At 49.4% G+C, this 114,523-nt stretch overlaps 2 protein-coding genes across 8 annotated transcripts; one reads left to right on the top strand and one right to left on the bottom strand.

Moving 5' to 3' along the window:
• The first annotated feature begins 9,679 nt into the window (after positions 1-9,679).
• SMARCD3 (SWI/SNF related BAF chromatin remodeling complex subunit D3) lies at positions 9,680-66,772 on the top strand. Of its 6 annotated transcripts, XR_013225353.1 has the most exons (14): positions 25,249-25,428; positions 33,379-33,635; positions 35,452-35,494; positions 41,563-41,685; positions 42,923-43,045; positions 44,008-44,103; positions 45,904-46,005; positions 54,423-54,584; positions 55,544-55,641; positions 55,982-56,117; positions 58,028-58,150; positions 63,247-63,348; positions 63,430-63,663; positions 65,985-66,772. XR_013225353.1 is itself a non-coding variant. In XM_077303315.1 (13 exons), exons 2-13 carry the CDS (start codon positions 33,388-33,390, stop codon positions 63,481-63,483), a joined length of 1,410 nt encoding a protein of 469 aa, XP_077159430.1. In that variant the 5' UTR covers positions 9,680-10,000; positions 33,379-33,387; the 3' UTR covers positions 63,484-66,772. The 6 variants fall into 6 exon arrangements, 5 of the variants coding, with proteins under 5 accessions (XP_077159430.1, XP_077159432.1, XP_077159433.1 ...); XM_077303315.1 differs by lacking the exon at positions 25,249-25,428 and adding an exon at positions 9,680-10,000 and having other exon boundaries at positions 63,430-66,772; XM_077303317.1 differs by lacking the exon at positions 25,249-25,428 and adding an exon at positions 24,156-24,176 and having other exon boundaries at positions 63,430-66,772.
• Positions 66,773-71,506: 4,734 nt separating this feature from the next.
• Positions 71,507-113,037, bottom strand: SUSD2 (sushi domain containing 2). Of its 2 annotated transcripts, XM_077303312.1 has the most exons (14): positions 112,813-113,033; positions 111,976-112,180; positions 103,241-103,392; positions 102,710-102,877; positions 99,047-99,218; positions 97,904-98,105; positions 96,831-96,916; positions 96,418-96,686; positions 94,888-95,028; positions 91,484-91,645; positions 82,580-82,828; positions 78,564-78,836; positions 75,403-75,585; positions 71,507-72,088 (listed from the first exon to the last, which is right to left on the bottom strand). In XM_077303312.1, the coding sequence occupies exons 1-14, from the start codon at positions 112,874-112,876 to the stop codon at positions 72,012-72,014; spliced, it is 2,403 nt and encodes an 800-aa protein (XP_077159427.1). In that variant the 5' UTR covers positions 112,877-113,033; the 3' UTR covers positions 71,507-72,011. The 2 variants fall into 2 exon arrangements, with proteins under 2 accessions (XP_077159427.1, XP_077159428.1); XM_077303313.1 differs by lacking the exon at positions 82,580-82,828 and having other exon boundaries at positions 112,813-113,037.
• Between the last annotated feature and the right edge of the window lie 1,486 nt (positions 113,038-114,523).

The following is a 114,523-nucleotide window of genomic DNA, read 5'->3' as shown; positions in this document are numbered from 1 at the left end:
AGAGCCTGAGAGTTTCTGCCAGTCCTGCTTCTGGGGAGGGTCCCCAGCTGTTCTCACTGGTAAAGCCCCAACAGAGCCTGTTAGGGCAGCCTCGGTGGCCCCACCTTCCAGTGGCCAGGCTTGGCCCAGGGGCCAGGATGCTAGTGCAGGGAAGGAGGTAGCTGATGGCTGTGCCGTATGTGTGGGCTGGGCTGAAGGGCTCTGTGTGTTGGCTTACAGTGATGATGGGGGGGGGGGGTCATTTGGGGCCTCCTGGCTGGAGGATTCTCCCTTCTCCACCCTCCTATTCCTGGCTTTACCAAATGATCTCTGGCCAGTGCATCTGGCTGCTGGCTGCTTCGTTGCTCGGAAGAGGAAGGACTTTGGCGCCATTCATCCCTGGATAGTGCGGCCTCAACACCGAGGGCCAGTTGGTTGCTTTGCGGGTGGCAGCAGGCAGAGGGTGGACAAATGTGTGAGGGAAAGATCAACTGGCCTTGCCAGCTCAGTGGAACCTCTCTGTTTAGAGGCAGTGTACCTCTGATTCCAAGCCGGACTGCTGCCTGTCTTCATGCATCTGGGGTGTACATCATATGGGCGGATCCAGGAGGGCTGCCCTTTGGTTCCTCCTTTCAAACGGCGTGGGAATCCTGAGTGTGTGCTATCGTGAGCAAGTATTTCCAGATTCAGAGCGGGTGCATATGGGTGGGTGTGTGCCCCCTGCACATGGATATGCAGCTTGCTGCCTTGGAACTTTTCTGGCCATGTTCCTGATGCCTCTACAGGGGTTCCTCCCCCCCCCCCCCCAGCTGCACTGGGGCGTTGGGCTGCGACCTTCCCCGGGAAATTCAGGGGGAGGGGGAGGCCATGGCCCTCGGCAGCTCTCCTGTTTGCTGCCTGGAGTGGAGTTGGCGTAACGGGAGGGTTCCAGGTGCCCCCTGGGAGTTGGGACCACTGCGCGGAAGGGCGGTCCCGAGGGGTTTTCTTCACGAGCCTGCCAGGTGCTCTGCCCGACGGCCAATGCTGCTGCGCCTGCCTCTGCCTGCCATCCTGGCGGGCGCGGCCGGGGTGGGGGGGTTAGGCGCGGTAAAGCATCCATTCCTCCAGGTCGGCGGAGCCGCGGCCTGGAAGGACGGGAGAGGGGGCGGGTGGTCAACGTCAGACACGCGCAGGCGCCGGCCAGGGAAGGGACGCCGCCTCCGCGGGGTTTGCAAGGTAGGCGGGGGCCGAGCTGCCACCCCCCCCCCCCCGCGCGCCGCGGCCGGTTTCCTGCCGCGGAGCATGTCTGCCTGGAGCCGGCCCCGCTTCGCTCAGGGTGGGTGGCCGGCCGAAGCCCCGCTCCGGCGGCAGAGCCATGGCTCCGTGACCCACCCCAACTTGCTTGAGAAATAGGGTCGCGCCAGCAGAAGTGGCGTTGCTGGGGAGCTGTTGCCCGACTCCGCACCCGGAGCGAGGTGGCCCGCTGCTTCCCTGTTGGCTGCCTCTTCCGCGCGGCACCCTGGAAAGGCCGGAACAGGCTGGAGCCCTCCTCCCCGCAGTGGCCAGCAGGCTGGCGCCAGATGGACGTCTGGCTGCGCGTGTGCGTGTCCCCGCCCGCCCGCCCCCCCCCCCCGGGAGGCAGGGGGTCTCCCTCGGATTCCCGTTCCCCTCGACCCTGCCCCCCTCTTGCCCGGTTGCTTGCCCTGCTACCCTACCAGGCTCTGGAGAGACGCCGTGTGTCTCCAGCCTCCTAAGACCCGGCTCGTCGTTGTGAGGAGCCCCCGTCATCGATCTTTGAGGCTGACAGATACCTGGAGGAGGGACCTTGGAGCAGAAGATTGGCTTGGAGGGCTACGTAATTGACCCTTCCCTGTCGGGTGGGGTCTGGTGGATAGCGAAAGCTTGCCGGGGGGGGGGGGGGGCGAGAGAGCCTCTTCTGGATCCTCAGGGGCCAGTACTCCCAGCTGGGTGCGGGTGGAGTAATGGGGTCCTTCCAAGCTCTCTCTCTTTTTCTCTGGTGCTCTTTTATTTGCAAGAAAACAAAAAGGGGATAGTGTTACAAAAAAACCTCACAAACCTAACCAACCAGTAGTTAGGACCCAAAAGATTAGGTGTCTATAAAATACAAATATTCAAATTATATCATAGAATTATAGAGATGGAAGGGACCTCCAGTCCTCTAGGGCAGTGGTCCCCAACCTTTTTATCACCGGGGACCCCTCAACGCTTGACAATTTTACTGAGGCTCGGTGGGGGGGGGGTAGTTTACTCCTCTACTCTCAACCACTGCCCTAACCCTCTCTGACTGGTCGCTATGGTAATGTTTAAACATCCCTTCAAAATAAGATACAGACATGCCACAACAATGAACATAAGGAACATTTTATTTTCATGGAAATTTTAACTCATGACAATGACAAATCAATGGGAACCCTGAGCTTGTTTCTCTTTAACGAGATAGTCCCATCTGGGAGTGATGGGAGACAATGACACCCGAAGTGTGTTGTAAAGGGCCGGGAGGAATGAAGTGAAGGGCCGGGGGGGGGGGGGGAGGGGGGAGGAGAAGGCGTCCTTCGCGGCCCACCTCCAATTAGTCGACGGACTACAGCCCATAGGTTGGGGATCGCTACTCTAGGCCAACCCCTTATGGAATGCAGGAACTCATAATTACCTGCTCACCCACAGTGACCCCAGTTTCATGCCCCAGTTTCATGCCCTGGAGAAAATTCACCTACCATCCCACAGTGGCAATCAGCAATTCCCTAGGTATTCAAGGAAGGGCCACAAGAGGCAAACACTGGCACATCCCTTCCTGCCCACCACCTGCCTAAGACTATCCAGCCTCTGCTTAAAAACTTCCAAAGAAGGAGAACCCACCACCTTCCGAGGAAGCCTGTTCCACTGAGGAACTGCTTTAACTGTTAGGAACAACTTCTAGATGTTTAGCCAAAAATTATTTTGAATTAATTTTAACCCACTGGCTCTGGTCCAACCCTCTGGGGCAACAGAAAACAACTCTGCTCCATCTTTTATATGACAACCCTTCCAAGTATTTGAAGGTTATATCACCTCTTATTTGTCTTCTCTGCAGGCTAAACAGAGCAAGCTCCCTCTACCTTTCCTCATATGACTTGGTCTCCAAACCCCTCACCATCTTCATAGCCCTCCTCTAGACACACTCCTGTTTCTTTCTCTCTTTCTTCAGTTGTGGTACCCAAAACTGAACACAGGACTCCAAGTGAGAACTTACAAGAACAGAGTAAAGTGGTAACATCACCACGTGTGATCTGGACAATATACTTTTAATACAGACCCAAATCCTGTTTGCCTTTTTAGCCACTGAGTCACACTGCTGATTCATGTTCAGTGTATGGCTTTTCACACGTACTACTGTCAAGACAAGTCTCGCATATGATTTTTCCTACCTAATGAAGAACTTTACATTATTTATGACTTTACATTATTATTTATTGAAATTCATTGTATTAATTTTAGCCCAGTTTTCTAGCCTGTCAAGATCATCCTGTATCCTGATTCCGTCTTCTACTGTGTTTGCTACCACTCCCATTTTAGTACCACCTCAATATTTCTTCATCCAAATTATTTATTTTATTTATTTATTCATTTATTATATTTATATACCACCCTCTCCAGAGGCTCAGGGCAGTTTACATGGAACATATGAACAATACATGAAACAATCCATAACATATGAATAACCATAACAATAATGCTAATAACTGATAGAGGTAACAATGTAAACAATGCAACAGTGCAAACAGGTCCAGAGCGCTCTGGTGGAGTTCTGGGAGGGTAGGGAGCAGGGGCCCTTCAGTCGCTGTTGGTTATGCCTGGTCTCAACCAAATGCCTGGCAGAAGAGCTCCTTTTTGCAGGCCCTGCGGAACTGTTTAAGCTTTGTCAGGGCCCTGATCTCCTCTGGGAGCTCATTCCAGCAGGTGGGAGTCAGAACAGAGAATGCTCTGGCCCTGGTCGAGGCCAGGCGGGCTTCTTTAGGGCCAGGGACCATTAACCAGTTGGTGGTGGCGGAACGTAGAGCTCTTTGAGGGGCATAGGCAGGGAGGCGTTCCCTCAGGTACACTGGGCCCTGACCACATAAGGCCTTGAAGGTAATTACCAGAACCTTCAGTCTGATCCGGAATTCAACTGGTAGCCACTGCAGTTGGTGGAGAATGGGCTTGATGTGGGACCTCCGCGGTGTTGTTGTGAGGATCCTGGCTGCTGCATTTTGTACCAGCTATAGTTTTCAAGTCAAGGCTAAGGGCAGGCCTGTGTAGAGTGAGTTACAGAAGTCCAGTCTAGAGGTGACCGTCGCATGGATCACTGTGGCTAAGTGTTCCGGGGCCAGGTAGGGCGCTAGTAGCTTGGCTTGGTGGAGGTGGTAAAATGCCAGCCATGCTACCTTTGTGATCTGGGCTTCCATTACGAGCATCATGCTCAGATTCCTGGCGGAGTGAGCCGTAGAGTGCTGCACACCATCCAGGTAGGCAGACACGCTTCCTCACATGGGCCCTTTCTACCCATCCACAGGACCTGAGAGCCAGTTTGGTGTAGTGGTTAGGAGTGCGGACTTCTAATCTGGCATGCCAGCTTCAATTCTGCGCTCCCCCACATGCAACCAGCTGGGTGACCTTGGGTTCGCCACGGCACTGATAAAACTGTTCTGACCGAGCAGTGATATCAGCACTCTCTCAGCCTCACCCACCCCACAGGTGGGGAGAGGAATGGGAAGGCGACTGTAAGCCGCTTTGAGCCTCCTTTGGGTAGGGAAAAGCAGCATATAAGAACCAACTCTTCTTCTTCTTCTTCTTCTTCTCTGTCTTTGAAGAACTGAGCTTCAGAGGACTCTGCTTGAGCCATTTCGTCACTGTTTCCAGGTAGCTGGCTAATGCTTCTGAGGGACAGTCAGAGCAGGGTGTCATCTGCATATTGATGACAACCCAGCCCAAGCTTCCGTACCAGTTGTGCAAGAGGGCGCATGAAGATGTTGAATAGGATAGGAGAGAGGACTGCTCCTTGTGGGACTCCGCAAGTAAGTTGTTGGCAGTCTGATGTTTTCTCTCCTATTGCAATCCTCTGTCAACGATCGCGGAGGAAGGAGATCATCCATTGGAGTGCTGTCCCTTGTATTCCGGCATCAATGAGGCAGCGAGCTAGAAGCTCATGATCGACTGTGTTGAACGTTGCTGAGAGGTCTAGTAATATCAGCAGTGCCGACCCGCCTCGGTCCAACTGGTGACGGAGGTCGTCCGTCAGGGCGCCTAGCACTGTCTCTACCCCATGACCAGGCCAGAAACCTGATTGGGATGGGTCTCAGACCAAAGCTTCTTCCAGGTATGCCGTTGATTGGTTTGCGACAGCCCTTTCTACCATCTTCCCCAGAAATGCTAAGTGTGAGACAGGTCGATAGTTATCAGGCTCTTGCGGATCTAGAGATGTTTTTTTTTCATCAGTGGACGTACCACAGCCTCTTTCAATCTTCCGCGCGGCACCCTCTTATATCGTTTTATGAATTTATGCAGATTATGATCGCAACTGCTGGGATGGTAGATGAGTTTCCTCAGGCCAGAATGGATTCTTGAGATTTTTGGTGGTGGTGGTGGTGGGGGGGGGGGTCACTTGGTTATGAAATTGGAGTCACAATGGGTGGGCAGGGAATTATGAGTTCGTGCATTGTGCAGGGGGTTGGATAAGATAACCCTGAAGGTTCCTTCCAAATCTATGATTCTATGTTAACATTTATTGCACACATCTTATAAAGTTAGAAAGTTAAAAACATAGGCGAAGTAATAACTGAAATCACAAAATATGCACCATACAATGCTAGACCTAACGTACTTCAACCTCATCATGGGTCTTCCTCAGAGGTCTAATCCTGAACACACATAGGATACAGTAGAGAATGACCTCATTTGCTTTCATACATGTGCAGAAGCTTCTGATATGCACCAGAAGTTTGTAGCAGTTGTGGAAAAAGAGTCTTGATAAATGGACACCTTGTATTGTATGGTGCCTATTTTTTTATTTCAGTGATTAGCCGATGAGCTTTGTCTGTGTATTTAGCTTTATAAGTTGTGCTCTTTCGTTTGTTCCTTAACTACCTCAGCTGAGCCCTGAAGGGAACCCCAGGTGGGTTGAAAGAACTACCAGAGGGTCTCATCTGCTCTGGCAAAGGAGGGGCCAGTCAACAGCAGGAGGTACTTCAGGCAAAAGCCCCTCACTACTCATGTTCACTGATGGGGACCAAACTGCCTGAGGTAGAGACAGAAGGAGTCTGCCACCAGTACACTGATGACACCCAGCTCTATCTCCTCATGGACGGCCGCCCGGACTCTCCCCCGGAACCATTTGCCAGATGTTTGGAAGCGGTGACAGAATGGTTCGAGCAGAGTCGTCTGAAACTCAACCCCTCCAAGACGGAGGTCCTGTGGCTGGGACGCAGGGGGCAGGATCAGGAAGCGCGCTTGCCCACCCTGGGAGGGGCGCATCTTACCATCGCGTCCCAGGCCAGGAATTTGGGCGTGATCATTGATGCCTCCCTAACTTTGGAGGCGCAGATCAAAAGAGTAGCAGGCCAGGCATTCTTCCAACTCCGCCAGGCCCGACTACTAGCGCCCTACCTGTCCCCCGAACACCTGGCCACGGTGATCCATGCAACGGTCACCTCCAGAATAGATTTCTGTAACTCGCTCTACGCGGGCCTTCCCTTGTCCTTGATCCAGAAACTTCAGCTAGTGCAGAACGCAGCTGCCAGGGTCCTCACTGGCACACCTTGGAGGGCCCATATCCAGCCAGTGCTGAGGCAGCTGCACTGGTTGCCAATTGCTGCCCGGATCCGGTTCAAGGTTTTGGTTTTAACCTTCAAGGCTTTACGCGAGTTGGGACCCACATACCTGAGGGACCGCTTATCGCCCTATGCCCCCCGTAGAGCTTTACGTTCTGCGGGAGAAAATCTATTGGTCGTCCCCGGCCCTAGGGAAGCACGCCTGGCCTCAACCAGGGCCAGGGCCTTCTCGGTCCTGGCCTCTGCCTGGTGGAATGAGCTCCCGGGAGAGCTGCGGGCCCTGCGGGACCTTCCATCGTTCCGCAGGGCCTGCAAGACGGAGCTCTTCCGCCAGGTTTACGGTTGAGACCAGGCTTAACATCTACGCCCCCCCAGGACCTGAGGATTGGGATTAGACACGAGTACCATCAGTATCCCCTCTCCACTTGCTAGGGGGGGAATGGGTAGTTGATTAGCCACTCTTGCCAGGTAGTCATTAACTATTGACATGTTAATTGGTTTTAATGTATTTTATGGGGTTTTTATACTGTTGTAACCCGCCACGAGCCGCAAGGGAGTGGCGGGAAATAAATTCAATAATAATAATAATAATAATAATAATAATAAAGGAAGTGGGGTGTGGGGGACTGCTGGGAGGGCCCGCAGCTCCTCTGGGAGCTCATTCCACCAGGTTAGGGCCAGGCCTGAAATTTTAGGTTGATGGGTTGGTGGGAGAGCAGGCTGCTGGGCTGTTTTGGGGCATTTGGGTGGGGACTGGGGCCATGGAGTCTTGGCATTTCAGTCCACTCTTGGGGCTAGTTGGGGAGGCGGTTTGTTTAGGTGGAGCGAAAGGGAGGGAGTTACATGTCACTCCTGGGGCCTGGTAGGGGGGCATGGCCAGCTGACATCACTTCAGGGTTACCTGGAAGCATGCAAAATTTGCCAAGGGTTACCTGACAAGGATGAGCCTCTTGTGGCGCAGAGTGGTAAGGCAGCAACATGCTGTCTGAAGCTATCTGCCCATGAGGTTGGGAGTTCGATCCCAGTAGCCGGCTCAAGGTTGACTCAGCCTTCCATCCTTCCGAGGTCAGTAAAATGAGTACCCAGCTTGCTGGGGGGGTAAACGGTAATGACTGGGAAAGGCACTGGTCTGCCATGAAAATGCTAGAGGGCATCACCCCAAGGGTCAGACATGACCCGGTGACCCAGGGGATACCTTTACCTTTACCTTTTTTACCTGACATTCAAAAGATTGAAAGAGCAAAGGTGTGTCCCCATTTGGATTACCGTGGGCAGCATATCAGAAAAGGATGCCATAGAGGTTGGAAAAGCAAGCAACAGATGGGAGGAAAATCAGAAGTTTATCATTTTCCCTTTGAGAAAACTGTGGCAAGTGGGGTGGGGGTGCACAGTAGAGATTTGAAAAGTAAATCCTTTTCTCCCTCTCCTCAATGCTTTCTAAGAGCATCAAGGCCCTTAACGAAGGAGAGGAGCAGCCCACTGCCCTTGTGAATCAGTCTATGGAAACCCCCAGCCCAGAAGTAAAGTAAACTACCCCCCCCCACTGGGCCTCAGTAAAATTGTCAAGCGTTGAGTGGTCCCCGGTGATAAAAAGGTTGGGGACCACTGCCCTAGTCCACCTTCCAAAGCAGCCATTTTCTCCTGGGGAACTGATTTCTGTCACTGGAGACTTGTTGTAATCCCAGGAGATCTCCAGCCAGCACCTGGAGGTTGGGAACCGTTCTGAGCTGGTTCTTTGCGCAAGGGTCTGTGGCTTGGCTCAATAACTATAGGAGGCACTCTGTGTTTTTGGCGCTTGGTGTGCTGCCAGAAAGACCACAGTCCTCTGACCAGGTGCAGAACCGCCTTGGACCCGATGGGTTCTGGGCCCCTTGGGCACTGCTCCAGTTCAACTGCAGGATTTCTGCCAGGAGAGCTGCACTGGCCAGAGCCAAGGGAGCTTCTTTGACCTGCTCTGCTCCCTCCCTCTCTCCCTCCCTCTCAGACTGAGTGAGGCTGATGGTTATGAGGCTTGCCACAAGTGGAGGAAGGGCAGAAGCCATGCCTTCTGCCTGCCTGCCTTGGCCACTCCCCCTTGCTGGGAGACATGTGGTGCCATCCTTGGTGGAGTTACCCCCTCCTGAGGCCATGGGCTCTCTCTCTCTGGGGTTTGAGTTCGCTTAAGACAGCACTGTGTGAACCAGTCATGCTGCGGCATGGGAGATGGATGCCCCTATGAGAAGCAGGGAGGAAGGGAGGGCCTCTGGAGGGGAGACCCCTGTCCTGTCCAGGCCAAGAGGGAGTTGGGCCTCGCTTGACCCTGGGGTCCAAGGCAAGGGCTTGGAAGGGAGGGTGTCTGTGAGGCGGGGAGTTCTTTGGGTGGGTTTAGCTGAGAGATTTCTGCTTTCCTCCAAAGGGAACCATCTTTCTGGACTCTCTGCTTGGGGCAGATGTTTCTGTGGAGCCTGCAGGAAGACCGGTGAAAAAACTCCCCACACTCTCCCCCTGGCTGGGTGCTTCCTTGCAGGTGTTAGGGGTGGGGTGGGGGTTTCTACCTGACAGGTTCAGACTGTAAAATAATTGCTTCTTGTCCCACTGCCATGTGCCATGAGCTCTTCCTCCTCCTCCTCTTTAGCAAGGGAGCCTCTCCCCACCCATGTGCCCCACCCTCAAGTGTGTGTTGGAGCCACCTGCAGGTAAGGGGGAGGAGGGAGCAGAATGATCCTTTCAGGTAAAATACTTTTGCAGGAGCGCCCGAACCCAGCCAGATTCTTGGCAGGCTTTTGCATGGCTGCTCCGTCTCCGGCTGCATCTCCCCAGCAACGGGGAAAGGCATTATGCTGTTCCCATGGAAACGCATTTGGGAAGGGAAGGGAAGGGAAGGGAAGGAAGCTCCCTCGCTTGCTCACTCACTCGCTAGCTGGCTGGCTGGCTGGCTGGCTGGCTTCTGCGTGGCTCTTGGCAGCCTCTGTGGTGGCGGCTGCTGCTGCTGCTACTGCAGAGTTCTTTGTTTGCTGGTCCACAGGCTGGGAGGGGGGGGAGCCACAGCTCCAGTTTCAGGATCAGATTAGTGAGCTGGGAGCGCGTTCCTCCCTCCCTCCCTCCCTCCCTCCCTCCCTCCCTCGAGGAGCCCCTGGTTCCCTCCACCACCCCTGGCCGGCAGGAACGCAGGCCGGCCAGCAGGCACTACCCCGGCTGGCCTGAGAGGCAGGGAGGCATCCAAGAGCCGGAGTGTACATAGCTGAGTACAAGGCAGACTGGTAAGTACGGGGCGGATCGGCCCCTCTCCTGGGGAGGTGTTGGGGCCTGGCCGAGCTCAGGGGAGATGCTGCCTGTCAGCTCACCTGTGTGTGTGTGTGTGTGTGTGTGTGTGTGTCAGCTTTGGGGGCCACCATCGGAGGATGTCAGTGGGCAGAGCCCAGCCAGAGGGGTGGAAAAGGGCTCAGACCCAGGGAGGGGGGCAAGAGAGACCCCCTGAGGAGAAGACAGAGGGGCTGAGTGAGGGGCACTTCTGTGGAATTTCTGCCTTTCCTTGAAGAGGGAGGTCGGGGCACAGCTCCCGGGAGGGCAGGGTGGGGAGGCTCCCCATCTCCTAGCTGCCCCTGTCACTGTGCCACTGCTGTTCTTGTTGGAATGGCCTGGACCCCTCCCTGCCTGGCCCCAGCAAGGGAGCTAAGTGGGAGGTTGGAGTGCCGGGCCGATTGGCCAGCCTTCTCCTGGGCTTTTCTGAGGGGTTTCATGGTGCCACCGGTGGGCCCTGAGCAGGAAACCTCAAGGCTGGCCTGCAGGAAGGGGCCGGGTCGGGCTTGATGGTCCTTTCCAGGGTGCCCTTCTACCAGCTGCTTGTTTCCTGATGGCCATTGGCTGGGCAAAGCCTGTCTTTGTGGGAGGAGAGGGGGACCAACTCAGGAGATCTGGGATGCCCTCTGGGTGCCTGCCTAGCAGGGGTTGGAGGGGGTGGGGTGAAGCAAAGGGCACAGAGGGAGAGGGCACCATTTCCTTCCCTGGACCCTGTCAAGCCTCCGGTTCAGCTTCTGGAGTCCATAATGACTGAGTCCCTTGCATGCAGGGGCGGGGGCCCAGTGCTGGCACGGAGCTCTTCCATATGACCCGTGGAGAGGTACAGCTGCTGCTCCATCCCCTGTTTGCGGTGGCCTAACAGAAAGGGCAGTGGTGGCACCCCAGAAGACCTGGGTGTGATCTGGGCCCCTGGTGGCACAGGGGTGAGATGGGGCACGTTGTGCAGGTTCTTTACAGAGTGAGGTTCCCAGGAGAATCCTCTCCCCATCTCTGGGGCTGGGTCCCAGGGGTCTCATGGGTGACTCTGGTGTGAGACTGAGGCTTCCTTCCTGAAGGCTTCTAAGCCAGTTCTCCTCACCAAGGGGCCTCTGTGGCAGCCAAGCCCACCCCCCACCCCCCACCCCCAAGGCACTGAGGATCCCCTGTGTGATGGACTGTTGCAGCTGCCTGTGGTCAGGACCAGTCAATCCCACTGAACTTCCAGCTTTCTTTTCAGAGTAACTTTCTAGACCAGTGGTTCTCCACCTTCCTAATGCCGCGACCCTTTAATACAGTTCCTCATGTTGTGGTGACCCCCAACCATAAAATTGTGCAAGTTTCTTTCACAGAAATTCAAAAGAAAATCGAAGCTGACCAATGGCGTGAAGATCTATTGTTCATGATTGTACATAAATTGTATATAAATTGGCAGGCACCAGCAGGAGGCGCAGCAGCAGTGGCAGCACCCTCCCCTCCCCTCCCCCCGCCCCGGCCAAGCTGCTTGCCCTGCTGCGACCCCTGGGAAAGGGTCGTTTGACCCCCAGGTTGAGAACCTTCTCCTTGCATGAGTGGCAAGAGCTGGCTGCTAGAGGCACCCGGTGGATGGTGGGTACTGGTTGTGTCAGGGGGGGGGGGGGCTTGGAAGCTGAAGCGAAGAAGCCGGTCCTGGGGCAGGCAGGGCCTTCTGAACATCTCTCCTCCCCAAGATGATTTGTCTGCCTTTTTCGGGGGGGGGGGTCATAGTGAGCCTGGAGCACGCATGTGAGAGAATGGAGGCACCAGGGAGGGAGGGGTCTTGGGGAGTGTATAACGAGGGTGGGATTTGCCAAAAAAGAGCCACTGCTTTTGGGAAGCCAAGGTGGGGAGAAGTCTATCTGTCCACATTGCCCTTCTTAGGGCTCTGGCCACTGCTCTACACTGGCTTTGGAGGGAGGGGCAGGAGGCCAACACTTTCTCTCATGCCATTCTGCCCAAGATCCCCTGGATGCTTTGGACTCTCCCCCCCCCCCTCCCCTCCTCCTAGAGCTGTGGGCGGGCCAGTCCAAGGACCCTGATCTGTTCTACTGTGGAATGCCTGGGTTGGATTGTGCCTGCTTCCCCAGTGGCCTGGGTGCAGCCGCCAGGATCCCTCCCTTTGGCCTGTGACTGAGGCTGGTTTCCACCAGGCTTAAGACCAGAGGTCCTTGGCATGTGCTTTGCTCTGGGCAGCCAGACCTCCTCTGCTGGGCCTGTCTCCACAGCTAAATGAGCGAGGCAGGGGAGGGGCTTAAAAGAAGAAGACCCCTCTTCCGGTAGTTGGTTGGTGACAGCCCCACAGTATACACGGGGTTAGACAGACCATCCCCAGGGATGCTGGGGGCTTTCCTTCTTCCAGCTCAGCTGCTGTAGTCCTCAATGACGGGGGCATGCAGGTGGGATGTATCTCCATGGGGCTTCTGAACTGCCCTCCCCTAATCTCCCCTTAAGTGTCATGGCCTGTTTAGCTGTGCTTATCCCAGTTGTGCCCCCCCCCTTTCCCAGAAGGGGCCTTCTGTGGGGTTTCCCCCCCTTGGGAGTGCAAGAACTCTTCATCAGACTAAGAACTCCTTACATTACCGTGGGAATACATAGCAAAAACTAATTCTGTTACCTTAGTAAACTGTGTCACACATCCAAATACAGCCAATGATAATTCTTTGCCAAAACAGCCAATCAATTCTTTTGGCAAAGAATAACCAGTACTTTTCAATATTTGTATCAATGACCTGGATGAGGAAGGCCTGGAGAATCATTGTCCATGGGGTTGCGATGGGTTGGACATGACTTCGCACCTTCAACATTTCGCACCTAATAACAACAACTATTTTAAATTAAATTTATAAATAAATTCTATCATTTTAAGTACTGTATTCTATATTTAATATATTGTACAGTGCCCTGAGCCTGTCTGCTAGAAGGGCAGTATAAAATCAAACCAATAAAAACAAATTATCACAATAAAACCTTAACATCAGCACCAATAGAGAAACCAATCAACCCACTCACCTATCCCTGGCCACCTTCCTGTCAGCCCAAAACTCCGAGGTCCTGCACCCTGCTATGGAGGAGAGCCTGTCAGCTCACTTTTTCTCGGTACCGAGGTTCAGGTGGAGGGAGCCAGCCAGCCAGCCAGCCAGCCAGCCCTCTCTCCCTCCCTTTAGGACTGTCACTCAGAGAACACGAAGGGCTTTAAATCTTAGTCCCAATTTGTAACACTATGAGCCGAGCACAGAAGTAACTGGCAGGTGGCTTAATGGACAGAGGATCAGCAGAACAGGTTGGAAGTAACCAAGGACGGTCAGCAAAAAGATTCCGGCTGAAGCTTCCCAGCTGTCTGAAGACAGCTCCCTTGTTGAGCAGCACAACACTCCAGCCTAGGAAGTACCAAAGCATGGGTCAGTGTAATAGGGAGGTCAGACTGTACCCAAAGAGAGACGAGTCTGTATGCATGACATGACAAGATGCCAAGTAGGCTTCTGCTCCCAGTTCTCATCATTTTCAGAAGGCAGAGCTGGGTCCTCTCCCCCTAGGTTTTGCATCTGATTGGTCATGGCCATAGGCATGCTGCCCTCACCATCCTTGTTGCCCTCAGAATCATAGAGTTGGAAGAGGCCATGCAGACCATCTAGTCCAACCCCCTGCTCAAAACAGGATCAGCCCAAAGCATCCTAAAGCATCCAAGAAAAGTGTGTATCCAACCTTTGCTTGAAGACTGCCAGTGAGGGGGAGCTCACCACCTCCTTAGGCAGCCTATTCCACTGCTGAACTACTCTGACTGTGATTAAGTTCATCCCTTCTAAGAGAGCGGAATCCCCTTCCAACAGCATCTCTATCTGGTCCAAACTCAGGTTCTACTTGTTTACCCTTATCTCTTTTATAGTGGACTCAAGGTCTGGTAGTGACCTCTTGAGAGTATTGAGGCAACTTCTGAATGGCTCCTAAGCAGTGGAGAGAGCGGAGCAATTGTGGCCGACATGTAATGCCACTCAGCTCCAAAGTCAGAAAGGACAACAATCCACAAGTCCATATATATGCTAAATAATACTGTGGAAGAAGCAATTCCTGTACATTACAAAAGAAGAAGAGTTGGTTCTTATATGCTGCTTTTCTCTACCAGAAGGAGTCTCAAAGCAACTCCCAATAGCCTTCCCTGGGAAACAAACTCTGCTATGCATCCATAGTTGGGCAACTTTCTGACCTGCCTGGCTGCCAGTTTCATTTATCAAATGGTGGAAGAATCATAGAATAATAAAATCATAGAGTTCGAAGGGGCCATATACGCCATCTAGTCCAACCACCTGCTCAACCCAGGATCAGCCCAAAGCATCCTAAAGCATCCAAGAAAAGTGTGTATCCAACCTTTGCTTGAAGACTGCCAGTGAGGGAGAGTTCACCACCTCCTTAGGCAGCCTATTCCACTGCTGAACTACTCTCGACTGTGAAATTTTTTTCCTGATATCTAGTCTATATCGTTGTACTTGAAGTTTAAACCCATTACTGCATGTCCTCTCCTCTGCAGCCAACAGAAACAGCATCCTGCCCTCCTCCAAGTGACAACCTTTCAAATACTTAAAGAAGGCTATCATGTCCCCTCTCAACCTCCTTTTCTCCAGGCTGAACATTCCCAAGTCTCTCAACCTATCTTTATAGAGCTTGGTCCCTTGGCCCCAGATCATCTTCGTCGCTCTCCTCTGTACCCTTTCAATTTTATCAACGTCCTTCTTGAAGTGAGGCCTCCAGAACTGCACACAGTACTCCAGGTGTGGTCTGACCAGTGCCGTATACAATGGGACTATGACATCTTGTGATTTTGATGTGATGCCTCTGTTGATACAGGCCAAAATGGCATTTGCCTTTTTTACCGCTGCATCACACTTCATGCTCATGTTTAGTTTACAGTCCACAAGTACCCCAAGGTCTCGTTCACACACAGTGTTACCTAGAAGCCTATCCCCCATCCAGTAGGCATGTTTTTCATTTTTCTGAAGAAGCTAAGAGAGCCTCTCTTAGCTTGACTAAATACTGGCCAACAGGCAAGAGCTGGTGGATGGGCTGAAAGAGCTAGGACCTCTGTGGGGGAGTGACCATGTCGTCCTAGGGGGGGGGGGCAAGGAAGTTAGTTGTCAGATGTGTCTGTTAAGCTTTCATATGCAAATTTTAATAAACAGAACGATGAGAGTCATCCCATGGACCAGAAGGTTGGAAGATAAAGGAGCCAGTGACAGGTGGGCTCTCCTTAAACAAGGGCTATTGCATTCTCAAGCCATGGCTATTCCAGCAAACAGAAATGTGGTAAGGGATCTAAGAAGCCTATTTGGATTAACAGAGAACCAAAGGAGGAGCTAAGGAAGAAAAAAAGAAATGGAGGGAAGGACAGACTACTAAAGAAGAGTATTTGCAGGTTACTAGGCACTGTAGGTCAGTCATCAGAAAGGTCAAAGCTGGGATTAAGCAGAAACTGGCTGGGAAAGCCTTCTATAAAAAGAAAAGCTTCTTCCGATATGTGAGGAGCAAACGTAAGGTAAACGAGGCAAGAGGCCTGCTCTTGAGTGAAATGGAGAAACTGGGACATAAGGAAAGTGGAAATGTTCAGTACCTATTTTGCCTCTGTGTTTTCCCAGAAGAATCTGGACTCATCTAGGGATGGCAGTAGGCAAGGTATAGTGTCTGGGTGGCAGGTTGACATGGACAGAGAGATTATCAAAAGGCACCCAGCTGCACTGAATGAGTTCAGATCCCCTAGGCTAGATGGTGTTCAAAGGACCTTCTGGAGAATTTGGGGAACCTTTGTTCATCATTTTTAGGACCTCATAGAGAGTCAATGTGGCAGGGTTCTAATCTGCTGAGCCAGGTTTGATTCCACACTCATAGAATCATAGAATTATAGAGTTGGAAGGGACCTCTTGGGTCATCTAGTCCAACTATGCAGGACACTCACATCCCTATCGCTCATCTACTGTTAACCTGCCACCCCTTTGCCTTCATGGAATCAGCCTATTCATCAGATGGCTATCTAGCCTCTGTTTAAAAATTTCCAAAGATGGTGAACCCACCACCTCCCGAGGAAGCCGGTTCCACTGAGAAACCGCTCTAACTATCAGGAACTTTTTCCGGATGTTTAGATCTAATTTCTTTTGAATTAATTTCATCCCATTTGTTCTGGTCTGTCCCTCTGGGACAAGAGAGAACAATTCTGCTCCATCCTCCATATGGCACTGTTTTAAATACTTGAAGATGATTATCAGATCTCATCTCAGTCATCTCCTCTCTAGGCTAAACAGACCAAGCTCCCCCAGCCTTTCTTCATTTGGTATCCAAACCCCTCACCATCTTTGTTGCCCTCCTCTGGACACGTTCCAGTTTGTCAACATCCCTCTTCAATTGGAGTGCCCAAAACTGAACAGCAAGTGAGGCCAAACCAGAGCAGAGTAAAGCGGTATCATCACCTCCCGTGATCTGGACACGATACTCCATTTGATACAGCCCAAAATCCCATTTGCCTTTTTAGCCACTGAGTCACACTGCTGATTCATGTTCAATGTATGGTCTACTAAGACTCCTAGATCCTTTTCGCACATGCTACTGCCAAGACAAGTCTCCCCCATCTTATATTGGTGTATTTGGTTTTTCCTACCTAAATGGAGAACTTTACATTTGTCCATATTGAACTTCATTTTATTAAGTTTAGCCCACTTCTCGAGCCTATCAAGATCATCCTGTATTCTGTTGCTGTCTTCAGTTGTGTTTGCTACCCCTCCCAGTTTAGTATCATCTGCAAATTTAATAAGTATCCCCTCTAATCCCTCATCCAAATAATTTATAAATGTGTTGAACAACACAGGCCCCAGGACAGATCCTTGGGGAACTCCACTTGTCACTCTTCTCCAAGAAGATGCTGAACCATTAACAAGTCCCCTCTGGGTACGATTTGTCAACCAGTTATTGGACCACCTGACAGAATTAGGATCCATACCACATTTTGCCAACTCCTTCACATATAGCCAGCTGGGTGACCTTGAGCTTGTCTGACCAAGCCATAATATCAGGGCTCTCAGCCTCACAGGGTGTCTGTTGTGGGGAGAGGAAAGGAAAGGCCACTGGTAGAGAAAAACGGCCTATAAAACCCAACTCTTCTGGACATGTGCCAGAAGACTGGAGGAGAGCAAATTTTAGCCCAATCTTCAGAAAAAGGAAGGAAACTACAAGCCAGTGAGTCTGACCTCAATTGCAGGGAAGATAATGTAGCATATTTTAAAGGGGGTAATCTGCAAACATCTTGATGATCAAGGGAAGTCAGCATGGATTTGCCTCCAACAGGTCCTGCCAGACCAACCAGGTTTCCTTCTTTGACTGAGTGATGGGCTTATATTGTGAAAACTCATTTGATGTTGCTTACCTGCATTTCATATCAACAACCTCAGATATGCAGATGATACCACTCTAATGGCAGAAAGTGAAGAGGAACTAAAGAGCCTGTTGATGCGGGTGAAGGAGGAGAGTGCAAACATTGGCTTGAAACTCAACATCAAGAAAACTAAGATCATGGCATCCGGCCCTCTCAATTCCTGGCAAATAGATGGGGAAGAAATGGAGATAGTGACAGATTTTATTTTCCTGGGCTCCAAGATCACTGCAGATGGGGACTGCAGCAAAGAAATTAAAAGACGCTTGCTCCTGGGGAGGAAAGCTATGGCAAATCTAGACAGCATCCTAAAAAGCAGAGAAATCACCCTGCCAATAAAAGTGCGTTTATTCAAGGCTATGGTATTCCCAGTTGCAATGTATGGCTGCGAAAGTTGGACCATACGGAAGGCCGAGCATCAAAGAATTGAGGCTTTTGAACTCTGGTGCTGGAGAAGACTCTTGCGAGTCCCTTGGACTACAAGACGAACAAACTGTTCAGTCCTAGAGGAGATCACCCCTGACTGCTCCCTAGAAGGCCAGATCCTGAAGATGAAACTCAAATACTTTGGCCACCTCATGAGAAGGAAGGACTCCCTGGAGAAGAGCCTAATGCTTGGAGCGATCCAGGGCAAAAGAAGAAGTGGACGACAGAGAATGAGGTGGCTGGATGGAGTCACTGAAGCAGTCAGTGCAAACTTAAATGGACTCCAGGGAATGGTAGAGGACAGGAAGGCCTGGAGGATCATTGTCCATGGGGTCACGATGGGTCGGACACGACTTCGCACCTATCAACAACAACAACAACACTTGCATTTCAATAAGAAGAAGAGTTGGTTCTTATATGCCGCTTTTCCCTACCCGAAGGAGGCTCAAAGCGGCTTACAGTTGCCTTCCCATTCCTCTCCCCACAACAGACACCCTGTGGGGTAGGTAAGGCTGAGAGAGCCCTGATATCACTGCCCGGTCAGAACAGTTTTACCAGTGCTGTGGCGAGCCCAAGGTCACCCAGCTGGTTGCTTGTGGGGGAGCGCAGAATCGAACCCGGCATGCCAGATTAGAAGTCCTCACTCCTAACCACTACACCAAACTGGCTCTCCTTGTGGCTGGAAGCTAAGCAGCATGTGGGGAGTGAGGGAGGGTGACAAGGGAGGGGCAAAACAGAGGATGGGCCATGGGTACTTGCTTGCTAGGCATACAAGGAGGAAGAGATGGAGGGATGCCTGCCGGAGAGGCTTTTGACATTTTGACACAGCATAAAGTTCTGATGGAGGACTTCAGACTGGATTTTAAGATGATTAAGTGGATAGGGAGCCAGCTACAAAACTGCACCCAGAATGGTTGTCAATGGTATTTATTCAGATTGGAGGGAGGTGAGCAGTGGAGTGCCAGAGGGCTCGGCCTGAGTCCAGTATTTTTCAGATGGCACTAAATTTGAAATAGTGAACACCCCAGAAGATAGAGTTCAGGAAAGTGGGCAAATGAGAACAAAATGCAATTCAATAGTTCTACAGAGTTCTACATCTAAGTCACAAAAATGAAAAGCATGCTTACTAGCAGTCTTTAAGCAGAAGCTGGATAGATGCTTATTATGGGTGCTTTAGGCCAGTGGTCCCCAACCTGCGGGCCGCAGCTCCATCTCCCCGCCCCCCCGCAGTAAAAAACTTCCCAGGCCGCAAGCTTGCGGCCCGGGAAGCTTCTTACTGTGGGAGGGCGGGGAGAGGGAATCAGGGCCGAGCCGCGCATCGCGCAGGTGCGGCCCGATGTGCGGGCGCGGCCCGCGGGTGTGGCCCGATGCACGGGCGTGGTCCGTGCAGGCGCGGCCCGATGCCCTGCCGGTCCCCAGCCTCAGAAAGGTTGGGGACCACTACTTTAGGCTGATCCTACATTGAGCTGGGGATTGGACAAGGTGAGCTGTATGATCCCTTCCAACTCTATGAGATCTTGGGCTACCTGTGGACCGCAAGCTAAATATGAGCATAGTCATGATGTGGCAGCAAAGAAGGCGAATGCAGTCTTGGGCTGTATCTACAGAGGCATCACATCAAAATCACAAGTTCTCATAGTTCCACTGCATACCACATTGGTCAGACCACATTTGGAGTACTGTGCGCACTTCTGGAAGCCTCACTTCAAAAAGGATTTGGACAAATTTGAGAGAGTCAGAGGAGAGTGACGAGGATGATCTAGAGAAGTGGATCTCAACCTTTTCTTCACCATGACCACAACTTTGGCACCGAAGCCCAGCGGGGACCCAGCCAGAGGAGCTGCCAGCTAGCGCTGTGGAGGCACTTCCACCAGCTGCCTCAGCCTTGGCCATGGGTGCCCCCTCGCAGGAGGTGACTGGAGAGGGGCAAGGGCCCTACCGAGGGGAGGAGGCTGTGCTGCCACCGCCACCGTGTCCACATTGCTAGCTGACCTACTCCGGGCTGGGCGTCTTGCTTCCTTGGCTTGCCACTTCTCTCCTTTCTCCCTTCTTTTAACCATGGGTGGTTCCGCAGCGGAGTCAGGTGGGATGGGGTGACTTTGGACCCGTGGGGGGAGGGGTTCGCTTTCTTGCCAGTTCTGAAAGAGCTGAGCGAAGCGTTTCGGTGCATTCCTTGACAGACGCTGGTACAACCCTCCGGGTAGGCTGGGCAGCTGCAGAAGGAGGCAGTGGGGCCCTGGAAACGTGTGTGCACATGCATGCACACAACAATCAAGGCGGCGTGGAGGCAGCCACTGCCATGGCTCCACTGCCTCCGCCTACTGCCACCTCCGCCACCACCACCCACCTCCACACGTGGCTGCCTGCTGCCACCACCACATGCTTCCACATGCAGCTGTCTGCCACCATGGCTGCCGGCAACCTGGCAACCCTGGGAAAGGGGTCAGGCGACCCCAAGGCGAGAACCATTGATCTAGAGTTTAGGGACCAAACCCTAGGAGGAAAGGCTGGAAGACTTGGAAATGTTCAGCCTGGAGAAAAGGAAATTGAGAGATGACATGATTGTTGTTTTTAAGGTTGTCACTTGGATGAGGGCAGGGATGATTCCTTTTGGTAGTAGAGGATAGGACCCGTAGTACTGGGTTTAAACTACGTGTAGAATGGTACCAACCAGATTATAAAGATTTTTTTTTCCAGAGTAGTACAATATTGGAATCGGCTGCCTAAGGAAGTGGTGAGCTCCCCTTCACTGGACAGCTACTTCTCCTGGATGCTTGAGGCTGATCCTACCCTGAGCAGGGGGTTAGGCCTGGAGTCCACTCCACTCCAGAATTCCCACTCCCACTCCAGGATTCTACCGTGATCCAGGACTTCCCTGGTGATCTCCCATCCAAGTCCTAACCAGGACTGACTCTGCTTAGCTTCCTGGATCTGATGGGACTGGATTAGCTGGGGTAGGACGCAGGTGTACAAAGGTGGTTTGCCATTGTTATCTGCATGGCCACTCTTGATTTCCTTCAAGGTCTCCTATCCAGATGCTAACCAGGGCCAACCCTGTGTTATTTCTGATATCTGACAAGATCAGGCTAGCTTGGGCTATTCCATTTCAAGTCCAAGGGGAAAAAATAGTATTTATATGTGTGATAATTATGGTTGGCCTTTCTCACTCGGACAACAAAATTTGAGTCCAATGGCACCTTTAAGACCAACAAATATTTGGGCAAGGTGTGAGCTTTTGTGTGCAGGCACACTTCCTCAGGCAATACTGGGAATCAAGGTGGATTTCACAGCATAAGTAAATATAATCAAAAGATTAAATAATCAAAAAAGTGATTAAATGATGCAATAGATTTGAATTGTAGAAATTTGGAACCAACCAGACAGCTGAAACAGGTGAAGCAAAGTATTGCCACAAAGCATTAAACAGAGGATTAAACAAAGAATACACAGCTGACCAACCTGGAGATTCAAGGTGCTGCCCTCAAATGGCTGCAATCTTTTCAGCAAGGCTGGGGACAGAGGGTGGGGCTCTGGCTGGGATGTCCTCTGATGTGGCATTCCACAGACATTCTGTCTCTGATGTTGTTTAACATCTATATGTGCCCCCTCAGCCAGCTGGTCCAGCATTTTGAGGTGGGGTGCCATCAAAACATTGTCTAGATTTAGGGGAAACAGGCCAAGGGCCATGAATGAGGGGCTCTGGCCAGGTAGTCGTACAAGAAGCAGCACAGTCAAGACAGGGCATTTTAAATTTATTAATTTGATTTATAGACCACCGTTCCCAGCAAGCTGGCTTGTGGCAGTTCACAAAATAATATCCTAACCCCGCCGCGGACTAAATAAAGCCGTAAGGTCTTAGGGGGAGGAGTTAGGGCGGGCTCTGTCTGGGATAAGGAAGGGTGCCGATTGGCCCCTTCCTCCGGACAGACCATCGGTGGGGCCAATTGGACGCAAGTGGACGCAGACCCAGCGACAACGGAGGATCCGCCGCCACCACCACCGCCGGCGCAGCCCCCACCATGGACTACGATTGCCCGGGTAGGCCGCGCCGCGGGGGGGCAGGACAAACAGCTAGCGCCCGCTGTATTGCAGCTACAGCGGGCTTAATTACTAGTTAAACATAAAACAGATCTCCTGTAAAAACTCCAGCATAAGAATGGTGGTAAACAATACAAAATAAAACTCCTCCCATGCTTCCTATGCTTTGGCCCTCCGGCAATTGGTTCAGATGTTATCCAGTGGTTGATGGTCAAGATGGTGGCAGCCAGGGGCAGGTGTCAGCAACTCTAATGCTGTGTCTGAACTCAAGCTGCCTTCTGTGGGACTGATCTCCAGCCCAGTGCCCTGCTTTCTTCTGACTGGCAGTAGCTCTCTGAGGGCCAAGGGGGGCTTCCCAAGTCTTCTTCCTGGAATCTTAGAATCATAGAGTTGGAAGGGGCCATACAGGCCATCTAGTCCAACCCCCTGCTCAACGCAGGATCAGCCCTAAGCATCCTGAAGCATCCAAGAAAAGTGTGTATCCAACCTTTGCTTGAAGACTGCCAGTGAGGGGGAGCTCACCACCTCCTTAGGCAGCCTATTCCACTGCTGAACTACTCTGACTGTGAAAATTTTTTTCCTGATATCTAGCCTATATCGTTGTACTTGTAGTTTAAACCCATTACTGCGTGTCCTTTCCTCTGCAGCCAACGGAAACAGCATCCTGCCCTCCTCCAAGTGACAACCTTTCAAATACTTAAAGAGGGCTATCATGTCCCCTCTCAACCTCCTTTTCTCCAGGCTGAACAATCCCAAGTCCCTCAACCTATCTTCATAGGAATACCTTTGGCTGTACCGTGACACATGTCTTCCCCATTGCCTTGGGTTGTACCCTGACACATGTCTTCCCCACCAGCAGCCTTGTAGCTTTATGGGTCCAAGAGCTCCCTGGCTGTGGCAGGTATACTCTGTGTGAGCTGGGATGATCTGCTTCCAGAAACCCACACCACACCCCCTCGCCATTGCATGTGTCATCAGCGCACTGTGGAGGGTTACTGTGCCACTTGTGGTGGGCGGAGGGGGCAGTGCCCTGGAGCCTAGGCAGAGGCCTGCTGCCAGAATCTGAACGGGCTGTTGCTGTGACAAGGTGTCCGGGGTGATGCCTGGCTCAGTCCAGGCTTTGTCTATTGGGAACCGATCAGGCAGGTGCCCCCTGTGGATGCTGGGGTGCTGGGTGGATTTGCAGTGCTGGTGTAGCCTGGTCCTCACTTGGGTCAGGAGGCACTGAGAGTGTTCCTGTGGCTGCCTAGGAGGCATTGTTTTATTTATCCATTTAATTTATACACCGCCCCTCACGATAATGTCTTGGGGCTATTTGGGGGAGCTACATGCCAGCTATCTATTCTTGGCTTCCGGCCCAAAAAGATGAATTGTGGCTGGAAGCTAAGCAGCATGTGGGGAGTGAGGGAGGGGACAAGGGAGGGGCAAAACAGAGGATGGGCCATGGGTACTTGCCTGCTTAAGCATACAAGGAGGAAGAGATGGAGGGATGCCTGCCGGAGAGTGCTATGGTGGCAGTGCCAAATGAGCCAGATGACCCTTAAGAGGGAGACTCCGTCTTGTACAAACTTGAGGAGGGGGCCTTGGGCAGTCAATGCCCTTGCACCCTTTTGCATAAACACGGGGTGGGGGGGGGGGTTAAGAAGACTTAGATCAACATGACCTCTCCTATTCTAAGGGACTCTTGCGGTTGCAAAGGTGACCCTGAGGCTTGCTTCCTTTTGCTATACCAGCCTGACCCCTTCTGAGAAGGGCTTGTGGTTTAAGCCCAAGCCAGGAGAGCAGGCAGGTGTGCCTTCCCCTAGGAGCAGTTGCTCATCGGCCGCTCTCGGGAGAGAGCTTACCTGGGACAGGCGTTAGTATGGGGAAGCGAGCCCTGGGTCCTCGATGTGCTGGGCTCAAGGTGGTGCTCTGCCTGCCCGGGGAAAGCTCTTGGGGGTGAATTTTGCTGCTTTGCCTTCCTCCGTCATGGGGACCTGGGATGGAGGGCGGGCTTCTTCTGGGTGGCCCTCCCATCTCCGGATACAGGGTTAGCAAGCAAGGCCTAGGGCGCGCTGGGGTGGGGGAGAGAAGACGAGCTCCCGCCCTCGGAGAAAGTTCACACGTGTTAGGCCCTTGGACAGCAGGGCAGGTTCCCGGGGACCGCACTGGGGCGGCGCGGAAGGAGTTAACGTCCGCCCCCTTCCCCTCCTCTCCGTCCGTTCGGCTGACCTTCACCGGCGGAGCAAAGCACTAGCGCCACGCATGCACCTCACCCTGCCCGGAGAAGCCCGGTAACGGGGGTGGGGGGGGTGGGGGGAGGCCAATCGGTTGATCCGGAGCCCCTAGGGAGGGAGGGAGGTTCTCCCCTGGCCGCCCACACCCCCTCCCCTCTGCCGCGCAGTCGTATTGGCCACCAGCGCAGCCACCCGCGGCATGGTGAGGGGGGTCGTGAAGGGGGGTCCCGGCTGTGCCGCAGCCAGCCAGCCAGCCCTCCCCTTCCTCTCCCGGAGGTGCATGCCAGAGGGAGGGAGCCCCGCTGCTCTCCTTGGCCAGCCTCTCCTGGGTACCGCGTCGCGCCCCACCCGTTCCTTGGCAACGGTGCCTGCCTCCGTTGCCAGGGAGACGCACACCTGGGGATGCTGCGGGGTCCCCTCCCCGCCGGCTCGCTGGCGCCGCCAGGTGGCCAAGGCCTGGCGGGCCCCGTCGGGGATGGCGCCGAGCTGGGCTGAGCCCCGTACTCCGAGAAGGGGGGAAAGAGGATGGGGGGGGGGAGGCCCTGCGCTCCGTCTCTGTGCGCACGCAGTCGCTGGCGGGGGGTGGTGGTGGTCCCGGAGCCATCCCTTTCTGCGGGGGCAGCTGTCCCCCTCCCTGGCCGGGGCGTCCCCTCGCCGCGTCCTCCATCATCGGAGGGAGGCAGGAAGGGGGGGGGGACCGAGGACCGTTCCCCGCTCCCCTGAGTCCCGCTGGAGCAGACCCGCCAACGGCGGCGGCGGCGGAGGAGGGGCGCGACGGGAACGCCTCGTCTGACCGGCAGAGGCGGGGAGAGCCGGCCAGGCAGCCCGGGCAGACGCGTGTCAAGGAGCCGCCCGGAAAGGACGGCCCCGGCGAGGTTGCACGAGCAGGCGCGCCTCCCGGCCAGGCCAGGCCAAGCCAGACCAGACCAAGGCAGCCTAGGCATCCGTCCGGGCCTCCTCCTCCTCCTCCTCCTCCTCGCTTCGCTTGGCCTGGCCTGCTGTGGGGCCGGGCGTCCTCTTGTGGCGGTTTATCAGCAGCGGAGGAATTCGGCCGCGACGGTGGGCCGTCGCGGCAGCCCTGCCGGTCCCCCCTCCCCACTCGGCCGGCGGCGCGACTAGAAGTGTGAGAGCCCCGCGGGGGGGGGGGGCGGGGGGAGAGTTGCAGGAAAGGAAAGAAGGAGAAGGAGAAAAGGAAGGAAGGAAAGGAGGAGAGCCCGCCTGCCCGAGCCCCATGGCCGCCGAGGAAGTCACCGGAGGGGCGCGGAAGGCGACGAAAAGCAAACTTTTCGAGTTTCTGGTCCACGGGGTGGTGAGTGGGGAAAAAGGGAGGCGCCGGCCCGCCTCAGCGCCCTGGGATTGGGGGCGGGAGTGCCTGCTTGGGCGGGGGGGGGGGCACACGACAGCATCCTCCCTCCCCTCCCCTCCCCACCCCGGACTTGGGGCGTCCATGCTTTGTCGGCGGGTGGGGAGGTTCCGTCGCGGGCGAGGAGACCCGTCTGGGTGTGGGGCGGGAGAGGCACTGCATTCCTCCCGGCTCGCTGGACGTACCGGAGTGCCCCTCCTCGTCCGGCGTGCCCGCCTCGTCCCGGGTTCGGAGAGGGCCTCCTCCCCGCCGCCTGTCGTCGGTGTTCGCGTGCTGGGCCGGGGGAGGCTCTGGCTAGGGAAGGCGCGGGGCTCCGCGGGATGGGACTGTGTCTGTGGGAGAAGCCCCAGGATGTTCAGAGCTGCTCCCTAATCCGCCAGACCCACACTTGTGGCTCTGCGCCCCAGGCCATGCCAGTCCTTCTTTCCGGGAAACGCTCCGGGGAGGAAGGGTTTCTCCAAAGGTGGAGTAGGAGAAGGGGGGATGGGCAGGCCTTCCTTGTCCAGAAGGGGCCAGGAGGAGGAGAATAGATGTGACCAGGCATTGGAAGTTTTGCTGGTCACAGAGAGCAGCCCACAGTCTTGGGAAATCACACACCCACTCACCCCCCCACACACACACCTTTTCCCCTTGGCTGGCTGCATACCAATTTACCCGACTTCTGACAAAGTGTGCCTTCACAGGGAGGCTTCTACCCAGAATTAAACTTCGTAGGTCTACCAAATCCCAAGTGGCCACCCCACAGTATCTCTGGAGAGCTGCAGCTCCTTCCAGCGGGTGCTGGGCACTTGCCTGCCCCCCAAGCACCAAACTGGGGACCAACCCTTCAACCTTTGGTGGTGTTTTCAGAGATTAGCTGGGCAAGGCTTAGGGGGCAGAGAGCCTGTGGTGAAAGCAGATGGCGGCCAGTGCCCCTGTGTGTTTCCCTTTGTTGTGGGCTTGCCTTTGTGGGTGCAGGGCCGCTCTCAGCAACTTCTTACAAAACCTTTTTTTTTTGGGGGGGGGGATGAACTATTTCCACACCCAGTGCAATGTGTGGCTTTCCAGGCATTTGTTGAATTTTGTGAGATTATCCTTTGAACCATGGGGGAGGGGAACTGCAGCTTGGGAGTGCTTCCGGACCCTGGCCTATGAGTGGGGGCATGGATGTCCCTCTGCTCGGGGCTCCTAGCCCGGTTAGTCAGCTTTGGCGAATATGTTCACAATGCCCTTCCGCCAGAGACATCTGGCCCCAGTGGCACAGACTGTGTGATTGCACTTGGGCTGTATTGTTCTGATGTGTGCTGCTATAAGTGGCTGCCCTTGTGAACTTGGGGAAACATGGTCCAGGAGTGGGATCTAGGGAAGGCTCTGACCAGTTGCCTGTTGGTTCCTAGATGTCCTTTCAGTGGCTGGCCATTCCCATCAGGCCCTCGATGGTTTGGAGCCAGGTACTGCTAGACCAGACTGCCCGCTGAGATTCTCTGCTTGAGCCTTACCTCTGTGTCACCTCCCCCAGGGAAGGGGATGGGGCCAAGCTTCTGAGGGGGGGGGAATCTTAGCTTTTGGGATTCCCCTCCCCTTTATGAGGGTAGCCTGGGCAAGCTATTGGGACAAAGCTTGGGCTGTTGGCCCTTTGATGGTTTTCTTGCCCTCCACATTAGAGGAGGCTGTAATGGTCCCTGGTTCTGGTGTGTAACAGATGCTCTTAAACTGCAGATGACTTTGTGGGGGACTCTCCAGTGGCTTCATGCTGTGAACTGTGTTCTCAGAGTGAAGCCCATGGCTGCAGCCAGGCTGCCTTTTGCATGCCTGGAATACAGGGCAGCAGGAGGTGACGGGCAGGCAGCAGCCGTCAGTCGCAGATTGACGGCAACAGGTTGCTTCTCTAAATATGACCTGTGGTTCGAATGTCAGCTGATGGGTGGGTGGGGGTGGAGTGGGCGCTCTCCCTTTGCAGGGTCTGCAGGCTGCTTGTGCCTGCCAGCATTGCCCTGCTGGAATCTTTCCCCCTTCCTTTCCAATTGCCCTCTTTAGATGCAGATGGGCAGCAGAACAAAATGTGAGTCCAGTCTGGCAATTTGAAGACCAACCAAGTTTTCTTGGAGGGACGTATAAGCAGTAGCGCACCCCCCCACACACACACACACACTATGGATGAATGTGGCCAGGTGATGGAGCTGTGAGTCGTGGCCCCTTACAACCATGACAATCACACCTGAACCACATGTAATACATCTCACACTCCCACTGACTCCCTGTCTGTGTTGACCACAAGTGTGAAGGTCCCTTTAGATATTGATGTATTTTGCTTGCAGGTCCCACCAAGGTTCAAGAAACACTTTCAGCAAAGTGAAGTGGTCAGTTGCTTTGAAAGTTCCAGTTATCCCTGGGAGGGGGCCCTACAGTTACTTATGCAGTGTAAGGAACAGTGCCAATTCTGCTCTGCTAGGACCCCGCAAGTCTTCAAACTGGCTCTAGTGCAACGGGTCTCACAAAGCCTTACACCAGGCTTGGATATAAACTTTTCTGTGCAATATTATTGTGGGGTATTATTGTGGGGGTCTGCTATGGACCACCAAGCCAGTCAGAGTACATGAATGAGATACTGGTAGACCAAATTGCACAATTTTCAGAGACGGGGGAAACAGTGGTCATAGATGACTTCAATTACCCAGATATCAGTTGGAAGACCAACTCTGCTAAAAATACAAACTCCATTAATTTCTTAACTTGTCTTGCCGACAGCTTCATTTCCCAGAAAGTAGAGAGTGGAACCAGGGGCTCTGCTATTTTAGACTTGATTCTCATCAATAGGGAAAAACTGGTAGATGAGGTGGAAATAGTGGTCACACTTGGTAGCAGCTGACCATGTGCTTTTGGAATTTTCAATTGTGAGAAAGAGAAAACCTTTACATAGTTGGATGTATAGACTGGACTTCAGGAAAGCAAATAACAGACTTAAAGGGTCTGATCCGGATGGATTCAGCTTCAGCACCCATTAAAATCAATGGCGCTGTTGACTTTAATGGGAAGTCCAGCATTCCCACCTTTCCCAGGGCCTGGGGGGGTGAGGGCTCCAGTTACAGCCCCCATTTCTCCATTCTATCCGATGGAGAATCCGTCCCATTGGATAGAATGGAGCTGATAGGGACACCCTCTTGCAGATCCTCTAGATGTGAACCCCGTGGCCCAATTTTTGTGAAATTCAGAGAGGGATAAGGGAAAACCAGGCTGTAACTGGAACCCCTACCCTTCCCCCCAGGCCCTGGGAAAGGCAGAAACGCTGGAATTCCCATTAAAGTTAATGGCGCCATTGATTTTAATGGGTGCCGAAGCCAAATTGGTTCGGGTTGGGCCCTTGGTGCACTTGGGCCTGGTGTTGACCATGGTGACACTGGGGTTCTCCAGTTTGTTACTGGATTCACTCATCAGGCCAGCCACACAGTCTATTTGATCTTTAGTGCTGGGGTAGATGTGGATCTGATGGTGGCTAACCCTGTCCCACGGTCAGACCACTACGCCCTGAAGGCCCGGCTCAGGATACCACCCCTTCCCTGTGTGGGCAGCGGGCATATTTTAGCCCACCCACAGAGACTTATGGATCCAATTGGTTTCCTGAATGCTCCATGGGACCGAATCCTCCTGGTGACTTGTTGACGGTACAAGTGGAGGACTGGCAGTCCTGCTAGTCTGCCACTATCAATGAGATTGCTCATTGGCACCCTCTCCGCCCTCACCTCAAACTACCTTCATGGTCTACCTGGGAAGTGAGGAAGAGGGAAGTGAGATGGCTAGAGCAAGGGTGGACAAAAACGTGCGACAAAAGGGCAAGAACAACTTATCACACACTGATGAGGCCATATGAGATGGTGATGGTGACTCAAAGTGAGTTTTATGACACCTCTGTTACGTCTGCAAGCTCTCGCCCAGCCCAATTGTTTAGGGTAGTTCGGTCCATGACCGCCCTCCAGGAAGGGTGCCAAAATATTAGTCAACTGGATCTCGGCTGTGAGGCCTTTGCAAGCTTTTTCACGGACAAAGTCTTATTGCTCCACCAGGACCTTCCTGCCATGCTTAATATAGAAAGGGAACTTGGCCGCCTCATGGGATACGTTTGATGGCTTCAAGTGGCTCTCTGAATCTCTAGTGGACAAGTTGCTGAGGTCGGTAAGAGCAATCACTTGCCACCTAGATCCCTGATCCCCATAGTTACTCAAATTGGGTGACCGACAACTATTGGGAGACAGGTCAATCTCTCCCTGTCTACTGGGGAGTTCCCAGAGGGGCTGAAGGGGGCGGTGGGTCATCCCTTACTGGAAAAACCATCACTGGACCCACAAGATCTGCAGCGGACCAGCTCCTGGCATACTTGGAGAAAGCTTCAGTGCTTGATCCTTACCAGTCAGGCTTCCTTCCTGGCCACAGGGTGGAAACAGTGCTGGTTGCCTTGACAGATGATCTCTGGCGCCAGCTGGATAGGGGTAGGTCAGCAATACTCATGAAGTTTGATCTGTTGGCAACATTTGACGTGGTCGATTATGAGTTATTGGCCCACTGCCTCTCTGGGGCCAGGATTTGGGGGACAGCCCTTCAGTGGCTGCACTCCTTTCTCCAGAACTGGACGCAGAGGATGGCAGTAGGTGAGGAGTTGTCGCACCCGTCAACTCCCTTGTGAGGTTCCATAGTAGCGGTCCCCAACCTTTTTAGGGTTGAGGACCACCTCCAGGGGTGAGGAAGAGCTGGCAGCCTGGGCGCCGCACGTGCTCGTTAGCGCTCCCTGGTGGTGAAAACATGCATGTGCGGAGCTGCCGCACATGTGCGGTTTCACCACCAGAGGGCACTAATGGCCATGCGCGACAGCTCCACAAATGCGCATTTGTGTCTGCCGGCATGCCAGTGGCCGCGCCTGTGTCTTCCCCCCTCTCGCAGCAAAAAGCTAGCCGGGCCGCAAGCTTTGGCGGCCGCTTCTCTCGCAGTCTGGTGAGCTTCTCGATGCGGGGGAGAGAGAAGCAGGCGTGGAGGCCCGTTACCGAGCCCTTCGCGGCCCGATAGCGGGCTGTAGACCGGGGGTTGACGACCCTCGCCATAGAGGGTGATACTCTTGCCTACTTAACATCTTCATGCGTCCTCTGGCCCAGCTGATCCGGAGCTATGCGCTGGTGTATCACCAATATGCAGATGACACCCAGCTCTATCTCCTCATGGACGGCCGCCTGGACTCCCCCATGGATACATTTGCCAGTTGTTTGGAAGGCATAGCTGGGGGTTAGAGCTGAATCGCCTGAAACTAACCCCTCCAATATGGAGGTCCTGGCTGGGATGGAAAGAGGCCAAATCAGGAAGCTAGGGTGCGTAACATCTTGGCCTCAGCCAGGAATTTTGGTGTGATCTTGGATGCTTCTCTCTGGATGGAGGCCCAGGACATGGGAATAGCCTGCACAGCATTTTACCACCTTCACCAGGTGAGGCTACTAGTGCCCTACCTGTCTGTAGACTGCTTAGCTACAGTGATTCATGCAACGGTCACCTCCAGATTGGATTTCTGTAACTTGCTCTACGTGGGTCTACCTTTGTCCTTGACCCGAAAATTGTAGCTGGTGCAGAATGCATCTGCTAGGATCCTCACAGATACACTTGGATGGCTCATATCCAGCCTGTGCCAAGGCAGCTGCATTGGTTGCCAGTTGTGACCCGGATCAGGTTCTAGGTACTAAACCTCAAGGCCATCCACGGGTTGGGCCCCACTTATCTGTGGAACTGCTTGGTTCTTTATGCCCCCCCCCGCAGGGCTCTTTGCTCTGCAGGACATAATTTGCTGGACAACTCCAGCCCCAGGGAAGTTTGCCAGGCCTTGACCCCAGGCCAGGGCCTTTTCGTTCCTGGCCTTGACCTGGTGGAATGAGCTCCCAGGTTTGCTGAGGGCTTTTAAGATGGATTTCTTCTGCTGGGTCTTTGGTTTAGCAGGTAAGATCAGGAGCCCCTCCTCAGGCTGGGTTCATCCAACAGACTATGCCAGTCCATCAGGTGAGTCACCACTCCTTCCCCATTGTAGATGGAGGCCTGCCGGATTGGGGGGGTATTATTTGCTGCCAATCTTGTCATTCTGGTATGCTGGACTTTTAAAGTGGGGTTTTAGTGTGAATTTTATATGACCATTGTTACCAGTCACAAGCTGTTCTGGGAGCGGCGGGCTAGAAGAGCCAGTTTGGTGTAGTGGTTAGGAGTGCGGACTTCTAATCTGGCATGCCGGGTTCGATTCGATTCTGCGCTCCCCCACATGCAACCAGCTGGGTGACCTTGGGCTCGCCACAGCACTGATAAAACTGTTCTGACCGGGCAATGATATCAGGGCTCTCTCAACCTCACCTACCCCACAGGGTGTCTGTTGTGGGGAGAGGAATGGGAAGGCAACTTTAAGCCGCTTTGAGCCTCCTTCGGGTAGGGGAAAGCGGCATATAAGAACCAACTCTTCTTCTTCTTCTTCTTCTTCTTCTTCTTCTTCTTCTTCTTCTTCTTCTTCTTCTTCTTCTTCTTCTTCTTCTTCTTCTTCTTCTAATCAATCAATCAATGATATGCGCAGACAGTGTGATGTGGCAGTAAAAGAAGGCAAATGCAGTCTTGGGCTGTATCTACAGGGGCATCACTTCAGAACTGCAAAATGTCCTAGTCCCTATGCCATTGGTCAGAGCACTCCTGGAGTCCTGTGTGCAGTTCTCTTCAAAAAGGATGTGGATAAAATGGATAGGGTGTAGAGGAGAGTGGTGAGGATGATCTGGGACATGTAGACCAAGCCCTGTGAGGAAAGGCTGAGGGACTTGGGAATGTTCAGCCTGAAGAAGAGGAGGTGGAGGGGGGACAGGATTGCTGGCTTTAAGTATGTGAAAGGTTGTTATTTAGAGGAGGGCAGGGAAAGGTTCCTGTGGGCAGCAGAGGAGAGGACCTGTATAGAATGGTACCAACTAGATTTGGGAGGGGGGATTTCCACAGTCCGAGTAGTTCAGCAGTGGAATGGGCTGGTGGGGAGCTCCCCCTCACTGGCCTTCTTCAAGCAGCAGCTGGACAAATCCTTCTTCTGGATGCTTGAGGCTGATCCTGCATTAAGCAGGGGTGGGACTAGATAGCCTGAATGGCCCCTTCCAACTCTAGGATTCTGTGAGTCTAGTTCAACAGTTAAATGGGCTAACTAAGGAGGTGGTGAGCTCCCCAACTCTATTGTCATCCAGGAAAACTGTTTTGTTTCACTGGGTTTTGTGAAATATATTTTTGGCTAGGCAAGTGTGGTATACTGTTGTTTATTTATCCACTTGTATAATAACATATCAGGCCATCTTTCCTCAAGAGATAGATGCAGAAGCCATGGAAAAGCAGCAGGTGGGTGCTGGGAACCTTGGGGAGAAGTGGTGGCAGGGTGGGATCCCAGCCATGCGGAAGCCCTCTGTGTGAGTTGGCCTAGGGTGTTGCTGGACTTTGGGAGCCTGAGGACCTGCTGGGAGCAATGGTGGGACACCAGCATTTCCAGTCAATAAGCCTAGGCTGTCTCTCTGGGGTGGCAGAAAGCAGTTCCTCCAGCTTCCTGAGGGGACGGAGCAGGCAGGAGTCCTGTCCTATGGTCTTTCATGAGATACCATGTAGATCTTACTGGGCCTGGCCACTTGCTTCTTCCTTTTACTTTGAGGTGGGGGCCCAGGAGGGCACATGCTGGAGGCCATGTTTGTTCCCCACTGGGTCCCACCTCGGTGAGCCTCTGTCCTACCTGGACATTCCTTGTGTGGCCATGCTGCTTGGCTTGGCTTGGATCCTGCGTGGGCACGTCTGCTGGACCTCTGCTTTGTGACTGTTCAGCCTGTGTGCTGGAAGGGTTTAATTCCCCTCCTGTCCTCTCTCCCTCCCTCCCTCCCCCTCCTTTCCATCCAGCGTCCTGGGATGCCATCCGGTGCTCGAATGCCCCATCAGGGGGCTCCCATGGGTCCCCCAGGCCCACCCTATGTGGGCAGCCCCTCCGTGCGCCCTGGGATGCCCCAGGCGGTGATGGAACCAGGGCGCAAGCGGGCAGCCCCACAACAGACACAGCAGCAGCAGCAGCAGCAGCAGCAGGCACAACAACAGGCAGCCCAACAACAGGTGCAGCAGCAGCAGCAGGCCACACAGAGTGCACAGAGCCGGCCCAGGAGGTGAGTGCGTGGCTAGGAGGGGGGGGTCATGGTCATGTGGAGGTGTGGAGAAGGGGGAGGGTGGCAATGCCTTGGCCTCGCGGGCTATTGCCGGGGATGGGAGTGATTCTTCCTTGGGCCCTGGATTTATTTGGGGGGGACATCGCATCTGTGGGTGTTGTGGGGGGAGGGGAGGGAGTTGTACTTCACCTCTGCAGGCCCCTAAGCCATGTTGCCTTCTTCATTCCTGTGCAGTTCAGCTGCCTTTCATAATTGTGCTTCATGCTTCAGGATTTCTGTCATGAAAATTATGTCCTTATGCCCTGTCCCGTGGCTGGGCTCCCAACAGGGTCCCCTGGCAGCTCGCCAACAGAGTGATGGAGCAGGTGTAGGATTCGGCTTCTGGTCTGGTCATCCCAGGTCCATTGGCAGTCTCGCTCAAAGCTGTGGACCCAGCAACCTTGGTGTCCCAGACACTGGCCACGCTGAGGTCTAAATCCCTGTGGTGGTGGGCAGTGCTAGAAGATAGGTCCTGCTCTCAACCTTCTGGCAGAGATGTTCCCCTCCCTTGCCAGCAGTCTTGGCATGATGCTGCTATATGGTGCTGCAGGAGGTTCCTGGTGTGGTCTCCATGCCGTGCCTCTTCTTGAAAGCCAGACAGAGCCAAGGCCAAGGGGAGGGCAGCGCTGCTTGCGGGAGGCATGCGGGGGCTCCTTCCCTTGCCGGGAAAGCAAGCTTGTCAGGACTGGGGTGTGGAAAGCTCATGGAGGGCATGCCTCCTTGACACAAGACACCTGCACTGCTTCTCTGAGAGGTGAGCTTCTGTGTGGGCCCAAGAGTCACTGGGGAGCACTTGTTGAGAGGAAGGGGCTGCTGGGCAGCAGCTGGTTGCCTGGTGGCCTCTGGCAGGCTTAGTGGAGCCAGGTTTGGTTTTCTTGGCTTTCTCAGGAGCAGGACCCTCCCTGCACATCCTGCAGAGCATCTCCGGGGAGGGCGGTATATAAGTATGATAAATAAATAAATAAATAAATCTGGGGCATGTGCTCATGGCAGTGTCCCTATTGGTATGTGAAAGGGAGGCGGATGGGCAGACAGCTTCGCTACTGTTGTAGCACTGAAAGAAGTGCTGGAGGGGGAAGAAGGGCAGCCTGGAGGTCAGCAGTGGATGACTACTAGAGGGCTGTTCACCATCAGAGAGTCCCTCCCAGCCTGGACAAATGGGCTGCATAGCACATGGGAAGCAGCGATGAGGGACTTAGCTGTGGAAGGAATGTGATGGCACTAACCTACTTTTGCTTTGCAAACACTGTTCTGCCTTGCCCACCTGCTATTCTGGCTGGTTGCCAACTCCAGGAGGGAGGCAAAAAAGGGCTTTCTCTGGGGTAACACACATTGCTACCGCCTGGTTGTAGTACAGGACTACAAGCTGGGAGACCCAGGACTCCTAGCTGCCTCTTCACTCCTGAGGCCTTGCCTCGTCATCTCCCACAGCCCCAGCACGTGAGTCCCATGGGGACAAGTGACTGTAAGGATATACCCCTCCATAGAAGCTGCTTGCCAAGCTTCCTTCCCTGACCCTGGGCCTTCCCTTTGCACTCGGCCCCAACTCATCCTGATGGAGACTGGGCTGGGCGAGCACCTGGAGACAGGTGGGGGTCATGTTCCCTTGGGCCTCAGCAGGGTCTGGGTTCAAGGGCCTGCTGCTGGCCTCAGTAGCCTTTGTCTTGAAGCAAGGAGGATCTGGTGGGGCAGAGAGGCTGGGGTCGCTGAGCAGGTGGCCTTGTGCTTCCTCCATCCATCACCATGGTAACTTGTTTTTTCTTTAAAAACTATACAGTGCCAAGAGGAGGAAAATGGCTGACAAAATCCTCCCTCAGAGGGTGAGTGTCTTTCTCTGTTTGCCTTTCTCTATCTTCCCTTGTTTCAGCAGGAGGGTTCTGTTCTGGGTTTCCAACCAGCATGTGAAATATAGCTGCTGCTACGGAGGGCTGTGGAGGGCAGAGGCAGAGCTAGACTGGCACGATGGGCACCCACACTCTTTTTCATTTCATTTCATTTCATTTCTTTGTTTACTTACTTACTTACTTACTGCCCTCTCCAAGGGCTCAAGGCGGTTTACAAGAAACAAGAAAAGATATAGATAACATATAGTAACGGGTGATAACAGTAATAACTTTATAAGAATATTAACATGATCATAACAATAACATTAGAAAATAGAAATTGCAAGAGCCTCAGCTCAACTCTTACTGGGACCCACTGGGTAAGGCCAATTAGTATCAGTCGTAGTTGGGGGGGGGGACTTGGGAGCCAATTGGAAGCGATGGTTTGGGTCGACCTCAACCCAATGCCTGGCGGAGCAGCTCCCTTTTGCAGGCCCTGTGGAAGTGTTTAGGGTCTGTCAGGGGCCTGATCTCCTCTGGGAGCTCATTGCACCAGGTGGGGGCCAGAATGGAGAAAGCTCTGGCCCTGGTTGAGGTCAAGCAGGCTTCCTTGGGGCCAGGGACCACCAGGAGGTTGGAAGTAGCAGAGCACAAGGCTCTTTGAGGAGTGCAGGTGAAGAGGCGGTCCCTCAGGTATCCTGGGCCCAGACCGCGTATGGCCTTAAGGGGATGATAACCAATACCTTAGGCCTGATCCGGAATTCAACCGGGAGCCAGCGCAGCTGCTGGAGGATGGGCCGGATGTGGGACCTCTGAGGGGTTGCTGTGAGGACCCTGGCAGCCGCGTTCTGGACCAGTTGCAGTTTCTGGATCAAGGATAAGGGCAGGCCAGCGTAGAGTGAGTACAGAAGTCCAGCCTAGAGGTGACCGTCGTGTGGATCACTGTGGCTAGGTCTTCCGGGACCAAGTAGGGCACTAGTGGTTTGGCTTGGCGAAAGTGGTAAAATGCCAGCCGTGCTACCGTCGTGATCTAGCATCAAGTATCATTCCCAGATTCCTGGTGGAGTGGGCCGCTTTTAGCTGCACGCCATCCAGATTGGGTAGGCGCGCTTCTTCACTTGGGCCTTAAAGGTGGCTAAGTGGGTGGGTCTTTGCCACTCCTGGGTGGTGTACTGTTCACCCACTGCCGCGCCCGATGCCCTGCTGGGCCTGCTGGAGGCGGTGGCTGCCTGGACATTGCAGTTCCCCAAATTATTAATTTCAATGTCCATGCAGATTCGTCGGCTCCAGGACTTGGCCCGGACCTGGTGTTGGCTATGGCGACACTGGGGTTCTCGCAGTTTGTTGCTGGTCCCACTCATCAGGCTGGCCACACTCTGGATCTGATATTTGATGCTGGTTTTGAGATCAGTCTGGTGGCTAACAATGTTGTTTCATGGTCTGGCCACCATACTCTGAAGGCTCGCCTACGGATGCTACCCCCTCCTCTCTTTGGGTGATGGACGCATTTTAGTCCGCCCACAGAGACTTATGGAATCTGAAGGATTCCTGAATGCTCTGCGGGACCCGATGCCCTCCGGTGTCTCGCTGGAGGCCTTGGTGAAGAACGGGCAGTCCCGCCTGTTGGCCGCCATTGACGAGATAGCTCCTCAGCGCTCTCTCTGCCCTCGCCTCAAGCAGGCCCCATGGCTTACTGCGGAGCTTCGGGAGAGCAAGGGGGAGGTGAGACGGCTAGAGCGAGTACGGCGGAAGCCTCGCAACGAAGCTACAAGAACATCTCATCGCACACTTATGAGGGCGTAGGAGATGGCGGTGAAAGCGGCAAAGGGTGACTACTTTGCCATGGAAATCGAGTCCGCTACCTCTCGCCCAGCCCAATTATTTAGGGTAGTTCGGACCCTTACTGCCCTCGAGGGAGGGCATCAAAATAGTAGTCAGTTGGAACTTGGCTGTGAGGCTTTTGCGAGTTATCTTGCGGATAAGATCTTGTCGCTTTGCTGTGACCTTACTGCCACAGTTGATACAGTTTGTGAACTAGAAGCTCTGTGGCCATTATGGGGGTTAGGTTTGATGGCTTCAGGCAGCTCTCTTTATCCGAAGTGGACAAATTGCTAGGGTCAGTGAGGGCAACCACTTGTCCCCTTGATCCCTGTCCGTCGTGGTTTCTTAAAACCAGTGACCCACGGAAAAATGGGCAAATGAGAACAAGATGCAATTTAACAAAGATAAGTGCCTGCTGGATGGGGGATACGCTTCTAGGTAACACTGTGGGTGAATGAGACCTTGGGGTACTTGTGGATTGTAAACTAAACATGAGCAGGCAGTGTGATGCAGCGGTAAAAAAGGCAAATGCCATTTTGGGCTGTATCAACAGAGGCATCACATCAAAATCACAAGATGTCATAGTCCCATTGTATACGGCACTGGTCAGACCACACCTGGAGTACTGTGTGCAGTTCTGGAGGCCTCACTTCAAGAAGGACATAGATAAAATTGAAAGGGTACAGAGGAGAGCAACGAGGAGGATCTGGGGCCAAGGGACCAAGCCCTATGAAGATAGGTTGAGGGACTTGGGAATATTCAGCCTGGAGAAAAGGAGGTTGAGAGGGGACATGATAGCCCTGTTTAAGTATTTGAAAGGTTGTCACTTGGAGGAGGGCAGGATGCTGTTTCCATTGGCTGCAAAGGACACACAGTAATGGGTTTAAACTACCAGTACAACGATATAGGCTACATATCAGGAGAAAAATTTTCACAGTCAGAGTAGTTCAGCAGTGGAATAGGCTGCCTAAGGAGGTGGTGAGCTCCTCCTCACTGGCAGTCTTCAAGCAAAGGTTGGATACACACTTTTCTTGGATGCTTTAGGATGCCATGGGCTGATCCTGCGTTGAGCAGGGGGTTGGACTAGATGGCCTGTATGGCCCCTTCCAACTCTGTAATTCTGTGATAGGCGTTCCCCTGAGGGAGATTATAAACCTCTCCCTTACATTGGGAGAATTCCCTCAGCGGCTCAAGGAGGCAGTGGTTCGCCTTCTTCTGAAAAGACCACTGCTGTATCCACGGGATACAGCTACCGTCCGGTATTGCATCTTGCATTCCTGGGCAAGGTGACCAGGAAAGGGCCGCCGCAGACCAACTCCTAGCATTTTTTGAGGAAACTTTGACCCTTGATCTATACTAGTCTGGCTTCCGTCTTGGCCATATGGTGGAGACCATCCTGATCGCCCTGACAGATGATCTCTGGTGCCAGCTGGACCGGGGCGGGTCGGCCATTCTCGTGCTATTAGACATGTCAGCCGTATTTCATGTGGTTGACCATTAGCTTTTGGTTCACCCCTTGCTGATACTTGGATTGGAAGGGTGGCTCTTAAGTGGCTAATCTCGTTTGTAGAGAACAGGTCACAGAGGGTCGCTGGGGGGGTGGAGTTATCCGACTCCTTTGCACTCCCATGTGGGGTGCCACAGGGAGCGGTGCTCTCCCCCACGTTATTTAACATCTATATGCATCCTCTGGCCAAGCTGATACGGAGTTATGAGCTTGGGTGTCATCAGTACGCTGATGATACCCAGCTCTATTTCTTTATGGATGGATGGCCGGATCTCCCCCCAGAAAGATTTGCCAGCTGTTTGGAAGCAGGGGCTGGATGGATCAGGAGGAGCCGCCTGAGACTCAACCCCTCCAAGACGGAGGTCCTTTGGCTAGGCCCTGTGGTTTGATGGCAGAGGAGCAGTTCAGGAAGCCTGCCTTCCCACCTTGGCTGGGACACAACTGGTCATCGCGGCCCAAGCCAGAAATATGGGTGTGACCTTGGATGCCTCCCTAACTTTGGAGGCTCAGGTCAAGAAGGTAGGGGGCCAGGCTTTTTTCCATCTTTGCCAGGCTCGGCTACTAGTGCCCTATCTGTCTCCTGACCACTTGGCCACAGTGATCCATGCGACTGTCACCTCCAGAATAGATTTCTGTAACTTGCTCTATGCGGGCCTACCCTTGCGTCTGATCTGGAAACTGCAGCTGGTGCAAAATGCAGCTGCTAGGGTCCTCACTGGGACATCTTGGAGGACCCATATCCAGCCTGGGCTGAGGCAGCTGCATTGGCTACCGATTACTACCCAGATTAGATTCAAGGTTTTGGTTTTAACCTTCAAGGTCCTCTGTGGTATGGGACCCACATACTTGAGGGACCGCCTTGTGCTCTGCAGGTACAAATTTGTTGGTTGTTCCTGGCCCCTGGGAGGCGCGTCTGGCCTCGACCAGGGCCAGGGCCTTTTCGGTCCTGGCCCCTGCCTGGTGGAATGAGCTCCCGGAAGAGCTGCGGGCCCTGCAGGAGCTTTCATCTTTCTGCAGAGCCTGTAAGACGGAGCTCTTTCACCAGGCTTTTGGTTGAGGCCGGCGCCTCCATAATAGATTGGACCCGCCCTTCCCTTCCCTTCCCTTCCCTTCCCTTCCCTTCCCTTCCCTTCCCTTCCCTTCCCTTCCCTTCCCTTCCCTTCCCTTCCCTTCCCTTCCCTTCCCTTCCCTTCCCTTCCCTCTTAGTATTATAATTATGGTGATTCTTACTCCCTCCTTGGGTTATGAGCTGGTTGGTATAATGTCGCCACCGCTTGGATTGGTTGGGTTAGGCTGGGTTGTTCAGCTTTTTTAGAAGATTTTATTGTATTAGGGGTTTTATGGGGGTTTTATTGTTGTGGCCCGCCACGAGCCTTGTGGGAGTGGCGAGCTATAAGTCAAATAAATAAATAAATAAATAATAAAATAAATAAATAAATAAATAATAAAATAAAAATAAATAGTGTGAAAAGGAAACCAGGCTGACAAATAACACAGTGGTTAGACACAATCAAAATGTACACTGGCCAAAACATTTCCTGGCTAAGGGAGGCGGTGTGGGATCGAGGATCGTGGCGACAGCTGTGCCATGGGATTGCCAAGAGTTGGACATGACTGAATGGCTGACAACAACAACAAAACAACTCATGGCCCGCCGTATTCTTGGCTGTGATTTCTCCTCTGTTTTGGGCTGTGTGTTCCTGCATCTGGGGGCAATTGCCCCCTTCCTCTCTCACAGGCTCCTTGCCCCACAGTTAGTCTCAACATTTTCCTTTTTTGGCTCCTCAGATTGCTAGGGGCCGTACAACCAGTGAAAACCAGTACAACCTGTGCCCCATCAGCAGTCTCCCAAGGGATGGGCACCGCCTTTCAAGGTGTTTTGGGCTGGCTCTTGGCCCTCTAAAATGGGGGATGGGGTCATCCATAGGGAATGGCATGGCCCCACTTTCTCCTGTGGCCAGGTTCATCTGCTTTTACCTGTTAACACCCTGGAGAGTCCAGATCGGTTGAGAGTACAGGCTAGAAAGGTGTGAAATAAGTACAAGTAGGAAAATGCCAATTGGGATGTGCAAAGCAAAGGGCCCAAGAAGGAGTGTGTGGATGAAAGAGAGAGGCACCCTGGCAAGTCTCCCCCTTGGGTTAACCTGACTGCCAGGGACCTTGTGTGGATAGAGTGGGAAATGTCACCCTGGCAGAGAAAAGCTGGGAAGGGGAGCATGAGAGCCTCTGGTTGCTCACCTCCAGAACGAGACTTCCTCAGTGGTGGCCCCATGACTGCAGACTCTATTGTTTCCATAGCTTTTCTGGCAGCTGCTTTGAGTTTGCTGTGAAGAGGAAATGAGTAATATGCACAAAGAAGAAAGGGTTGGGCCATAGGTGGGTCTCCCTGCTCTAAAATGAGCTGGGCAGACCAGGGGCCTCTCTGGGTTTGTCAGGCTTGTACCAAAGGATACAAGGAGATATGGAAACCATGTGAGCTTGTGATAGTCACCACCTTCTCTGGCAGTGAATTCCATAATTTGATTAGTTGTTCAGTAAAGGAGTACTTTCTTTTGTCTGTATTTGTTCTACTGTGCATCAGCTTCACTGGATGCCATCAAGGTTTAGAGTTTTGGGAGAGGGAGGAAAAAGATTTCTGTAAGTACTCTCCCCCTCCCCCCCCCCATGCCTAATGCCATAATTCGCCATTCTCCGGGGGCTTTTCCGGGTGGCCAGCAATGTTTTGCTTTCCCCCCAGATCCGGGAGCTGGTTCCTGAGTCCCAGGCGTACATGGACCTCTTGGCCTTTGAGCGCAAGCTGGATCAGACCATCATGAGGAAGCGGGTGGACATCCAAGAGGCCTTGAAGAGGCCCATGAAGGTAGGGACTCCCCTGTCAGCACTGGGGCCTCTCTCTTGTTCCCAAGGGGTACGTTTCACTTGGATTGATGACCAAACTTTTACTCACACTTCTCTGCGGGCTCAGAGTGAGACATAGCACATAAAAATACACAATTTAGCATTCCATAGAGTTTAAAAGTCCATAGAGTTTAAAAGTCCATAGAAGAAGGGGACGACAGCGATTGAGGTGGCTGGATGGAGTCACTGAAGCAGTCGGTGCGAACTTAAATGGACTCCGGGGAATGGTAGAGGACAGGAAGGCCTGGAGGATCATTGTCCATGGGGTCGCAAAGGGTTGGACACGACTTCGCACCTAACAGCAACAACAACAGAGTTTAAAAGAGTGGGTGGGCAGGAAGGGATGCGCCAATGGTTGTCTCTTGTGGCCCTTCCTTGCATATCCAGGAATTGCTGACAAAGAAAAGGTGGAGACAGGCCATCCGCTCTCCCTCCATGTAGGGTTTGTCCTCAGCATTGCTGAGTGAGGAGAGGCTGGCTGTCCGTGCAGTTGAAAGCTGAGAATTACCCAGGACCGCAGTTCCCGGTCCATAGTCTGGCATCAACCTTTCAAGCCAATCCCTCGCAAGGACTGCCCAAAGACTCTCTCATGGAGAGCACGCTGCCACTACTCAGTCTGAGACCACATCAGAGTTCCCTTTGTGGGTATCTTTGTATCATTCTTCAATGCATTTTCTCCATTGTTTCTTTATTTTGCCCTGTTCAGTTATTGTATATTGGTGTGGATCTTTCACCAGGCCTAAATATGGTTTAAGTTTCCCTTTCATCCCTTGGATCTTCTGGGTCAGATCTGTTGTTATCTTCTATTCCTTTACACTGGTTATTATAATAGTTCTCTTTGTTTCCACATGCAAGTTGCTGGAATGCTGCATTTAGACTTTTGATAATCTTTCCATCAGTTATTACCTTTGCTTCTTGTCTGTCTGTCTGAGTTTCATCAGTTATCTACAGAGGCTTTTCATTTCTTTTGGATACAGGAATAATTCTTGTGTGTTCTTCCTCGATAGCATCTCTGGTTTCAACCCATAATTCTTCTGGTTCACGTTCACTTGCAGTTAGTAATGCAAATTTGTTCTTTACATGATCTCTAAACTCTTCAGGAACATTGATTAGATTGTATTGGTACACTATGGATGCATTTTGTGTTTTGGCTCTGTGGACATTCTTGCCCCATGCTAATTTTGTCCTTCTGTCTACAGCAAAAACGAAAGTTGCGGCTTTACATCTCCAACACATTCAACCCCGCCAAGTCGGATGCAGATGACTCAGATGGCAGCGTCGCCTCCTGGGAGTTGCGGGTGGAGGGCAAACTCTTGGATGATGTATGGGCAAGGGGGTACTCTGCTATCCCTGGAGGGTGGGCTTGGGGGAGGCAGGCTCAAGAGATGCCACCCATTCTGAACAGAATAGCAGAACTGGCATGCTCCCGAGGGAAACTGTCTGGCCAGAAGCAAGAAGGAGGCATCTATGCCAATGCAAGGAGGCAGGGAGGAACAAGGGGGGGGGGGCTGCTTGTGGGTCACAACAGGCAAGAGTTCAGATAACTCTCTGCGCACAGGGCTTGGCTCCATGGGTCTAACTATATCAGAGGGGCAGTGGCAGCTTGGAGCTCTGGTGATGCTGTGCCAACAACCTTGACTGAGAGCCAGTTTGGTGTAGTCGTTAGGAGTGTGGACATCTAATCTGGCGTGCCGGGTTTGATTCTGCGCTCCCCCACATGCAGCCAGCTGGGTGACCTTGGGCTTGCCATGGTGCTGATAAGGCTGTTCTGACCGAGCAGTGATATCAGGGCTCCCTCAGCCTCACCCAACCCACAGGGTGTCTGTTGTGGGGAGGGGAAAGGGAAGGTGACTGTAAGCTACTTTGAGACTCCTTCGGGTAGAGAAAAGTGGCATATAAGAACCAACTCTTCTTCCTCAGTAATCTCAGGGCTCTTTTAGCCTTGCTTCCCTCACAGGGCGTCTGTTGTAGGGAGAGGAAGGTGAAGGTAAGCCGTTTTGAGACTCCTTCGGGTAGAGAAAAGAGGCATAGAAGAACCAAGTCTTCTTCTTCTGAGTGTTGTGATGATCCTAATGAATAGATTAATCTGGGGGAGGAGTGAAAGCTATGCAAGCTGGTCCAGGAGGGGCAGTATTTTTTGAAACAATCCCCCTTAGGATCTCAAAGGGGGTCTCTCTCTGCCAGACCTGGGACTGAGTATTTAAGGAGGATCACCTCTCTCCCACCCTTCCCATTTCCAGCAAAAGGTTGCCATTGTTGATGCTTCTCCCTTTTCATTCCTTAGCTCAGTAAGCAGAAGCGGAAGTTTTCCTCTTTCTTCAAGAGCCTAGTCATTGAGCTGGACAAGGACCTGTACGGACCTGACAACCACCTGGTGGAGGTCAGTGACACACGCATGGCTCTGTGTGGGCAAGGGCAAGGACTCCTCCTTCCATGAGCCTGCTGCTGTCCTCTCTGTGCATGTGTGTGTGTGTGGTTGTGTGTCCATGGAATTGTTCCCTGCCCCCACCAGTTTGCCTGCAATGCTAACTGCGTACAGCGAAATAGGCTCCCCTCCAGTGCTCACGACTGGTTCTGCAGCATCCTCTCACTCATTTCACCTTAGCTCTGCCTTATGTGCTTTTGAAGGTGGTGGGTGGAAAGGGTGCCTGACTGCATGGCCTGGCCTAGGGACTGAAGCTGCCTCTGCTTCTCCGACTGAAGACCTTCACCAGGGCAGTAGAACAAGGAGAGTGGTCCCAAGGTGTTTTTGCCCCCATGCGCTCTGGCCTGAAGGGCCCCCCAAGACCCCCCTTTTCTGTTGGTTCTGCTCTTACCTGAATGATCAGTCTCCATGGGGGGTGTTTGGGGTCCTGTGTCTGAATCTGCAGCATGTCTGCTGTTAGGACTTTCTGGGTTTGCGTCCATCTCCCACACTGTTGAACTGTTCCACGAGACTGTGGGGAGACAGGTGTGGGGAATTTGAAAGAGGAGCTGTGGTGAAATGCTACCCCACTTGCTATTCCCATCAGTGACCCTCAGCTTATACCAGCATTGTTTGGCCCTGAACCTGTGTTTGTAGGTAGATCTAGTGGGCCTTGGATTGCGACTTCACTGAACTGAAGCTTAGCTCGGATGAAATGGAGCGGGAGCGGGTTTCACAAAGGGTTATGGAAGGCAGCCTCTTCTGGGTGGAAAGGCGGAGGTCTGGGGCATGGGGAAATGTGGAGATGTAATCTGGGTCTACTGTGGCTGGGAAGGCATTTTGGCCACCCCTCTTTGGGCAGCAGCTTTGACTGGCCTTGCTGCTCTCTGGCTTGGCTGCTGGCCTGGAAATGCTCTTCAATGTAAAGCGGCACCCTTTGGCTGTTCAGTGGTGGGGGCCGAAGAAGGAGCATGCTGCCTCTCCTAAGGAACTGCACTTGCTGTCCATGTGTTCCTGAGCTGAGTCCAGGGCTGTCCTTGAAGCCCTCCAATGTTCTTTTCTCCACTGCCATGTTATAATTTTAACCCCCTTCCAAATAGCTCAGTGCAGCAAACACAATTTTCCCTTCCTCATTTTCCCTTCACAATGGTCCTGTTAGCTCTGATAGGCTGAAGTGTGTTAGTTATCCAGGAACCTTCCATGGCAGAGTAAGGATTTGAACTCAAGCCCAGTCCAGTCCTGTGACCACTACCCCTCACCAGCTGTCTGAAACAAAATGAGCGGCAGCCTGAGGAGAGGCAGCCTTTGCGGCTGGCATATGCCCTCCCCACAGAGGAGGGCATATGCCAGGGGAGGGTGATATGCCAGGGGAGGCATATATGCCAGGGGAGGGTGATATGCCCTCCCCACAGAGATTCCCTGAACGCCTCACCTGGTGCCTGTAAAGGCGCCAGGTGAGGGCCCTGCCAATGAGGCGCATCCCCCCACCCCAATCAAGATTCAGACTGCTGTTCTGTTTTTAATTACTTTATAGTTTTTACTGACAATGCTTGATGGCTGTATGCATTTTAATGGCTCATTGTGAGTTAGCCTTTTGCTGATGTCTGGGAGGAGAGGCTGTGAACAAGAATTCTGCAGTAATAAAGAGTGAGCACTTTACATGCTCTGCTCTCCCACAGAGGGCTAACAGCCCCACAGAATCAGTGGGGTCCTTTGGCTTGGGCTAAGCCTCACCTGCCTTGGGGCTAAATTGCTCACTTTGTTTCTCTCTCGCAGTGGCACCGGACTCCCACCACCCAGGAGACGGATGGCTTCCAGGTGAAGAGGCCAGGGGATGTCAGTGTGCGCTGTACACTTCTGCTCATGCTGGATTACCAGGTCAGGTCAGGTGTGGGCTGGGACCTGCTTGCAGGGCCAGAGGCTGGGCCAGCAGCACACCAAGTCTGGATGAGATTTCAGAGCATCTGTGAAAGAGCCTGTGCAGGGGAGGGACTCGTCCTGAGCAGGGCAAGGGAAAACTGGAGGTGCCATGGAGGGAGCTGACATGCGGTTGGGGGGAACCCAGCAGACAGCCTCTGATATGGGGCTTTCTGCCTTGGACTTCTGCATCTCGGTGACCTTCTTGTCCGGTCCAGGCAGAAGCACTAAAGACTTGGGCCATTGGCTGCCCCATGTTCAAAGCATGTGGGAAACTGCTTCTTTCCACATCATGATACATTCTTGTCCCTTTCAGGGTCTCCCCAGCTTTGCTGAGAAATATTGCAACAAGCTAAAAAGGTGGCTAAAAAGGCAAATGGTATTTTGGGCTGAATCAAACAGAGTATCGTGTCCAGATCATGGGAAGTGATGGTACCACTGTACTCTGCTCCGGTTCAGCCTCACTTGGAGTCCTGTGTTCAATTTTGGGCACCCCAGTTGAAGAGTGTAGACAAACTGGAGCATGTCCAGAGGAGGGCAGCAAAGATGGTGAGGAGTTTGGAGACCAAGAGGAAAGCTTGGGGGAGCTTGGTCTGTTTAGCTTGGAGAGAAGATGAATAAGAGGTGATACAATAACCATCTTCAAAAATTTAAAAGGATGCCATGTTCTCTTTTGCCCTGGAGGAATGGACCAGATCCAATGGGATGAAATTAATTCAAAAGAAATTCCGTCTAAACATCCAGAAGAAGTTCCTGACAGAGGGGTTTCTCAGTGGAACAGGCTTCCTTGGGAGGTGGTGGATTCTCCATCTTTGGACATCTTTAAACAGAGGCTGGAGAGCCATCTGACGGAGAGGCTGATTCTGGGAAGGCTCAAGAGGGTGGCAGGTTACACTGTCAGCAATAGGGTTGAGGGTGTCCTGCATGGTGCAGGGGGTTGGATTAGATGACCCAGGAAGTCCCTTCCAACACTATGATTCTAAGCACCGAGATTCTATGACTGGGCTTGGGCCCTGGCAGTCACTAGAGGGTGAGCATTCACTGTCACAGCCACTTGACAGGGCATTCGATACCCAGGAGGAGGACAGGCCCAGGCCAGGAGTGTTGGCTCCAAGGAGCCATGGACCCTCTGGAGGCCAGTGCTGGGGGACAACAGCATATAGAGGGCTGATACTGTCCTCTCTGCCCATCTTACTGGCCTTCCCGTGGGCACTTGTGATACAGGATGTTGGACTAGAATTACTAGTAGGCTCTGATCCAGCACAGCTGCCCTTCCACCTTTTGCAAAGCTGCAGTGTGTCTTTTTGTAGATGTGTCTTTTTGCAGATCTGTGGCATGGTGATTTTTTTTGTCTATCCAGCCAGCCAAGTTCTGTCAACATTTTCTAAGGGGATAGTTCCTTTCAACCTGTTCTGGCCATCCATTCCTAGTCATTTCTCCTAGTTTTGATTTTCACAGTTTCAATCCCACAATTGTGCAGTGCTAAGGGCCATTCCGCACCCGTTAAAAAAAGTGAAATCCTTACCGTTTGTAAATCCCATATTTTTTCCATTTTGTACGACGTCGTTAACATCCAGTGTAACATCTGCAAACTCGCTACCACATCTTCCATTTCAGAGCGCTTGCAGAGAAATCCACAAAACTGGATTACCCCTGCAAAGTAACGCTAGCAGGATGAGAACAGCAGCAAGACACTCACACAAGACGTTAAAGTGGCTGAAGTAGCGAGATTTCCAGCTCCAATGCCCGCCCTTGAGCCTGCCTCCCTCTCTCTTCACCCAGAAGAGGCCTTTCTTCTTCTTTTTTTGAAAAAACTTCCAGGACTAACAAATAGGTGCACAGTCGCCCAGGCAGAGCAAAAAATAAACTGTTCCTCACCATTTTGCCCAGTAAGCATGTTTGTTCCCCACCCAAAAAAAATGCCCCCCCAATTTTTTAAAAAAGCATCCAGATTTCAAGAGGGATTATAGTGAAAGGAGCCCAAGGGCCTCTGGTCCCCCCCCCCCCAAACTCCACCAGAGCGCTCTGGACCTGTTGTGCCATTGCACTGTTACATTGTTGTACTGTTATATTATATTGTTACACTGTTATATTATATTGTTATACTGTTACAACCACTGTTATTAATATTATTGTATGATTATTAATGAAGATTGTTTCATGTATGGTTCACAAGTTCAATGTAAACCGCCCTGAGCCTCCGGGGAGGGCGGTATATAGAATCATAGAATCATAGAGTTGGAAGGGGCCATACAGGCCATCTAGTCCAACTCCCTGCTCAACGCAGGATCAGCCCTAAGCATCCTAAAGCAATATAAATATAAATATAACAAACAAACAAATAAATAAAATAAACGAATAGGTTTAAAAGAAAAGCGGGCATCCCGGTCCCTTTAAAAGAGCGAGGAAGGTGATTGGCCGCCTGTCTTAATTGACAGGCGGAAGAGAGGAGTGTGTCTAAGTGTGTTCCCCTAATCCGCCATTTCAAGGAGTCCTCCAAAATGTCAGGAAGCACTAAGTGGCAGCAAAGGAGCCAGCAGGTGAGGAATTCCAGGAGGCATGTTTTTATTTAGCATTACACCATTGCGCTGGTGTAAGCCTTTTTTTTCTGTGCGGAATGACCCTAAATTTTTCCCTTTGGCAGCAAAGACCAAGAAATGCAAGCCTGCCCACAGTAGAGGACAGGAAGCCATGGGTGGGACCTGGGAACAGTGTGTGAATCCGAGCACCCCAGTGGGCAAAGGAGAAGCAAAAATGGTATGGCGAAAGCCTCAGTAGAGCCTTGCTGGATCAAACGAGTCCCGGGGGGCCTATGTGAAGTTGTGTTGTGTTGCCCTGGACCTTGTGTGCCACTCACAGCAAGCAGCACAAAATGGAGAAGAGCCTCTTCTCAGCAAGGGCATTTCTAGAGCCACAGCCAACAGTGTGGCTGGCACCTCTGGGGATTTCCCTTCTGCAGCCCCATGTCCTGTTGAGGAGGCACACAGGTTGCTTTCTCAGCTCATTAAGTCATCTTGGAGGGCCCATGTCCAGCCTATGCTGAGGCAGCTGCATTGGTTGCAAGTTGGCTTCCAGATCAGGTTCAAGGTTTTGGTTCTTACCTTCAAGGCCATTCGCAGTTTGAGTCCCACCTATCTGAGGGATCGCTTGTCTCCTTATGCCCTTCACGGGGCTCTGTGGGTAGAAATCTGCTGGCTGTCCCCGGTAGGTGTGCCTGGCCTCGACCAGTGCCAGGGCGTTCTCGGTCCTGGCCCCAACCTGGTGGAATGAGCTCCCGGGAGAGCTGAGGGCCCTGACAGAATTGGCAATGTTCCGCAGGGCCTGTAAAACGGAGTTCTTCCGCCAGGCGAGACCGGGCCAGGAAGAGCAGCTCCCTCCCTTATGAGTGTATGGAAATCTGTTGGGCTACGTACTCTCTGAACCTACCTCCTGGAGGGTTGATGGCTGTGCATGGGGGAGGGGGGGGCTGGAACAGAGTGGGTATCCTGCAGATAGTGATTTTACTGCCATCTGGGTTTTGGTATTGTATTGTTTTTATGTGGGGTTTTTAAATGCTATGTAAACCACCATGAGCTGGCTGGGTCTGATAGTGGCGGTTAATAAATAGATAAAGATAAAGATATAACTATATATTAAAAACTATACAAAACTATATATAACTATGTGTGTGTGTGTGTGTATACACACACACATATCTATATATAACTATATAACTATTTGTTGTTGTTGTTAGGTGCAAAGTCGTGTCCGATCCATCGTGACCCCATGGACAATGATCCTCCAGGCCTTCAGTGGCTCCATCCAGCCACCTCATTCTCTGTTGTCCCCCTCTTCTTTTGCCCGCAATCGCTCCCAGCTCTTCTCCAGGGAGTCCTTTCTCATGAGGTGGCCAATGTATTTGAGTTTCATCTTCAGGATCTGGCCTTCTAAGGAGCAGTCCGGGCTGATCTCTAGGACTGACCGGTTTGTTCACCTTGCAGTCCAAGGGACTCGCAAGAGTCTTCTCCAGCACCAGAGTTCAAAAGCCTCAATTCTTTGACGCTCGGCCTTCCTTATGGTCCAACTTTCACAGCCATACATTGCAACTGGGAATACCATAGCCTTGACTAAACGTACTTTTGTTGGCAGGGTGATGTCTCTACTTTTTTGGATGCTGTCTAGAGCAAGCGTCTTTTAATTTCTTTGCTGTAGTCCCCATCTGCAGTGATCTTGGAGCCCAGGAAAATAAAATCTGTCACTATCTCCATTTCTTCCCCATCTATTTGCCAGGAATTGAGAGGGCCGGATGCCATGATCTTCGTTTTCTTGATGTTGAGTTTCAAGCCAATGTTTGCACTCTCCTCCTTCACCCACATCAACAGGCTCTTTAGTTCCTCTTCACTTTCTGCCATTAGAGTGGTATCATCTGCATATCTGAGGTTGTTGATATGAAATGCAGGTAAGCAACATCAAATGAGTTTTCACAATATAAGCCCATCACTCAGTCAAAGAAGGAAACCTGGTTGGTCTGGCAGGACCTGTTGGAGACAAATCCATGCTGACTTCCCTTGATCATCAAGATGTTTGCAGATTACCCCCTTTAAAATATGCTACATTATCTTCCCTGCAATTGAGGTCAGACTCACTGGCTTGTAGTGTCCTTCCTGTATCAAGAGGCTCTTTAGTTCCTCTTCACTTTCTGCCATTAGAGTGGTATCATCTGCATATCTGAGGTTATTGATATTTCTCCCTGCAATCTTGATCCCAATTTGTGAGTCCTCTAAACCCGCCTTTCTCATGATGTGCTTCACATACAAGTTAAATAGGCAAGGCGACAGTATACAGCCTTAGAATCATAGAATCATAGAGTTGGAAGGGGCCATACAGGCCATCTAGTCCAACCCCCTGCTCAACGCAGGATCAGCCCAAAGCATCCTAAAGCATCCAAGAAAAGTGTGCATCCAGCCTTTGCTTGAAGACTGCCAGTGAGGGGGAGTTCACCTCCTTAGGCAGCCTATTCCACTGCTGAACTACTCTGATGGTGAAAATTTTTTTCCTGATATGTAGCCTATATCGTTGTACTTGTAGTTTAAACCCATTACTGCATGTCCTCTCTTCTGCAGCCAACAGAAACAGCATCCTGCCCTCCTCCAAGTGACAACCTTTCAAATACTTAAAGAGGGCTATCATGTCCCCTCTCAACCTCCTTTTCTCCAGGCTGAACATTCCCAAGTCCCTCAACCTATCTTCATAGGGCTTGGTCCCTTGGCCCCAGATCATCCTCGTCACTCTCTTCTGTACCCTTTCAATATTATCTACGTCCTTCTTGAAGTGAGGCCTCCAGAACTGCACACAGTACTCCAGGTGTGGTCTGACTAGTGCCGTATACAATGGGACTATGACATCTTGTGATTTTGATGTGATGCCTCTGTTGATACAGGCCAAAATGGCATTTGCCTTTTTTACCGCTGCATCACACTTCATGCTCATGTTTAATTTACAATCCACAAGTACCCCAAGTTCTCGTTCACACACAGTATCCCCCATCCAGTAGGCATGCTTTTCATTTTTCTGACCCAGATGCAGAACTTTACACTTATCTTTATTAAATTGCATCTTCTTCTCATTTGCCCATTTTTCCATTGTGTTCAGATCTTGTTGAACTCTGTCTCTATCTTCTGGAGTATTTGCCAGTCCTCCCAATTTGGTGTCATCTGCAAACTTGATGACTAGTCCTTCCACCCCCTCATCTAGCTGTTATAAATATGTTAAAAAGTACCGGGCCGAGCACCGAGCCCTGAGGTACCCCGCTACTCACCACCCTCCAGTCTGATGAAACACCATTGACAACAACTCTTTGAGTGCGGTTCTCTAACCAATTCCCTATCCACTTAACTATCTGAAAATCCAGATTGCAGTCCTTCAATTTATCCATCAGAACATCATGGGGAACCTTATCAAAAGCTTTATTAAGATCCAAGTAAACGACATCAACCGAATTTCCACGATCCAGCAAACCTGTTACTTGGTCAAAAAAGGAAACCAGGTTGGTCTGACAGGACCTGTTGGAGACCAATCCATGCTGACTTCCTTGGATCATCATATTATCTTCCAGATGTTTGCAGATTGCTCCCGTTAATATCTGCTCCATTATCATACCCACAACAGAGGACAGTCTCACTGGTCGGTAGTTTCCTGGGTCATCCTTCCTCCCTTTTTTGAAGATCGGAATAACATTTGCTCTCTTCCAGTCCTCCGGGACATCTCCAGTCCTTAAAGAGGTCCCGAAGATGATGGACAAGGGTTGTGCAAGTTCTCTGGAAAGTTCTTTGAACACTCTTGGGTGCATTTCATCCGGACCAGGGGATTTGAACTCATCCAGTGCAGCTAAATGCCTCTCAACAACCTCCATGTCAACCTGCCACCCAGACACTATCTCTTGGCTACTGCCATCTCTAGATGTGCCTAAACACTTTGACCTGTGGGAAAAAACAGATGTAAAATAGGCGCTGAGCCTTTTTGCTTTCTCTGCATCCTCCGTTAGAGTTTGTCCATCCGCACCCAACAGTGGGCCTGTTGCCTCCTTTACTTTACGTTTGCTCCTCACATAACTGAAAAATCTTTTCTTGTTACAATGGGCTTCCCTGGCCAATATTAGCTCACTCTCAGCTTTGGCCTTTTTGATGATTGATCAACAGTGCCTAGTAACTTGTAGGTACTCTTCTTTAGAGCTCTGTCCTTCCCTCCATTTCCTGAACATTTCCCTTTTCTTTCTTAGTTCCTCTTGAAGTTCTCTGTTAATCCAAATAGGCTTCTTAGAGCTCGTGCAGTGTTTTCGCCTTTCTGGGATAGTTATTGATTGAGCATGCAATAGCTCTTGTTTGAGTAGTGCCCACCCTTCACATGCTCCCTTCCCTTCCAGCATTCTCGTCCATGGTATGACACTCATTGTCTCTGAGTTTATTAAAGTTTGCCCTACGAAAATCTGGCTACAAGCTTCCTTGCCTCCCCATCTCAAAAGGATTCCATGAGGACATGGTCACTTCCCCCTAGGGTCCCCTTGCTGTTCAGCCTTGCTGAACTCCTTTCTCAATTTTCAACCAATCAGTGATTCCATGTCCGGTTCTCACTGTGGCTTCTTGACCTGAATATAGGTTTCTCAAGAGACAGGTCAGATGCTCTGGTATTCCCATCTCTTTAAGAACTTGCCACAAAACCACAGAATCAAAGGCTTTAGCACTGTCTATGAAGCAGAAGTAGATGTTCTTCTGGAACTCCCTAGCTTTCTCCATGATCCAGCACATGATGGCAATTTGATCTCTAGTTCCTCTGCCTCTTCGAAATCCTGCCTGTACTTCTGGAGGTTCTCTGTCCACACATTGTTGGAGCCTAGCTTGTAGGATTTTTAGCATAACTTTGCTAGCATGAGAAATGAGTGCAATGGTGCGGTAGTTTGAACATTCTTTGGCATTGCCCTTCTTTGGAATGTAAACTGACCTTTTCCAATCCTGTGGCCACTGTTGAGTTTTCCAAATTTGCTGGCATATTGAGTGTAGCATTTTTACTGCATCAGCCTAAAGCATCCAGGATATGTATCTGTCCAGACGCCGCTTGGAGGCCACCAGTGAGGGGGAGCTCCCCGTCTCCTTAGGCAGCCCATTCCACTGCTGAACTAGACCCATAGAATCCTAGAGTGGGAAGGGGCCACATGGGCCATCTAGTCCCACTCCCCTGCTCAAGGCAGGATCAGCCTCAAGCATCCAGGATAAGTACATGTCCAGTTGCTGCTTGGAAGCTGCCAGTGAGGGGGAGCATCTGAGGCAGTTGATTCCACTGCTGAACTACTCAGACTGTGATTTCCTAGAGACCAGACAAAGGGAGGAACCACTAGTTTAGAAGAAGCATCTGGGGCCCTTTTTCTGGGACGCAGGCCCATTCCTGGGAAGTTGCAGTTCTCTGGGAGAGGGTGACAGTGGTGGTGAAGTTTGTCTCTGACCCTCCTGTTCAGGCCAGACAAGAAATAATCATTCCGCTTGCATTTTTCTGCTCAGTTCTGCCTTGGGATGATTCCATGATGGGTCTGAGCCAAGCAGGGTCAGCCCTGGCCAGTGCTTCAATGGGAGATGCCCAAAGGATCTCCGGGGGCTCCCTGTCTTGGATCTGGTCTATGGGACTCTGATGGACTGGGAGATTGCAACATCTTTGTCAAGCACGTCCCACTGCACAGGGCTCCAGGTTGGGAGGGAGGTGTTTTCTTGGGTCAAGTTGGGTATTTTCTCATTGTTGTCATGTGCCTGCCAGGTTAGACAAAAATGTTGGTCGGATGCTACAAAGAAGCTGCCAGGCACATGCAAGCACCCGTATGAACAGTGTTGAATCTTTTTCTTGTTCTCCTGCAGCCACCACAATTTAAACTTGACCCCCGCTTGGCCCGCCTGCTGGGCATCCACACCCAGACACGCTCCGCAATTATCCAGGCACTGTGGCAATACATCAAGACAAACAAGTTGCAAGACTCCCACGACAAGGAGTACATCAACTGTGACAAGTATTTCCAGCAGGTGAAATAAACACACACACACCACATCATGCCAGGACTTTCTTGATGCCCCTGGATATACAGCTGTCCTGCTCTTGACAGTGACTGGGCTGCAGACTCTGGAGGCCTTGGTGTGGGGGGTACAGTACCAGTTAGGGGGCTATGGGACATCTGGCAAAAACCCATGCTCTTGGTAGAAGAGCCGATCCGTACAGGAGGAGCTGTATATCAGAGTCTGCTCTGACTGTTGTTGCCCTTCACCTCAACCCAGCATTGGTTGCCTCACAGCTCTCCTCCTCCTCTTCCTCCTTCGTTTCTGCTTTCTAGTCCGGATGAATGCAAAGAAGGTATAGAAGCAACCCAAATAGATGTTGGCATTTTTGAGATGCAGAGAGCAATGGAAGAGAAGAGGCTCTGCAGGGGTTTTTTGGGTGCCTCGCTTTGTTGGAATTCTGTCTTGAAAGTTGGCCTTTATGAGACGGACACACAAGCACTGTTCAAAAGCCAAATAGCTACTAATCATGGGAGGGGGGATGCAGCCTGTTCATTACTGACATCCAGGCGTGCTGCATACTACACATGTTGAGGCATCCTAGCCAGCATATTACCATGCTGCTACCAAGAGAAGGTCTGTCCCCTGCTAGTGAAGAAGAGTAGCAAATCTGTTCATGTGCTTAGTGCTTGCATTTTACCTCTCCCCATCACTTCTCAGGCCTTGGACTGCCCAACCCCAAGGCAAGGCCTTCCTATTTGCCCATCAGTCCTGGGCAGAAGAGACCCCAGCCCATAGAGAGTCCCTATTTCTAGCCTGTCCTTGCTGATCACGCTGTCTTTTGCCTCTGGCATGAAGGGTCCCCCCCCCCGAGGGTCGAGCAAGGGATGGCAAACAATCCAGGTCCATTCTTTCAACTGTCTGCTTCTCCTGTGACCAGGTTCCCGCTCTCTCCTGACCCCTCCCCTAACCCTCCCCCTCACTTCCAGATCTTTGACTGCCCCCGGCTCAAGTTTTCTGAAATCCCCCAAAGACTCACCAACCTGCTGCTGCCACCAGACCCCATTGTCATCAACCACATCATCAGGTAGGCCTCTGCACGGGCAAGCTCCTCTCCCAGGCCACCCCCCAGTGGAAGGCCCCGCCTCCCTGCTGCAATGCACCCTGCCAGGGGGTCCCGTCTGGCTGCTGCTGCTGCTCCTGGGCCCCTCCTGGGGAGCTACACCTGAGGTCTCCAGGCAGGCACTCACAGGCAGCCCTGCCTCCCTTTCCACCTCAGGAAGGGGCAGGCGGGCCTTTGCTCCTTCAGTGCCTTGGGGAGCTTGGAGGCCCAGGGCTGCAGGGGGCCCCTCCACTCAGATTGGGGGTTACTCTTCTGGGCTCCGAGTGTCTGGGACAGCTTTTTGCTCTCTTCTCTCCTCACCCAGCGTGGACCCCAATGACCAGAAGAAGACAGCTTGCTACGACATTGATGTGGAAGTGGAGGACCCCCTGAAAGGCCAGATGAGCAGCTTCCTTCTCTCCACAGCAAATCAGCAGGAGATCACAGCCCTAGACAACAAGGTGCTCTGGGGAGACCAAATGAGACTTTGGGGACCAGCAAGAGGGAGTGGGGCCCTGCTTCTGACAGGCCAGGATCAGACCACTGGACAACCTAGTCCAGCCCCCCCCTCCCCCAGCCATGGCCTTTCAGCTGCCCTCAGGAACTGGCCAGCAGGAGCCTGTCAGAGAGCAGCCCACCATTGTCTGCTCAGTCTGTTTTCAAACCCAGCAGCCATCCCAGGGGGATGGAACAAGGCTCCTCAAACCCCCCCCCCCCAGCTGGCTGTGGGACAGAGAGAAGGACTGGCCCGAGGAGGAAGGTGGCTCTCCCAACCACTTTCCCACTCACCTTTGTGGAGATTTTGTAACATCATCACATTTGGAGCCAAATCAGAGTGGCAGCATCTTGCAAGGGTAAGGTTGCTGAGGAGGAGCCAAGTCCCTGTTGCCAGCTCAAGGGACAAATGCCCCATCCTTGTTATGGCTGGGGGAGGGGGGGGGCTGGACTAGGTTGTCCAGTGGTCTGATCCTGGCCAGTCACCCACAGGCCAGTTGGGGGACATATTTGACATCACCCCAGTTCTCCAGTGGACTGTGGGAAGAAGCTTCCCCCCAGAGGCAGGCAGGTTCAGCCATTACTCCACCAAAATTTATAAGATTGACCAGGCAGCAGCTGCAGATGTGGCCCTTGGGAGAAGGCCTCACAGCACACCTTTCCAGGCTCCAGAGCCAAGGTTTTTGCTGCTTCCATACATCCCACATATGTCAGACTGCCCTACCACAAACCACTGGAGAATGGAAAATTTATCTTGCTTGCCATGAATCTTTCTTCTCAGTGGTCTAGGGGTAGGGCAGTCTCTTTCCATCTAAAGGGAGACATCCTGGAAGCTTTGTGTGCCGTAGGGCTGTGGTCCCCAACCCCTGGGCCGGAGACTGGTCCCAGCCCGTAGATCAGTCAGTACTGGGCTGTGGCTCCTCCTTGTCCTCCTCCCCACCTGCTGCCTCGGGGGCTGCCCTGCCACTCTGCCGCCAGCTCACCTTTGGTGCTTTCCGGCGGCCGCCATGGCTGGGGATCCCCCTTGGCATGGCACTGTGCAGCTGCTGCTGGCAGTGCCCCCCAGCGGGCGGCGGGAAGTCAGGGGCACCGGCGGGAAAGCAAGTGGAGCAGGGGCTCAGGCGGCAGCGGCGACGTCCCTCGGCAAAAGACTACCCCCCCCAGGCCTCAGTAAAATTGTCAAGCGTTGACCAGTCCCCGGTGATAGAAAGGTTGGGGACCACTGCCGTAGGGGGTTCGTCTCTTCCCAGAGGGCTTTCTTGTGGGTCCTTTTCCAGTGCTCCTCCCCTTGTTGCACGTGGTGTTGGTTGTTTTTCCTTTGGTTGGTGGTTTCCTGAGGGGGAGGGCTAGGAGTACGAGCTGAACTGCTTCAGAACCAGCCTGGGGCCTGGGAGAGAAGCCCCTTCCTGAATTAACTGAAATACCAGCATCCCTGCCTGCCTGCCTGCCTGCCTGCCTGCCTTCAGGTGAGAGCTTCTTCCCAGGGGTCTGAGACTGGCCCTCCCAGGGTTCACAGCAGGTGGGGGAAATCTCCCCCAAGAGACCTAAAGCCCTTTCTGTGTTAAGGCTGTATTATCTTGCTAATGTGGCAAAACATATAGCACAGGGAGTTTAAGAATGTAAACGAGGCCCTGGGCCAGGGAAACCGCAGTCTGAATCCGCACTCCTTCCGCAGAAGCTTCCTGGGTAAGCTTTCATACAGCCACAGCCTTTGGGCTTAGCATTGAAGTGAAATACATATTTTAATAAATCTGACCTCTTCCCCAGGACAAGATTGGTGGACTGTAGGCACCCAAGCTCCATGACTTCCATAGTGATTTAAAAGATTAGCTTGGCGACTGGGTGCGAATCACTCCCACTTTGTTTCCTTGGCCAGATTCATGAGACCATAGAGTCCATCAACCAGCTGAAGATACAGCGAGATTTCATGCTGAGCTTCTCCAAAGACCCCAAAGGATATGTCCAAGATCTTCTCCGGTCCCAGAGCAGGGATCTGAAGGTACATGGGGGGGGGGGGCTTGGAGATTAATGCAAAGGAGAAGACTGCCCCTTGTCCACAGGCAAGAGGAGATGGGCCAGGGGGAGTGCCTGACCAGCAAGAGGCCTTCAGCCAGTCCCAATCCAGCCTTGGAAGAAGTGGGGCTAGGGACTCGGGACAGCCTTAAGGGAAACTCCAGTGAAGGGTCTGTAACTCTACCTTTTGAATTTGCAAGGCAGATGTCTTCTGTGGAATGGAGGGGTATTAGGACCAAGTGGTTGGTGTCTCCCTATTAAAATGTTCATGTCATTACCAGCCCATATTTAGCTTACAGTCCACAAGTACCCCAAGATCTTGTTCTCACACACTGATGGGGAAGTGTATCTCCCATCCAGGATGCCTGCTTCTCATTTTTGTGACTCAGTTGTAGAATTCTGCACTTGTCCTTATTTAATTGCATCTTGTTCTCATTTGTCCACATTTCCAGCATGTTCAGATCTTTTGCTCTAGGATGCTTAGGGCTGATCCTGCATTGAGCAGGGAGTTGGACTAGATGGCCTGTATGGCCCCTTCCAACTCTATGATTCCATGATTCTATGATTCTATCTCATTGAACTCTGTCTTCTGGGGTGTTTGCTCCTCCTCTCAATTTGGTGTCATCTGCAAATTTAATGAGTAGTTCCTCCACCACATCATCCAGTTCACTGATAAAAATTTGGAAAGTACTACACCCAGTATCAAGCCCCATGGCACTCCACTGCTCACCTGCCTACAATTTGATGAAATACCCTTGAGAATCACTCTTTGGGTGTGGTTTTCTAGCCAGTTCCCTATCCACCTAGCCATCCAAAAATCTAGTCTATCGTCCTTCAGTTTATTCATCAGAACATCATGGGGAATCTTGTCAGTAGGCTGAGTTTCCATGATCTAATAAGCCTGTCACTCGGTCAAAGAAGAAAACCAGGTTGATCTGGCAGGACCTGTTGGATACTTCTCCAGATCAACAGCTTGTCCAGATGATTGCAGATCACCCCCTTTTCAATCTGCTCCATTATGTTCCCTGAAATTGAGGTCAACTCACTGGCTTGTAGTTTCTTGAGTCATCTCTCCTCCTTTTTTTTTTTTAAAGACTGTGATAACATCCACTCTCCTCCAGTCTTCTGGCACCTCTCCAGTCCTCCAAGAGCTCCTAAAGATGATGGACAAGGGTTCCACAAGCTCTCCAGAAAGCTCTTTGAGCGCTCTCAGGTGCATACCATCTGGCCCAGGGGATTTGAACTCATCCAGTGCAGCCAAGTGCCTCTTGACAATCTCTCTGTCCATGTCAACCTGCCACCCAGACACTATACCTTGTCTACTGCCATCCCTAGATGTGCCCATATTCTTCTGGGAAAACACAGAGGCAGAATAGGCACTGGGCCTTTCTGCCTTCTCTCTGTCCTCTGTCACAGTTTCTCCATCTTCACTCAACAGCGGACCTATTGCCTCGTTTACCTTACATTTGTTCCTCACCTATCTGGAAAAGCTTTTCTTCTTATAGTGGGCTTCCAAGGCCAGTCTCATTTTACTCTCAGCTTAGGCCTCTCTGATGGCTGACCTGCATGGCCTAGTAACCTGCAGATACTCTTCCTTAGAGATCTGTCCTTCCCTCCATTTCGTGAACATTTTCTTATTGTTCCTTAGCTTCTCCTGAATTTCTCTATTCATTCAAATAGGCTTTTTGGATGCCTTACCAAGTTTCTGTCTTGTTGGAATAGTCACGGCTTGAGCATGCAATAGCTCGTGTCTAAACAGAGCCCACCCATCTTTTGCTCCTTTCTCTTCCAGCATTCTGGTCCAAGGGATGATTCTAATGATGCCTCTGAGATTATTAAAGTCTGCCCTACAAAAGTCTAACAGATACATCTGACTACAAACTTCCTTGGCTCCCCATCTGAAAAGGAATTCTAGGAGGACACTCCCTTCTAAGGGTTCCCACCTCCTTCATCCCATCCACCTGTTCTTGCCTGTTAGACAGTATTAAATCGAGTATGGCTGAGCCTCTCTTAGCTTCTTCCACCATTTGATAAATGAAACTGTCAGCTAGGCAGGCCAGAAAGTTGCCTGACTCAAGATGCTTAGCAGAGTTTGTTTCCCAGCTATCCAGCTGCTTAAGGAGGGGGGCATCCACATCTTCACCCTGTTTAGAAAGACTGTTCTGTGAGAGCAGCTCTGACAAGACTATGACTAGCCCAAGGTCTCCAGCTGGCTTCATGTGGAGGAGAGGAGAATCAAACCCAGCTTGCCGGATTAGAAGTTGCCAGTCTTAACCAATACACCAAACTGGGAGCCATTTCAAATAGCTGGGCTGGCAACTCGAAAATGAGCAACAGCAAAATGTTCTCTTGAAAGCAGTAGAGCAAAGTTTCTTTATCAGATTCTAGAAGGCGCTTGTGTCAAGGGTGGTTTCTACACAGGAACAGTCTTGTCCGGCTCCACTGTGACAGGGTCGGCTGCCAATCCCACAGAGCAGTAAGGGGGCTTCCAGGCCCTAGGCCTCTGTCAGCAACCATCCCCTCTCCCCTGGGGAACAGAAGAGAAGAAGAAGAGTTGGTTCTTATGTGCTGCTTTTCTCTTTTGGGCTGTATCAAATGGAGTACTGTGTTCAGTTTTGGGCACCCCAGTTGAAGAGGGATGTAGACAAACTGGAGCGTGTCCAGAGGAGGATGATATAGGCTAGATATCAGGAAAAAATGATATAGGCTAGATATCAGGAAAAAAAATTTCACAGTCAGAGTAGTTCAGCAGTGGAATAGGCTGCCTAAGGAGGTGGTGAGCTCCCCCCTCACTGGCAGTCTTCAAGCACAGGTTGGATACACACTTTTCTTGGATGCTATAGGATGGTTTGGGCTGATCCTGCATTGAGCACGGGATTGGACTAGATGGTCTGTATGGTCGCTTCCAACTCTATGATTCTGTAATTCTGAGGGCAACAAAGATGGTGAGGTGTTGGAGACCAAGACGTATAAAGAAAGCTTGGGGGAGCTTGGTCTGTTTAGCCTGGAGAGGAGACGACTGAGAGGGGATTTGATAACCATCTTCAAGTATTTTAAAGGGTGCCATATAGAGGACGGCGCAGAATTGTTCTCTCTTGCCCCAGAGGTAACAGGTTCTCCATCTTTGGGAATTTTTAAACAGAGGCTGGATAGCCATCTGACGGAGAGGCTGATGGTCTTAAGGGGAGTCTTAAGGAGAGTCTTAAGGGTGACAGTGGATGAGTGATAGGGTTGTGAGTGTCCTGCATAGTGCAGGGGGTTGGACTAGATAACCCACGAGGTCGTTACCAACTCTATTATTCTTTGATTCTATGATTCTACCCGAAGGAGTCTCAAAACCGGCTTACATTCACCTTCCCTTTCCTGTCCCCACAACAGACACCCTGTGAGGTGGGTGAGGCTGAGAGAGCCCTGATATTACTGCTCAGTCAGAACAGCTTTATCAGTGCTGTGGCAAGCCCAAGGTTACCCAGCTGGTTGCATGTGGGAGATTGTGGAATTGTGGCTTGCCAGATTAGAAGTCCGCGCTCCTAACCACTATACCAAGAGGGCAGCCAAGATGAATGAGGGCTTGGAAGAAAGGTTGAAGAAATCTAGAAGAAGAAACAACTTGGTGGGGGGGACTATGATGGAGATTTGAAAAGGATGGCTGGGGTGAGGATGGTGGATCAAGCGAGTTTTTTCTCCACTGACAGGCCAAAGGGAGGGCAAATAGTTGAGCTGTAGTATTGACTGCTACTTAATGTAGTGATGGCCATTTCCATAGATGGCTATAAGAGGGAGTTGGACACATTCACGAGAAGTTAATCCACAGCTGCTAGACAGGGTACGTAAATGGGAACCTGCATATTCAGAGACAGTAACCTCTGAAGCCAAGAGGTGGCAGCAGGTGTGCCTTCTTTTTTGATCCTGGTCTAGCTGGTTGGTCAGTATGTGAGAGAGGATACTGGACTAGATGGACCATTAGTCTGATCCAGCAGGGCTCTTTTTGTCTTCTGCATCTTATGCTTTGCAAGACTGGACTGCCCTGGCATCAGCCACATTCACGTAAGCAGAGGGTTGGTGTGGCGTGCTGCCTTGACGTGTAAGATTAGAATGTCTGCTAATGTGCTTGTTGGGGGATCTTGGGCCAGTTGCTCAATCCTAACCTAACCTGACTTATGTGGGTTTCATGAGGACAGAATGAAGCAACCACTTAGGTCCCCAATGGGGAGAAAGGTAGGATATGAACCAAGTAAATGAATAGGTGTAATGCCTCCTCCTTTGTCAGCTTTCCTGTCTCTCTGCTTGAGATCCAGATTGACTTGGACTTCCCAGCTGGTAGATGGCAATCCGCAGTCTGAGCGCTGCCGGAGACCACGCTCCATCTCTGCCGCTCTCCTGGCAGTCATTGCAGGGGGCAGTTGACAGGAAGGAGCTACACAGATCCAAGTGACCTTTCTGTGGCTTTGTCTCACTCTGAGGAGGGTTCCAGACAGTGTTAAAGCTCCTGTCGAATCAACCCCATAAGCAGACTCCTGGGTTGAAAGAAATCTCTTTATGCAAGAAATAACGTATCAGGTCTTCTCCAACTTTTGCTAAGACTTCAGCAGGCCTACCACAGTGCCCCTATATCAGGAACCCACACCCTCCCACTTTCACTCATTCAGGTGTGAAAAACCTAGTTGATGCCCCTCCCCTTGCTTTCTCATGTCTGGTAAAATGGAAAGATACCCACAGACCTTCAGAAATAGCAGGTCAGTGATGCCTCCCTGCCTTAAGATTCCGGGAGAACTCCCCCCTCCCCCTCCTGCAGTGGATTTACAGCCACAGACCCTTCTGTTGGAATTACGGCGGCCCACAGGTCTGTCTTTCTGGGTCCCCAACACTGATTTTGACCATGATACACCCATCTCTACTAAGCAAAGCAATGCTGCAAACAGAACTATAAAAAATGGAGGCACAGGAGTGATGGCGAAAGTGTGTAGATCTCTACAGAGGCAGGTGCTTGACAACAGGCGACCAAAGAGGTTCCTGGCCTCCGTTCTGGACGCTGCTTTCCTGGCAGTGTTGTGAGTGAGCCGAGTTCCCTCTGCATTGCAGGTGATGACGGATGTGGTTGGAAATCCTGAGGAAGAGCGGCGAGCGGAGTTCTACCATGAGCCCTGGTCCCAGGAGGCTGTAAGCAGATACTTTTACTGTAAGGTAAGGCCCTGGAAGTGGCGGGCTGGTGGGCCGGCCGGTCAGCATATCCAAGCAATTACAGCTGTTCTCTTTCTCTTTCAGATCCAGCAGCGACGGCAGGAGCTGGAACAGTCACTTGGGGTGCGCAACACATAAGCTGCTCAGGCAGAGTGTCCGGGGGGGGGCACCTCATGTGCCCCTTAGATCACTGTTGCCTACAGAATGGACCTACTGCATGCCTGGTCGAGGAGGCACCAGCAGCAGCACCAGTCTGACAAGGATTTGCCCTCCTGAGGCTGCTTCTCCTCAGACCCGGCCAGGCCAGGAGGCAACAAGGTTTCTGCTAGCATTTCACTCACTTCATTCGTTGTTGGAGAAGGAGGCCTGTGTGTTCACAGACCCTTTTGTCCTTCAGTCATGCTGGGAAGGGGGTAGAGGCCACAGGGAGCACTGATGGGTTGCTGTGAATGGATTGGGCTGCCCCTTGCCTGCTCGTTTGATGGGATATTTGTGGCCAGGCGACTGAGGGCCTGGGGCCTGCAAAGGCTCCAGAGGTCTGGCACAGGCAGGAAGGGATAGGTGCTGAACATTCGGCATGGATGTGGTGTGTGGCAGAGCTGGGAACCTGTGCCTGGCCTGCCGAGATCCTGGGGCTGCTCTGAAGGCTCACCCCAAAAGCTGCTGCTCCAAGCTTTATTTCCAAGGCAAGGCGAGCAGTAGGCAGCGGCTCACCCACTTCTCCCCCTGTCCCCAGAAGACATTTGCAGAAGTGGTCTTACGGTGCCTTCTCCCTGAAAATTGTGTTACAGGACCCTTCTCACACTCAGCAAGAGGCAGGAGCTTTGAGGGACAAATGTAACAACGCTCTCTCTCCTGGGCTGAAGATTCAGGGACTTTTCCCCTTTGCCAAAGTACATGGCCTGTGTACTTCACAAGGATCTCCAAAGCAGAGCAGCCCTACTGAGCTGCTGCTCGCTGCTCCGGAGATGAGTCATTCCACCCTGGCCAGGAGAGATGGCCAAGGATGGAGCTTGCCCTCAGAGGGGCCTGGAAAAGCTGCTCGGACCCATCACCCAGCAGGGGCTGGGGTTGGCGGAGTCCTAGCTGGGGCCTACTGAAGGAGGGCTCCTGTGGCTGCTTGGCTGCTTGTCTTTGTGGACAGGCAAGTCACCCTCTCCTTCCATGCACAAGCCTCTTGGGTGGGGGCACAGTTGCTCCTCTCTTATCACCACAAGGGACTGTGCCCATTTTAGCATTGGGGCAGCTGAGGCCAGGTGTCTTGTGGCAGACTGCGGTCTTGGAACAGGGGATGAGACTACTGCCCCACGTACTGGGAAAGGAAGGTGCTGGTTATATGCCTGCTCTGTCCTAGTGCCAGTCACAGAGAGCTGGTGAAGGAGAGAGAAGAGAAGGCCTGGTAGTTATCTTGGGGCCTGTCCCTCATTAAGGAGGGCCTCCCTGTAACTGGGCAGTTCTCTCTCCCCTCCCCCTCCCCCTCATCAGCATTTGGGTGCTGCTTTCAAGATGGATGGGAGTGAGTCTGAACGGCTACCTGACTGGTGCACCAGAAGCTGCGGGACAGATGCTGGCTTGCCGTCCTGTACGGAAGTCCACACTGATGGTCCAGAGAGGAGAGAAATCATGCAGTCAGGATTGCTGAGACGACTGCCAGAACCATCACCATGTCCCATCACTGGAAATATCTCTTGCCCCGGCCCAGATTCAGGGTGACCAAGCTGAATTTAACAGGAGAGCTTGGCTAAGGGAGGGGTGGAGTCAGAAGGGACTGACAGAGTAGCTCTTTTCCCATTTTGTAGCTCCTGCCTACCTCTTGATCAAGAAACACCATGGCAAGGGTGAGTGGGAGGAACATCCCTCAGCCATTCGTGGCCTTCTGTGAACTTTTCTGAGGGGGTGGGGCAAATCAAGGTCTCTGCATATTTTTCACTGCTCATCCCCAAAGCAATGGATGGCCCTCATGTGGCTTACACAGAAATCCAGGCTGCTCTTAGTTCACTGTCCTTCAAAGGATCATCTGTGTTCACAGATCTGCTTTGTGTCACAGGAAGGGATGCTGGGCATGTGGCTGTCCAGGAGTGGCTCTCCAGGGGCTCAGGTGGGTCCCCTTCATCACCTGGATTCCTCAGTCCTTTTAACTGGAGACTCGGTGGGTCATCTTCAAGCCAAACAGAGGCTCTTCCCCTGAGCCATCACTCATCCCTGTTAAATCTGCCTGTTAATGGTTAGTCTGGCTGGACAGAAAATGCCACCAAGGGACACTGCAACCAACAGTCATACGGTGGGACCCCTTTAGGTGTGATATAAATTGGAAAAGATGCTTGGGAAACTGTTCAGAAGTTCCCTGAATGAATCATCATTGATTGAGAACAGGAAACTAAGGGCTGTTTGAGAGCAGCCAGTCACTCCTCAAAGTGCCCTTCACACTGACGGCACTGTGCAGTCTCCCAGGGGGACCACCCGGGTGCAGCACAGACCAGCAGTGGCTCTCCAGCGTCTGAGGGAAGAGGTCTTTGGTATCTCCTACTCACCGATCCTGGAGGTGATGCCAGGGGCTGAGCCTGAAACCATCTGAATACCTACCAGATGTTCTGTCACTGAGCAGTGCCTCTCCATTCCCTTTCTGATTCATTCAATAGGCTTGGCTCTCAAGCAGATGCATCACTTTCTGCGGAATCAGCCCCTTGCTCCATCTGCTTCAGTATTGGCTACCATGGCTGACAGCAGCTCTCCAGGGTCCCAAGCAGAACCAGCTGCTGCCCGGTCCTATTGTCTGGAGATGCTGCCAGAGATTGAACTTGGGACTTCCTGCATGCCAAGAAGATGGTCTTCCGCTGGGCCACAACCCATCCCCCCTAGAGGCAAGGAGAAGAGCTGTCCCACTACCAGTATCCCTTCACCTGGGCAAGAAATGCGGGTAGTGTGGAGGAGCTTGGGTCTACACGTGGCAGCAGATTTCCCAGTGGTTGCTATGCAGGCAAACCTCCAAGGGGCAGGGACAGAGAGTATAGCTGGAAGGGACAAAAGGTACGGAATCCCTTTCCCGAGCTCCCTTATCAGAAAGTAGCCTGCACATGCTGATGTCTTCTACATGTAGTTCTGTGGAAGGTTGCAGTCAGGTTTGTCATACAAATGCCCTCCTCATCCTCCCACCCCCCATCCCCAGGCTGGAGTTAGGGAGAAGCAGAGTCCATGAATGCGAAGATGCCTGTGTTTGCAATGACTCTGTCATCTGCCAAGTTCATGTGCCTGTTTTATCCCATGTCCTTTGGTAGGCTGCTGGACCACGCCTTTCTTGATTCTCTGTGCAAGAGGTTGGTGATGAAAAAGGGGGGAAGCTCAAATGCTGTCTTTCTGTGTCTTTGTTGTATAGTGCTGCGTGATTTGTAGAAAAGCTTTTAAACAATAAATACTTTGTTCCTTTTTATCTATTGTCTTGTCTTGGGCTATCAGACCCCAGGCAAGTCTGCTGCCAGGCTGTGCAAGGGGCAGTTTTAAGGAATTTCTGTTTCTGAGGGATCTTGACAGACAAAAGAAACCTCCCATGGCCACCATGGCCAGAAAGCTGGCAGGTGCAGATGTTTGAGAAGATGCTTCTTGAGCTCTATGGAATACTGTTCTCTCCTTCTGGGGGTGGTACTCAGAGGCCAGAGTTGTCTTTCTTTCCCTCTTATACAAATAACACAAATATAGGTTACATGTGAATGGTCTTGCCCACAGTCCACAATGTATTGTGGATGAGTACCTCTTGACCCTTCCTGCAACTGATTGGAGGACCAGTAGGAAAATTAAGGTTTAAGCTAGAAAGCTGGACATTATCTTCTCTCTCTTCTGCCATTTGAGTGCCTCACTCCAGTGAAGGAGATGTATTCTGATGCTGGGACAAACATTGCAGAGGTGCACAAGCAGATTCTTTCCTCTGCCCTTTTTGGGCCATTATGCAAGGAAGTGTTGTAGGGGGGAAGGGTTATACAGTGCTGCAGCTGCTGCAGCCTCTCGGTAATGATAGGGCAGCTGCTGCTCTTCTGAAGCTGAAGGCAGATGTGGGATGGGGGGAGGGGTCTGAAGGGAAATACTTTCTAAAGCAGCCAGGCCAAGCCTTTCACCTTTCCCTTTCAGTGCCTGAATGGCTGCTGCAGTAGCTGTGCATGGGACTGAGCATGAGCAGGCACCATCTGGCATAGAAAACTGCTCAGAGGGAGAGAGATCGGATAACGTCCCTCCCTAAAGTCCCTCCTTTAGGCCCATGGATCTCCCACCATCCCCATGTGCACCTGCAACTGCTAAACCTACATGGAAAGAGTTCTCTATTTCTGGCCTTCGGGCACACTAGCAGTGGCCTTGGCACACTGTGTTTCTCCTATTCCGAACCACCCCGTTTCCTCCTACCTGCCACGGATTAGACTTTGTACTTATGCTGTAGCTCCATGCATTTCACAGCCATAGCCATTTTTATCTTATAAAACCTTACTGTAAATAACTATAATAGCATAATGCCTGTAAACATATAGAAGCATAGAGTTGAAAGGGACCTCCAGGGTCATCTACTCAAACACCCTGCAGATTGCAGGAAGTAAATGTAGTTTGAATCCAGTCTGGCACTTTAAATATCAACAACATTTTGTTTATATTTATATTTTGATATATCCCCACCCCTCCCAAAACCAGTCCGGTTCATGTTGGTTTACAGTAAAATAAAATAAAATCTGACATAATAAAAATACAATATTGCCCCTCAACAATAACAATAACCAAGATTGTGGGGGTGGGGGAAATCTAAAGCCCACCCCCCCTCCCCGATAGCCACCGTCATCCTTGGAAGAGAGACGATGTCCAGATATCAAAGCAGTGTCCTTGCAGGGCCTATAGAGGGAGGAACCTGATCTTCCTGGCCTGGCCTCAACCAAATGCCTGGTGGAAGAGCTCCATGTTACAGGCCCTGTGGGACAATGACTGCTCCATCAGGGCCCTCAGTTCTTCCAGGAGCTCATTCCACCAGGTAGCAGCCAGGACTGAAAAAGCTGGTCATGGCTAGTCAAGCCTCCCGGGGGAAGTAGATTCATACCTACAGGGTGGAGCCCTATGGGGGGGCATAAGCAGACAAGTGGTCCTCCAGATAAGCAGGACCAGGTCATAGCTGGCCTTAAATGTAAGAACCAAAACCTTGAACCTGATCTGGAAGCCAATTGGTAACCAATGCAGCTGCCTCAGCATAGGCTGGACGTGGGTCCTCCAAGATGATCTTGTGAGGATCCTAGCAGCTACATTTTGCACCAACTGTAATTTCCTGGTCTGAGACAAGGGAAGGTCTACGTAGAGCAAGTTACAGAAGTCTAATCTGGAAGTGACCATGGCATGGATCACTATGGCCAAATGTTCCGAGGACACGTAGCTTGGCGCAGAAGGTAAAATATTTACCTTCATGATCTAGAATCATAGAATCAAAGAATTGGAAGGGACCTCCTGGGCCATCTAGTCCAACCCTCTGCATCCACAACCCTATCGCTGACAATGTAACCTGCTACCCCCTTGAATCTTCACAGAATCAGCCTCTGTCAGATGCCTCTGTTAAAAAATTTCCAAAGATGGAGAACCTACCACCTCCCAAGGAAGCCTGTTCCACTGAGAAACTGCTCTGTCAGGAACTTCTTCCAGATGTTTAAACGGAATTTCTTTTGAATTAATTTTATCCCGTTGGACCTGGTTCATCCCTCTGGGGCAAGAGAGAAAAATTCTGCTCCATCCTCCATATGGCACCCTTTTAAATACTTGAAGATGGTTATCAGATCCCCTCTCAGTCATCTCCTCTCTAGGCTAGACAGACCAAGCTCCCCCACCTTTCTTCATACGTCTTGGTCTCCAAACCCTTCACCATCTTTGTTGCCCTCCTCTGGACACATTCCAGTTTGTCAACATCTCTCTTCAACTGGGGTGCCCAAAACTGAACACAGTACTCCAAGTGAGGCCAAACCAGAGCAGAGTAAAGCGGTACCATCACCTCCCGTGATCTGGACACGATACTCCGTTTGATACAGCCCAAAATCCCATTTGCCTTTTTAGCCACTGAGTCACACTGCTGTTCAATGTATGGTCTACTATGTTCAATGTATGGTCTACTAAGACTCCTAGATCCTTTTCACACATGCTACTGCCAAAACAATTCTCCCCCATCTTATATTGGTGTATTTGGTTTTTCCTACCTAAATGGAGAACTTTACATTTGTCCCTATTGAACTTCATTTTATTAAGTTTAGCCCACTTCTCGAGCCTATCAAGATCATCCTGTATTCTGTTGCTGTCTTCAGTTGTGTTTGCTACCCCTCCCAGTTTAGTATCTTCTGCAAATTTAATAAGTATCCCCTCTAATCCCTCATCCACATCATTTATAAATATGTTGAACAACACAGAACAACAATATGTTGAACAACTGAACACAGGACAGATCCTTGGGGGTACTCCACTTGTCACTCTTTTCCAAGAAGATGCTAAACCATTAACAAGTACCCTCTGGGTACGATTTCTCAACCAGTTATTGATCCACCTGACAGAATTAGGATCCATACCGCATTTTACCAACTTGTGAACAAGAATATCATGTGGAACCTTATCAAAAGCTTTACTGAAATCCAGATAAACTATGTCCACGGTTTCCCCCTGATCCAGCAAGGTAGTCACTTTCTTGAAAAAAGAGATAAGGTTGATCTGACATGACTTGTTCTTGCGAAACCTGTGCTGAGTCTTAGAAATCACAGCTCTCAGTTCCAGTTGCTCAAGGACCAAGTGTTTGATTATTTGTTCCAAAATTTTGCCAGCTACAGATGTCAAGCTGACAGGTCGATAATTACCCGGATCCTCCTTTTTCCCTTTCTTGAAGATGGGGACAACATTTGCCCACCTCCAATCATCTGGCACCTCACCTGTTCTCCAAGAAGTGTCAAAAATAATGGACAGAGGTTCAGAGATGTCATCTGCAAGTTTTTTTAGTACCCTTGGATGCAGTTCATCTGGCCCAGAAGTCTTTGTTTCATTTAAAGAAACTGGTGTTTGTGGACTGCTCCAATAGTGATCCTAGGCCACCATTCCTGTCCCCCATGTTGTGTTACGTTTTTGCCACATTGATCACTATATCCCTCACAAGAGAAGACTGAGGAGAAATAGGAGTTAAGCAGTTCAGCCGTCTCTTTATCATCTATTATAATTTCACTTTCTTGTCCTGTGGCCACTGTTGAGTTTTCCAAATTTGCTGGCATATTGAATGTAGCACTTTTACTGCATCATCTTTTAAGATTTTGAATAGTTCAACTGGAATGCTATAAAATCAGAGTCCAGTAGCACCCTTAAGACCAACAAATATTTATTCAAGGCATGAGCTTTCGAGTGCAAGCACTTTTCGTCAGACTGGAATGCTGTCACCTCCACTAGCTTTATTGTTGCTCAGACTTCCTCAGGCCCATTTGACTTCACATTCCAGGATGTCTGGCTCCAGGTCAGTGACTATCCCATCATGGTTATCAGGGATGTTAAGCTTGCTCTTGTATAGTTCTTCTGTGGAATTTTGCCACCTTTTTAAAAATCTCTTCTGTTTCTGTTAGGTCCCTACCATTTTGGTCCTTTATCATACCCATCTTTTCATGAAATGTTCGCTTCATATCTCCAATTTTCTTGAAGAGATCTCTGGTCCTCCCTATTCTATTGTTTTCTTCTATTTGTTTGCACTGTTCATTTAAGAAGGCATTCTTATCTCTTCTAGCTATTCTCTGGAATTCAGCGTTCAGTTGGGTGTATCTTTCTCTTTCTCCTTTGCCTTTCACTTCCCTTCTCTCCTCAGCTATTTGTAAAACTTCCTCAGACAGCCAATTTGCTTTCTTGCATTTCTTTTTCTTTGGGATGGTTTTAGTTGCTACCTCTTGTACAATGTTGCAAACCTCCATCCATAGTTCTTCAGACACTGTCTATCAGATCTAATTCCTTAAATCTATTTGTCACCTCTGCTGTATATTCGTCAGGGATATGATTTAGTTCATACCTGACTGTCCGAGTGCTTTTCCCTACTTTCTTTGCCATAGAAACCATAGAAAGGACTCTGTTTGCAGAACAATATACTGCAGCCCAACTTACTCCCTGGTGTGTTGCAACAAAAACACCCAAGAGTTCAGCAGGATCTTACAGACCAGTGTTTTAATTGTAGCATCAATCTGCTAGGCTGGAGCCTACTTTATGAGAAGAATGACATACAAATTGCAGAGGGTAGATAGTGATTCAGCAAGCAAAATGAGTTAAGAGGAGACTAGAAATAAACAAATACCTTCTAAAAGTAACACAGAGAGAAAACAGGTGTGCCAGTTAACTGAAGCAATTGGATTTCATCAGGAATAGTTAACAAGCCCACAAGTGGCCCCTGTGCACACAGCCCTTCCAGGCTGAGACACCATAATATCAGCAATGTGACTATCATTGTCTGTCATGAGTTACACAAATGAAGTCACAGTTTAAGCCAGATCAAATTGTCAATATACAGGGTGACAGAACAGGTCAGCTTACATGTTTGTCTGTGCTGCCCCTTCTAAAGCAGAGGTTTGGCACCCAAAACACCTTCTCAAAGGGATGCCTTCCATTGTGATGAGGAGGCAAACCATACTTCCTGTATCCCGCATGTGATGACAACGTTAGACTATCAGGATTGCAAGAATCCCAAAACCAAGGATTCCAAGTATGGTGACAAGGGCAGGTTGCTGCTTGGCTCCTGTGAAGGAGAAAAGGAAACAAGGTAAAGGTAATTGGAGATTCTGCCTCCACTGTCTGCGTTTGTGGGGGTGAGAAACTGGCAGATGTGATTCCAGAACTTGGATTGTTGGTGGTGGGTTGCAGCTGGGAAGGAGCAGGACTTAACAGATCTGGTTATTCTTGGAAGAAATTGAATTGTGAAAGTCTGCTGTCTAGAATTAGAGAAGGTGATTACCAATAAAAGAATAAAGCTGTTTCTAGACTATTTGTGTAGCTGCTTAATATACTCAACAACAATAGCACCTTTATTGGCAAGCAAAACAGTATAAATGAACTAGGGACCAAGCCTGTTGCATTCAGGAAGACAACAGGTGCTAGATTTTGGGGGTTGGTGAGAGGAAAAACTCTGGATGGCCTCTCCCTCCTCTCAGGACCTGGAAGGGCTGCAGGCTGGAAAGAAAGGGATGGAAAAATTCAATTTTCCCATTTCTTGTTAATCCTTTACTCAGTCTGGTTTTGTGCTGAGAGCATGTTTTTGAACATTTTCTTTTTAATAGATGCTTAGAATTAATAAATATATTATACATTTGGATGTTCGTAGTGGCTCTTTGTGCCACATAGACCTCCACCATCTTGGACACAGTATTTTAAAAGAAGTAGCAGGAAGAAGTGGAGGGGCAGTCAGTTAACAAGTGGCTACTCCCACACTGGTACATGATAGCCAGATACTGGATAGCAGGAGATACCAAGGCAAGGACTCAGAACCTGGAGGGAAAACTCAAATTCCTGGCCTTCCCAATGGGCAATTCCTACAATGGCCATATAATGGCAGTGGTTGGAGAGAGAGTGAGAGAAAACCTTTCTGGGTGTTGCGAAAACCCTAGAGTAGCGATCCCCAACCTGTGGGCCACCGACCACATGTGGTCCGTTGACTAATTGGAGGTGGGGCGCGAAAGATGTCTTCTCCCTTCCCCCAGCCCTTTACTTCATCCCCCCGGCCCTTTACAACACACTTCGGGTGTCACTGGGAGCCAGTTTGGTGTAGTGGTTAGGAGTGCGGACTTCTAATCTGGCATGCCAGGTTCGATTCTGCGCTCTCCCCCACATGCAACCAGCTGGGTGACCTTGGGCTCGCTACGGCACTGATAAAACTGTTCTGACCGGGCATTGATATCAGTGCTCTCTCAGCCTCACCCACCCCACAGGGTGTCTGTTGTGGGGATAGGAATGGGACTGTAAGCCGCTTTGAGCCTCCTTCGGGTAGGGAAAAGCAGCATATAAGAACCAACTCTTCTTCTTCTTCTTCATTGTCTCCCATCACTCCCAGATGGGACTATCTCGTTGCAGAGAAACAAGCTCAGGGTTCCCACTGATTTGTCATTGTCATGAGTTAAAATTTCCATGAAAATAAAATGTTCCTTATGTTCATTGTTCTGGTGTTTCTGTATCTTATTTTGAAGGGATGTTTAAACATTACCATAGCGATCAGAGAGCGTTAGGGCAGTGGTTGAGAGTAGAGGAGTAAACTACCCCCCCCCCACACACACTGGGCCTCAGTAAAATTGTCAAGCATTGAGTGGTCCCTGGTGATAAAAAGGTTGGGGACCACTGCCCTAGAGGGCATAATAGGGTCTCCAGATCAGAGCAGGACTGTTCCACCTCATAGGTCTGTCCTTAAGGACAACTATAAGATTATAGGCTTCTCCTTCTACCGATCTTTGCAGGACACTGTCTCAACTTCAGCGTTCTCTGATTATGAAATCCAGTTTATGTTGTCCAGTTTGGTATGTTGTTGTTGTTGTTATGTGCGAAGTCGTGTCCGACCCATCGCGACCCCATGGACAATGATCCTCCAGGCCTTCCTGTCCTCTACCATTCCCTGGAGTCCTTTTAAGTTTGCACCTACTGCTTCAGTGACTCCATCCAGCCACCTCATTCTCTGTCGTCCCCTTCTTCTTTTGCCCTCGATCACTCCCAGCATTAGGCTCTTCTCCAGGGAGTCCTTCCTTCTCATGAGGTGGCCAAAGTATTTGAGTTTCATCTTCAGGATCTGGCCTTCTAAAGAGCAGTCAGGGCTGATCTCCTCTAGGACTGACCGGTTTGTTCGCCTTGCAGTCCAAGGGACTCGCAAGAGTCTTCTCCAGCACCAGAGTTCAAAAGCCTCAATTCTTTGACGCTCGGCCTTCCTTATGGTCCAACTTTCGCAGCCATACATTGCAACTGGGAATACCATAGCCTTGACTAAACGCACTTTTGTTGGTAGGGTGATGTCTCTGCTTTTTAGGATGCTGTCTAGATTTGCCATAGCTTTCCTCCCTAGGAGCAAGCGTCTTTTAATTTCTTTGCTGCAGTCCCCATCTGCAGTGATCTTGGAACCGAGGAAAATAAAATCTGTCACTATCTCCATTTCTTCCCCATCTATTTGCCAGGAATTGAGAGGGCCGGCTGCCATGATCTTTGTTTTCTTGATGTTGAGTTTCAAGCCAACTTTTGCACTCTCCTCCTTCATCCGCATCAACAGGCTCTTTAGTTCCTCTTCACTAGATGGGGAAGAAATGGAGATAGTGACAGATTTTATTTCACTATACCAGTTTGGTATAGTGGTTAGGAATGTGGACTTCTAATCTGGCGAGCTGGGTTTGAATCTGCGCTCCCCCACATGCAGCCAGCTGGGTGACCTTGGGCTCACCACAGCACTGAGAAAACTACTCTGACCAAGCAGGAATATCAGGGCTCTCTCAGACTCACCTACCCCACAGGGTGTCTGTTGTGGGGAGAGGAAAGGGAAGGCGACTGTAAGCTGCTTTGAGCCTCCTTCAGGTAGAGAAAAGCGGCATATAAGAACCAATTCTTCTTCTTCTATATTGTTGTCATTCCATTGTCCTTCCCATTGTGTAATACAGTTCTCCTTCAATAGGGCCAAGGTGGTTAGATCACGCCTCTGCTCATTCAAATAGGTAGGGCTATGTATGTAAATTTTTGCTGAACCACCTAGTGAGTGATGATTGAGTGACCTTCCAGTTTGGATGGCCCTAGTGCTCAGGTAGGAGACCAGAGCCCTGCTTCGAATCTAGGCCTTCAAACAAACACAAATATAAATTAAGTTAGGTAGTGTTGACAAAGTGTTCGTATAGTTATAGCGCTTAATGTTGATAGGTTTTATATATTTCTCCATTCCGTCTCTCTTTTGTACTCAGAATTCAAAGTGCCATTTAATTCCTTAGTGGCACCAAGAATATCTGATGGCAGTTATAGCAGCCCATTTTGCTGAAATGACCAGGATGGTGTAGCAGAAGAATGCGTGATGTGTGACCCATCTGAAAAGAGACCTACCTGTACTTGGCAAGCAAGTAGCTGGCTCTCCAGACCATTCCCCATTGCTCAGGCATGTTCTTTCTGTTGATCCAGAAAAGGTGTAGCCAGAACTGCACTGGAAGTGAATGACCGAGCCCACTAAGTAGTTTGTGCTGTTTTTACTGCCATTCAACGGGAATGGAAGCCAAGCACATGAAGCCACTGAGAAAGGAGAAAGAGAGCCGTTATAAATCAAAGGGTAGTAAAGCCCTGCGCATAATCAGGAGACACAGAGTGTGTGAACAACGCCAGATTCAGTTTCTACTTCATGGGATCCTTCATTGTTGTTTTCTGTTGTCCCAGAGGGTCAGAACAGAAACAATGGTTGGAAATCAATTCAAAATAATGTCCGGCTAAACATGTAGAAGAAGTTCCTGACAGAGCAGTTCCTCAGTGGAATAGGCTTCCTTGGGAGGTGGTGGGTTCTCTTTCTTTGGAAATTTTTAAGCAGAGGCTAGATAGTCTTCTGATAGAAATGCTGATTTTATGAACTTACGCAGATTGTGAGTGGTTGGGCAGGAAGGGATGTGTCAGTGTTTATTTCTTGTGGCCCTTCCTTGCATACCCAGGGAACTGCTGATCACCACTCTGGGATGGTAAGTGAATTTAGAATCATAGAATAATAGAGTTGGAAGGGACCTCATGGGTCATCTAGTCCAACCCCCCTGCACTATGCAGGACACTCACATCTCTATCGCTCATCTACTATAACCTGCCACAGGTTACATCTACTGTAACCTGGTACGTCCCTCTGGGGCAAAATCTCCAGGCCAAGCTGGATTCTGGAGATTTTTGGTGAGGGGATCACTTGGGCATGAAATTAGAGTCACTGTAGGTGAGCAGGTAGTGAGTTCCTTCATTGTGCAGGGGGCTGGACTAAATGACCTTGGGGATCACTTCCAACTCTATGATTCTATGATTCATAGAATCACATGATCCCTTTCTGAGAGATGACTGGTCTAGGTGGGTTACTGGGGGAAATCTAAAGTACCCATCCCTCGTTAACCTATCAAGAGAAGGAGCCACAAAGCAGAGCTAAGTGCTGTGGAGCACAGCCCCCTTCTCCCAATCTATAAAATCAACAAACAATAATATAAAAGGGACAAAAATAAATAACAAATCACATAGATCAAAAATCATTTTCCACTACCAGGTTTAGGACAAATTGTTTCTCATTAGCATCTCTGTTGTGAAATGTGGAGACTATTCACTTGCTCATCTCCTTTGAAATGCTAATCAGTCTAGTCAGGAAGCAGGTACCTGGAAGGGGGAAGAAGCTTCTTCTTCCCAAAATTCCCTATAAGACAAAGGTGCCTTCTGTGAAGAGGGGTGGGATTTCTTGTTCCCAGCAGGCTATGAACCAATTAAAATTGAGGCCATGAAACAATTAAAAGAAGCATGGCAGAGACTTTCCTATAGAATCGCTGAGGGTCAGACATGACTGAACGGAGAACACCAACAGCAGCAGGAGGACTTGGGGAATCCAGGTGGGAGGGGACAGGGAGGTATATCTGCTGCTGACCACAGGAAGAGGGACTCTTTCACCTGCTGACAATCAAAGTTGAAGCTGGCTTAAATCTGTGCTGTGCTAAACATATGCTTATGAACCTTGTTTTTAAAAAAATAAATCCATTATCAATTTGAAGCTGACCATGGCTGTCTGACTACATTGAGCTCCCTTGTTTGAGAGCCAGTTTGGTGTAGTGGTTAGGAGTGCGGACTTCTAATCTGGCGTGCCGGGTTCGATTCTGCGCTCTCCCCCACATGCAACCAGCTGGGTGACCTTGGGCTCGCCACGGCACTGATAAAACTGTTCTGACCCGGCAGTGATATCAGGGCTCTCTCAGCCTCACCCACCCCACAGGGTGTCTGTTGTGGGGAGAGGAAAGGGAAGGCGACTGTAAGCCGCTTTGAGCCTCCTTCGGGTAGGGAAAAGCGGCATATAAGAACCAACTCTTCTTCTTCTTCTTCTTGTCTTGGAAATGTTAGCCCAGTGCAAGGGAAGGCCCAGGGTCAGAGGAGGAAGCTTAATAAGTAGCTACCTAAAGGAGCACTGTAACCTGCAGTAAATCGCCCCCATGGTGCTCACAGAGGTGAGGCAGCAAGAGTGAAAGGGGAGGCTAGAAGTCCTGTTTCTCCCAGCTGGCAGCCCTGTGCTGTGATCACTGTAGTGTCAGTATATTACCTAGAGAGACTCTTTTGCTGTCCTCCTGGCATTGGCAGCCAGCCAGAAAAATGGGTGGGCAAGTTGGAACAGGGCTTGCAAAACAAATCAGGGCCTATTCTGTCAAAACTTTCATTACAATCCTCAAGACATTCTCTACAAAATACTATAGTCCTTACTTTCATAGTCCTAATTAATATATATTACAGCTACATTATTAATTTCATCATTACTACATCTTCCGGGTTATACCATCCTGGCCCTTGCTTTGCAAAACCCATCCTGGGGGATGGCCACATGCTTAGGACTTTGGCATGATCTGTGGGATCACTGGAAAGAATGTTGAGTTCAAGGAATGGAGAAATCTCCATTGCCAGTGCAAGTGACTTAAAGGTAAAGGTAAAGGTATCCCCTGTGCAAGCACCGAGTCATGTCTGACCCTTGGGGTGACGCCCTCCAGCGTTTTCATGGCAGACTCAATACGGGGTGGTTTGCCAGTGCCTTCCCCAGTCATTACCGTTTACCCCCCAGCAAGCTGAGTACTCATTTTACCGACCTCGGAAGGATGGAAGGCTGAGTCAACCTTGAGCCGGCTGCTGGGATTGAACTCCCAGCCTCATGGGCAAAGCTTTCAGGCGGCTGCCTTACCACTCTGCGCCACAAGAGGCTCTTGCAAGTGACTTAGTCAGAACTAATTATGGGGGGCCTCTTCCCAGCTGAAAGGTCAGTAAGGACTGGGAGCAGTGAGCCTGGGGTAATAATTTGGTGGGCATGATGAGATTTCTGTTCTTGGGATAGTCTTGCCAGCTGATCCTGGTCACCAAAGAGTTTATTTGTTCCTTTTAAGGCTGCACAGCTTGTTTTGTACAACAGTTCCTGTGAAGTGCGTACTGATCCCTGCCCAAAGGTTCTGTCTTTGCACACAAACTCCTTCGCTTAAGAAATCTTTCATGATTCCAGGCATGGGCTTGCTCACCTGGCTGCAGGTCCTCCTTGAGGTGCTTGTAGTTCTGATGAGACCATTTTGTGTTGTTTCCCACTGCAAGGTCTCTAGTTGTCAGGATATCAAACCTGCAGAAGGGGTCCAACTGGCAGATTGAGGCCATATCCTTTGCTTGTGTGTCTGTTGGATCCTCAGGGGGAGAAAACACTGGCACAAAGGCAGTGTCATGCTTTGGTCCATAGAAAAACTTGTGCAACAAGTACTGCGTGTCGTATGTCAAAAGTGATGTTGTATTGCTAATGGCCCCTGCAAAGGGAAAAGTAGATCAAGTAAAAATGGGGGAGGGAGAACTGGAAAACCCCAAAATCACGGTAATGGGCACCATTTCCTGATTGTTCCTCTGTTTCTATTCTCAAGAGTATTAATTTGAACAGAATGATGCTCGAAGGTCATGAATGCCTATCTTTTTCCTATCATGAGCAGGACACGGGGTAGGCAAATATACAACACAGCAAAACACAGCAATGGTTAATTATTGCATACTTTCAAGTTAATATGCAATAAATAAATGAAGTAAATAAATAAACTCAAATTGATCTTCAAATATTTAAAAGGGTGCCATATGGAGGATGGAGCAGAATTGTTCTCTCTTGCCCCATAGGGAGAGACCAGAATGAATTGGATGAAATTAAGTCAAAAGAAATTCCATCTAAACATCCGGAAGAAGTTCCTGACAGTTAGAGTGGTTTCTCAGTGGAACAGGCTTCCTCAGGAGGTGGTGGGTTCTCCATCTTTGGAGATTTTTACACAGAGGCTAGATAGCCATCTGATGGAGAGGCTGATTCTGTGAAGGCAAAGGGGTGGCAGGTTACAGTAGATGAGCGATTGGGATGTGAGTGTCCTGCATAGTGCAGGGGGTTGAACTAGATGACTCATGAAGTCCCTTCCAACTCTATTATTCTGTGATTCTATGATCTACCTGTCCCTGAGAGAGGAGCAGCCTATCAGATGCTGGAGTGAGAATGGTATAAAAGTACAATATTCTTTATGCCAGTATAGTGGTTAGGACTGTGGATTTCTAATCTGGCAATGAGTTTGATTTCCCGCTCCACCTCCACATGCATCCAGCTGGGTGACCTCAGGCTTGCCACAGCCCTGATAAACCTGTTCTGACCGAGAAGGAATATCAGGGCTCTCTCAGCCTCACCTCCCTCACAGGGTGCCTGTTGTGGGGAGAGGAAAGGGAATGTAAGCCACTTTGAAACTCCTTCCGGTATAGAAAAATGGCAGATAAGAAGCAACTATTCGTCAGTATTGTCAGGGCTCCCTCAGCCCCACCTCCCTCACAGGATGTCTGTTGTGGGGAGAGGAAACGGAAGGTGGTTGTAAGATGCTTTGAGATTCCTTCAAGTAGAGAAAACCAGCACATAAAAACTACTTTTCTTCCAGTTTAAGCCTCTGCCATCTGAGTCTGTAGGGATCAATAAACCGAAACCTCTATTTTTGCATATACAAGAATTTTTGTTAGGGGAGAATGCCGCAAAAAGTTGGGGTGGAGAATAGTGATGTGCAGTTCGATTCAGATGTGCAGTTCGATTCAGATTGAAAAGTTCCCAAATCAGCCTCAATTTAGGCATGAATCAGCCAGTCTGAATGACTATTTTCCTATACATTTATATTTCTAAATCAACGTTGTTTGAATGACTGGATACTGATATTGATGGCCTGGTGGTAAAAAAGATTATTGCAATGTTCTGATTGATCAAACAGTTATTAGGGATTAGCTAGAATTCTACATCCTGTCCTGGTTCTGTCCTGGTTCAAGTCTTTGGTTCTTATCAGGCAGAGAAAATAGCTTTTTCCTCTCTGGAATGTAGTTTTTGATAAACTCTCTTAGAAAACCAAAGTTTATTTTATAGCTGAGATAGTCCTTATCAAAGCTAGAGAAATGGAAGAAGAGCATGTCACTACTGTTTATGTAAATAATTGGAGGTGGGAGTGGGGAAAGCACGCAGACAGCTTTTTGGACCTGTCAGCAGTTTTTGGAGGAGAGGTATAATGCCTGTAGATCCCAGGCTATTGTCCCAACCTCCAAGAACAGGGTATTTAACACTATGTAATCTGTGCTGACTTGGGAACTCCCCTGTGTCTCTATTTCTTCTGCAGTAAAAATATTTTTAAAAGTTTTTCTCTCAGTGTGATTAATTGAGGTTATCCCTGTGGCAAACTGAGCAAGCAAATGTTTAAACTTTAAGGGGAAAGAAAAGTGGGGGAAGTTTCCCTTTTTGCCTTTCTGGACTTTGGTGGGGAGTGGGGTTTGATGTAGAGCCCACAGGTTGCAAAAAGATTGGACCAGCAGGTCCAGTTCTAGGGGCACCCAAAGAGGTTGCCCCTATCTGACCTCCATTATTTCCTATGTTAAGGGGGAAAAAAAAAGATTTCTGGTCTGTTACCTGGGGGTTGAAGCCTGGAACCCATTATTGTGTGTGTGTGTGTGAAACCTGTGTTCCCCCCCCCCCATTTCTGGGCTGATTTGTTGAAGCATTTCTTTTACTATGCTTTGGGATGGGGCAGCATTAGACCACTTGCTCACTTTCCTTCAAATGCTTATGTACCTTCAAAAGGTAACGTCTCTAGCCAGGAAACAAAGGAATTCTCCCAATCTCTTTCCCTCCTAGAAACAGGCATGGAGGGTATAGAAGAGCTTCCTCTTCCAGAAAAGCCCCCAGAGTGGATAGGACACAGATTTTAAACCCCTTGAACCAGGGGGAGTTCTTTTTGCTGGCAACCCTCAGATGGAAAAGCTCAGGTAGGCCACCATTAGCCCTATGATCCACTGAGAAACTTGATCAAGATATGAGGTAATGTGAATTCTCTAGAACAGTGGTCCCCAACCTTTTTATCACCGGGGACCGGTCAACGCTTGACAATTTTACTGAGGCCCGGGGGGGGTAGTCTTTTGCTGAGGGACGTCGCTGCTGCCGCCTGAGCCCCTGCTCCACTTGCTTTCCCAGCAGCGCCCCTGATTTCTCATCACCCGCTGGGAGGCGCTGCCAGCAGCAGCTGAGCAGAGCCACATCAAGGGGGAGTCCTAGCAATGGTGGCCGCTGGAGAGCACCAAAGGTGAGCCAGTGGCAGAGTGGCAGGGCAGCCCCTGAGGCAGCATCTGGGGAGGAGGACGAGGAGGAGCCGCAGCCCGGTACCGACTACTCTACGGACCGATTCCGGTCCCCGGGCCAGGGGTTGAGGACCACTGCTCTAGAACGTGTAATCTCTTAAATTAGGGTCCTACTCTATTTTTAACATCAGAAAGGGTATGTTTTAGCACAGAAGGATTACATTCTACCCAATTTCTTTTTTATTCTTTTGCTTAAATCTGTGCTGTGCTAAAGATATGCTTATAAACATTGTTCTTTTAATAAATCCTTTATGAATTTTAAACTGGCAGTGGTTCTTGGATCCATGTAGTGCTCCCTTGTCTCAGAAATATTAGTCCAGAGCAAGGGGAAACTCCAGAGCCAAGGGAGGGAGCTTAGCAAGCACCTAATCCTCCCGGGGTATACCCTGTAGTAAATTGTCACCATGGTGTTCACACACTGGGCTGTGGGGGACACAGAGGCAAGGCCTAAGAATTGGGAAGGGAAGCTAGAAGTCTTGATCCTCCTAGCAGACGGACTGGTACAATAATCAGGTGGTGGTTGTGGTTACTCAGAGATGTGTAGATAACCCTTCCAGGAGGTAGCAACTGGCAAGAAAGGAGATGGACACGATGGAATAGGGCTTGCAAAGCAAAAGCAGGCATGTTCTGCCACAGCAAACCTGTACACGATGGAATAGGGCTTGCAAAGCAAAAGCAGGCATGTTCTGCCACAGCAAACCTGTATGGCAAACACCCATTACAACTGCTTCCCTGCAAGTTTATTTGGGAAAACCCAGGGCTGGTCTCCTGGCATGTCAGGAGCTTGTCTACCAGTGTCCTTGCACTTTTCCTCAGATACTTGTTGACCTTTGGAAAGAAGAGGAAATTAACAGGCCTGGTTTTCACTCACAGTCTGTGCCAAAGGCAAACAGTTGTTCAGGGGTGCTGTTGCGAAAAAGGACAGTTCCATTGCGAAAGGTAAAATCATCCTGTGGATTGTCATTCATGACTCCAAAAAGACCTCGTGTATGATTCAGGAACCTCTCCGGCAGCAAAATGGTAATGCTCAGCAGCTGCCCAATTCCTTTCACTTCTACTCCTACTCCTGAGGAGAACATTACCATAGCACTTGTCCCAGGGGCAGCATAGAGGAAGAGACCTGTGACAGAGAGAACAAAATACCTCTGTGGGGCATTTAGTTAGGGGGCATGCAATGACAAACTTTACCTCCATATTGTTTAGTTCATAGTTGATGTTGAAGAGTTTCTTGTTACATAAGAATGCCAGAAGAGCCCTGCTGGTCGATCTAGTCCAGCATCCTATCTCACACAGTGGCCAACCAGTTCATCTGACTGCCCCAAAACAGGACAGAAGCTGAGGTCATCCCCCAGTAAGAACCTCTGAGCGCTCCCAGTGCCAAAGATCCCAGGAATGACATATATAGGCCTGGTGGGATGGGGTGCGGTTGAGGGTTTGGCCATCTGGCTGGGGTTCTGTTCCCCTTGCTGGGTCTCCTGGAGGCAGTTGCCACCTGGGTGCTGCAATACCCAAAAATTCTCATCCTGGGTGACTTTAATGTACATGTGGATGAAACAGCCTCCAGTCAGAACCTGGACCTGGTTATGTCCATGGGGACACTAGGGTTTTCACAATTTGTTATTGGACCTACTACTAAGGCACGTAACCTGGACCTGACCTTTGCCATATGGGTAGATGTAGATCTCATGCAGTTAACCCTACCCCTTGGTCAGACCACTATGCCTTGAAGGTCCAGCTCAGTACCTCACCTCCTCCTTGTGCAGGTGGAGGACCAATTTACAGATGCCTGCAGAGACTTATGGATCCAACTGGATCCCTGAATGCTCTGTGGGACCCAATGCCCCACAGCAATTCACTTAATGATCTGGCTGATTATTGGAATAATCAGTTATCAACAGCCATCCATGTAACTGTGCCCCAATGTCCTCTTTGACCCTGTTTCAAGTCAGCCCCCTGGTATACAGAGGAACTGTGAGGGAAGAAGTGAGTCTGGAGGAAGACTTGTGACAAAGCAACAAGAACATATTATAGGACAGTTATGAAAGCATATGAAATGGCGGTGAAGGCAGCAGAAAGGGACTTCTATGCAGCCTCTATTGCACCATGAGCAATTATTCAGGATAAATCAGTTTTCGACCACTCTCAAAGAGGGACATTCAAATTCTACACAATCAGCACTTATCTGTGAGGCTTTTGCGAGCTTTTTTCGCAAAAAAAATCTTACTACTCTGCCGCAACCTTCCACCAAGTTTACAGGACAGTACAGGAACTAGAGGCCCTTCGGGGGATTAGTCTGAATGTTTCAGGGAGCTTCAGAGAGACAGTTTGGTGTAGTGGTTAGGAATGTAGACTTCTAATCTGGTGAGCCACGTTTGATTCCGCACTCTCTCACATGCAACCAGCTGGGTGACCTTGGGCTTGCCACAGCACTGATAAAGCTGTTCTGACTGAGCAGGGTGTCTATTGTGGTGAGAGGAAAGGGAAGGCAAATGTAAGCCACTTTTCATCTAGCATTTCTGGGGAAGAGGGTAGAACAGATTGCTGTGGAAGAGTTAAAGGAGTACCTAGAGGAAGCTATGGTACTAGACCTATTCTAATCTGGCTTCTGGCCCAACCACAGGGTGAAAACAGCACTGGTCACTCTGACAGATGACCTCTGGAGACAGTTGGATTGAGGTGGGTCCTGGTACTGTTAGATTTTAACTCAGTGTTCGACTTAGTAGACCGTGAGTTTCTTGCTTGCCACCTCACCAACACAGCAGTGTGGTGGTCAGCCATTCAATGGCAGGTCTTTCTCCAAGGTCAGGGACAGAGGGTTGAGCAGTTGCAGCACTATGAACTCCATTGTGGGGTTCCACAGGGCGCGATTCTCTCCCCAATCCTATTTAACATCTTTATGTGTACTCTAAAACAGCAGTCCCCAACCCTTTTGCAGTTGAGGACTGCCTCCAGGGGTGGGGGAGAGCCAGTGGCCCGGGCGCTGTGCATGCGTGGCAGCTGTGTGCAAACATGCATGCTCAGAGTTGCCGCACATGTGCGTTTGCGCCAGCAGGGGGCACAAACCTGCATGTGCGGGAGCTCCGCGCATGTGCCTTTGCATCCGCTGGCATGCCGCCGGCCACGCCTGCCTCTTCTCCCCTCTCACAGCGAGAAGCTAGCTGGGCCATGAATGAAGCGGCTGCTTCGGCGGCCGCTTCGTTCGTGGCCTGGCGAGCTTCTCATTGCGGGGGGGGGGCAGAGGCAGGCGCGGCTGCCAGTGGCCCGGTACCAAGACCTTTGCGGCCCAATACCAGGCCGCAGACCAGAGGTTAACGACTCCCACTCTAAAAGAGCCTCTTGTGGTGCAGGGTAGTAAGTCAGCCGACATGCTGTCTGAAGTTCTGACCATGAGGCTGGGAGTTTGATCCCAGCAGCCAGTTCAGGGTTGACTCAGCCTTCCATCCTTCCAAGGTCAGTAAAATGAGTACCCAGCTTGCTGGAGGGTAAAACGGTAATGACTGGGGAAGGGAATGGCAAACCACCCTGTATTGAGTCTGCCAAGAAAACACTAGAGGGCATCACCCCAAAGGTCAGACATGACTCAATGCTTGCACAGGGGATACCTTTACCTTTATGTGTACTCTAGACTAGCTCGTCCGGTGGTATGGGCTGGGTTGTCACCAATATGCAGATGACATCCAGCTCTATCTGCTCATGAATGGCTGGAAGAATACTCCCCCCCCCCCATGCTCTGACTGTCTGGGGGCTTTGATGGAGTGACCAGCAAAGCCACCTGAAGCTCAACTCTATGAAGACATAGTTCCTGTGGCTGGGATGGACAAGGAAGAGCACCTCCCCTGTCTTGATGGAGTGCAGCTGCAGACTGCACAGACCAGCAGGAATTCAGGTGGACCTTCGATGCCTTCTTTACTATGAAAGCACCGGCCACTAAAGTAGCACGCAGGCTTTTTTCCATCTATGCCAGGCAAAGCTACTAGTGCCCTATCTGGCCCCGGAATAGTTACCTACAGTGATCCACATGATGGTCACCTCCAGGTTAGATTACTGTAACTCTCTCTATGCAGGCCTCCCTTTATCCCTGATCCACAAGTTGCATTTGGTCCAGAATTCGGCTAATGGGTCCTATCAAGGACCCCTTAGAGAACACACATATGACCAATATATAAGGCTTTATGCTGCCTGTGATCTGCATACCTGAGGGATCACCTCTGAATGCATCCCCAAGAGGGCTCTTTATTCAGCCAATGTCAACTTGCTGATAAATCCTAGCCCCAGAGAGCTGCGCCTGGCCCTGGCTCTGGCCTGGTGGACTGAGTCGCCATCTGAGGTGTGAGTCCTCATGGAGCTTCCAAAGTTCCAGAAGGCATGTAAGACGCCACTCTTCAACCAGGCATTTGGCGGAATTGGGCCTCCCCAGAACACCATCTATTTGGCCTCCACAGCCAAACCCCCATTATCTTTCATTCTGTGCCTGGCCACAATTATTCACTGGACTATGGGCACTGTAGATAGATATTTGAACTGATTTCAATGTATTTAAATTTTTAAAATTTGTATGGGTTTTAAAATTTGCATGGGTTTTAAAATTTGCATGGGTTTTTAATCCTACTGATGTGAGTTACCCCAAGACATTTGAAGAGTGGTGACATTAAAGTCAATCAATCTATCTAAACCAGTGGTTCTCAAGCTTCCTAATGCCATGACCCCCTCTGGGTTGCTGCCACCACTGCCAGACCCATATCAGGCTACGGCATGACAAGTCACCTCACAAGGAGCGGCCTGGGGCTCCTGTTGGCTGGGACCAGATCTGCATGGGGGGTGATGCTGGTTGCAGTTCGGTTCCACACCCTCCCAAACAAAAAGGGATGCTCCAGTCACCTCCTGAACACGTGTGGACGCGCACGCATGCATGGGCAAGCTAGAACAAACCTGAGTTTCCTTTAAAAAATAAATCTTTTCAATAGTTTTAAACATTCGGGGACGGGGAAAACACCAGTTCCCAGGTGCTTCTGCTGCTCCCTTTTTCATGAACTTGAAGCTGGATTTTTCTTTTTGGGATTTTCTGCTTGGCGGCAGAAAGTTTCACCCTTTGTTTTGGCACTGCCGGGAAAGGAGCCCCACCGCACTCGCAACCCCTGGAGCCAGAAGCAAATGAATGAACCAGCCAGCGTCAGGGAGGGAAGGAGGAGGCGGCAGAAGCCCCCACCAATGCAAACTTCTGCTTGACATTGCCTGGCCACAGCAGGATCGCAAGTGGGGCAGCAGGCCAGATGGGCCATTTACCCCAGCTCCAGCAGTGCCTGGCGCTTGCATGCATTGTGCATGGGATGCAGGAAGGCATGCCTAGAACTAGGCACTGCCAGCTTCTTCTCCACCTCCTCCTTCCGCCACCACCAAATAGACCCTCCTCCACCAGCTTTGCCCCTCCCTCCCCCCTACAAACAATCCCCACACACACACCAGGTGCAACAGAGCAGGGATGTGCCACCTGTGTGGTGCAGAGCAATGGGTTCTCTGCAAAGAGAAGGGTACTGCTGGATCTCACCTTCCCTGGTTCAGCCTGGGTTGCCAGGACCTCCCCCTCCCAACCACTGGCGAGGAATGGAGTGCACAACAATTGGGAAGTGGCGTGGAGGTGGCCAGTGCCATGGCTCCACTGCCTCCACCCGACACCACCACCCGCATCCACTTGCTATCGCAGCAGACTGCCGCCGCTGCCCGCTGCCACCACAGTAGCCGCCAACCTGGGTACCATGTGGATGGGGCCAGGTGACCCCAAAAGCAGAATTCTGCACACTTCCATATGCCAGTTTTTAAAATATCAAGGGTTATATCCACTTCTGGATATCATGGGGAAAAGGTAGGGTCACCGCGGATCAATCATGCATGTTGCAGAGGCAAAATTTAAAGCACTCAAAATCAAAATAGAAACCGAATTCAGTGTAGATGGGAGGGATTCATTCCAACTGGGAGTGGGTAAAAAGCCCTGTGCAGATTACACCCAGGGGTAAGCCAGCTTTTGACCCAAGTGCTGAAAATAAACCAGCATCTACCCGTGAAGGCACTGGAATGTTGGCAAATAAAACATGGTGGGTGAGACATTGTATCTGAAGAAATGAGCCTGCACATGACAGCTCATATCTTGAATAAAACTTTGTTGGTCTTAAAGGTGCTAATGGGCTCAAATTTTGATCTGGTGGGTGAGAGACAAGGCAAGGATTTGGCTGGAGACACTCAACTCAGCATTTCCGGGATTCTCCTTGGACTGAGCTGGTGGCTCCAGGGCCTGGGAAGGGATGATGGGCAGAAGCCAGACTCTTCTCTCACACCACTCGGCCCAGCACTGCTTCCAGAACACAGGCTACTTGGGTGGGGCTGGTATGCTGCTAACAGCAGACATTCTGGGGGTTCTGGCCCCACCTGTGTACCACTGTTTGCTCCCCAGTTGGAACTTGTTCCAAAGGAGCAGATTGGAGTAAATGCAGCTTAGCTTCTTACCTTTACAGCATAAATGTCAGTTCTTCTAAGTGGCTAAAATTGGCAGGAAAGTTCCTAATGTGTTTTTCTTCTGGTCTGTATTTCTTGCACTAGTTTTTGACCCCTACCATTTGAAGTTTCTGCTGCAGCCTTTTGGTACAGACTACCAACAGATAAGTCTGTGACCATGAGCTGGGATGGTTGGACTCCATCTCTAGATGGGCATGAATGGAAAAATGTGGTTTGTGTCAGTCTATAGTTTAAGGCCAAGCCATGAACCAGAAGGTTCCTTGGTAAACTGAATGAGCCACAGTCCCCTTAAACAAGATTTGCAGAAAGCCCAAAAATCAGTTAAATAACTGGGAGAAACCTGATCCTGCTTAACATCTGTTTTGGGCCATCTTGAACAGCCCCTCTTAAAAGGATAACACCAGAAAATCTGAAAACCAGCTGAACAGTGAGAGCAGGTGTTTTTCAGCCATTCTTGTGCATTCTTTAAACTGGGGTTGACCAAGACAGCTCTAAACATCAGGGAGTGCCTTGTAGGGATTCTTATACACCCCCATTAAACTGGGACTGTACAGAAAATACTGAAAAACAGCTGAGCTTCTGTCTGCTCAGCTGTTTGTTTTTACTGCTGGTTTACACCAGCTTTTATTGGATTGTTGTTGTTGTTAGGTGCGAAGTCGTGTCCGACCCATCGTGACCCCATGGGCAATGATCCTCCAGGCCTTCCTGTCCTCTGCCATTCCTCGAAGTCCATTTAAGTTTGCACTGACTGCTTCAGTGACTCCATCCGGCCACCTCATTATCTATCGTCCCCTTCTTTTGCCCTCAATCGCTCCCAGCATTAGGCTCTTCTCAAGGGAGTCCTTATTGGATTACAAATAGTAAAAACAAGAAAAGGGATTTTTTTCCTACAAATCATAAGAATATTAGAATTGCCTTACTATCCCATTAATATAAATATAACTATCTAGCTAAGTACTGTGTAAAGTAGCTCCAATGTTCTTTGAATTCGTCTGCAGGTCTTTTGTTGATTATACTGGTGAGTTTGCCATTTTTGCCAGATCTTTTGGATCCAGTCTGTTACTTTTGCTCAGCTTTCCTGTGCCTTTAAACTTGTCAAGGATGCTTTAGTCTGATCCTGCATTGAGCAGGAGATTGGACTAGATGGGCTGTATAGCCCCTTCTAACTCTATGATTCTAACTGGGACTTCACAATGTCAGAAATTTTTCACAGTCAGAGTAGTTCAGCAGTGGAATAGGCTGCCTAAGGAGGTGGTGAGCTCCCCCTCACTGGCAGTCTTCAAGCAAAGGTTGGAGACACACTTTTCTTGGATGCTTTAGGATGCTTAGGGCTGATCCTGCATTGAGCAGAGGGTTGGACTAGATGGCCTGTATGGCCCCTTCCCACTCTAGGATTCTAGGAGTCTAGTTCAGCAGTGGAATAGGCTGCCTAAGGAGGTGGTGAGCTTCCCCTCACTGGCAGTCTTCAAGCAAAGGTTGGATACACACTTTTCTTGGATGCTTTAGGATGCTGTGGGCTGATCCTGCGTTGAGCAGGGGGTTGGACTAGATGGCCTGTATGGCCCCTTCCAACTCTATGATTCTATTATTCTAGTTCAGCAGTGGAATAGGCTGCCTAAGGAGGTGGTGAGCTCCCCCTCACTGGCAGTCTTCAAGCAAAGGTTGGATACACACTTTTCTTGGATGCTATAGGATGCTTAGGGCTGATCCTGCATTGAGCAGAGGGTTGGACTAGATGGCCTGTATGGCCCCTTCCAACTCTCTGATTCTATGATTCTAAACAGCTGAGCAGCGGGAAGCAGGCTGCTATCCCCAACTTAGCTGTTTTTGCAAATAATAGAAAGCTGGGATTTAAACCCTTGTATTCTGGTTTGGTAATGACTGGGGTAATGACTGGGGAAGGCACTGGCAAACCACCCCGTATTGAGTCTGCCAAGAAAACGCTAGAGGGCGTCACCCCAAGGGTCACACATGACCCGGTGCTTGCACAGGGGATACCTTTACCTTTACCTTTATTCTGGTCTATCCACAAACAGCCACAAACTTCTTTAAACATTTGTGGAAGTTTGTGACGGTAGACCTGTTATCAACTTTGGTTTGCAAACCATGAACAGGGCAAAATTCATGACAAGTTTTGCTTCATGGTTCGGTTTGTGCCCATCCTTAATCTAGACAACTGTGGACTCAAGTAGAGTCTGCCTGCCTCTCTGCTTCAGACATGGCCAGGCCTTTGCACATGTTTCTTTCACACTGTGGGTGGACTGATATGGGAATAGTACTCCCCTACTCTCACCTCCAGAATAGAATGATAGAATGATAGAATGATAGAATGATAGAATGATAGAATCATAGAATGATAGAATCATAGAATCATAGAATCATAGAATCATAGAATCATAGAATCATAGAATCATAGAAAAGCAGAATAACTGCTTTTAAAAAACCACAGTCTGAGGCAATAATCCTAGCCACACAATTTTATTCTCAATGTGATCTTATACCATCCTGGCCTTTAGACTTCATATGTCCCTTGGAAGTCCCTTGAGACTGAATAGCAGCCTATATATGCCTAAATATGCCCCAATCCTGGGCACATTTATTCAGGTTAGTCTTGTGACGTTGAAAAGGACCTGCATAGCTAAGCTAGTATTGTTCAGTCAGAACGACATACAAGATACTTAGCCCTTCCTTCCTTATCATTTTCCTTCTTTGTCTACATCATGTTTTTGGCTTTTGTAACATGCCTTTCTGCATACTTATTCCTGGAGCCAAGGCTACCAATCATTCCGAACAGTTCAGAAGCTTCTTTCTTTGTGGTACTTATTCGTGGCAAGACTCTTAAAGATTTCCTTAAAAATAAATACATTTCAAGTGCCATTGGATTTCAATGGACTTAGCAGATTTAATAATGTTCAAATCCTGTTTCCTTTTGTTCGCCATTACTCATGTTCTTTGTGCACCTCATCTTTTCATTTGTACTCCTGCAGTCCATTTGCTCAGTTCTGAGATTCAGTTCATCTGACATTTGTATAGTACGTTCCACCATCCTAGATCTGTTTATTTTAACCAAGAGATGATATTTAGCCAAGACTATTCAGAGAACTACATGGTGATCCAATAGGAATCAGGTGTGGGATTTTCCATGCCCAAGCCCCAGGCTCTTCCCTCGAGCCCCACAGGGCTCCTTTACCAGATTTGCATTGCCTCTCTTTAATTTCTGTAGGTTTTGTTTACTGATTTGTTGCTGCAGTCTTTTAAGTTGCCCTACCTTTTGGGTCCATCCACATTTGCTCAGAGAAGTTGAGAGCATGGTGATTCAACAGTACCTCCAAGGTGCTCAAAGAATATTCTGGAATGCGCATCTCAACCACATCTGAGTTGTTCTCCTGCATAGCAATAGCAGAGAAGCCCGTCACCTTGGCTTCACTTCCTAGGAGACATTTACAAAAATGAGTATAGCATGCCAAATCCCTGGGAATATTTCTCAATTTTCTAAACTATTGTAAATATATAATTAAATAGTAAAAGAATCATACTAAAGATCATATAGAATACAAAAAGACAAATTAATTGAAAACCAATGTCAACATGTTCACACTGAGAATGCTGAATTATTGGTTGTCTCTCCTGGCAGCACTTCCACCCACTCCCAGTTCTCTTGATTGCAGAAGGGCTACTGTTTGGGTTCCATTCTGCAAACACCTTTGAGTTCCCCTCACCAGAAGAAGAAGAAGAGCTGGGTTTTTGTACCCCACTTCTTCCTACCTGAAGGTAGTAAGGGCTGTATGTGGAGGGAGAGGAGTGGGGAATCAAACCCAATTCCCCAGTTCAGAGGCTAACATTCTTAATGATCTCTATACCAAACTGGCTCTCCTACATGGAACTGACTCTGCACCCATGTTCTTTGGGTGGTATAGAGGAGGAGTCACTCCTGAAGATATGGGGTCTCAGACAATTTAGTGCCTTGAATGTAAGAGTCAAAACCTTGAAATGGATTCAATCTGAAGCAACTGCATCTAGGAAAGCACAGGTGTAATATATGCTCTACATGGGGCTCTTGTCAGGAGCCGAGCAGCTGCATTTTGGACCATTTGGGAGATTCTGGAGTAGTCTCAAGGGTAGTCCTGAATAGTTATAGAAGTCTAACCTGGAGGTGACTGCTGCATGGATCACTGTTGCATGGATCACAAGATTAAAATATTTATTTAATTTTGGCCTTGTATACTGCCACTGTCAAAGACTTGCTTCATCAGACTGGAGAGAGGTGAGTAGCAGGGTACCTCAGGGCTCGGTGCTCGGACGGGTACTTTTTAACATATTTATTAATGATCTAGATGAGGGGGTGGAGGGACTACTCATCAAGTTTGCAGATGACACCAAATTGGGAGGACTGGCAAATACTCTGGAAGATAGAGACAGAATTCAACAAGATCTGAACACAATGGAAAAATGGGCAAATGAGAACAAGATGCAATTTAATAAAGATAAGTGTGAAGTTCTGCATCTGGGTCAGAAAAATGAAAAGCATGCCTACTGGATGGGGGGTACGCTTCTAGGTAACACTGTGTGTGAACGAGACCTTGGGGTACTTGTGGATTGTAAACTAAACATGAGCAGGCAGTGTGGTGCAGCGGTAAAAAAGGCAAATGTCATTTTGTGCTGCATCAACAGGGGCATCACATCATAATCGCAAGATGTCATAGTCCCATTGTATACGGCACTGGTCAGACCACACCTGGAGTACTGTGTGCAGTTCTGGAGGCCTCACTTCAAGAAGGCCCCTTCCAACTCTATAATTCTATGGTTTACAATAACAATAAAAACAATGCAACCCCTAAAAAAACGTGACACATTAAAAGCTGACAGTATACTGGAATTAACTCTCCATCCCCTGTTCAGCTTGCAGTCAAGGGAGCTCTTCCATTAGAAGTGAGGGTTCTGATTAGGATTGGGCACGGTGGCATCCAAACTGGCCATTCCATGCCCATGCAGCCAGCACCATGCCATGGGGGGGAGGTGCAGGCACCGGTGTGCAACTCAGTGAACACATACAGCCAAGTTGCCCACCTTTTTATCACCGGGTCCCAGTCAACGCTTGGCAATTTTACTGAGGCCCAAGGAGGGGTAGTCTTTTGCTGAGGGACATTGCCATTGCCTGAGTCCCTGCTGGCGCCCCTGACTTCCTGCCGCCCACTGGGGGGCGCTGCCAGCAGCAGCAGAGCAGTGCCATGCCAAGGGGGAGCCCCAGCCATGGCGGTCGCCGGAGAGCACCAAAGGTGAGCTGGCGGCAGAGTGGCAGGGCAGCCCCCAAGGCAGCAGCTGGGAAGGAGGAAGAGGAGGAGCCGCAGCCCAGTACCGACTGATTCACGGACCGGGACCGGTCCCCAGACCAGGGGTTGGGGACAGCTGCTCTAGAGGATCCTCTGACAGTAACTCCGGCCTCAAACCCAGCCTCAACCATACACCTGGCAGAAGAGCTCCATCTTGCAGGCCCTGTGGAAAGCTGCTAACTCTGAGAATCTACCCGCCATCAGTTTCTTTAGATGCCCTCAAGTGCTCTATTCTGTGTACAGGTATATAATTTCATAAAAGTATATATGATTTAAAAATATATGATATATATGATTTTCTTTTTCTTGGATGCTTTAGGATGCTTTGGGCTGATCCTGCGTTGAGCAGGGGGTTGGACTAGATGGCCTGTATGGCCCCTTCCAACTCTATGATTCTATGATTCTATGATTTTATAATGTGATATTCCCCCTTTGTTGTCTCTTTTGTAAACTGAAAAGTCCCAGTCTCTTCAGCTTTTCCTCTGTTCCCTAATCATTTTGGTTGCCCTCCTTTGTACTTTTCCCACTGTGCAAAGTCTTTTTTGAGATTTAATTATCAGAACTGAAGAAGCAAAAGAGTTGGGTTTTTTGTATGTGTGCCATACTTTTTACTACCTGAAGGAGTCTCAGCGTAATTTAGAAGAAGAAGAGTTAGTTGTTCTATGCTGCTTTTCTCTACCCAAAGGAGCCTCAAAGCGGCTTCTAATTGCCTTCCCTTTCCTCTCCCCACAACAGACACCCTGTGAGGGAGGCTGAGTGAGCCCTGATATTACTGCTCTGTCAAAACAGCTTTATCAGTGCTGTGGCGAGCCCAAGGTCACACAGCTGGTTGCATGTGGGGGAATCGAACCCAGCTCGCCAGATTAGAAGTCCGCACTCCTAACTACCACACCAAGCTGGCCACCACTACATCTCCCTATTACAGATATCCTGAGAGGTAGGTGGAGCTGAAAGAGCTCTAAGAGAACTGTGACAGGCCCAAAGTCTCCCAGTTGACTGCATATGGTGGAGCAGGGACTCAAACCCATGACCCTCATTTTTGTTTTGAAATCCATTGTTGCAGCTTTAAACTTTAGGGGTAACTTTCCATTGACATTGATAAGGGCCTCTTAGTATTGGCATGAGAAGCTTCCAAAGAACACATGGGGATCATCATGACGCAGAGGCAGGAAATGGCAAAACCACCACCAAAAGTCCTTTGCCAGACAATCTTGGAATCTCCTGGCTATGCCACACATACCAAATGATAAATAAAATAATAAATAGGGCTTCTTAATTCCTTCCTGTTGTCAAAATATAAAGCAAGTGGAACATAATGTAATAGTAGCTGCACCAACATTACCATTTTGGGATGTTTGGCGGGTTCTCCCTTGCACTCTCAGGGAAGTGAGGTCGGATTCTAACAACGTGTATTCACCAAGGCCGTTGAATGTGAAATGTGTGCCATCAAAGGTGATAAAATGAGGATCTCCAAAAGCAGAAGCTGTAAAGCCAAGTATAGAATGCTAAAGACAGATGGGTGAGGCAGTAACTAAGGTGGGGGGTGGGGGGGGACATAGCAAAAAAAAGCATCAATTCCACCTTATTTTTGGGACAGGATGAAAGCTATTTTTCATTGTGAAATATTTGCTTCAGAAATTGCACCACATTACACATTGGAAGTGTCTGATACCCACTTTTAGAAATACCACAACCAGGTACATTTGCCCAGCTGGAAGCCTACAGAAGGAAGCTATGCCAAGAAAAGGGTTTCCCTATGCAGTTTCTTATTGAAGTCTTAAAGTTTGATTCAATGCTTTTAGCCTAGTAAAGAGACCTTGCAAAAGAAAGTTATTTTCCTCTGAAATAAAGCAAGCTATTAGAAGATTCAGAGACATCAATAAGATGCTTTAGGATGCTTTGGGCTGAGCCTGCATTGAGCAGGGGGTTGGACTAGATGGCCTGTATGGCCCCTTCCAACTCTATGATTCTATAAGAGAAATGGGAGATAACCCAGCTGCTGGTCATTCCAAGGTAGCTCCAAGGACATGAGATAGGGAAGGGGCACTCCATCTCAGTGCCTGAGATTGTGGTGTTTGTTCACTTGAACACCTACAGAGTATCTGGTGAACTGACAGGCCCCTTTGAAAGGTCAGAGCAATGGGTCTGGTGGTTGGGTTACATCATTTGCCTGGCACCTGGTGGGCTAATTAGAATCAGGCCAACACTGGCCATAAAGTAAAGGTTCTAATTCTTTGTGTTATGCCATTGCCACAAGTCACAGCTGTAAGCCATTGTGTAACAACCCATGCCATGGTGGTGGGTTCCTGGCCACTGCTGTAGGCATTTTGCTGAGGCTGACCTTGTGTTTGGGTTTTCCTGCTACTTTCTTTGGTGAGTCTTGTCGGCTGGAAACTTTGTATTGGACTTTGAAGCTTGGAACCTTGAAAACCTCAGTCTGCTGTTGTCCATAAAAGACCTTAGACAGACTGTCAGCCTTTGTTATTTTTATCCTCACTATCCACTGCTCTGCTTTCACTACTTCTGAATTATTTTAAATATATAACTTTAATTTATTCTTAAGGAGTTCTTGAATTCAGGAGACTTCAGTCTTAAGCCAGTATTCTGACCCTTTATGGCTGCGGCTACCAGAGTAATTGTTTGGGAAACTCACCTTGAATATGTCCTATCCTTCAAGGGTGGCCTTAGTTCCAGGAGGGCTTGAGACTTTGCTCCTTGGACTCTGGCTGACTGGATAATGGAAGGGGGTTGGTGACAGCAGTACCATTGAGGACTCACACTTCAGCCCTTTTTGCTTTGCTTTGACCAACCCCCACACTGAGATTTTGGTCCTGGTTGGAAAGGAATTGTTAAAAGTAGGGGAACTATATACCTGCTCTTGGGGGGTGGTATTGCCTGCAGCCACTGGAGGGGCGGTGCTTGAAGTAGTAGGAGCAGTTGTCAGACCACAAGCAACAGTAGTAGAAGCTGAGGACATCATACATCCAATGGGAAAAGCCAGGAATGCGGGGGGGCTTTTTATAAGGAGGAGACCCCCAGTCATGCCCACGATCAGGTGTGCTTCCCCCAACAGAATCTCCGGTGAGGACCTGCACTCCAGTAGCATCATAGCAGCACTGCTGCCCAGCAGCATAGCTTGGGCTGATTGGGGAGAGAAAGAGAATGGGAGAGGGCTGTCTGAGCAGCAGCAGCTGATATGCATCACACCTACAGATTTTCTTCTCCAAGAGAATCATGTGTTTCAGGCATAAGCAGTTGGACCCAATGTGGAAATGAACACCTTACCTGGCCTGAATACTCCTCACACAGTGCACCGCTCCTGGGTGGTAAGTACACACGCTTCCCTTTTCCATGTCACAGCCATAATCTGTCTGAAAAAGAGAGAGGCGATGTTGGTCAGGGGCAGAGTGGAACCTTCAAGAATGGCTTACTGTCAGCTTGAGCACTGCAGTTCTACATTGTTTTGTTGCTCACCTAGATAATTTGCATTGCATCTCTTGATGGGACAGTTCCCTGTTCCCCTGCCATTGCACCTGGCTATTTAGAAACAAGCTGATGGGCTGGGCTGAGCTCTCCCAAGAGGCCTTACTGCCAGGCTTGGGGCAGACTGGGGCTTGGAGGCAAAGACTGATATGGAGCAGTGATTATCAGACTACACCTGAAATGATTGGGTTCAAATCACCATTCTGGCCCAGAAGCTAATCTGGTGACCTGGGACTAGTCACATGCTCTCAGCCAAGCCTACCTCATAGGGTTGGTATGTAGATAAAATGGAGGAGAGGAAAACCATGCAAGCTGCTCAGGGTCCTCATTATGGAAGAAAGCAGTCTTCACTTCAAGACTTCACTGGCAGTCTTCAAGCAAAGGCTAGATACACACTTTTCTTGGATGCTTTAGGATGCTTAGGGCTGATCCTGCATTGAGCAGGGGGTTGATGGCCTGTATGGCCCCTTCCAACTCTATGATTCTATGATTCAAAGAAATGGAATAAAAAGATGTTAACTCCGTGGCTCACTTGCCTAGAAAAGCACTAATTCTGGTATAATGCCTCTTTTGTGCTCTGCCCAGGCTTAAAGTAGCTCTGAAAATGGTTTCCAATTAAAGAAAAGTTACTCACGCCCCTCCCCACTGCAATACTGAAGCCTTTTGACCCACCAGGTGTCTGCTTCTTAGAGCCAAATGTATTTTATTCTTTTAATTCTATACTGCCCTCAGTATTAGCCATATATACACTTCTGTAACGTCACCTGGAGGTTGGACCTCCGTCAAGATTTGTCTTGAATTCTGAAGGCACTAGCACCACATATGGTGGCCATACAGGGAGGGAGTGGGGGGCATTGGTATTATCAGCAACCTACATGGAATCGACCTGTGTCTGCCCTGGCCTGTGCCAAAGTGCAAGGGCAGTCCAGAATCTCTGCCAGGAAACCTGGCAGGCCTGCCTCTTGCACATCCCAGGCATGACACTTGGCAGTTGCCCATGCAGCCGAATCTTCCCTGAAGGCGTCTTCCAGGTGCCAAGCCAAGGCATGCTCTGAGCTCCAAATGGCTGCCACATTGCTGAGGTGGGGGATCAGAAAAGAGAGCGAAATTATTCATTTTTATTAAAGAATACCAAGGCAGCTAATAAATTAAAAGCATATGCAATAAAATCACAAAAAACATTCAGACTAAAATGATTAAAACCAAGGGTAAACTGCATTAAAACAACAATTAAAGCATTGGGCAGGGCAGGAAGGAGGGATTACTGAAGGCATGCCAGACAAAACAAAACAAAACAAAACTTTTACTTGCCAGCAGGAGGCAGCAACAGACTGAGAAGCTGGTCTCCTGGCTTCCTACCTGTTTATCACAGAAAGCAGAGGCACCCACAGCAGGGCCACTTCACAGGATAACCAGAGCACTTAGAAAGCTTTGCAAGAGAGTAGGCTGGCCTTCAGATATGTCAGTCCTAAACAATATAGTGTTTTAAAGGTCAACACTAGAATGTTGAATTATGCTGGAAACAGACTGGAATCCAGTCTGGATATGGTCCCTAGGGCTTGAAGGTGGACCAGCATGTCTACTGCAATACTGGAAGCCACTTCTGCTGAGTCAGGTCTCAGCAAGAGATGCACCTTCCTCAAAAACTGGAATGGCATCCCTGAGCCTTGGCATGGGCTCAGATTAAGTTAGGAATTGCAGCCAACATAGTGAGGATGGTAAAACGCTACTGGAAGCAACAGGGAATGAGGAGCAGTTGGCTGCAACTGCAGGGAAGATATTTCAATACGTTCCATAATGCTCTGGTAGTGGGCTCCTTCCTGCTTAAAGCAGATCAATTCAGAGAGCCATTGGCAGGGGTGGATCAAGTGAAAGGAGATTTTGTGCCCATTAGAAGCAGGGAATGGTCAATAAAAATGCCCCACTTGAGCCTTTCCTCTTTCAGTACGCTGTCTGCTGGCTGTGGCTAGCAGAAAAGACACAGACCAGGGTGGTCATCCAGAGTGCTGGTCACTGACCTCTGCCCCTCCAAACAGCCACTGGATGTAATCCTCAGGACCCCCAGTTCCCAGGCACTGTGGAGTGCAGAAGGGGCTGGTAGAAAAGAAAACGTGCCTGTGTTGGGAAAGTTTTTTGTCAGAGTGTACAGATATTTCCATTCTGCAGCCCAGTTCTCAGAGTAAGGCTCGCCTGTCAAGGGAAAGTGAAAATTAGTCCACTCAGACTAGGAATGTGCAAAAAGCCCTGGTATTTTTCAGATTGGGTATATGGAACCAAAAATATAACTATTTTCCAATATTCCTGGATCCCAGTACTGATACTGGGTACCAGAAAATATTTGGGAATACAGAATGCTTTTGGCTCTGAGACATTTAAAGGGACCAGGATCCATTTAAATGTCTCTGCGCCAGAGTTTACTCCAAGGTTTGGCATACAGAATACCTGCTGAGGCATACAGAATACCTGCCATGTAGTCCTTCCCCTGCTCAGTGCAGGATAAGCATCCAGGATAAGGATCTGTCCAGCAGCTACTTGAAGAATGCCAGTGGGACTGAGATCCATTCAAATGCCTTGGTATCCTTAGGATCTGAGTGGAATGGGAGACGTGGGAGTGCCTCATGTGGGCTGAGCATCACCATGCTTCTGGGCAAGGAAGCCAGAGTAGAGGGAGCACCCCAGTCTGATCAGAAAAACACCATGCTAAGAGGTATCCAGCCCTTGCCTAGAGGTTTGCAACCCAGGGTGAATCCTGCTCACCGCCACTTAACAGAAAAATTGCCCCTCAAAAATTTTCTGGCTATCGGTCTGGATCTGAGATGGCCTGGGAGAGATGGCCCCTCCCCAATCAGATCCTGGAGAAATGGCTGGAGCAGCTGTAAGCCATTTCAGAAGTCCCTTTTGCTGCCCTCAGATTGTAAAGGAGGGGAAGCAAAACAGAAGGTCTAAATGGTTAGGGTTAACAATTTAAACCAAAGAGCTGCTGGGTGGACTTGTCAAGCTGCTAGGCTTAAATGGCCATCAGCCATTTTAGCAGTCCATTTCACTCCCCACCCCCTTCCAAATAGAGGGAAACAAAATGGACCACAGAAATGGCTTGCAGCCATTCCAGCCTCACAGCAAGGTGGGCATTTGGAGAGGGGTGGCAAGAGAAAGAGAAATGTGTTTGGCTTAAAAAAATACCAGATGTCCATCTAACTTGGACACAGAATGTCAGAGAGCAAAGAAGACCAGCACTGAGTTCAAATGGAGAACTGCTCATTGTTGTCAAAAGAATTTATAGGATGGGTAAGGAGAGGAGTATCTAGTGTGGCATTCTGAACAGCAGCCACATAGATTTTCTTCCATTTTTATCATAGAAATTCAAAATCCTTCCAAAAACTCCAGAATTTCCACCACACAATAATTATAGCTGGGCTTACATTGCAAGGTTGTTGCAAGAAAGAAATGTAAATCCCTCAAGGTAATTGATATATCAGGGGAAAGCAACTTATCTATTTATCTATTTATCTATTTATCTATTTATCTATCTATTTATTTATCTATTTATCTATTTATCTAAGAGCCTCTTGTGGCGCAGAGTGGTAAGGCAGCCGTCTGAAAGCTTTGCCCATAAGGCTGGGAGTTCAATCCCAGCAGCCGGCTCAAGGTTGACTCAGCCTTCCATCCTTCCGAGGTCGGTAAAATGAGTACCCAGATTGCTGGGGGGTAAACGGTCATGACTGGGGAAGGCACTGGCAAACCACCCCGTATTGAGTCTGCCAAGAAAACGCTAGAGGGCGTCACCCCAAGGGTCAGACATGACTCGGTGCTTGCACAGGGGATACCTTTACCTTTACCTTTACCTATTTATCTATTTATTATATTTATATACCACCCTCCCCAGAGGCTCAGGGTGGTTTACATTGAACTTATGAACCATACATGAAACAATCTTCATTAATAATCATACAATAATATTAATAACAGTGGTTGTAACAGTATAACAGTATAATATAACAGTATAACAATATAATATAACAGTACAACAGTGCAACAGTGCAATGGCACAACAGGTCCAGAGCGCTCTGGTGGAGTTCCGGGAGGAAGGGGGGAGAGCGGGGGCCCTTCATTCGCTGTTGGTTGTGCCTGGTCTCAACTAAATGCCTGGCAGAAGAGCTCCTTTTTGCAGGCCCTGCGGGACTTTTTAAGCTCCAGCAGGGCCCTGATCTCACTAGTTGGGGGCCAGGACAGAGAATGCTCTGGCCCTGGTCGAGACCAGGCGGACTTCTTTAGGGCCAGGGACCATTAGCCAGTTGGTGGCGGTGGAGCGCAGAGCTCTTTTGGCTCTCCTTACAGATACAGCGCAAATGGTGCCTTGCAAATGCAAAAGACACAGGACGTACTAACACAAAAACCCAGCTAGGGTCCTGCCTCAGAATATAGACCAGTGACTAGAGAGTGTTACAGCAGTGGTCCCCAACCTTTCTGAGGCTGGGGACTGGCAGGGCGATGCGCGGCCCGGCCCTGATTCCCTCTCCCCGCCCTCCCGCAGTAAGAAGCTTCCCAGGCCACAAGCTTGCAGCCTGGGAAGTTTTTTACTGCGGGGGGGGGGGGGGCGGGGAGAGGGAGCTGCGGCCCGGCGCCATGGCCTTCGCGGCCCGGTGCCCGCAGGTTGGGGACCACTGTGTTACAGTATGGATAAAACTGATTATGTTGCACTTTCTGGGAGCCAGAAATTAGGTAAGTGTCTGCAATGGTGAATAGGGCAAACTCTATGTTAGGGAATATTAGGATAGGGATTGCAAATAAAATGGCCGATATTGTAATGCCCTGATATGACCTCATTTAGAATACAGTGTCCAGTGGTCACTGTATCTTAAAGAAGGACCTTACAGAGCTGGAAAAAGTAAGGAGGAGAGTAAGCAAGATTATTAGGGAGTTGGAGCACCTTCTCTAGGAGGAAAGTCTGAAGAGTCTGGGAATGATTCCACAGTTATGATTTGTTGGAGAGTTTTCATCGCATCAGATTCTAAATGTAGAATTTGCAACTGGCTTTCGGCATCTGGGGTTTACTCCCACCACGGGTCAGGACTGAGATGCAGCATGTGTTTTGCATTTTCTCAGGAGAGTGGGTGGCTCCACCTCCTGTCATGCCTCCCCTAGTGATATGAGCATGCACAATAATGCACTCATGCCATAAAGCGATCAAAAATAAAGAAGAAAAAATGGACATAAAGGGGGTCTGTTTCTCCACAGTTTGCTGTGCAAAGGATATGGAGGCCAGCAGGAACTGCAACTCATGGATGCTGAGAGACCCTCTTTCCCATAAATGTGTTGGATCTCCTTCTTACAGTCAATTGTAGTAGCAGAAATATCTCAGCAGCCTCCCTTGGCGTGCCTGTGTGGTTGTGTCAACACTCTTTCCTTCCACTCAAGCCCTCTCCATCTTCCTTTGCAGGGGGAGAACACACATCCAGGTGACCCTCACCACGACTTTGCCTCCCTCGCCACTGTTGTCATGATTCCTGAAGTTTTACGACAAAGTTATGCAGTAGAACTCGAGATACTCCCACACCCTCTCATACACAGCAGCCCCTACTCAGTTTTTTGTCCTTTGTAAAACTTACAACTCCAGAATCAACTGGAGCTCATTTGTTAGGAATGGTTTGCTTGCCGCATGAGGAGCTGTGGTGCAGAATTACCTGTTTCCTGATATCCCCAGAGTTCTATGTTGACATGACTGGCTTGAAGTGTCTGGTTGTTCCATGTCACAGTCAGTCTTCCCCCAGTCCCTGGAGTGCCATAGTATTGCCACTTAGTTTCATTCATCAAGGTGCTTTTCTCTGAAGATGCAACTTTGCTGTGGTGATCTGCATTGTTAAACAAAGCTGCTATAATTATTTCCTAGTCCTTGGCAAGCAAAGGAGCAGTTTTGGTAGTGAGGCCTGCAGGGAACCCTGAGCTCTTAAATCACTGAACTCTCTACCCCTCACTCTAATGTAAAGAAGGAAGGGTTTCCTTTGTGCTCAGATGGGACTGCCTCCCCCTCCCCAACCATGGATGGAAACCCACAGATCATAGCAGCTAAGTAGGCGGGTGCACCCTCAATTATTGCTTCCATCCACTCTTGTTCTTCTTTCACTGTCTTGACGAGAATCTCTATTTTATTCTTGGAGGAAGAAGATGCAGCAGAAGAATGTATATTAGAAAAGGAATATGAATCAATACATCACCTGAGAACCACATGCTTGAGCGAGGAAAGGTTTGCCCACCATCGCTGGAAACCTCCAGGCTAACCATGCCTGTCTGGTAGAGCAAAGGGGAGATGCAGTGAGCATGTCCATCGGCAGCAACATACCCACTTGTGACAATTTCCTGCCCAAACCTGCAAAGGTCAATAGAAACAAGGTAACTGCTTTCACTTAGAATCTTAGAATTATAGAGTTGGAAGGACCTCCTGGGTCATCTAGTCCAACTCCCTGCACCATGCAGGGAATGTAATGGTGTAATGGTGGATGGATATGAACTGTTCAGAAAAAACAGAATAGATCGAAGAGGTGGAGGAGTGGCACTGTATGTGAGGAAAGGGCTTACCTGTCAGGAAATTCTAGTGAAGGAGAGCATATCTACAGTGGAAAGCATCTGGGTGAAAATAAGCGAGGGGAAAACCAACAGTGTGGTGGTTGGTGTCTGCTACCGAGCGCCTGACCAATGAGAGGATGTGGATGCTGCACTTTGTGAGCAGCTTGAGAAAATATCCAAGCGACAGGACCTTGTCATCATGGGTGACTTCAATTTCCCAGATGTGTGCTGGGAAACAAACTCTGCGAAGCGTCCTCAGTCATGCAAGTTTCTGACCTGCCTGGCTGACAATTTCATTTATCAAATGGTAGATGAACCCACAAGAGGTTCAGCCATACTGGACTTAATACTGACCAACAGGCAAGAGTTGGTGGATGAGGTGAAGGAGTTGGGGACCCTAGGGGAAAGTGATCATGTCCTCATAGAATTCCTTTTGAGATGGGGAGCTAAGGAAGCTTGTAGCCAGACGCGGATGTTGGATTTTTGTAGGGCAAACTTTAATAAACTCAGAGACATGATGAGTGTCATACCATGGACGAGAATGCTGGAAGGGAAGGGAGCATGTGAAGGGTGGGCGCTACTCAAACAGAAGCTATTGCATGCTCAATCAATGACTATCCCAGAAAGACAAAAACACTGCAGAAGCTCTAAGAAGCCTATTTGGATGAACAGAGAACTTCAAGAGGAACTAAGAAAGAAAAGGAAAATGTTCAGGAAATGGAGGGAAGGACAGAGCTCTAAAGAAGAGTACCTACAGATTACTAGGCACTGTAGATCAATCATCAGAAAGGCCATAGCTGAGAGTGAGCTAAGATTGGCCAGGGAAGCCCATTGTAACAAGAAAAGATTTTTCAGTTATGTGAGGAGCAAACGTAAAGTAAAGGAGGCAATAGGCCCACTGTTGGGTGCGGATGGACAAACTCTAACGGAAGATGCAGAGAAAGCAGAAAGGCTTAGTGCCTATTTTACATCTGTTTTTCCCACAGGTCAAAGTGTTTAGGCACAACTAGAGATGGCCGTAGCCAAAGGACAGTGTCTGGGTGGCAGGTTAACATGGATAGAGAGGTTGTCGAGAGGCATTTAGCTGCACTGGATGAGTTCAAATCCCCTGGTCCGGATGAAATGCACCCGAGAGTACTCAAAGAACTTTCCAGAGAACTTGCACAGCCTTTGTCCATCATCTTCGGAACCTCTTTAAGGACTGGAGATGTCCCGGAGGACTGGAAGAGAGCAAATGTTATTCCGATCTTCAAAAAAGGGAGGAAGGATGACCCGGGAAACTACAGACCAGTGAGTCTGACCTCTGTTGTGGGGAAGATAAAGGAGCAGATATTAAAGGGAGCAATCTGCAAACATCTGGAGGACAATTTGGTGATCCAAGGAAGTCAGCATGGATTTGTCTCCAACAGGTCCTGTCAGACCAACCTGGTTTCCTTTTTTGACCAAGTAACAGGTTTGCTGGATCGGGGAAATTCAGTTGATGTCATTTACTTGGATTTTAGTAAAGCTTTTGACAAGGTTTCCCATGATGTTCTGATGGATAAATTGAAGGACTGCAATCTGGATTTTCAGATAGTCAGGTGGATAGGGAATTGGTTAGAGAACCGCACTCAAAGAGTTGTTGTCAATGGTGTATCATCAGACTGGAGAGAGGTGAGTAGCGGGGTACCTCAGGGCTCGGTGCTTGGCCCGGTACTTTTTAACATATTTATTAATGATCTAGATGAGGGGGTAGAGGGAGTACTCATCAAGTTTGCAGATGACACCAAATTGGGAGGAATGGCAAATACTCCGGAAGATAGAGACAGAGTTCAATGAGATCTGAACACAATGGAAAAATGGGCAAATGAGAACAAGATGCAATTTAATAAAGATAAGTGTGAAGTTCTGCATCTGGGTCAGAAAAATGAAAAGCATGCCTACTGGATGGGGGATATGCTTCTAGGTAACACTGTGTGTGAACAAGACCTTGGGGTACTTGTGGATTGTAAACTAAACATGAACAGGCAGTGTGATGCAGCGGTAAAAAAGGCAAATGCCATTTTGGGCTGTATCAACAGAGGCATCACATCAAAATCACAAGATGTCATAGTCCCATTGTATACGGCACTGGTCAGACCACACTTGGAGTACTGTGTGCAGTTCTGGAGGCCTCACTTCAAGAAGGAAGTAGATAAAATTGAAAGGGTACAGAGGAGAGCAACGAAAATGATTTGGGGACAAGGGACCAAGCCCTATGAAGATAGGTTGAGGGACTTGGGAATGTTCAGCCTGGAGAAAAGGAGGTTGAGAGGGGACATGATAGCCCTCTTTAAGTATTTGAAAGGTTGTCACTTGGAGGAGGGCAGGATGCTGTTTTTGTTGGCTGCAGAGGAGAGGACACGCAGTAATGGGTTTAAACTTCAAGTACAACGATACGGGCTAGATATCAGGAAAAAAATTTTCACAGTCAGAGTAGTTCAGCAGTGGAATAGGCTGCCTAAGGAGGTGGTGAGCTCCCCCTCACTGGCAGTCTTCAAGCAGAGGTTGGATACACACTTTTCTTGGATGCTTTAGGATGCTTAGGGCTGATCCTGCGTTGAGCAGGGGGTTGGACTAGATGGCCTGTCTGGCCCCTTCCAACTCTATGATTCTATGATTCTATGCAGGACGCCCACAACCTATTGCTGACACTGTAACCTGCCACCTCCTTGAATCTTCACAGAATCAGCCTCTCCGTCAGATGGCTATCTAGCCTCTGTTTAAAAATTTCCAAAGATGGAAAACCTCCCACCTACCTAGGAAGCCTGTTCCACTGAGAAAGCACTCTAACTGTCAGGAACTTCTTCCGGTGGTTTAGATGGAATTTATTTTGAATTAATTTCATCCCTTTCGTTCTGGTCTGTCCCTCTGGGGCAAAAACGAACAATTTTGCTCCATCCTCCATATGGCACCCTTTTAAATACTTGAAGATGGTTATCAGATCCCCTCTCAGTCTTCATGCTCCCCCAACCTTTCTTCATACGTCTTGGTCTTCAAACACCTCACCATTTTTGTTGCCCTCCTCTGGACACGTTGCAGTTTGTCAACATCCCTCTTCAACTGGGATGCCCAAAACTGAACACAGTACTCCAAGTGAGGCCGAACCAGAGCAGAGTAAAGCAGTACTAGCACCTCCTGTGATCTGGGCACGATACTCCGTTTGATACAGCCCAAAACCCCATTTGTCTTTTTAGCCACTGAGTCACACTGCTGATTCGTGTTCAATGTATGGTCTACTAAGACTCCTAGATCCTTTTCACACATACTAGTGCCAAGAGAAGTCTCCCCCATTCTATATTGTTGTAGATGGTTTTTCCTACCTAAATGCAGAACTTTACAATTGTCCTTATTGAATTTCATTTTATTCAGTTTAGACCAGTACTCGAGCCTACCAAGATCATCCTGTATTCTGAGTCTGTCTTCTGTTGTGTTTGCTACCCCTCCCAGTTTAGTAGCATCTGCAAATTTAATAAGTATCCCCTCTAACCATAGAATCATAGAATCATAGAGTTGGAAGGGGCCATACAGGCCATCTAGTCCAACCCTCTGCTCAACGCAGGATCAGCCCAAAGCATCCTATAGCATCCAAGAAAAGTGTGTATCCAACCTTTGCTTGAAGACTGCCAGTGAGGGGGAGCTCACCACCTCCTTAGGCAGCCTATTCCACTGCTGAACTACTCTGACTGTGAAATTTTCCCCCCTGTTATCTAGCCTATATCGTTGTACTTGTAGTTTAAACCCATTACTGCGCATCCTTTCCTCTGCAGCCAATGGAAACAGCATCCTGCCCTCCTCCAAGTGACAACCTTTCAAATACTTAAAGAGGGCTATCATGTCCCCTCTCAACCTTCTTTTCTCCAGGCTGAACATTCCCAAGTCCCTCAACCTATCTTCATAGGACTTGGTCCCTTGCCCCCAGATCAGCCTCGTCGCTCTCCTCTGTACCCTTTCAATTTTATCTACGTCCATCTTGAAGTGAGGCCTCCAGAACTGCACACAGTACTCCAGGTGTGGTCTGACCAGTGCCGTATACAATGGGACTATGACATCTTGTGATTTTGATGTGATAATCCCTCATCGAAATCATTTATAAATATGTTGAACAACACAGAATAACTACAAAATGTTGAGCAACACAGGCCCCTGGGGAACTCCACTTGTGACTCCTCTCCAAGAGTGCAGTCTGTCAACCAGTTATCGATCTACCTGACAGAATAAGGATCTATACCACATTTTACTAACTTGTCAACAAGAATATCATGTGGAACCTTATCAAACCATTTAATGAAATCCAGATAAACTATGTCCACAACATTCCCCTGGTCCAGCAGTTACTTTCTCGAAAAAAGAGATGGTTGGTCTGACATGATTTGTTCTGAGTCTTAGAAATCACAGCTCTCTGTTCCAGCTGTCAAGGAGTGACTGTTTGAAGATCTGTTCCAACATTTTGCCAGCTACAGATGTCAAGCTGACAGGTCGATAGTTACTCGGATCCTCTTTTTTGCTTTTCTGGGGACAACATTCAACCGCCTCCAATCATCGGGCACCTCACCTGTTCTCCAAGAAGTGTCAAAAATAATTGACAGAGGTTCAGAGATTATATCTGCAAGTTCTTTTAGTACTCTTGGATGCAATTCATCTGGCCCAGAAGACTTTGTTACATTTAAAGAAACTAGGTGTTTGTGGACTGCCCCCACAGTGATTCTAGGCCACCATTCCCATCTCCCCTGTTGTGTTATGTTTTTTTCCACACTGAGAACTATATCCCTCACAAGAGAAGACTGAGGAGAAATAGGAGTTAGGCAGTTCAGCCGTCTCTTCATCATCTGTTATAATTTCAGTGTCTTGTCCTAGCAGTGGTCCTGCCATGTCCCTAGACTTTTTCTTACTTGAAAAGCAAGAAATAGAAGGAAGGCACTAATTAATCACTCATTTATTTTAAGCCACATCTGGATGAATGGGAGTCAGGAAAGCTGACTATAGCCCTGGTGTGTCCTGTGTTTACTGAATAAGGGAAAAGCCAACTGTGGTGCAGTGGCAGGATTGCCCACCTCCAGGTGGGACCTGGATATCTCCCAGAATTACACACTGCAATGATCAGTGTCCCTGGATATTATGAAGGGTGGTTTATGGCAGGGGTAGTCAACTTGTGGGCCTCCAGATGTTGATGGACTACAATTACCATGAGCCCCTGCTAGCAACTGCTGGCAAGAGCTCATGGGAATTGTAGTACATGAACATCTGGAGGCCCACAGGTTGACTAACCATCTATATGGTATTGGCCCCTGTTTAGGTCCCTTTTCTTACTCAACCAGAATGGGCCACCTGAGGTGGTGGGCTTTCATTGACAATAGGCTAGCAAAGCAACCAGGGGATGGAAGTATTAATTCCCCCTCTTTGCTCCACTGCTTGTTGCCTGTGCTCCTTCTTTCCTCAGATAGGCTTGCGTCAAGGTTTCCAGCTTTGGTAATTTTCATAACATGCCTATCAAGGTCAGTAATTATTGCCTTGCCTCTCCTCCTATTTACTGGTGCCAAAAAGTTAAAGAGAAAACATCTCTTAACTTGATTAACTACTCATCCCAGGGTTTCCTGAGGCTCTTTTCTGAGACAAGAGCAAAACTGGCCTGAAAGGGAGACCAATGGAACCGGGCCCTGGGCCATCCACACTCTGCTTTCATGGCTTCAGCAGGAGAATGTGGTTTTGCAAGTGCTATACAGTGGGTGTTCTTGTTTGTTCTTCTCTGACATGCTGGGCCATGGACAGTTACATACTTATGCACCTTAGCATGTTGTTTTTAGTGTGAGTAGAACAGGAAAGTCCCCACCACAGTCATCTGAAAGAAGGTTCTATGCATACCAAGTTCCTATTGATCACAGTGATTGTTCACTGGTTTCTATTGAATTTGCTGTCAATGAAGTGCAAATAGGACTGCAGCCTTAAAGGCTAATGCTTATTTACTCAGAAATAAATCCTATCCATTTAAATGGCATAGTTTCAAAACAAGTGTGTATAGTCTTGCAAAATAGTGCAATGATCTTGGAACGTCTCCCAATCACATAAACAGTTACAAAACTTTCTGTCCATTAACACAGCTGGGAAATTTGAGTCCTGCTGCTCCACTCCCACACAAAATTTGCATAACCAGAAGATGTCTTAAATTGGCATATTAATCAAAGCATATTCTGAAGTCCATTACAGGAAATGCCATTCAGAAATGGGAGCAATAGTCTTTCCTCTATAACAATTAAAAGGGAAAAAGTCCTACCAGGCAGAAAGGTTCAAACTTCAATGTTTTTCTCAGTATAAAGAGTATTCCTAAATTCTGCTTCCACCCCCCCCCCAAAAAAAAAAAAAAAACTTGAAATGGGGTTGTATAAGAAGAATTTTTATTAAAAATGTTTAATGGTAAGTACTTAATCAAATCTGGAAATATGTTGTTGAGTATCTGTCAGGAATGGCCTTTCACTTGTGCTAAAAACTTATACTTCTATGCAACTACTGCAACAAGGTTACATCTATAGTCAACAGAAAAGTAGTTGAAGAATTTCAAGAACAGTGGAACTTTGACCTGGAATATCTGACAAAATTAAACTTCAAGCAAACGGGGACTCTGGGGGGTAGAGGGAGGGGAGATGTTGTTACTAAAGTGTTTCTTTTTTCCTTCTCTATAAGTTGGTGTGTTTTAGAGCATTCCTATTTTTCTATATTCTGTAAAATGACTTGTTTTTTTTACTGTACTAGTATTCTTTCTATCTTATATAAAAGGAAAATAAAAAAAATTATTTAAAAAAAGCTTCGAGAAACCTGCAAAGTGGCATGATCATACAGAATAAGGTTGGGAATACATACTCACCTGGGACCCCTCCCCTTCCTACCCTCTCCGGGCCCATCATTGACCATGTTGGGAGATGACATGAGCATATCACCCCAAAAATGAGCATGATATGAGCATATCACCCCTCACTGGCAGTCTTCAAGCAAAGGTTGGATGCACACTTTTCTTGGATGCTTTAGGATGCTTTGGGCTGATCCTGCGTTGAGCAGGGGTTGGACTAGATGGCCTGTATGGCCCCTTACAACTCTATGATTCTATGATTCTATGATTCTATGACAATGGTTAAAATTTAAAAAAAACATATTTTAAAAGTAATTAACTCCTACCCATTCAGAGAACTCAGGGTTATCCAGAAGCTGCAAGGTATCACAAACCCTGGTTGAGAAAGTCTGGTTTATATATTTAGGTAAACCAGATTCTTTTTCAGTCTCCAAAGCTTCCAAAAATAAATAGCAGATTTGCAATATGATGTATTATTTATTACTTTATTTTATTTATATCTTGCCTTTCTCTTCAATGGGCACCCAAAGCAGCCTCCATCATTCTCCCTTCCTCTGAGGTAGGTTAGGCTAAGAATATGTGACTAGCCCAAGGCCACCCAACTAGCTTCCCTGGCAGTCAGCAGATTTGAATATGGGTTTCCTATGTCGTAATCTGACATTTTCACCACTATACTATACTGTATGTGAATTAGTCCTTATAAAGGAAATGTGTTCTCAATGTACTATACCTACAGATATGGGACTACTGGGGTGGGGGGATGGAAAGTGTCATCAAGACACAGTTGACTTGTGGAGGCCATGAAGAGTTTTCAAGGCAAGAGATGTTCAGAGATGGTTGGCCGTTGCCTCCCTCCTGAGCTTCCTCAGCGGTCTCCCACCCAAGTACTAACCAAGGCTGACCGTACTTAGCTTGAACCCTAATACAGATACAAGTCAGTGTCTGCTAGGTAGACAGGACTATCAACTGAGGCTGTAGGTCCTGCCCAATATATATTTTTGACCTATTCCATTTTCATGCAGTGATTTTTCTTTTAAAATCTGGTGAAAACAGCATCCTGCTCTCTGTGTTTTAAGTCACATGCTTCCTCTTGGCTATGCAGCAGGCCTGCTCCCACACTGGGATGACATTGTTTATAGCATCCCCAGGACATCACCCCTCTGGTGGAGAGGTGGTGGGAGGGTAGCAGCTGGGGAATGGAGCTGCAGAAATCTGCCTTTTGTGGCCAGTGCCTCTGGCTTTGCATCAAGACTGGTGGCGACCAACTCCTGGGCCTGTGAAAGCTGCCTCCCTGTCTTCAGACTGCACTGCCATCTGCAACTTCCTGATCAACCTTAGAGGCCACAAGGATGTTGTGGTTTGATGTTTGAAACTTTCCCATATGTCCTAGCGCTGCCAAATCTACCTGTGAATTTCCTGGAGATTTGAGGGTGAAACTTGAGGCGGATGGGGTTTGGGGAGGGGAGGAGCCTCAATCTGTTATCCTGATGCTTATTCCCTTAACCTAAATTAGGTTTCTCAACTCACCTGCATTTCACATCAGCAGAGGTCTCAAAGGTCACATTTAAGATAGTCAGATCTTTTCCTCCAAGCAGCGTTCCTGAATAAGGAGAGATATGTAGGCAGAATTGCCAGTAATCTGGACAGCAGATTCCCAGGGACTTGCATGTTGCTTGACAAGAGCAGTTGGTTGGAGATTCGCCACACCTATTCGAGCAGGAATGTTGGGCTCCTGTTTACAAAATTGAAATGGTTGGTTACAATATATATAGTCTGCATTTTAATGTCAAACCGATACAGTGTTGTTTACAATACATCTTAGAACTATAAAACATCATAGAGAAATTATTTTAAAACAAAAGGACAAATAAGATAAAATCCAGCCAAAGCACACCTCTTAGCAAAATGAATGATAATAGGCTCCAAGGTAAAAACAAAAACAACCGTGAGGGGCCAGTAGAAACATTCATAATGTCATACAAGAGACCAACAAGATCCCCTAAAAGGACAATTAAACACACGGAGTGGGCAGAAGTCAGACAAGGACAAAAGATTTTAAAATAATGTAAAGGCCATGATTTTTTTAAAAGGTGTTTGCCTAGTGCTTAAGAAGTTTCATTTTAAATAAAGTAATGCCCAAACAGAAGAGTCACAGATGTGCCAGAACTGAGCAGCCTTTGTTCTGTTCAAATGTCATGAACATAAGCTGAGTACCTTCAGGATCAACCTACGTATTTGTTTATTTTATTTTTTTGGTAATGTATCCATCTGAATTGTCTCATGTAATCGTCCCATGATATGTCTCATTATAGGTTAGTCACAAGATAATTTTCTTCAAGGAACACTGCCTAAAATTACACTTACCAGTTTCTAGTAGAAAATTGTTGCAGAAAATAATGAAGATGACATTGAAGCAAGCAATGTTCATATTTTGTTCTGGAAGCTTTTGGATTTGTATGCTTCCCTCAAGACGTTTTACTGACTTGCGAGAATCCTTGCAGAATGCCTCTTTAAGAAGTGCTCCTTTGACTCCTAGTGCAAGGTCATTTTGAAAATGCTGACAAAGAAATAACTCCTAGGCACACCTCTTACAAGCCCAAAAGACAGAGGCCCTTGGCAGAGATGATGCAATCACTTCTCATACTTCGGCTCCTCCTGGCACTGGCAGGGAGGACCTTGATCTACTTCCTGAAAGACGACTTTGCATCAAGGAGTTGGAATTCTTTCTCCTTCTGACAATGAAGATTTATCACCACTTTGTATTTTACGCAAAGTACAAAAAATAAGAATGATTGTTTCTCTGCAACAAGATAGTCCCATCTGGGAGTGATGGGAGACAATGACACCCAAAGTGTGTTGTAAAGGGCCGGGGGGGGAGGGATGAAGTAAAGGGCCGGGGGAGGGGGAGAAGGCGTCCTTTGGGGCCCACCTCCAATTAGTCAAAGGACCACATGTGGTCCGCAGCCCACAGGTTGGGGATCGCTGATGTAGGGGGCTTAATGGGCAACCTTGTCTTAAACCACCCCTTAAATATATTGTCTTTCCCATCCTTCCATTAACCAATGGTTGTACCACTGCTCCCTTATACATAGTTTTTAACATCTAAATGAACTGCTCTGGAATTCCTTTGGCTTTTAAAAGTCCCCATAAATAGCATGAAGTACTCTATCAAATGACTTGCTCTGATCACATTGGAGCAAAATACCCTCCCATTGACCATCAGCCACTTTTGTGAATATATCTCTTAGGACGGCAATGAATTTTCCTGCCCGGAATGGCATTTGTTTGGGCATAGTACAGTATTGAAGATAACCTATTGTTCAGAAATCTTATAATCTGTATTTAACAGCGTCATGGGTCTCCATTTCCCTGGCAAGGTGATATCTCAGCTTTTTAGAAACAATATCAATTACCCCTGGTATGTGGTTGTTAAATGGCCCTTCTTCAAACACTTAGGTGGATACGGAATTGGTTAGAGAACCGCACTCAAAGAGTTGTTGTCAATGGTGTTTCATCAGACTGGAGGGAGGTGAGTAGCGGGGTACCTCAGGGCTCGGTGCTCGGTCCGGTACTTTTTAATATATTTATTAATGATCTAGATGAGGGGGTGGAAGGACTAGTCATCAAGTTTGCAGATGACACCAAATTGGGAGGACTGGCAAATATTCCGGAAGATAGAGACAGAGTTCAACGAGATCTGAACACAATGGAAAAATGGGCAAATGAGAACAAGATGCAATTTAATAAAGATAAGTGTAAAGTTCTGCATCTGAGTCAGAAAAATGAAAAGCATGCCTACTGGATGGGGGATATGCTTCTAGGTAACACTGTGTGTGAACAAGACCTTGGGGTACTTATGGATTGTAAACTAAACATGAGCAGGCAGTGTGATGCAGCGGTAAAAAAGGCAAATGCCATTTGGGGCTGTATCAACCGGGGCATCACATCAAAATCACAAGATGTCATAGTTCCATTGTATACGGCACTGGTCAGACCACACCTGGAGTACTGTGTGCAGTTCTGGAGGCCTCACTTCAAGAAGGATGTAGATAAAATTGAAAGCGTACAGAGGAGA

This window comes from Paroedura picta, chromosome 11, assembly GCF_049243985.1.
Source record: "Paroedura picta isolate Pp20150507F chromosome 11, Ppicta_v3.0, whole genome shotgun sequence".
Classification (NCBI taxonomy): Eukaryota; Metazoa; Chordata; class Lepidosauria; order Squamata; family Gekkonidae; genus Paroedura; species Paroedura picta.
The sequence above is the reverse complement of the archived record's forward strand: the minus strand, read 5'-3'. Positions and strand labels throughout refer to the sequence as shown.

Excerpts from the sequence above, each read along its gene's own strand:
- SMARCD3 (XM_077303314.1), top strand. The coding sequence starts at position 25,351 with ATGGCCGCCGAGGAAGTCACCGGAGGGGCGCGGAAGGCGACGAAAAGC. Across the intron at positions 54,585-55,543 it reads GTGACAAGTATTTCCAGCAG|ATCTTTGACTGCCCCCGGCT; the intron begins GTGAAATAAACA and ends CCTCACTTCCAG. Across the intron at positions 55,642-55,981 it reads GTCATCAACCACATCATCAG|CGTGGACCCCAATGACCAGA; the intron begins GTAGGCCTCTGC and ends CTCCTCACCCAG.
- SUSD2 (XM_077303312.1), bottom strand. The coding sequence starts at position 112,876 with ATGAACATTGCTTGCTTCAATGTCATCTTCATTATTTTCTGCAACAAT. Across the intron at positions 103,393-111,975 it reads TCTGCTGATGTGAAATGCAG|GTTTGGGCAGGAAATTGTCA; the intron begins GTGAGTTGAGAA and ends TGACCTTTGCAG. Across the intron at positions 78,837-82,579 it reads GTTTGCCTTTGGCACAGACT|GGGCCATTAGCAATACAACA; the intron begins GTGAGTGAAAAC and ends TTCCCTTTGCAG.